At 51.2% G+C, this 107,109-nt stretch overlaps 3 protein-coding genes across 3 annotated transcripts; 2 read left to right on the plus strand and 1 right to left on the minus strand.

Annotated features, from left to right (window-relative positions):
- Positions 1-13,983: 13,983 nt before the first annotated feature.
- On the plus strand, positions 13,984-57,668 carry SRRM3 (serine/arginine repetitive matrix 3; the record flags this gene model as incomplete). Its single annotated transcript, XM_084251035.1, has 15 exons — positions 13,984-14,032; positions 29,272-29,536; positions 35,137-35,238; positions 40,822-40,947; positions 41,034-41,114; positions 41,479-41,508; positions 41,924-41,986; positions 42,115-42,150; positions 43,881-43,931; positions 44,342-44,446; positions 44,807-44,984; positions 54,212-54,576; positions 55,227-55,448; positions 55,527-55,664; positions 57,440-57,668. Exons 2-15 carry the CDS (start codon positions 29,304-29,306, stop codon positions 57,666-57,668), a joined length of 1,959 nt encoding a protein of 652 aa, XP_084107161.1. The 5' UTR covers positions 13,984-14,032; positions 29,272-29,303.
- Positions 57,669-65,885: 8,217 nt separating this feature from the next.
- On the plus strand, positions 65,886-67,349 carry HSPB1 (heat shock protein family B (small) member 1). Its single transcript, XM_084248772.1, has 3 exons — positions 65,886-66,270; positions 66,868-66,931; positions 67,038-67,349. The coding sequence occupies exons 1-3, from the start codon at positions 65,901-65,903 to the stop codon at positions 67,225-67,227; spliced, it is 624 nt and encodes a 207-aa protein (XP_084104898.1). The 5' UTR covers positions 65,886-65,900; the 3' UTR covers positions 67,228-67,349.
- A 16,364-nt stretch (positions 67,350-83,713) lies between these two features.
- YWHAG (tyrosine 3-monooxygenase/tryptophan 5-monooxygenase activation protein gamma) lies at positions 83,714-106,816 on the minus strand (the record flags this gene model as incomplete). Its single annotated transcript, XM_084250883.1, has 2 exons — positions 83,714-84,370; positions 106,730-106,816. The coding sequence occupies 2 exons, from the start codon at positions 106,814-106,816 to the stop codon at positions 83,714-83,716; spliced, it is 744 nt and encodes a 247-aa protein (XP_084107009.1).
- Between the last annotated feature and the right edge of the window lie 293 nt (positions 106,817-107,109).

Raw genomic sequence — 107,109 nt, forward strand, 5'->3', positions numbered from 1 at the left:
TAGCATTTCCTTTCTACAATCAAAGGAATGAACAGCCAGAGAGGTTGAATGACTTGTTCAAGGTTACACAGTAGGTAAATGGCGCTGGAACTGGAACCCAAGGCTGTCAGGTGCAGTTTTCCCTGCAGCTTCTTGATGGCAGACCCTTGGATTTCTTGGGTTTGTGCTCACAGGCCCTGTCTTTATGTGCTCCTGGAGGGGCTGGGGAGAGGTGTTCCTGCTATGCACCCTACAAGGAAGTAAGATCTTTGTGGCACTCCATAGAGGTGGAAGGGGGCATGGACCCCAGACCAGAGGCCTGAATGGAGGGTACCAGGTAATCACAGAGGGACTGGTGTGCCCCAGAAGTCACAGTCCCTGCCACTGCCCAGCTGCTCTCAAAGGTCTCACTGAGGAGCACCTCCTGCTCCCACCGTGTGTGTGTGTGTGTGTGTGTGTGTGTGTCTAGGAGGGACAGTTAGACCACCAGAGCCTTCTCCCCATTTTTTTTAAGATTTATTTATTTATGCATACAAGAGCTGGGGTACAGGCCAGAGATATGGGGGGTGAGAGGATTCACCGGAGACAGAGTGGGGAACAGAACAGGTAGACTGAGTGAAATACACTGATGAGGGGAGCAGCGGGCGAGACAGGAGAGGTCTGCTGCGCTATGTGGGTTGCTCCCTGGCCGGCCGGGCATCGAACTCATGCTACAGAGGCTGCGGATTGCTTCATAGTGCGGTGCTTAACCCCTTGCACCATCAGGGAGGCCCAATCTCCCCATTTTAAAGATACTTCAGATTCTCCCCAGCTGGCAACACAGCTGAGTTGGATATTTTGATGGGAAGTCATGGCAAGTCCCTCTCCTTCCCTTGGCCTTCTTCCCCCTTCCAGGGAGCCCCCCCCCACCCCCATGTCTCTGGTTCCCTTTAGGAGAAGCCACAGTCCGGTGGCCTCATCTCCCTGCCCCTGCGCTGAGCTTCCATCATTCTGATGCCCTCTCCTTACGCCACCAGCCTGGCTCCACTGCAAACCCCACCTCTGGTGCCTAAAAATAACTCTGCTCTGCCTTTCTCTCTCCCTCCTGGGCTCCTGCTGGTTTTAATATTCTCCCAGCCAGGCTGAGAGCCTCATGCTAGGCAGCCCAAGACCAGTAATTAGGTTAACTCCCCTCCAGCCAGGGAGGGAGGGTGCCTGGCTGGGGCTGGGGTCAGGATTGGTAATGCTCCTTTCACAGGCTGGCGTGATTCTGGGTGTGTGGTGTCTGTGGTGCATGTGATTTGTGTTTATATGTGTTGTTGGGGGGGGCAGGATACGTGTGTGTTGTGTGTATTATATACACCTGGTGTGTGGTATATGTGTGGTTGTGTGGTGTATGCATATGTTGTGTGTGGTGTATTTGTGGTGTGGGGAGGTGTGGTGTGTGTATCTGGGGCACATGTGATACATGTGTGGGAATGTGTAGAGTGCATGTGGTATGCCGTGTGTGGTGTGCGGATGTGGTGTGGGTGTACATCTGTGAGGTGTGTGTGATGTGTGGCTGGGCCATGTGTGGGTGTGTATCTGTGTGGTGTGGTGTATGTGTGGAGGCATGTGTGCTGTGGAGGGCATATGTGAGGCACGCAGTGTGTGGTCTGTGCATGTGGTGTGGTGTGTGATGTACATGTAGATGCATGTCTAATGTGTGTGTTGTGTGGATGTGGATGGGGTTTGTGTGTGTGTTGGGGCTCAGGGTATAGAGCTGGATCAGGAAAGAGGGGGGCTTTGAGACCCTGGCACCCAGCTGCTGCCCCTTACAAACCAGGAAGTACCTGTGTTTGCACCACAGAGGCATCCTCACCCATAACCCCCACATCTGCCTCCTCATGCTGAGGAGTCCTGTCACGAGCAGGAAAACAGGGGCTGCTGAGCCAGCCAGCACCAGCCCAACATGAGCCAGAGTAACTCTAGCACCTCTAAGGAACCCCTACTCTATGCCAGGCACCTGCTGGGCATGGCTGTGATCTGGAGACAATTCACAAACTGAGGCTTGAGTCATGTGACCTTGCCTACAGCAATTGGGGAGCGGGACCTGAGGCAACTGAAACCTGTTGGAGAGGTGGGGAGAAAAATGGGTCTTCAGCTGTGGGAGGGGAGGAGCTGTCCCAACAGCTGTGGGGCAGGCCAAGGGGGATAGGAGAAGGTGCGTGGTGCTGGGGAGCTCTGCTAGGCTGGCAGAGGACATGGCCCATGCTGGGGGTGAGCCAGGTCTCTGCAGAGAGAGTCAACATGATTTGGGCACATTTATCTTGATGACTGTCTAAATGTTAGAAACCAGGACATCCGGACTGCCACTTCCTAGGCAGCCTTGCTCACCACCAGGCTGAGCACAAATGAAGCAGCTGTAAAGAGTTAAAGGAAATAACAGCACAGAAGGTTCTGGGCGGAGCAAAACTGGAGACAGAACAGAATTTGCTTTTGCGGGAGTTTCAGTGGTGTGGTACTACACTATGAATTTGACTCCATGCTTGTCCATGCAACAGAACCTTCCAGAAGGAAGGGTCCAGGCTGACTGCAGTAGTCTGGGAGGACTGGCTGGAAGATGAGACTAGTAAGGGCCAACCAGAGGTCACCTCACTCCAGACCCCAGACCTCCTCCCCACCACGGCACTGAGCTTCAGTTAACTTCTCTGAGTCTCAGCCTTACCAGTGAAATGGAGGCGATAAGCCCACTTTCAGGCCCGCCGAGAGGATGAAGTCCACAGCAACCCGTAGGCACTCAATAAATGGGGATGGTGCCAGTGATTTCCTCAGAAGAAGTTCAGGGGCCCTCCTGGGGCTCAGTGGGCTGCTCCAGTCTGGGGGTAGGGTCTGCAGGGAGGAGGCAGAGATAAAGAAGCAGGGGTTGAGAAAAGTGCAGGGCCAGACTCTGGCTTTGTCTTGAGCTGGCCTCTGGGTCTAGAGGCAAATCCAGCCAGTGGGGTCCCTGAAGGAGCAATTAAAGCAGGGCGGGGGAGGAGGCCCTGCAGCTGGCAGTGCATCGGGAGGCTTTTTGTTAGTGTGCCATTGTTAGGGGAGGCAGGAGAGGTTGGTAGTCCAAGGCCCCTGGAGCCCCCCTTGGGGCTCCCACCTGGCTCTGCCATCCAGCTCTGCCCCAGTTCACTCTGGCTGTACCCCAGCTGGGCCAAGGCCTGGGGCTCTAGCAGATCCCTGCAAAGATCTGAGGTATCTGTCCTTCCATGCAAGATGGGGGTTTCTGCAGCTTAGAGAAGGTTTCCCTAAGGCCACTGAATAGTCAGTAAAGGATCAGGAAGAGACCCACGTTAGGACCCCATGGAGTGATCCACTCCTGCCTCTGGGTGCCTAGAGTGCAGCTCAGTGAGGGTGTGCACCCCATAGCCACCTCTGTGCCAGGGCTCATGTGTTGTGTGTTTTTGTGCATGGATGCACGTGTGGCGCCCAAGTGGTGGGAGTGTGTGTGTGCTGTGTATATTAGGAGTTGTGTAACGTGGTGTATGACTGACATCTGGGTAGAACAGGTCTAAATGAGGTGTGGTATGCTCATGAGTGTGTGTGTTTGGGGTGTGTATAAAGTGTGGGGGCACTTAGCACACATAGCATGTGCATGACATACGTCAGATGTGTGAATCTGGTGCGAGTGTGTGCTGTGTAGTCTTGTGCGTTGGATTCAGGTGCCTGGAATCTATTCTGCTGGCAGATGGATGCTGGAGATGAAACTGGGTCACACCCGCCAAGGCAGCTTCAGCTGCCATCCCTCCCCCCACCCGGCCCTCCTTCTTGTGTGCCCCATCCTGGTCAGGACCCAGGGACCCAGGTTGCTATTCCAGGTCTCCAAGGAGAGCTCGCTCTATATTCCTCGGGGGTGAGGGTCCCCATGCCAGAGTAGCCTGGATTCTTCCTGGACACAGTAGGTACCTAGGGTTGGATGGAAGGACAAAGGGTGTGGGGTTATGGCTATGATGACCTGCCAAGAAAAACGGGGACGCACGTGTTGGGCCACAGCCACAGGAAAAGGGGCAGGGCTTCCCCACGCACACACCTCCTTTTGTCTCTCTGCCAACATTCTCCCCTTGCCCCCATTCCATCTCCTCTCATCTTTTTCTTGCCTCACCCTCACTCCCTTTCCTGGGCATTAATTTTTTTTCTTGGAATATAATATACATACAGAAATCTACATGTACAGCTCAATGAATTTTCGCAAATCACACACACCTATGTACCCAACAGACAGATCAAGAGACAGACCATTACTGGCCCTCCATGGGTCCTTTCTCATCACCACTTCCCACGGATAGCCAGTATCGTCCGATTTCTAACGCTGTAGATTAAGTTTGTCGTGTTTTTTTTTTTAGAGATTTATTTATTCAAGCATACAAGAGTTGGGGTACAGGCCAGAGATGCGGGGGGTGAGAGGACTCACCAGAGACAGAGTGGGGAACAGAACAGGCAGAGTGACTGAAATACACTGCTGAGGGGAGCAGCGGGTGAGACAGGAGAGGTCTGCTGTGCCATGTTGGTCAGCTCCCTGGCCATCTGGGGATCGAACTCGTGCTGCAGAGGCTGCAGATTGCTTCATAGTGCGGTGCTTAACCCCTTGCGCCACCAAGGAGGCCCTTATTAGTTACTTTAACCCCCAACATCTGAGTCCCTTCCCCAATTCAGGAGCAACATTAACTCCTCCCTGAACTCTGAGAAGTAAGGAGAAAATTGAAGTCATGTTGTCTGTGCTCCCCTCTCCCTGCCGCACCTCCACTGACACGGGGTGAGGGACCTGACTGGCCTTCATCACAGATGCTTGAGGACGGTCTTCACTGCCCCTACCTGCATGATTTCAGGGCTAAGTTGCATGACTCAAACTGTAGGAAACCTCTGCCCAGATATGGTTTGACACTGGAGAATGAGCTTCTGTGAGTGTATGTTAGGGCCCTGCTAAAACAAAGACAGTTATTATGACAACCAGCTCTTGAATGTCAGTAGCTTAACGTTGTTTATTACCTTATTCTCTAACAGTCCTATGCTGTTACCAGTCAGTGGACAGCTCTCTTCCACATGATGATTCAGGGACTCAGGTTCCTTCCATCTCCTGGCTCGCTCTCTCCCTTTCCTAGGGCTTTGGAGTCTTGTGCATACTGTCAGCAGTTGGGGAAAGAGAGAGGAGAGAGGACACACCTGCTTCTTTTTTTTTTTTTTTAAGTTTTTTTTTTTTTAAGATTTATTTATTTATTTATATAAGCACTGGGTACAGTCAGAAGCGTGGGAGGGTGAGAGAATTCACCAGAGCCAGCAGGGAGCAGAGCAGGCAGAAAGACCAAAGTACACTGCTGAGGGGAGCAGCAGGCGGCAGGAGAGGTCTGCGCGCCATGCGGGACCCTCCTCCGGTGGCCGGGGAGCAGCCGGGGATCGAACCAGCGCTGCAGAGGCTGCGGGCAGCTTTGCAACCCAGTGCTCAACTGCTGTGCCACCAGGGAGGCCCACACCTGCTTCTTAAGTACATCTTCCAAGATGTCACTTCTGTCTACATTCCATTGGGGAGAATTAGTCACATGGCCTATCTACATGCAAGGGATGCTGGGGGATGTAGTCCTTGGATGGACATTCCGGCTCCATTGACAACTTTCCACTTTCGAAAGGCAATATGAACATTTGGTAAATATCTCTGTCCAAGTGGGCCTCGTGGGGAGGGAGAACCCAGAAAAGACAGTCTCTTTCCTCCTGCCTCTGGTTGCCTGGGAGGCAGAGTCCACCGACTCAATGCTTCCTTCTCTTATCCATTTGAGTGACTCCTTATTCCTCCTTAGTGACTCCTTACTAAGTTATTCATTCTCTCATTTACCTCCCACACATAAACGCCTCACACACACTAGACCCACTCATCCAAACACATATCTAACCTCTCACATACCTGTAAGACCCATTCAAGGCATAAGGGCTGGGCTAGTCATGCACCCACCATGGGGACAACTCAGGGGCATTCAGGCACTGGGGTTCCAAAAGGGAGAGAAGAGGATGTACTGAGGTGCCAAGAAATTGATGAGCTGGTTTTAGGATTTCTGTTCCTCCCACAGGGCCCACATTTGAGGACCAGGATGGGTCCCAGGCTCAGTGAGTGTGCCCCAGTCAGGACAAGGCCCAGGGCTCCAGTGATTCAAGGGCAAACTTGACTTTGGGTCTGGCAGATAGTTGCCTGGGTCACCTAGGGGCTAAGGGGCTGAGGGAAACTCTGAACTTCGATTCTCAAAGTCCTCGTCTGTGAGCTGGGATGAAATCCCCAGTTCACAGACTCAGGGTAAGATCAGCGGTAATGAGAATAAACAATCACTGGGATTCAGCAGTATCAAAGTATGGATCACCTTCACTCCTGGGCCCAGGCTAAGTGGGACTTGAGTCTATAGGGACCTGGATTCCCAGTTCCCCTGGTCATGACAGCCCCTACTGCAGCCTAGGATGGCCTCCAGCCACCAGTGGGATCTGATACCTGGGGACAGTGGTGAGCCCTGAGGGGTGGGCTCTCATGAAAAGCTCTAAGGCAGAAGCAGGCAGGACTTCGCAGCCCTTCTCTTCCTACACCACTCCCCTGGTCTCCATAAAGCACCCTCCCCTCTCCTGCCCACATCCAGGGATTTGCACCCTCCAAAAGAGCCTAATGAGAGCAATGCTTAACCCAGAGCAATGTCCCTCTTGGCAGATTTGCAAGTGTGGGAGGGGAGAGCAGGGGGCTAAGAGGGAAGATGGGAACGCAGGGGAGGGAGCGGGGGAGGCTGCCGCCTTGGCTCATTTTTTATTAAAGATCTGCTTCAAGGTCAGCCCTGCCCATCTGCCACAAGGGACTCCTCAATTTCCCAGGCTCTGCACAGAGAAAGAGAGCGTGATATGCTGGGAGGAGGGGAGGAAACAGAGAGGGAGAGGCCGGGGACCGGCCCAGCAGAGAGGCACAGAGAGAGGCCGTGGGGTCCCTGAATGCAGACTGAACCCTGCACGGTGCAGGGCAAAAGTCAGCACCCAGGCCACAGGGAAGGGAGTGGGGAGAGAGAGAGGCCAGGCAAAGAGTTAAGGCAGAGGACAAGGGAGGGACGGGTTTTGTTATTTTCCAGATAAAAGGCAGGAGAGCATCACTGACCTTTCACCTTGCATCACCAGTTCCCTCCAGGCTATGACCACAAAAGGTTCCATAATAATTAGGAAAAGAGGACTTGCCAGATGTCTTGTGACAACCCTCAGAGACATTTGACAGATGAGGCAACTGTCGCTCAGTGAGGCTTAGGTCACCTGCCCTGGCCTGCATGATCAGTAAGCAGTGCGCTGGGGCTTAAGACTTGGGTCTGACTCTGTACACTCCACGTCCTCCCCACCCTTTGGGCCCAGATCAAGAACAGCCTTCCAGGAATACTTCCCAGAATGCTGCAGTAGATCCTGAGGGTTGCAGGGGAGGGTGGTGTGCGCTTGATCCATCCCCCTCTCACCTGCAGTGGAGATGCCTTCAGAGCCCCAGGTCTACCGCCATCCAAGGAGAATGCACCTGGCACTCCTTGTTTTTACTTTTTAGAAGTCCAACAAGGGGCCTCCCTGGTGGTGCAAGGGGTTAAGATGCAACCAATGAAGCTATCTGCAGCCACTGCAGCATGAGTTCAATCCCCCAGCCAGGGAGGTGACCCACATGGTGCAGCAGACCTCTCCTGACTCGCCCACTGCTCCCCTCAGCAGTGCATTTCAGTCTGCCTGTTCTGTTCCCCACTCTGTCTCTGGTGAATCCTCTCAACCCCCACACTTCTGGCCTGTACCCCAGTTCTTGTATGCATAAATAAATAATTTAAAAAAAAAGCCAACGAGTCCAGGTGGCCTCATGGCGTCACCTCTTATCTGCATGCCCAGGGTGGCTTGTACAATGTCCCCTGGAGTTAAGGTTCAAGGAACTATTTTGGTCTTCCAGTTCCAGGCCTTTCTCTCCAGTGAGAGCAGGATCCTGCAGTGATGGAACACCCACCGTGCGTCTCATGCCGTCTCTTTGGCAAATGCCTGCTGACTTTGCAAGCCCACGTCCTGCCATGCTCTGTGTCCATGCCACGTGTGTCAGCGTGTGGCTGTGAGAGGTGGGTGAAGGAAGGGGCTGTTGAATGAGTTGGGTTGAGATGGGGTTGACAGCCCTAAGCCCATGGTGCTGGGACTGTGAGGCATGCTGGGCCAGGGAACAGCCCAGGGGGTGAGGCACTGATTCTTCAAGTTCAGGAGCATGTTTGTGGGTTGGCCCCCCCAACGTGTGACTCGGTGGGCATGGCAGATTGAAGAAGATCACCAAATCCTTGATCTTCCTCCTAACTGGAGGTAGGATCTATGCCTCCACCTTTGATAGAGAGGAGCACTAGTTCAAATGATGTGAGCCCTGAAATTGCTTAAACCAACAGAAAATGAGGAAAGTGATGTCGTGCCTTCTAGATCTTCTAAGCCTTGTGAGGGTGGCAGCTTCTACTTCCTCTCTTTTGGGACTCTTGCTTCTAGTGCCCTGAGCTGCCCTGTAAGAAGTCTGATGACCACATGGAGAGGCTGTGAGTACTGCAGGAGACAGGATGCCCTGAGTCCAGCCCTCCAGCCCTCTCCCTGCTGCCCAGGGCCCCAGACATGTGACTGAGGGCAGCCCAGCCCCTCCAGTCCACTAGCTGTTCATGAAAGGAATATTGCGTGGTGACCCCATTGAACACCCCAAGAAGCAGAAGAATCACCTGACCAACCTCACCCACAAACTTGTGAGATATAATAAAATGATGGCTGTTCTGAGTCATTAAGTTTGTGAGTATTTGTTACACAGCAACCATTAGAGCAGATCGGGAGGGACCATCAGAGCAGGTCTGGAGGGAGGCTTAGAGTGGACCCACACTTAAGGTGGCTCCTGTGCGGAGGGTATGGGAGCACTTTGAGAGGCATCAGAGAAGAACTGATGTGAAGGCCAAGTGCCCCCAAGGCCGTGTCTAAATCACATCATACAGAAAAATAAAGGGAAAGAGACAAGGGAAAAGGGAGCGGAGCAAACTGTGTGAGGTCTGGAGAGGGGGGAAGTAGGGAAAGGAAAAAAGTCAGCTTGGAGGTAAGAAACCTGACCACTCAATTCAATAAGCAGCGATTCTTGCCTCCCCTACTGGTGTGGGAAACAACCGACATAGGCATGACCCAGCCCCACCTTCACGGAGTTCATGTTCCAGACAGGATAGGATGGCACAGTGAGGGTGGCAGAGAGGGCAAAATAAGAGAGAAGGGGCAGGGTCAATTCTGAGGTCGAGGTCACTGTAAGCCTCTCTCTGGGCGGGTAGCTCTGCTGCGTGGAGGACACCAACCGGATGCGGTCTGTCTTCTCATCACAGGGCATCTCCTGTTCGCACTTCCAAGCATGAGACCCAGGCAGGCTGGCCAGGTACCTAGGGAGGTGGGCACCTGGAAGGGGAGTACACCCTGAAGCTGAGTGTTGAAGAACAAGGAAGTAGGAAAACTTGCTACCTCTGGAGAACAGCAGATACAACAGCCAGTGGGGGAGGCAGGGACTGAGGGGGGAGGAGACAGGGGACATGGGAGGAATGGAGAGCGTGAGTCCACTCCAGGGTCCTGAATCCGAAGCTGGGGCCAGTGTCCACTCTGGAAAGGCTTGGTCCCGGCAGCGTTGTTCTCATAATACAAATGGCAGAATTGAAGGCAGACAGCAGTTTGGCTGGTGAGGCCAGGCAAAGATGGAAAACACCAAGGGAAGCATTCAGACATTCATCAGCATGTACTATGTGCTGGAGCTGGGAATTCAGCCATGAGCAAAGTCTTTGCCCTCACAAGAGCTCAAGTTTTAGGGTGTGAAAACAGAAAAAAGAATTATTTTAATTTCACAAGTGGATGCTTACTATGACAGGAGGGAGGTCGGGAATGATAAGGTAAAAATAAGGGAGTGTAGCCCACAGGAGATAGACAAAGGCCAATGAGCACATGAATAGATGTTCAGCTTCACTGATCATCAGTGAAATGCAAATCAAGGTCAAAAAGAGACACCATTTCACACCTACTAGGATGGCTATTATTAAAAAACACACACACACACACACACACACACACACACGTGTTAACCAGGACGCAGAGAAATCAGAACCTTTGTGCACTGCTGGTGCCATCAGAGCAGTGGGGCCACAGCATGGCAGCTCCTCAAAGACTTACACACAGAATTACCACATAATCCAATAATTCCACTTCTGGATATAGACTCCAAAAGATATGAAAGCAGGCACTCAAACAGGTGTTTGCACACCCATGTTCATAGCAGCATTACTCACAACAGTCAAAAGTGAAGAAAACCCAAAAGTCTGTTGATGGATGAATGCATGATCAAAACGTGGTTTATTCATACCATGGACTATTACTCATCCTTAATAAGGAAAGATGATCTGACACATTCTTCAGTGTGGATGCGCCCTGAGGAAAGTATGCTCAGTGAAATAAACCAGTCACAAAAAGACAAAGACTGTAGGAGCTGACATACGTGAGTGACCTACAGTAGTCAGAGTCACGGACACAGAAAGCAGAATGGGGGTTGCTGGGGAGCAGGAACTGGAGAATTAGAATTACATGTGCACAGAGTTTCTGTCTGAGTTTGGGTGCTGACTTTACAACAGTGTGAATATTCTTCATACCACTGCACTATACCATTAAAATGGTTAAAATGACAAATTTTATGTGATGTATATTTTACCACAATAAAAAAAAGTAAGGAGGATAAGAGGGGAAAATAGTGCTGAGTGAGGAGGTGGTATTTTATATGGAGAGGTATTGGAAGGGTTCATTGATCAAGGGCTGTTGGAGGGATTATGTTCCAGGGGAGGGTGAATGTGAGGAGGAAGGCAGGAGGCAGGGATCTGGGGCCAAGGTCTGGGGCACCCTTGGGGTGAAGAAGAGCCACAGCTTTTTTTTTTTAAGATTTATTTACTTTTATACAAGAACTGGGTATAGGCCAGATGTGCAGGAGGGTGAGAGGATTCACCAGGGACAGAGTAGGGAACAGAACAGGCAGACTGACTGAAATACACTGCTGAGGGGAGCAGCGGGCATGATAGGAGAGGTCTGCAGCACCATGTGGGTATCTCCTTGGCCAGCCGGGAATCGTACCCACACCACAGAGGCTGCGAACAGCACTGAGGCTTCACAGCACTGCGCTCAACCCACTGCGCCACTGGGGAGGCCCAAGAGCCACAGTTTTAGGAGGTGGACAATCTGTAGGGAGAAGGGGGAATTAAAGATTTCCAGGACTCACAGCATTCTGACTTAGACACCGGACTTGAGAGAGGGTTTGGTTTCCGGGACCCAGAATGAAGTAGACAAATGAAGTGGTATCTCCAGAGGCTCAGCTGAAGAAAGCTTTGCACAGAGGTGCAGGTGGGCAAATGTGAAGAGACCAACAAGAGACAGGCAAGCACCCAGAGACTTATAACCCAGTGGGAGTCATTACCACCTCCAGGCCTGAAGTGCCACAGCGGGGAACTTCATGCCAGAGCTTGGCTGGAAGACCTGGCGCTGTAGACAAGGGACTGCTGGACCAAAGCTGGAGAGAAACTCAGCAGGGGAATAAATAACTAACTTATGTTTTTCAACCTTCATTATCTTGGTGACACTTCTCCTTGGATGAGCCCAATTAGAAGCCAAAAGCAAGACAGCCTGGGAAATTGCCCTAAGAAGTCAGGCCCAGAGCAAGGCAGAGCAGGGCAGAGAATGGACCCAGAAGGGCAAACAGAGAAAACCTGCAGATGGTGATGACATGTGTTGTAATGAGTAACACAAGTGAAGGAGTCCTTTTTGAATAATTAACAGACAGGTAGGGAAACCAAGATAGAGGTTTATTCCTCTGAGCCACAGCAAGGGAGTGCAGGGTGAGGGGGCTTCTAGGACTGAGAGTTGCCCAGGCTTCCAGGGCACCTCCATCATGTCTAGCAGAATAGAGTACCCAACATTAGAGGGGAGGCTTGATTGCTTGCAGGCCTCTCTCCCCTGCAGAGCTTCCATTGTGAAGTCATAGGGACAGGAGCTAGAGAGATGCACAAGGGGAAGGCAGGAGGAGGTGTACCCAGCTAGGGCAAAGTGTTGCTGAGCACTAGTCCCAAACAGAGGTGAGACAAGCTGGTCAGGAACCAGGTCAATCAGGGGAAGTTTCATAAAATCAGCTGACTACATTTAAAGAATGGGCTTCACTCTGAGAGGATGCCCGTCCCTGTACCTCCTCTGGCCTTCCCCAGGGTCCCTGCAACCACTCTGGCTTGGCTTCCCAAACAAGAGAGGCTGGCAGGCCCTCTAGGGGGGCCTCTCCCAGCACTTGATCTGTCTACTCCCTGCTCTGCCTTGGGAGACCCAGCTCAGTCCAGCAAAGGGAGCAGCCCCTCCCAGGCAGGGGGGAGCAAGCACACTGCTTCTATACCAGCCCAAGGCCCCAGCAGATGAAATATTCATGCAGCCAGAAGGCAGGAGACGGACAGAGGGGCCGCCCCTGGGGCTATGGGGCTCTAGTAATGGCAGCTGCTGCTGCTGTAGGCTCTCCTTCTCCCCCACCCCAAGCTTTGTTTCACAGGCAAGATGGACCTGCAGTGCCAGGATCACAATCACACACACACACACACACACACACACACACACGTAGGTGAATAAACGTGGGGAAAAGAAGGGGTATGGGGAGGAGGGCACACACAGACACTGATACACACAGACTCCAGACAAGAATGCAGAAACAGATGCACACACACACAAACACACACTCACAGCAGACATACTCAGTACATGCAGGGATAACTTAATGTCTTGCAATTGTCTTTTATTTTATTTATTTTTTTTTATAGAGGCATGTTTTTATTTATTTATTTATTATATTTGTTTGTTTGTTTTGTTTATACATGCACTGGGTACAGTCAGAAGCGCGGGAGGGTGAGAGAATTCACCAGAGCCAGAGCGGGGAGCAGAGCAGGCAGAAGGACCGAAGTACACTGCTGAGGGGAGCAGCGGGCGGCAGGAGAGGTCTGCGCACCATGTGGAATCCTTCTCCGGGGCCGGGGAGCAGCCGGGGATCGAACCGGCGCCGCAGAGGCCGCGGGCAGCTTCGCAACCCAGCGCTCAACCGCTGCGCCACCGGGGAGGCCCCGCAATTGTCTTTTAAATATCAGTTCCCCAGGTGCCTCACTTGCCTCACCCTGGGCTCCTGGATTCCCAGCCCTGCTCCCCGAGACAACCACAAGCCTTGGGTCACCGCTGGTGACTCCAAGCAAAGCTTAGATGTCCCTCCTCCTTTCCACTAGGGAAAGATGTCTGGGCCTTCCGGACCTAACCCCACGCTTGAATTTCCTCCACTCAGCTCAGTGTTCAGATAGGAAAGTGGGGCAGAGCTGCAGGACGGACAAGCTACCCAAGGTCGCCAAGAGAGTAACCGAAGGGTAACTTGAACTCCAGTAAACTCCAGAAGCCCAGCTCAGCACCCCCAAAAGTGGTGCGATTCCATTCTCAAAATCCTCTCCAGTTACGATGTCCCCCACCACCACCTCGCCTCCGACGGCCCGCCAGAATGCACCATGTCTGGAGGCCCGTCTCCTCGTCGGATCTGCGCTTAAACACCGCTGTGCCGTGTCCCCGAGAGGACTCAGGATACCGTGTTCCATTGCCAGCTCCAAATTGATAACCTCTCTTGCCCCGGGAGCCTCCCGGGGACTCTCGTTTCCCCACCTGCAAGGGTGAAGTAGACATTCTCTGCTCTGAAGAGTCCCCAACGCCGGGTGTCTGGCCGCGTCTGCTTTCGGCCCTCCAGGCCTGCAGAGGGCGCTGTGGGGAGAGGGCCGCTCTGGCCGGCGGGCGGGCAGGGAGGCTGCCTCCATGGTGGTGCGCTGTCCAGCATTTCAGCAATCGGCGGCGGCGGTGCCCGCGGGGAGACGGAGGGCGCCGGGCCGCGGGGGCCCAGAAGCTGCCCTGCCTCTCGAGCCCAGAAGGCCACCCGGAGGCGGCAGGAACAAGCGGGGTCGGAGGGCCTGGCTCCAGCTCCCAGCGGAGCGCGGCGGTCAGCGGGGAGGTGAGCGCTCCTGGTGGGGCGGGGGCATTTCTCAGAGGGGCTAGGGTGGGTTGAACCTCGGGCCTCCCCAGCCGGGCTGGAGCTCAGGGTCCACAGACCCCTGAGCAGAGGGTTGGTGTCGGGTGACTGCTAGAGTGTCTATTCAGGGGTGAGAAACACCTGGGGAACGTTGTTCATTTTGCTGAAAGGGATGGAGAAAGTGAGAACCCTGCGGGGATCATGGGTAAGATTCTTTTGGGCATCAGTGACCATGGGCCAGTCCATGAGGATGGTAAGGGGCTCCCAACCGCAGTCCAGTTGCCCTTCTCCGATTGAGGAGAAGGACCTGATCCCCAGGGAAGGGGAGAGATCAATACAAGAACCCCGTGGAGATGCTGGTCAACAGGAAGGGTGGAGGAAGCAGGCCCCTACTTGAAGGTTGGGCTTCTGTCCAGCAGGAGGTGGAAGTATAGGAGACAGTCTGGCCCCTTTCCCAGCTGCCCAAATGCCCCTGGAGAGGCAGGAGCTGGCAATGAAAACTGGGTCTCACACAGGATGGCATTTACTCTCGTACTGGAAAGAGGATAGAGGACACAGAAGAGAAAAATCGCCAGTACAAGTTTAAAGGTGTGTTGTGTGTTGGGGGGTTCTCTGTGGCTTCTCTGTATGCTCAGGGAGAGTTTCTGGAGCTCAGAATGGGCCCAACCCCAGAGCAAATTCCTGGTATGAAGGAGAGAGAAGAGAAGAGACGCAGTCTCTGCCTTGAATTCTCCTCCCCCTCCCTCCCAGGGATCCTGCCTGGACAGTGTCAAAACCTGCAGTTCCTACTTCTGGCAGCAGGTCTGTTGTGGGGATGGATTTGGGGCAGAGCAAGAGAAGGTCTGACCTGGGGCTCTGATGTCTATGTCCTACCTTCCCAGCCATAACTTCTCACTCCCCCGAGACCTCACCCACTCATCCATTTCTGGCATCAGAAAGCCTGGGATAATATTTTGTCCTGTGTCAAGAGAAGGTACTTTGATGGGGTGCTGGGCAGGGGCTGGAGAGTTTCTCTGTCCAGAGGGCATCATAAGGTCATGACCCCAGCATGTGTCAAATCCTTCCTCAGCCAGAAATAGGCCTGGGCTGACAAGGAAACCGCTCCCACACAACACCAGCCTTTTGGTTCCTTAACTTTCTGCCCCATCCCACTCTCCTGTGAGGGGTGGAGGAGAATTCTTGAAGAGTAAAGAGTTGATTGGATGTTTTTAAGAGGTGAGAGTGAATGGATAGGGAGTCATGGACTCTGAAGTCTGAAAAACATGCGTTCAAATCTAAGCTACCTGACTTTGGGTAGACCCAAAATCTTTGTCTTTTGAGCCTGTTTTCCAATCCATAAAACAGGCATTGTGTTAACAATATCTACTTTGCTATGGTGTTTCTTTGTTCAAAGAAATATTCCAGATAATGCATGGGAGACTGCTTTCAAGCTGTAAAATGCTGGGTGAATGTTAGTAAATGAAATGCAAATTAAAATTTCTTAAGGAGGAGCTGGATAAAGGTGGAAAAGTTTTAGTAGTTTGAAGAACATCTTTCTCTTCCCAAAGGAGGTGGACTTTTTTGCGGGTCTCACACCAGACTCCATGCTAAGTACAATACTACAGGTGACTCAGTTAATCCTCACAAAAAGTTCACAAAGAAGCCATTACTGCCCCTATTTCATAGCTGTGAAATGAGACTTGAGTGACTTTCCCAAGGTCATGAAACCTCTCAAGCTGTCTTCCCTAAGGCAGGTGTGGAACTGATGACCTATTCTAGGGCCTTCATGTCAATCCCAGTCAAGTGCCAGTTTCTTGATTTATGGTGCCAGCTTTCCAGCTGGGGATCCTGAGGCACATGGACAAAGGTGTGCAGTGCAGTGAAGGGCTGGCTCCCCAAGGTCACTGAGATGTTTGGAGGCAGAGTGGTGCTTTGAGCTAGCCAGCTGAGTGTCCCCATCACAGCCCACGCCCACCACTATCATGCCTGCCCGAGAGGGTGTCCAGGTCTGGCAGGCCCATCTGCTCACTGCCGCACCCACTTCTCACCTCCTCTGCCTGCCAGCCTCTTGCTGACCTCGGCAAGCCGGTAGCTGCTTCTTCCTTTCTGAACAGTTAGCTCTCACTGTGAGATGGGGCATGGTCACAAACAACTGCCAGCACTGCTGAAGTCAGCCCTCCTACTCACTTTTCTCTTCTTCTGCCCACTTCCTACTGCCCCCAGGGGTGGAATCATACCTCCTCTTATCCCAGCAGCCAGTCAGGGGGCTCTGTGGAGGAGACAAGGGCCGCACTCACTTCCTTAACTCCTACACACACCCTGAGCCTCGCCATCAATGTGTCACTTCCCATGCATTTCATCCTCACATAACCTGGTGCCAAAGGTGCCACTGTCTGTCTTTCACAGAGGAGTAAAGACCTGGAAGTGATGTGACTTTTCCAAGGTCATAGAGCAAGTTCTTGGTGCACCTCAAGGCCACCTCAAGGAGCTCAGTGTGGCTTCCACACATCATTTTGTCCTCAATTCTCCAGGCTCTCCTGGGTAAGTGTCAACCAGGACACTGTAGGCCAGTGGGGATAGGAGCATGGGAGTGACATATGGTGGAAGTAGCTAAAGGACTCAGAGAGGGTCCAAAGACCTTTCTGGATCCATCGCTGCCCCTGGCTCCTTGTATGACCTTGAGCATGTCCCTTCTCTGGGCCTCAGTGTCCTCAATTATAAAGTGATAGGCTTGACTAGATGATGCCCGAAGGCTCTGCCAGCACCAAGATTTTAAGATCTCTCTGTTTTATGAAAGCGTAAATTGGGAAGTGTGTGGTTCTATTGGCAGAAGCAGCAGTTACCTCCAGTGTTTTGAGGTGTGATTTATTATTTGGAGCTGAGATTTAAATTTTACTTGTCCATCCCATCTATAAAGTTGGGAGTTGGCTACCGGGAGAAAGTATGAATTGGAGACCTGGTGGCTCATCTGAAGACTCCAGCACTTTTTGAGCATGACCAAGCTTTTCTGACCCAGGATTTGAGGAGACACTGAAGATGCCCTCCACAGAGAAGTGCCCCCTGGACTTGTCTGCCAGAGTCCAGGAAGCCCAGGTCCTAAAACTTCCATATCCAGGAAAGCAGCAGGGGTGCGGTGGTGGTGGCTTATTCATGAAATCTTGGGGATCTAGAGGGATTTTGCAGCTGATGCTCTAAAGTGAGAGTACAGGGCCCCAGAGAGGGGGTGGGCTGGTCTGACGACTTGCCCAGGCTGAGCAGGCAAGGGCAGCCGGGCAAAAATGAAGTTTTTCTCAATTCCAACATCTTAACTCAGTGAAAGGGTGGAGAATTCCAATAGTATGGAGGGTGTGATGAGGAGAGAGAGCCTCAGGGAGAGGGTGCCCACCGAAGGCAGGAGGCTCAGTGGGGTGAGGGAGGCTCAGGGAGTGAGCAGAGCCTCAGCAGGTGGTGCTTGGTGAGTGGAGAGCAGCTGGATGAGGGGAAGAAGGTCTGGGGGTGGGAAGGGCTCACTGGGAGAGGGGCTCAGAGAAGAGGAGAGGGTCAGGGAAGTGGTGGTGCCCAGTGAGGGAAGAGAGAGATAAATGAGAGGGCAGGAGGCCCGCAGGAGCAGAGGGGTCAATGAACCTCAGCTGGTCTCAGGCCAAGAGTTCCAGACCCCAGCTTTTTTGCCCAACCTAGCTCCTTACTGTGACTTAGTGCCTGCTTCCACCTCCCAGTTCCTTCCCCTTCCCCTCTCCTCCCTCCCTCATTGCACAGGAGGGCAATGACTCCATCCTCAGGAGCCAAACCCTCTTGACTCCCTGTCATCTGGACTGTGGCTTTCAGGGGTGAGCAGGGGATTGGGTTCAGACTACCCAGGCTGACTGTTGAGCTGGGAGCAAGGCCCCCATGCTTACATGTGCCTTAGCCTCAGAGCAGCCCCTCACTCCCCAGGAGACCCCTCCCCACCCCTATTTTAAAAACCACCAGTCCACCCTCTGCGGTGCAGCTTCCTCGGCAGTCAGCCTGGCCTCATCCTCCTGCCACCCCCGCCTGGCCTCCTGCCCACTGCAGAGGCTGTTGTGCCAGCTGGGGCTGGCGGGCAGTGCCACAGCTCTCAGCACCCTGCCAGGTCCTTTGAAGATTATGAGACAGCCTGGTCCCAGCAAAACTGCCCCTGGGGTACAGGCAGCTTAATGGGCTGGGGACCTCTGGGCCTCCCTATTTCTTGCTTTGGGTATGGCCAGTAATACTGAGACACCTCCCAGAACTGAGCCCCAACTCCACCACCACTCCCCAGAACTCCCCAGAATGGAGAGAGGTAAAAAGTACATTTCATTGAATTCTTTTGACTTTAAGAATGACACATCCTCACTGGACAAGAATGGCAATTTAGAAATCAAGGAAAAAATAACTATAATCACCTGTCATCTGACTAGAGCCGGGGGGAAGCGTTTAATGATGACCACTGTGAATACTCTGTGTGTGGGGGTGGAGGTGGGGGGGTATATCCTCCCAGGATTTCATCCATGTGTTCATAGATACATAGACTTAAATAACTGGGGACACATGTTGGGGGAAGTCAGCATCCTATATTTCACTCTATCGTGAGACTGTTCTGATGTCTTTAAAAATTCTTCAAAAAGCATACTTTCCATGACTGTAAAGGCTGGGCGGAGTGACTTCCCAGGGAGCCAGGCAGCTGTGGGGAGTCTTGCCCTCCTCTGCCCTCTGGGTTCCCCTCCAGATACTGTGGGGCCTGTGACAAGGTCAGCCAGGGATTGGGGTAGGTCTGCTTCCTCAGTCCTCCCTCTGCCATGGGCGGAAGTAGGGAGGGTGAAGCTGCTGGGGGAAAGAGAGCCTGAGAAGGTCAAACAGCCCCTGGAGAGGGTGAGAATCTGGATCCAGACCTCCAAGGAAAGAGCTCAGAACTGGGAATGGCTTATTGCCAACCTCCTAGGTTCTGATGTCATCAGGCCCCAACCTCCACCGTGGGTCTGTTTCCTCCCCTGAAAAGTGAGAAGCAGGCAACGGGTGTGAGAACATGGTGGTCGGTGGCTGTGTGAGAGAGAGCTCATAGTCAGCATCTATTGAGTGCTTCCTATTTTCTGGGCACAGAATAAACAGTGAGGACACAGGGTGAGTCAGACGCTGACCCTGACCTTGAGAAACTCCTAGACTAGTGGGAAAGGAGTGTTTGTGGGAAATGAGAGTGAAGACCCCTTGAGGTTCTAGAGGTAAGATGCCCATGGTGATGTGGGTAGGGCATTTAAGTTGGGCCTGGAAAAACAACAGGGAAGGTGCCAGACAGAGAAGGCAGGGCCACCTGCCCCCCGTTCCCTTCCCCAGCTATTGGCACAGCCTTCAGTATCAGAAGCCAGAGAACAGTGTGGGCCACAGCACAAAGGCATAAAAAGTCCTGGTGATCTAAGGGGGCAATAGCTGATCTACTGTCCTAGCATCGAGGGCATGACTGGGAGTGGAGGACAGCCCAGGCATATCAGTAAACTGGTCTGGAGAGACCTTGAGAACCAATGTAAGACTTGGGAATTTATTTGGCATGCAATGGGAATCACGAAAGGCTTTGGAGTAGTTTCACGAGATGGTCAGCTCCGTGCTTCAGGAAGTACATTCTGGCTGCATGTGGGGGAGGAGATGTAGAAGAGGGAGAGAAAGTCACTAAGGACAGAGGCCTGGGAGGAGGCCTCCTGTCGATCTCGGCAGGAGGTGTTGGCACAGTTGCAGAGGAGACTCGCCTCTGGGAGGTGAGCTGGGCCCCAGGTTAGGTTTGCAGAGCAAGGAAGGAAAACTGGTGCAGCTGGGGTAGGATGAGAGGCAGGGACACCTGGCCCCACCCACGTTCCCTTCCCCACTACTGGCACAGCCTGGAGTATCAGACACAGCCCCCCACTGGAGGAGTGGGCTTCAAGACTGGCGGAGGAGTCAAGTCACCGATCTCTGAACAGAAGACCAAAGAGGGCTCCTGGGATGGTAGGGAGGCAGGGACATCCAGCAGGCCCCACTTCTAGGCAGTCCTGTCCCTGCTCTCCCACTGACTCAGCCTGACATGTGGCCCTTGTACCCATCCACTCTTCTCCCCAGAACAGTCTTCCCTGCTTCTGGTTAGTCTCTTCCTCTGTTGCCTGCTCCTTGTCCATCAGAAAGCACAGATGATCATTCATTTATTCATTCATCAAGCATTTTTACTCAGTAGCTCCTCTGAACTGAAAAGCTCAGTGGTCATTGTCAGTCCCAAGCCCCGTCCTAAGCATTGGAGGAAGGAAGAAGCAGCCCTCTGTAAGTGGGAAACAAAGCCCATCAGCTGGTGAGTGTTGGGGGATGACTATGGATTATGTGGGAGCACCCGAGGGCCACCAGTCACTGGAGTGTGGGGGGAGGGTTGCCTGCCTGACCAACGCTGGCACTGGCTTCACAGATGAACTTCATAGGGTGAGTACAGGTTTTCAGTGGGGCGGAGGAGGAGAAGAGAGGGAGCAGGAGGAAGGGCATTTCTGGCAGAAAGCCATGAGCAGAGATGTGATGGAGGAAGAGCACCCAGCACTTGGGGACTCGTATAAATGGAGAGTCACATCCTGTGCTGAGGGGCAGATAATCAGGCTGCAGGCAGAGGCCTCCTGAAGGGCCTTAGTGGCAGTGGGGGAGTCTGACCTCTCTTCTGTAGACAGTGGAAAAACCAAGAGAGGCTTCCTGCGGGTGAGCACACAGCCAGAGCTGTCTCAGGAAGCTCACCCCCACAAGGGTGAGCATGATTTGGACACAGAGAACAGGGGGGCTTCGGTGTATTTTCAGGGCCCAGGGGCCTGTGACCCGGAGCCTCTCCTGTTGTGGCTGTGCTTTTCCCAATCTGGGACACCCAGAAGCACTGCAGCAGTGATCTCTAGGTGCAGAGAACCTGCCTCGGTGTTTCCAGAACAGTCCATGGAAAACAAATTTCCTCCCCCCACCAAAAAAAAAGAAAGATTGATTCAGATTCTGAATGTGGGGCTGAGGAGTCTGCATTTTTAAAACCTCCCCAGTGATTTTACACACTAGACTTGACATCTGGTGCCTCTTCACTTTGCACATGCTGTTCCCTTTGCCCTTCTGCCCTCTTGTTCTACCTCTTTGAACTTCAGCCTCTGCTCACATGGCTTTTGTGTACTATCTTGTTGCAAGCTCTCTCCTCCAAGTACCCCCAGGGGCCTCCTTCTTGGCCCTTATGTACTCAGCTCTGGATGGTTGTCTACCTTTCTGACTCCCTCCGTAATCACCCTGAACTCATCTGGCATTTCCTACATGCTCGAAGGACCCCTATATACTAACTCATTCAGTCCTCACCATATCCCTGAGGGAGCCAGGTCCCCAAGGAAGATACTGAGGCACAGAGAGATTAATTCCATCACTAATATCACCGGTAGGACACAGAGGCCGCAGTGTACTGTGATGCCCGGACAGGGAGCCTTTTAGGGCAAGGGGCCTGTGGAATTCACTGTCACAGGTCCCGTTGCACGCACAGGGCCTGATTGGGGCCAGGTGTCAGGCTCCTCATCTGTAGGATGATCCCTCATCCGAGGACAGGCTCCGCATGACCATCCCCCTCTACTCTGCCTGGCAACTAGGAGGAGTCCATGGTTCCAGGGGGACTGTAAGTTATGAGGTGTGGGGGTTGGGGCGGGGCCATGGCAGTGGACAGAGGACCCCTCTCTGGGACTTTGGGGTGTCCTAGCTTTCCAGACAGGAGACTTTTCTCCTTCCTCCATGTGCTGAAGAGGTTCAGATACACCCACAGAATTCAGACCCTCTCAACGCTGGCAGGGGGTGGGGAGTATAGCTGGGGTGGGGGTCAGAGGCCCTTAGGAAGATTCTAAGGCTAATGGTTGAACAAGGTGAGATCCCGAGAGGCCAGAGTTGCCCAAGCAGTTTGCTCTTATCTGACCTTAAGGGGCTGGCCCCTTCCCAGAGCAAGAAGGGCCCCCTCATCAGTCCTGCCTCCCACCCACAATCCCTCAGGAGCCGTAGGTTATTGTCAATGATGTTGTTAATTAACTGCTTAATTAACTATTTAGGCTAATCAGATTAATTGACATTAATTTGCAACCATTTGTCAAGGACCCTGAAAGCACTGCCTCTCAGAGTTGAAGTGTGCGTGTGGGTCTGGGCAGGGAGTCGGGGAGGATCTGCCACTGCGCTGCGGGGCTGGAAAGAGCAGGTGGCACGCAGTGGCAGCACCAAGTCAATAGAGGGCACAGGGCTCCTGCCTGGGACCGGGCACCTCCTGGGGCTCTCAGGAGTGGGTCCTTGGACTACTGAGTTCTGGCTCTTCATATTTTGGGGAGCTCATCTCCTCTTCCTTGCCCTTAGTTTGCACTAAAAAAATGTCTGATGAGAGGCCAGAGGGAAGAGCAAGATACTTTCTACCCGCTAGGGCTGGAAAGACCTAGGAAGGGGACAGACCTAAGAATCCTACATGAGCCATGAAATAAGTAGGTCACCACATAACTCCTGCTGGAATGAAGTCACATCATCAGTTACAAAGAAAGGGGGGGAGGAAGATGAGCAGTATAGGGTAGATAAAATATGCAAATTATTAAACTGTGATAAAGTGATTCGATTACATTAGTCAATTGCAGTCCCCCAAACCCACAGTGCATTTTTTTGTCTGTTTCAAAACAGAACTTACAGTTTTAAATTATAACACTTGAAACAAACAAACAAAAAAAAAACTACTATGAAACGCATCCTACGTTTGGGAAAAAGAAAAAAATAAAAGCCAACCCACTCAAAACTGGGAGTGTGAATTTGTCTTCAGAGTCGTTCTCTCAAGTGTAAATGGCTCCTCCATCAGTCCAGTCTGGGCTGAAAGTTGGTGGCTGCATTCTTGTATGACTTCCTTATCAACGCCCGAGGGTCCTTTTTCTCTCCCGTGAACCCCTGACCTGTCTTTCTGAGAACATGTTACCCAAGCAGAGGAGGTACAGATTTTAAGGATTCTGGAGATGAATACAAATGTGAGGGAAGAAAAGGGGTCCATTTTGGTGGGAGACTTAAGCTCCCAGGATGGGGGGTTCTTCCTGGGCGGAGAAGGAGCTACCTGCTTGCTAACAGATCTCTAGCTTGGTAAGGGAAGACATGGAGAATAGATGTGGGGTCTCGCTCCCCCCTTTACTGCTTGAGCTGCAGCCCCTGGGGGAGGAAGGACCGGGAGAGACTGGAGGCTGTTGCCTAGCAACGAGAGGCGCATCTGGATCGATGGGAATGGCAGCCAGCCGAGGCTCCAGCCCCCAGCCCAGCTCTCTTTGATCTCACCCGGCCCAGTAGAAACCTGGGGGGGATGCCCAGGGCAGCCTGCATGATTAGAACTGAGTCAATAGAGGGAATTTTCCATAATGAGATTGTGTGGGCAGTGAGATAACTGCCCGTGGCTTCTCTACCACCGTCCCCAGTGGGTTGAAGGAAGGGGCTTATTTGTCCAGCACACACCCTTCTTGCTGATAACTCCTGGGGAGGCACATCATCACCCAGTTTTGATTCTTCTCAGTCTTGGACTGCCTGGGACTCAGGACCAACCTTACCCTGGTCTAACATGTATCCAGGTTCCTGACAGTACATCCAGATGGGGAAACTGAGGCCCAAAAAGGAAAAGAGATCTGGCCATACAGCTTCTAACCCTTGTTACCCGTTCTCAGTCTACCTCCCAGGTATGAATGAGCATGGCAGACAGTAAACCTTGTGGGGAGCAGAGAGGGTAAAGGCGGTGACAGAAGCTGATGAGAACATACAGACTCCTCTGACTGCACTGCAAGGTCAGCTCCAGAGCCAGCTTGGGAGGGTCCTCAGGGATCAAGCATCCTGACACATAAGTGGCTCTCCCTAGGATGCCTTGTCAAGACCCTCTGGCTTGGGTCCTCCCCAGGACACAGAGATCACCGCCTCCCTGGCGATCCCTGCCTTCAATGACAGGGCAGTCACAAAAAGTTTCTTTCTCAGGCTTCCTTTAGCCCCAAACCTCCATTCCAGGTCAGACAGCCACAGGGGAGCTGTCTGCTCCTGGGCTAGAAGGCTATAGCACCCCGAAGGCTAGTGAGGGCCTTGAGAGGAAGAGTGGGTTGGGTGGGGGCAGGGATTCCTTTGTTCCATTAGAGTGAAACTAATACGCTACTTGATTTTTTTGGTATCATTACTGGTCCACAGATCTGTTTACTGGCTCTAACTGGTCTGTGTGGTGACTTCGTGTGTGCTGACATCTGCATGGGTCACATTTGGGAATGGTGACCAGCGACTTTTCCCACTGAGGTCCTCAGAGATGGCGGTGGTTAAAAACATAGAAGTAGTGAGCTCCCCATCAATGCAAACACGGGAAGTGTTTCAAATAATGTTCATGGGTGGCTACTTCACATCAAGCTCTGAACTGGGCTCTAGGGACACAAAGTGGATGCAACCCAGTCATGCTCTTGGCAAGCCCTGTCAGGTCGAGAGTGCGCAGTTATGACAGAAGGAGGGAGGTGCTGAGAGTGGCAACCAGAGCAAAGCTCCAGGAGCAGAGCAGAGCTGTGCCTCCTAGAAAAGGTCCAGAGGCCTCACAGAGGAGGGGTTGCTTAAGCAGTCTGCAGGATGAAGGGAAGGGCGTGTCAGGCCGAGGGAGCACGGCCAGCATGTTCTTGGGTGAGGGGAGTGTAGAGTGTCTGAGACCTAAGAGAAGGGGGGAGCTGGACCCAGGAGCCAGATAAGCTGACCAGCTTTCTCCCCAGGCAACAAGCTGGCCTGACCCAGATTACCCCGCCTTGGGTCTGGGAACTTGCCAGCCCCACCACCTCCCTTCCACAGCTCAGACAGGGACTGCAGGGAAGAGACAGCTCCTGGCCCTGCGCAGGCACAGCTGGCTCAGCACAGGACTGAACAGGGGCGGGCAGGACAGGGACTGGGAGGGCTGTGGTGCCAGCATGCCTGCAGGCCAAGCCGCCTGCCCCTCCTAGCACTGGGCCTTTCCCAACACAGCCAGATCCAGCCTGGGGGCTCTGACCAAAGCATCCTCAGGCTGGTAGAGGGGCAGCAGGAAGCTTGGCTGCTGAATAATTGAAAGGAAGGCTTTCAGGGTTTCTCCCTCCCCCCTGCAGTGTCTTCTAGAGGGTTGGGTAACAAACAGCAGTGCCAGCGCCTCCTGAGAGACTCCAAGGAGGCTGGGAGGAAGCTCATGCTGCTAACCCTCTCACTGCCAGCCTGGGCCTGCCCAGTGCCTTCCTCCCAGGCTGCCACTGCAGCCACTACAGTGTGGTCTTACCAGTGAACACTGGTCTGTAACAGCCTGTGTGGGTGTCTGTAGAAAGTGATCTTTTGTACCTACTAGCCTTCGTGAGTTGGTACTGATTTGGAACGGACAATAGCTTCCTGATCTATTCTGATTTATGCTGATCTATAATTCTTACCAGTCAACTCAACTCACACCTGTGGTGGTTTAGCCTGGTTGGCATGGCTTATGGGTAACACTAACAGCTAACACTTATGCATAGAACTTTCAACCACTGTACATATGTTAATTCCTTTACCCCTCAGGACACTAAACAGGTTAAGTCACTTAAAGGCATGCAGGAAGTGTGCCACTTGCTAATCTGCCTTGGGTCTGTCTTGGATAAGGTGCACCAGTTTTCTCTCCAAAGACCAGTGGCCCCCAAAATTGAAGGCAGCAGACAGCAGAACTCTCTAGCTCAAATGCCATTTCTGGCTCCCTATTGCTTACAGGGTACGGTCCTGCCTCCTCAGCCTGACCCCCAGGCTCCTCCTTGTGCCCTGTGCTCAGCTATGTACAACCCACACTCTTTTCTCTTTCTTCTCCAGAGCCTTCCTCCCACACACACCCACACCCTGCCAGTAATCCATCGTCCCCTCTTTGTCCCACTAGCCCCTACTTATGCTTCAAGATGCTTCCTCCAAGAAGACCTCCCAGTATGCTTCTCCCCACACACACCCTGGCTTGGTTGATGTCTCTGCCACATGTCCCCCACCCAGCACTTAATCTGCTACATCGTTGGTGCCAGTGCTTCTTTCCCTGCAGCTCTCTTATTCTCTGGTGAGCCCCAGAGTGGCCACTCCCTGAACAGCTGTGACATGAATGAGTGACTTGTCCCAGGACCTGAAGGGCTGCATCCCAGTCCTTCGGCCCTTACACCCCAGCCCCACCTCCTTGGGCAGGGAACTCAGGGAGGGCTTCTAGTTTGTTCTAGCCACTGCCTGGTTACCTTTGCCCTCTCCCTATGCTCATGCTCAGAAACTCAAGGTCTGGAGAAGGGTTCCCACCAGGAAGGGAGGCATGACAAGAGAGCCCCCTCTGCCTAATGCTCTGAGGCTATGTAAGTGATGTGGGTGCAACCCGGTTCAGCACCAGGAATTGAGGTGGTGGGACACATTCAGATTTCTTGGATAAAGAAGGAGAAAATATCGCTTGGCCACAACCGAGGTAGTTTTTTCTTTTCCAGCTGGATAAAATATCTTGTAGTGTGACATAAGCATTGTTGTCACACCCTCATTTTTACAAAGAGCCAGACTTAGTTTCACAACCTAACTACCTGGTTTCATGTGTGTTTGTCACTTCTATCACATTTCTAATAGTCGCCAAGAACTTTCCCCCCCAAGAAACACAGGAGGCAGGCCCCTCCCCACCCCTTGCCCCACACTGGGCTTTTTCTGTGCAAGGACTTACCATGTGTCCACAGCCCCTACCTATATAGGAAGGCAGCTTCCCATTACACGTCTCCTTAGGCCCTGGCCCTGCTAGCCCCAGGGCCCTGGACCCTGCCCTGTGCTGCCCTCAGTCTATGCTGTTGCCTGCCTGGACTCTCCTTCCTTACATTGAGAAGACTCAGCTTTCAAAGAGTCAACTCACACACCATTGTCTTTGTGAAGCCTTCCCTCACCATCCCAGGCAAACGTCTCTTTTTTGCTCCCCTAACCTGGAGCGGGGAGCGTGGGAGGGGAAAATCAGAATGAGATAGGGAGTATTGTCTCCATTTTACAGATGAGAAAACTGAGGCTTTCTCAGGCAAAGGTAGGGCATCAAGTTCAAGTATTCTGTCTCCAAATTCAGTGGTCTGGTCCATTTCCCCCCCTTTCCTGGGTTAGAGCAAAACAGCAGAAAGATCTAAGTGGCAAGATGGTTATATTGTGTGTGATCACAGATGTTTACTGGGAGTGCTTACTTGAAGCTGTAGGAACTTGTGCCTTTGAGGCCCTGAGTCCTGGCATTATTACTGGGAAGGAGGTCTCTGACAGGCAAGGCAGGGAAAAGAGCCCCCAGACAAATGGGCCTTGTCCCCTGGGCAAGAGAGGCTTCTTAGCCCTAGAGCAAAGGGAGTCCAGGGTTGGCATCATGGGTGCTGCCCATGGTGCCAGAAGTTGATGCCTGGGAAGTGAGATGGGGAAGAGAAGGAGATTTCTGAGGCCAGCAGAGGTTAAGGGGGAAAGTGGCCCAGGCCACCCCAGACGGCTTGGCTTTCCGAATGATTCCTACCCCCTGCTCTAGCCCCTCCTCCCTCCACAATCAACAAACTCATTCACTCTCAGTGAACTCTAGTTGCATAATGACAATTCCCAAGTCAGTCCCAAAGCTCAGCCTCCTGAGTGCCAGATCCATGGTTCAAAGCTTCCTGGACATCTTCATCTGGATGTCTAGGGCCTCCTTATACCCCCATATGTCCAAGACAGTGAGGTCACCACTGCCAACTAATTCTTATGCCCACAGCTACCATTGTATGATTGCATTTGCATGCCAGAGGATTTAGGATGGGAAGCTAGCAGAGCTTAGGGTGAAGAGGTTAGAACAGCTATGTAGTCTGTAAACCCCATAAAACCCTTCTCTTCAGAAGTGTCTGAATGATGCTCCCAGGTAGCAGTGGGGGTAAGAGGCTCAGAGAGAGGGCAGTGACACCCTGAGGGTCACACAGCAAGGACTGAAAGCTCCAGCCCAGAAGCCAGGGATTTGAGGTTTGGGGGAATGGACATATGAGAAAAGTTTATGTTCTGATCATCACTATTACCTCCTGTAGCTGCAGAGACTGGGAGGCGGGGGCGGGAGTGGGGGGAGTTGCTGAGAGCTTTAGAGACTCTGAAGGGAATGAGTGACACTCCCATCTCCATCACTCTCAAGTCAGTGAGGTAACTGTGTGTTGGGGGGCTGTGTGGCAAGGAAGGCCCCTCCGGATGTCCAGACATACCCAAACTCTTATTTTCTTCCCACCACCCTCTGCCCCTTCTTCCCTCCCTTCCTGTTCCCTGGGAAGGAGGCCTCCCTGTTGCTTAGCAACTAGCAGAGCCTTGGAGAAAGGAAATGGAAATAGCTCAGGAGGTGCCTCCCCTCTGCTAAGATAGGTCCTTAGTGTGTGTGTGTGTGTGTGTGTGCATGCATGCACACACATGTGCATGCATATGCTTTACTTTGGGCCTAGCATGGAGCCAGGGTTCTTACCTCCAAAGCCACCCTGCCCAGAGCCTATAGGAGGAGGTGGCTGCCTGGGAAGCTTATGTCAGTGCTACTTTTGGGCACATCCTCAGAAGCAGTGTTTCCAGAACAAAGGAGGGGACAGTCCTGCGGGCTTCAATCTGGGTCAGGCCTCCACCTGGAATGTTGGCTTTGAGAAATTATCTAGATAAAAGATGCAGATAAAAAACTGTATCTGTGGTGGGAATGCAATTGAGACTGGAGAAGGCTCCACTTTCCCAACCTACAGGGCTGTCCTGAGAACAGACTGGGAGGTGGGAGCATATGTGGTCTGGGATCCCACCTGCCAGAGTCAGACAAGGGTCGTTTTGGGGAGGCAGGAGTGCTCAAAACTGAGCCTGAAGGAAGGAAAAACAAGAATAAGACTAACAAATTTTCCCAGAGAAGGTTTGGTTGCCTGGGGGGTTGCAAGCAGGTGTGCCTGCAGGGGCTAGAGGGTCAGGCCAGGAAAAGCCACCAGACAGAATGGGATGCTTCGGTAGTGACTAACTCTGGAGTGACACAGCTCCAATCCAAGGGCCCTAGAGTCCATCTTGCCTGGCAGCATCCACCCACCTTTTAGTTGGGGAAAGCCCAGTGTCCAAACCCCTTCATGCCCTGAGGTGTGGCCCAAAGGCAAACTTGCCTTACCCTCCGCTCCCCTCTGCTGCCTGAGGGGAAGCGGATCAGCGCCATGAGTGGGCCTTTTAATCTCCAGGATTAACCTGCGCAGAGAGGGATTTAGCAGGTGGCTGAGAAGTCACCATCCCGCCTCATTCCTGTGTCTGTCCTGTAGGGCCCAGTCCAGCAGCTCCAGGGCCATCCGCTATGTCCTCCACCGTGAACAACGGGGCAGCCAGCATGCCGTCCCCACCCGACGCTGCCAATGGCTTCCCGCAGCCGGGTGCCTCCTCCGGAGCCTGGCCACGGACCGAGGAGGAGCTGCGTGCCGCGGAACCAGCCTTGGTGAAACGCGCTCACCGTGAGATCCTGGACCATGAGCGCAAGCGGCGTGTGGAGCTCAAGTGCATGGAGCTGCAGGAGATGATGGAGGAGCAGGGGTGAGCTGGGCCGTGGGGTGGGACTCCGGCTCCAGGATGGGGCCAAAAGATGGGGCCAGGGCTCAGACCGAGGTGGGGAGCAGTGCGAACTTGGGGAACCAGGAGGCTGGGTCCAGCTAGATGCCTGAGTCTGAACCAGTGGAAGTGAAACCATTGCAAGCCCAGGGGAATCTTCATTCACTCATTAACTTATTCAACCAATGAGCTGCCTCTGAGCCCTTGGTCTTTGTCAAGCTCAGAACTGGGTTCAGATTCACAGAAGCCAAGGAGAAAGAGTCTGCGCCTTCCAGAAACATCCAGTCTAGTGGGGGAGAGAGGCACGAAAACGTCAATGATAACTTAAGGCCTCAGTTTCCCCTTCTATAAAATGGGTGGATCAGACTGCCTGTGTTCGGCCAACCAGTGCTAAAGCCAGACAAGAAAATGCAGCTGGTCTTTACCATGGTCGCTGGCTGCTTGTGATTTCAACAAAGCCTGGCCTGAAGCCACACCTGCAAGCTTTAGTTCCACACGTCTAGTTCAGAACCTGTCACAGAGGCACACAGGTGCGTGCCAGGCACGGATTGGAGTGCTTCCTCAAAGACCACTTCCCACCTCCACACCCCTTTCCCATCTCAGAAGGAAAACAAAGTTCACAACCAAAACAAATGAGAATCACAGCTATAAGACAGGACAGGAGAGGATCAAGTGCTTCAGGAGTTCAGAGGAGAGAAGACATCTGAATGGGTCTTGAGGGGTGAATAGGAGATTGTCAGTTTGTCAAGCTGTCATTGTGCAATGATCAGTAAGTAGGATTTAGGAACCTCCCTCACAGGTCCAGTGGAGACAAGGCAGCCTACACCGAGGCAGAGGCAAAGAAGCAGAAAACAAAACCACCCCCATTTGTGCAACTTGGAGGAAAGCTGATGGGTCCACGGCTCCCTTTTGCATCTGCCCTGAATCCTTCAAAATTAGTGGGCTGGCAATTGAGGGAGTTAAAGTGGGGAGCCCATTAGACTTGTGCTGTCAGTGAGCAGAGAAGTCAGAAAGGCCCCCAGAACTAGATGGGGATAGGCAGCTTATGCAACAGTCCTTCCCATCCACAACGTCTGTCCATCCAGGCCTCCTGGGCAACTCAGAGCTAGCGAGATATAGTTCACCATCTCTCTGGAGCCCAGGAAGACACTGACACTCAGGTCATCTGGAAGGGGGCTGGGAGACCCAAGATCCCTGGTAGGGTGCTCATCAGGGTCCCTTGTAAGAAGAAGAAAAGAGTACAGGGACCTGGTGCTCACCTCCAGCTGGGGTGAATGCCCCCACGGGGTGCCCCTGTGGCAAAGAATGGCTGGATGGAAGGCTGCTGAAGACAGACAAAGGGAGGCCTCCAGCTGGCGGTGAGAACAGGTTTGATGAGCTGGGGCTGTGGGCAGAGGAAATGAGATCCCAAGGGGCAGGGTTGAGTGGGGACTGGGAAGTGGAGTACCCTCTGCAGAGAGAGCCCAGGGACCTTAATTAAACCTGCAAATCTTGCTGAGTTGGGAGACTCCAAGAGTGAAGGGCGTGTGGGCAGGTGGGTGCGGCTAGAGAACAAGAGGGATGACTGGGACAGAGGAGGGCCAGCCTTCTGCACTTTATTCTTGGCAGCCACCCCCATCCTCTCAAAAAACCCCACTCCTCTCGCTAAGCCCACTCCTCTCTACTGAGTCTTTCCATCCTGGAAGTCCTTCCCCTCTAAGAGCCTCATCCTTTCAAGGAACCCCTAAGGTTGCCCCCTCATGGCTCCCCCTCTCCAAACCTCCAACCCCCTAGCTGAATCTCCTCCCTGCCCCCCACCCCCACCCCGAGTCTCCAGTCCCTCACTGCACTGGGAAGGGTCCCATCAGATAAGAGGCAGACTAAGACAGAGGGTCGTGCCATGTGGCCATGACCTTGGCCCTAAGGCCCATGCTGTCTGGGAGCAAGCACTTGATCTCTAGATGTTCACTCAGGGCCCTTCCCCAAACTAAGCCCTCAGTGAGGTGGTCCCCAGGCTGCAGTCTCCCATGAGTTATCATCGCCACTCCCATCCCTTACGCCACAGCCACTCTGAAAACCAATAATCCAGGCTGCCATCCCAGGCCTGTGACCTTGGCAAGCCAGAGTCACTCACCTATAACATAGGAACCCCTGTCTTCCAGAGTGTTCTGAGGGAACCAAGGCACATACAGGGCTCCCCCACCCACTGCCAGTCCCCAGAAATTACTCCATAGACACTAGGGACCCTTGCTCTGTTATAAAATCCAGTCATTAATATCCATTTCTAGAAACACTGGTTCATTCACATTTATTTACCAAGCATTTGACAAATATTCCCACTAGTAACAGCAACACACATTCTTTGGCCCCATTAAAAAGCAATCCCTTCCTTAATATTGATGGATGGTGGCTAATTCACTGGTGATTGATGCAGTATTGGAGTCACCTTCCTGGGCAGCCTCTGCAGGCAGCCTGCAATCACCCGGAGCCAGGCTGGAGCCCCCAGGCTGCACTGTAAAGCTGGACAGCTTCCACCCCAGCGCTGGGGCCCCTCAACTTATAGCTTCAAACTCTCCCCTCTCCCTGTTCTTTTTCCTCATCTGTGAAATGGGAATAATAAGGCCACTGCCCACCTCTCCCTCAGAGCTGTAGTGAAGATCAAATTAATGACCAAGGAAGTAAATTATCTAGGAAGCACTGGGTCTGGGGGGGGGGGCAAGGACAGGCAGAATGAAACAATTCCCACTCTGGGGACCTCTTTTAAAATGCAGTGTCCCCTCACCCCACCCTAACACCAGAGGGTGAACTATGGAGTCCCCAAAGCAGCAACGCATCTGGCATTTGGCATGTCCTTCCTTCGTGGCCTATAGAGTGAAGCAGGGACAGAAGGAGCTAGACTGGCTGGGGCAGCATTTAAGCAGGAAGCTGGGGCCCTGAGACAGATGTCATTGCCCTCCCCACTGCCCCTCCTCCGGCCAAGTCCTTGACTTTGAAAGCCCGGCCTCCTGCATGGCCTTGAGTTGGCAGTGCTGCCACCTCTGCAGGGAGTGGCTGGCTTGGATCCTAGCCCCCCTCTCCGTCTCAGCCTTGCTCTCCTAGGAGAGCAGGGAGTAAAGACCCAAGTAGACTCCCCATTTGGTAGTATGATGACCTGCCAGAGGTCTGGGGTGCAGAAAAGCAGGGAGCCTGGGATGACTAGATCCTCTGTCCCCACTGCTCAGGGACAAATAATCACCAGTCACTACCATTATGGAGCACCTACTGTGTGCCAGGCACTGTGCATATTGCGTTAGATGAGCATCTCCTTTAATCTAGGACAATCCCATTTCACAGGTCCAGAGGCTAAAGCCAATAGAAGTGCATGGACTTGTCCAGTCACAGAGCTAGAAGGTGGAGGAGGGTGCCGGTATTCAAAACCAGACTGCCTCCCTCTCCCGCTTCTCCCTTAATCACTGCCCCACGTGACCACAGCTGAGCGAGCTGACCTCAGGAGGTCACTGGGGAGACCAGGAGGTGGTGGTTGCCCTTGAGACCCATGTGCCCAATAACTGAATGCCAGCCCTGGGCTCCTAGTCCCTTGCAGCCAAGGCCAAATGTCTAAGCCTGAAGCTAAACAGGGATTGAGGTAGACACTGACTAGTCAGGGCCCAGAGTTTGGCAACACTTGTTTAGAGGTGTCAGTACACACACACACACACTCACACCCTCACACACACACTGCATTACTGCACTGGGGGTGGGGATCAGAAGAAATGGATCCTCGCTCTGCCAGGCAGGACTTGGTCCTCCCTGTGATGGGTCTCATGGACACCCGAACCTGCGAGCCAGGAGACCCTAGCTGGGTGAGGATCAGGGGGCACGAGTTAAAAGTAGGTAGTGCTCCTTATTTAACCCCCAATATAGTCAGTCAGGTCCCCAGCCCCAGCCATCCTTCCCACTGGATGGTTTTTTGTTCACTGTCTCCCCTGCATCGTCAGGCCCATTTTCTAGCTATGACCTCACCACCTCCTGCAGGAGCCCAAGGCCAGCGCCAGGCCCCTCCTCCAGCCACACAGCTGCCAGCGCCGTCCTTCCAAAATGAAAATCCAACCTTCAAACTCTCCAATGCCTCTCCATCACCAATTACTCATTTATCAAAAATTGTTGGATACAACATGTGGCAGGCAAGGTGCCAGGTGCTGGAGACATGCTGGCAATCCAGACAGACAAGGCCCCTGCCCTCAGGGAACTCCCAGCCCGCACAGGGTGCAGAAGACCCAACAGATAATGACTAGCTCAGGAACCACCTGCTAGCCTCTGGAGGTGCACGTTGCCATGGAAACACAAGTGTTGGCACATAACCTGGTGGAGTGGCTATCTCTTCTGCTGTAAACACCCCTGTGAGTCAAGTCCTGTGCTCAGCCATGATTATCTCTACAGGGCAAACCTGGAAGTTAATTTGGTTGTGTTTACTTTGCTTAGAAAAGAATTACCAAATTGCTCTCCAAAAAGACTGGGTCAGTGGGCAAATGCTTGTGGAGGGAGATGAGGAAAGGAGCGAGGAGAGAGAAGGGAGGAGAGGAGAGGGTCCCTGAGAGGGAACGAGGTAGCACTTTCATGGACAGGCTGAGTGGAGGGCTGGGTCCACGGTGTGCACAGAGAATGGACGAGGAACAGATGGCAGAAGCAAGACGGGACCCCGGTTCCTATTTTGCTACCACACTTTCTGTCCAGCACAATAACCTGCAACCCAGGAAGGAGAGGAAGAGGGCCTGGGACCCCAAGATTCATTCAGCAAAAGCCACAGGACACCTGCTGTGTGCCTGCCATTAGAGCAAGGGGCATGGGGAGCAGCGACCCTCCAGTGAGCGGGCAGCATGGATAGGGCCTGGAGGGAGGCCTGGGCAGCAGCTTGGGGTGCAGTGAGAGACAATGACCAGTGACCCCAAGGTGTGAGAACAGGAAGGAGGAGTGGATAATTCTGCACTTTGATCCCTAGCCTGAGGCTGGGCTCAAGGAAGGAAGCAGAGAGAAGTAGAGAAGTCAAGGGCTTCCATTCAAGGCCCAGTTTTCCTCTACCCACCCCCACCCTAAGCCCCAGGAAGAGGGACGCAAAGGATCTACCACTGGGATCCCAGGCATGCCCCTTAGCAGTCTTGATCTTGCAGAAGTGGGGATACATTGCGCACCTCCCTAGGCTGTTGTAAGGATCAGATGACCATGTGGCCAGGAAAGCAGAAAAGGCCACAGAGGTGTCACAGCCTGATTCTCACTTCCTAAAATGCATCCAGGGAATGACTGCAGCCTGGCTATGAGGGAGGCTGCCCTGGGGGTGGAGGGATGTGCAGCTTCACCAGGTGGCCTGTCCACCTCTGGGAACAACTCTTCCTTTTGTTTATCTGGTTGGTTGGTTATTTGGTTGGTTGGCTGGCTTGGTGCAAAATGGATAAGCCTCCAGCTCTCCCAGCGCTGAGAGCCTTGCTTGGTGGTGTGACTCGGACAACTCGTTGCAAGCTGTGCACTTGAGGCTGTGGCTGGGGGAATGACCTGGGTGGAGGGGATGGGTAGAGAGGGAATCAAAGCCAAGAGAGCATCCCTTACCCCTTTGGTGCCCCCGCTTCCTGCAGGTACTCGGAGGAAGAGACCCGGCAGAAGGTCAGGACGTTCCGGCAAATGCTGATGGAGAAGGAGGGGATGCTCACCAGGGAGGACCGGCCTGGGGGCCACATGTGAGTGTTGGCCTGCGTGGGGGCAGAGGAGTTGGGGTGTGGGCTCAGGCAGCAGCTAGGTGCCAAAGGGGTCTTTCCAAGTGTTCCTCAGGCGGTTGGGGCTGGGGGCTCAAAGAGAGGTTTGAGGGAGAGAAGGAAGAGGAGAGGCCATGGGCCTCTCCATTGGAAGCTCTGGTCTGGCAGAGGGAACAAGGCAGGGTGCCGGGCACCAGGCTATCACCAAGGGTTTCCACCTGCACCCTGATTCTATCTAAGGCTCAGCAGTGGGGGAAACGGGGCAGCCCAGATATCGGCTCAGGGATTCCTGGGCACACATCAAGAAACTTCAGAAATGTTCTGACAGAGATGTCACAGAGTTGCCACAGAGTTTCACTGGTGGACAGTGTGACTGCAGGGTAGTCTCTCTGCGCCTTACAGCCTGTAAAATGCTCCTGCTCATTTTTTTTTTTTTGAAAGATATATTTATTTATTTATACAAGTACTGGGTACAGTCAGAAGCGTGGGAGGATGAGAGAATTCACCAGAGCCAGAGCAGGGAGCAGAACAGACAGAACGACGAAATACACTGCTGAGGGGAGTTGCGGGTGCGGCAGGAGAGGTCTGCGCGCCATGGGGGACCCTTTCCTGCGGCTGGGGATCGAACCAGCGCTGCAGAGGCTGTGGGCAGCTTTGCAGCCCAGCGCTCAACCACTGCGCCACCAGGGGAGACCCAATGTTCCTGTTCATTTAATTCCCATCCTTCCTCAACCCTGCTTTCTCCTCTGCTACCGTTCCACATTTTTCTCTCCTTCCTCAACCAAATTTCCGTAGAGTGTGTGACAGTCATTGTCTCCTTCCTTAAGCCGTGGGGCTCTAGCTTCTGCGCTGTTGTTACCTGCATGGCTGTGGGCACCCAGGTCCTCCTCGCCATGGTCATTCTTGTCTGCAGACCTGGCCTCTCTCAGGCACGTGCCCACTTTGGATGCCTACATTCCCCCCAGCTTCCAGGATGTGGTTCTCCTGTGAGTTTCCTGTTGCCTTTCTGACAGCTTCTGCTGTCTTCCTCACTCCTCTATTCTTCCCAGTGGTTGGTTCCCCTGTCCTCTGGTCTCCTCCCCATGTATGCCTGGGGCTCTCACCCATTACCCAGCTGGAACTCTCTCCTGTCAACAAATGACTCCCAAGTCTTGATCTTCCCTTTCCTTGAATGAATGAATGAATGAATGATGCATTTAAGAACTGGGGCACAGTGGGAAATCGGCTCTGTCTCCATCACGGGAAGAAATATCTTAGAGGTGTGTGCTGTGGTATGAGATGGGAGGAGAGGGAAGGAGTCAGGCCCCCTGCTCTATGGTGAAACATAAACCTGAAACCTGAAACCAGGAATTACTGGCAACCCCTGACAAGAAGGCCACTTGAGCTGTTTAGTCTTCAGGCCCTGTGTGTGTTCTGTAGGGGATGAGAGGAAATGAGGCAGAGGGGTCAAATCAGGAAGGGGTCCTTAGAAGCTGTGTCTGAAAGACCACACGGTGCGGGAGCACCCCAGCTTGGGGGGGGGGGGCGGGCGGGAAGAACAGAGACTTAGCAGGGTCCTGCTGTCCCACTGGTATGAAGACAAGACCTTTATCAGTTTTGTTTCCTGCTCTACCTTGGTGCCTAGCACAGTGATACTTGTCCGATTTCCTCTGAAGCCTCAATTTCTTCCTTTATGCAGGGAAGGGGCTGGCCAAAAGGTTTCTTCTAGCTCAGGCAGCCAAGACAGTATGAAAATAGCACTCCAGAGAGTGACTGCGGCAAGCTAAGGAGGCTGATGGCCGCCTGGATTAATCGAGTTTGGAGGAGCAGTTTGTGGTACCGAACCCAAGGCACAGGCAGAGAGGTGACCCAGGGCTGGAGACATTAATTGTGTGTCTTCCTGTGTACCCGGCATCTGACCAAATCTTCGCTTCTCAGCTCAGATTGTGGGGCAGTGGAGGGAGGGTGTGGGGTTTGATGTCAGATGCCCCACCTATCCAAACCTCTAAGTCAATGTGAACTCCCTGAGCTCTGGATCCCAATTCCACCACACCCCAGCTGTGTGATGTGGGCAGGTCCTTGACTTCTCCTGACTTCTATGTCTTAACTCATAAAATGGAGATAAAATTCATAAAATGGAGACGTTGAGGACATTAAGTGAGACCATCAAAGTAAGTGTGAAAAATAGTGGCAGGCACACGGCAGACATGCATCGTTACTGGATGATCTCCATCACTATCTTAGCTCATGCCACTTGAACAAATTGCTATAAGCTAGGTGGCTAATCAATATTAGAAATCTATATTCCTTAGCTCTGAAACTGGAAGTCCAGGATTCCAGCATGATCGGGTTCTGCTAAGAGCCCTCTTCCCCATGTCAGGCATCTACTTCCTTGTGTCCCCTCACATGGCAGGAAGAGAGCTAGTTAGCGCTCTTCTAAGGACACTAATCCCATTCATTCTGAAATACATACATCGTGTTCTCTATTTCTCATAGAACTGCTATCCGTATCTTTTTCTTTTTTCACTCTGATAGACAATCTTTAAGAATAATTATTTTCATATTATGTAATATAACAAAATGTTGGGGACAGGGAGCTTATGGAGAACCATATTCATAAGCCGCTTCCTAACACAAAGGCAGTGAGTAAATCCCAGTCTTTTTTTTCTATGCATGTAATTTTATACATAGTTTGACCTCTCTATGTCTCATTATTTTATCTATAAGTTAGGCTATTAACAATGGTACCTCCTCAGTGTCTCATTCTGAGCATTAAATGATTAAATGAAATAAACATGCAAAGTGCTTAGAATAGTATCTGGCACCCATGTTAGTAGTTACGATCATATGTGCCATGTGTGATAGTTTTCACTTGCTGTGAAAGGCTACAGAAGTCCAGGCCTGAGTCATCTCCAGTCCTACCACTGCCCCCAGGCCCTTGCTCCTGCAGGCCTGGCCACTGAGTGAATGAGTAGCAAGGGCAGACCCGATGCCTGGAATCCTTCCCTTCTTCTGTCTGGACTCTTTCATCTGTCAATTGACTATTATGCTCCTGCTAATAGGAAACAGAACCAGTTAATTAGGGAACTGCTGGCATGAGAAAGAGAGTGAGATGGGCAGTCTCCCCCATGTCGGAGCCCTGACGATAGCAGCCAGGTCAACGAGTGTCCCACTGAGGCATGCTCAACCTTGCCATGCTCTTGGCTCCTCTGCAGTGGACTCTGTTTGGACCTACTCTGATCACCTTTGTGGGGTTGGTTTGTTCTGTCATAGAGGAACAATGCCTCCCCTGCCTGTTGCACAGATGTGGTGAGAAGTTAAGTCAATAACAAACATGAGCTTAAGAACATGAACAAACTTAAGAAGATTAAACAAACCCAGATCTCACTCTCTGTGAAGTGGAGAGGGGACAGCTGTACTAACATCTGTAACTGGGAAGGCCAGCCACAGAGCAAGGGCTGTCCTAAATTTGCACATGAATTCTCAAAGACAGTTGCACAAGTGAGCTTACATCCTTTACCAACTGTAGGGGATGTTCCCTTCCTGCGCTGGGTCTCAGCTTTTTTTCATCTGTGAAATGCGGAGAGGGGTGCAAATCTCTGTATCAGGAAGTGGCTCTGAATGGGAGAGGAGATTCCTGCAGAAGGCTGTCCCCAAACCAAGCTATTTTATTTTGTTAATAACCTTCATTTTTGTGTCAGGCTAAGTGGAAGCTCCCTCCTCCCGCTGGCTCCCCCACATAATGCTGGGGGTGTCCTTAAGTTCTGCTGAAGACTGTTTTATGTGTCAGACATTTGTGTGGCTGAGGACTGTGTGGGGGTGATGGGCCCTGAAGGGGTGGGGGGCTAGACAAGCCAAGGACTTGGAGATTTCAGGGCCAGAGACAGGAGCTGGGGCCAGTGCTTGCAGGAGGAGGAACACGCGAAGAATAAGGAGGTATGGTTGAAGGGATATAAGGGTGTTTGGCTGTGCAGGGGCAGGGAGAACAATGAGCTTCTCCTCTATCACCCTGGAAAACACCTCCAGTACTCCCTTGCCTGGCGCTGGGCTGCCATGCCAGTCAGTGTTTGGCTTCAAGGCTAGCACACCCTGTCAGATTTGGGTTACAAAAGCAGTATTCAAAGAGCTGATCAGTGAGTTCTCTGCTAGAGATTTCTCCCTGAAAGTTCTTTCCCTCGTAGCTGTGGCTGCCTTCCTGGCTCCGTCTGACTTTGATGTGTGGGAACTGAGAGAAAAGGTGGAACAGAAGGTGTTGGTGCGTGAGCGTCTGCCAGAGGCCCCATCTAACAAAGACAGCCAGGGGCAGACAACAGTCGAGGGCCAGACCTCATGTCATAGACAGAATCTGACTTAATCCTCTGCTCAAAGCCAGGATAGGTGTTTGCCCTGTTGTACAGATAAGGGCTGGAGACTCCGTGAGTGCAGTCATGCCTGAATTCAGGCCTGTCTGTGTGAATTCAAAGCTCATGTCATGTCCTTAATGCTCTGCTGTCCAAGCCCTGCCTCCCTCACTCTGGGCAAAGAAAGAACAAAGGAGGGGAAGGGGCCCCTAGGAGTGAGGGTAGTTCTGCTGAAGCTCCAGTCAGGAGGGGCCACTGTCTGGGTTGAAATGAACAAAGGAAGGTGGGGGTTCACCACCTGGTTATCTTAGACCAGGTCTGTGGAGGACCACTTCTAGGCAGAGTTATCACTCATGACAGGAACCAGATCACACAGTGACTCAGGGACAGTGCATGATGAGGGCTCTTCTGTAGCTTCAAAACTCAAGTCAAAGCCCAGCTGCCTCTAGGGAAAAAATCGTCACTCTACCAAGTGCCTGCAGGGAGCAAACATCTGTGGCAGAAGAAGGCTGGGCTCCTGGGCCAGGAGCAGGGGCAGGATGTGGCAGTCTCTGCTGAGCAAAGGAGAGAGCTCTGCAAGATGGATGGGAAGCAGGGCCGGCGGGCAAAGTGCTGAGGCCTTCACCGCTGCCACCGGGCAGTGATTGATGACAGCCAGTGGCAGAGAAGAGCAGGGCCTCCAGGGGGCTGCAGTGAAGGGAACTGGAGAGGCTATGAATATTTCAGACCGGCAGCCCGGGCTGAGGAAGGAGGGGCACGGGAGAGGGAGGCACTGGGAGTGGGAGGGGCTGGGGACCCGCCAGCAGGGTTACCGGCAGCCAGATATCGGGGAGGGGCAGTAAGTCACCGGGGAGGGCCTCTGCCAGCAGGGGGCTCAATGAGGGACAAGGGGCTGGAGAGATGGAGTGGATCCTGGGGGTCAGAAGGGACTGCAGAACAGGACTGTGGAGTTAAAGCGGGGAGGGATTGCTAAAAGGGGCTCGAGGGATTGTTGAGGGGAGTGGGGCTCAATGAATGGAGCTGAGCTTATGAAGAGCCAGTGCAGAAGGGGTTCAGTGAGCTGAGGGGCTGCACTGAGATGCGGGGAAGGCCGGTGCTCCTTTTCCTCTTACAAAATATGGCACTGTCGAGGCTGAGAGGTGTGTTAATGAACCCCCCTTGCGTCACCGAATCTCCGCCTGACCCTCTAGGGGTTGGGGTGCGGCCCCCTCCCCCAGCGCCCCGCGGTGAGCGCCCCTCTCGCCCGCAGCGTGGCGGAGACCCCGCGGCTGACCGAGGGCTTGGAGCCAGGCCTGGAGTACGGGCCCTTCGACGACGACGGCCCGGTGGACTGCGACTGCCCAGCCGCCTGCTACCGCGGCCACCGGGGGTACAGGTCAGCGGCCTCCCGGCCGGCGGGGGCGGGAAGGGGCCGCGCCCTCCCTCTCACCCCAGCCCCCCACCTCGCCCCCTCTCGCCTAGGGCCAAGCACTGGTCCAGCAGCTCAGCGTCGCCCCCTCCCAAGAAGAAGAAGAAAAAGAAAGGCGGCCACCGGAGAAGCCGGTGAGCGGCGCCCGCGGAGAGGGTGGCCCGGGAGCTCGTCTCTCCAGCGCCCGAGAGCCCCCCCCCTTCACCAAGCCCCCACTCCTCGTCCGTGGGGTGCGCGGGAGCCTCTCCTGGCCCGCCCCGGGCCCTCGCTCCGCCCCGACCCGTGTGGCTGCCGGGCCGGCTCTCGGTCCTCGGTCCCCTCCACCGCCCCCAGCAGCCCCGCACCCGCCCCAGGAGAGGGGCCTGGGGGAGGGACTTGGCTGGGGCTCACCTGCCTTTCCCCATCTCATGTCCCCCTGTCCCGAGTGAGACCCTGGGAAACACCAGGGTCCCCAGCTAACCCCGTCCATCTGTCTGTCCTTTCTCCCTTGACCTTCAGCAAAAAGAGGAGACTAGACTCGGAGTGCAGGTCAGTGATGGAGGCAGACAGGGCCGGGAGGGCGAGGGCGTGCTATGTGCGGGTGGTGAGACTCTGGCCGTCCCCCAGCGCCAGGAGGCCTGCCCCTCAGGGCCTGGACCCTGGCATCACTAGCATCCTGTTGTCCCCACCCGGGCCAGAAGCCCAGCCCTGAGAACCTCTAGCCTTTGGGTTTAACGCAGTTCTCACAACGCCCAGGGGGCTGGGCCGAGACTGGGAATCACTTAGGCTGTTCCCGCAGGGTCTCAATTCACTGGTATAACTGTACAACGGGCAAGTGGCTATATGGCCTGGAATCCCCCTTCCAGTTCAGGTACCAGGGTACCTAGGCCGCCCTAGTCACTACCAGCAGCTCCTCCCCTGCCCGGGACCCCAGTTCACTAGCCTCACCCCCCTGTATCCACAGCTGTGGGAGCTCCTCACCCCTGCGCAAGAAAAAGAAGAGTGTGAAGAAGCACCGCCGAGACAGGTACCTGCTCTCCCCCCGGGGCTCCCACGCACTGTGGGGCCCACGCTCAGGACTGTTGCAGCTGGTGTGCCCAGACCATCCCAAGTCACTCCAGGCGGGCTCATGAGAACCTTTTTATGGCCCTACAGGTCTGATTCTGGGTCCCGGAGGAAGAGGCGGCACAGGTGAGCGGTGCCCCGGGAGGCATCACAAGGATGTGGACAGAGGCCTCCTGCAGGGGCCAAGGGTTGTGAGGATGTGGCTCTGCTCCATCCTCCCACTCCAGGAACACCTGCCCTGAGCCAGGCAGGGGGTGGGAGGGCGGGGGAGGAGGAGGAAGACCACTGTTTGCAGCCCTTGCCTGCCCAGTGAGTCAGCCTTTCCAGTGCCCACAGGGGTGTGGCTGTGAAGGTGCCAATTGGGGAGGCAGAAACATCAGGACCCTGATTTTGCAGAGAAAGGGCATGTCAGGCAGAAGGACCTTCATAAGCTAGGAAGGCTCAGTTGGGGGTGGAGGGAGAGGAAGTGGGCAGGCTGTAACTAGAGGTGAAGTTTCAGGAGCCAGGCCCCCAACAGGCCTGACTGCCAGTTAGAGACTGGCCTTTAAGAGCAGGAAGGGGGAGAGAGGGATAGCTGGGAATCAGCATGTAGCTCTGAGCAAGACAGTGATTTGTTCTGGATGAATCGCGAGGGGAGAAAGTGAAAGGCAGTAACTTAGGCAGATGCAGGGCTGGGGGAGGTAGAAACAGCCTGGAGGGAAGGAAGATGTGGGGTGGTCACATCCCCACAGTTGGCATCCAAGTCAGACCCTGAGGAGGAGTAGAGTCCCCAGCCCCCTTGCTATATGGGAAGTTGCCTGAGTTGACTTGCAGGGGGAGGAGGGGAGAGCCTAAATAAACGCCTAATCCTGCTTCTCCAATTTCCCTTCTCCCCCCTTTCCTGCCTTGCCCCATTATGGACCATTGTGGGTCCCTACTGCCCCCCCAGTGGTCACCATCAGCTGGCACAGTCCCTCTGCTGGTCTCATCAGTCCAGGGGACCTGGAGGTGAGCAGGGAGTAGCCAGTTTCAGATGAGAGTGAGGCCCAAAGCAGGCAACATGGGTTCTAGAAACCAAAACATTTTGACTTTCCAGACCTGCCCACCCCCTCACTCTGCTCCTGTGAGAAGCATAGTCCAGTGTTTCTTAGTATCACTTCTATTTGACCAGAGAAAGAATCTTCACCATTGAAAGAATTTAGCTGGAATCTGGTAGCATCAGGGCGGCTGGGGACTGAGAGACCTAGGGAACTAATCAGAACTTCCCAATCTTTTTCTCAAAGGCAGAAGGAGCTGGACTATGTGGTCCAACCCAGGCAACTAGAAGGAATGGGATGGTGACCCCGAACAGTCACCCAAAAGCAGAGAGAAAGCATTTCTTTCTTAAAACCCTGGTGGGCTGACCCAGGGCCAGGCCACAGTCTGAGAAGGCAGGCAAGAGGCCTCAACTAAGCCAGGAGGACCCAATCTGAAGGAACTTGGGGCACAGAAGACACAAATGAGGTGTGGAAGGGCCACCCTCATCATGATAACTCAACAGAGGGGCCTATCCCTCCAGAAAGAAAGAACAAGTCACTTTTCCTTCTGGGGCCCTGACCATATCACTTATTTCACTCCCAAAGGGAGCAGCAGTTAGGACCCAGGCTGGAGTGACCATGGGCCAGGACTTCCAGGAAATAGAAGGAGCAAGGTTTGGCTGAGTGAAAGAGATCAAAATCATGGGCTGGACTGAACAAGTCCTCCACAGCAGGGAGGCTTGGGTCCCAGAGAGGAACACATCTCAGGTCCACATCTGGGCCCAGCCAGGTGCTGGGCTCCCCTGCCCCTCACAGCCCAGGTTCAGGCTGTGCTGTCACCTTAGCTTTTGCTTTCTGCAGATCTCGAAGCCCCAAGAGCAAAAGAAAAGAGAAGAACAAAGAGAGGAAAAGGTAAAAACCCTCCCCCTCCTCTCCAGTCATTGAGGCCCTTGCCCCTTCTCCACACAGCAAACCTGGCCTCCTAGAATCACAGAATCGGGTCCTAGGAGAGAACTTACTTTGTGACCCTTGCTGAGATGGAAAAATTCAGGCCCAGAAAGGAAGCCAAAAGCCTCCCGTGGGTCAGTCCAGGTCCTTTCGAGCTTTATCCTTGTCACACCCTCCAGTTCCTTCCCCCAAGTCAGAAGAGCACGGGCTGAGGCTGGGGAGTAAACTCTCGGACAGGGACAAAATTTGTGCGTTTGTGGATTTTTACAAGAGACTGTGGGAGGTTGGTCAGCAGTGGCTCCCATCAGGCCCTCACTGGGGCCCCTGGTGTTGGGGGGTCTGCAGAACTTAGGACAGGCTGACTTCTCTCCTAGGCCACACGCAGAGTCCCCTGGCTGCAGGTCCCATCGCCACAGCAGCGGCAGCTCCCACAGCCCCTCCCTGTCCTCTCACTACAGCGACTCCAGATCACCCAGCAGGTAGGTCCTGGGTGTGGGCAGAGGCCTCCATATGTGGTTAAACTCAGTTTACTGCTGGCTGGGGAGAAGGGAGGAATGTAGATTAAACACCCCCCAGGACTGGGGAGCTGGGACTGAGAAGAGGAGCAGCACTTAACCCATGGGTAGAAGTTTGCTGGGATGTGCTGGAACTGGGCACACGCCCCAACCCTGAATTCCAAATGGAGACCGCTAGAAGGGGTGGGGGTGGGGGGCTTGAATTCTAAGTGTCAGGGTTCCCTGTGGGGTTGTGGGGAAGGAGAGCTGCCCTTCCTGTGAGGCCAGGAGCCCTTAGCCGAGAGGGCCTTCCATGCCAGCTCCCCCAATGTTCCCTGGCCCCAGGCTGAGCCCTAAGCACCGAGAAGACGGGCGGAAGACGGGAAGCCAGCGGTCCAGCGGGAGCCGGTCGCCTTCCCCATCTGGCGGCAGCGCATGGGGTTCGCCCCAGCAGAATGGCGGCAGCAGGCAGCGGAGCGGAGCGCAAGGAGGCCGCCCGGGCTCGGCTCACAGCCCGCCGGATGTACGTACACTTCGCTTTGCAAAGGGTTCCCGCGCCGGCGCGCGGGCTGCGCCGTGCTGGTTCTCGGGCAGGGGGCCTTGAGTGCGCAGAGGGCCCAGGCTTCACCTCGTGCATACTCCCTGCACCGAGCGGCGGGGCTGCTTGGTTATGCCCACCTGTCCAGTGTCAGGTTCAGGGGGGCCCTGCAGGCTGGCGCCACGCCTGAGCTTGCAACACTGAAGAGAGGGCTTGGTCACCGGCACTCAACCGGTTGGGTGCCCAGCTGTAGAAGAACCAGTGTCTCCTGCCTCCCGTCCCCCAGGCATATTTTGGTGGGAAGGGACTTGGAGGTTGACAGAGGTCAAAGTCAGAACAGGATTCAACCTTCCCAGGCCATCACTCTGGTCCAGAGCCTCCTCTACCACAAAGCCCTTTCCCTGCTCTGAGGGCCCGCCCTCTCTCAACCCCCCTCCCGCCCCCTCCTCTCTCAGATCCCTCCCAGTCACAGAGCTGCAATCCTAAAGCCCCTGCCCTCTCTGGGCACTGGCCACACTCCTGCACATGCATTTCCCATAACCATCGTTTCTAAGGCACCTCCACGGGCACCCAGTGCTGCCTCGAGACCACACACCTGCACCACCCCAATAATTGTGCCCACCCATCCTCCAGAGGAACACAGCACTCTAGAAGGTGATGTTAGGACCTGGTAGCTGGGTCGGCTAGGCTGGGGAGGAGGGCTCTTCCAGGCCCCAGGGGAGGCCCACCTCCCCCATGTCTGGTGACAGAGTACAGGTAGGGCCCCCCAGGGAAAGGGCTGCAGCACTGGTGGAGGCACTGGATGGGCAGGGAACTAGGATAGGCAGGCCTGCAGGTTCTTCCCCAGGCCAGCAGCAGCCTCAGCAAGGGAGCCACCCCTGCCCAGACCTCAGTCTCAGCAGCAAACATGTACGTGTTGGTCAGTTTCATTTTGATTTTTGGCTGTTTCCTTCCACTCCCTTTCTTTTCTCAAACACCGTTACTCCGCAGCTGACTCAGCGAGGAAAGCCAAGGGCAGTTGACAAAAGGCTTTTGGTTAATTTTTATTTAAGAACATTCCCAGTCCCTAGACCACACACCTGAACAGGGTACCAGACTCCTGAGCTCCAAGGCACCAGGTTGGGCCACATGGGGTCTAGATCTCTTGTCCTTAGATCTCTTGGAGGTGAGAGAGGACGCGCAAAGGCAGCTGTGGGCAGCAGTGGAGAGGAGCAAACCCAGAAGAGAGATTACCCATCCCCCACCCAGGGGCATAGCTTAGCAGCAGTGCCAAGCACTGTCAGGGCAACTTTGCATCCTTCTGAAAGGCACAGAAGGCAGGTTCTTGGGACTGAAGGAGACCCCTTCTCATTTCTGCTCCCCTCCCTGGCCCTGGAAGCCTGAGCAATGGCCCCTGTGCCGACAAAATGGTCACAGAACTAAGTGGACTTCAGGAGAGAGTAGTCAGGGAAGGTGGCCTAGCCACTGACCTGGGGAGGAAGCCTCGGCAGCACCCCGAGCTGAGTCCCTCCCAAAATGGGACTCCACTTTGGCATTGCCCTGGGACTTCCCTAGGATACAGCACTTAGTTACTCCTTTCACAAAGCATGGCCCCGAGTCCTCTCCCAACCCCTTGGACCCTGGGAGATCTGGGCCTTCAGAACATCCTAGGCCTCTCACCTGACTGGGTCCATGCTGCCCGGACTGGTGCTGCCTGCCTCTAGGGAGGTGAGATTGGGGGGAGGGGTTCTGTGGACTTGGTCATTCACCAAAAAAAAAAAAAAAAAGGGGGTCTTTGGGGAAAGGTACTGGGCGGTGGGTATTCTTGGACTCTAGATTTGAAAAAAAAAAGAGAGAGAGAAACAAACTGAAAAAGAAACGCTCACCGTTTTTTAACCCCGTCTATGTTTTTGTTTGTTTTTTTAGCCTCCCATTTGAAACGTGGTAATATTGTGATTTCATTTCTCCTTTAGCCGGCAAGGGAAGAGGGTGGGGGAGTTTATGTGACTTTTCCTGTTATTTTGTTTTTGTTTGTACTTCCTTTCCTTCTCCTGTTTAATTTTTTTTTCCTTTTGTAATGTACAGAAATGCAAACTATTCTCTCTGGGTTTTTTCTCTCTTCTGTGTTGTTCTAGAATTTTGCTTTTGTGTGTGTTACTGTGGGAACCTCTCCTCCTAACGCAGAGATGGTTTTGAATCTCAAGTGAACATTAATCATGTACATTTCTCTATAGACTTATTTTTCCCCTTTGTGATCAGGATTTAAAAGGGAAGATAACTCTTAAAAAAATGGCTTCCATGCCAAAAGCTTCTGCCAAATCTGCAGCCACAGCCAGCCCTCTCCTCAGCCCAGGAGCACATGCTGGAACTGTCTCTATTTTTAAGTTAACAAAAGTGGTGCAGGTCATGCTTCTGTGATCCATCTTTAAAGTGCCTTGGAGAGAAGCTGGGAGACCCAGGGAGGGGAGACCCAGGGAGAGGAAGACCCAGGGAGCTTCCTATGTCTCCCCAGTTCTGTCTAGTGTGACATGGCTGCTCTGAACCTCCCATACCTTTCATACCAGGTCTCAGATCTGTAGGGGACCCTGGATGAGAGAACTGAAGTTACCTGAGAGAGTTTAGCTCACATGAGGGCTTCAAAGCAAAACACTCCCAGACTAGAGAAAAATTCCATCCTGGTCTTGAGAGTGAGGTCAGCAGAGTGGTGGCTGCCAATACATCTCTTTGTTGTCCCGTGCCAGGTCAGTGCTAGACCCCAAAGGGATTTTTGGCTTCTATTTTTACAGAAGGAAACACCAGCTCAGAGAAAACAGAACAGTCAGCTCAAGGTCACACAGCTTTTTAGAGGTAGATTCAGAAGTAGACCCCAGCCCTCTAACTTCAAGACCCCCCCCCCACCACCACCCCACCAAGCTGTGGAGAGGCTGGTACATGGGAAGCATACTCTAGAAGTGCCCTCAGCAGGAGGACGATGCTGGGGCCCCTCCAGATGTCTGTGGCCCGCTCCCAGTGCTCTGCTCCTGGCACCAGGGCATGGTAGACCTTGCATCATGCAAGCTTACTCCTATGTTTGCTATTTCAGTGACTCAGGGAGCCCTCAGCCCTCACAGTTCATGTACCAATGGGGAAATAACTAGCGAAGCACAGAGGAAGGGAGCTGCTCAAGGTCACGCAATGTGGGATGGGAGACTAACATGCTGAGCAGGAGACCTCCCGGGAAAGTCCTGCCATCCACTCTATCTGGTGCCTTTGCCCACCTCCTTCCAGCTCCCAAAGGGGAAAACTGGCGCTAGCCTTGTCCTCCTCAAGGCCCTGCACACTGGCCAGCAAGGGTGTACAGGGTTTCTGTCTTAGCAGCAGGACCAACTGCCTCAGTTCCGGTTCCATCAGTCAGTGAGGGTAGCAGGGAAGGCGTGAGAGCATGAGCCCTGGGCTCTCTGGCACCTCTGCCTCTGGCTCAAAAGACCCAAGAGGGTGTGCCCAAGGTGCTCCCAGGCTTCTCCCCCACCCCATCCCCAGAGAGAGCAGTGACCTCGCTGGAGTGGAACACCAGAACAGGAGGGACACCTTGACATTTCTTCCAGGGTGAAGCCAGAGGCAGGAGGGATGAATTTTACAAAAATGATGCTGAAGCCAGGGAAAAGGGCGAGGCAGGATCAACCCTCCATTCAATTGAATCTGGTTGCCTTCCCTTTTAAATGCACAGCCCTCCACCCCATCTGTCTACTCTGACTGGCTTTGTTTAAACAGCTTTGCTCTCTTCTGTCTGGGTCACCTTTCTCTCTGTCCTCTGTCCTGTCTCTCCTCGTCTCTCGGTCACTCCCTGTATCTCTCCTCCTCCCTTTCTCTCCATCTCTCTCCCCTGACATGGGCCTCTCCCCATGCTGCCAGCCCCCTGTAGCCCACCCTGTGGTTCTGCTTCCATCAGCTGCTTCCTGCATGCCCTCTGGAGGTTTTCTGTTGTTAAGAGTTACGGAAAGCTTGACTGTTGAAGCCTGTGGGTTTAAAGCAAACAAACAGAAATGGCTGGGCAGGCCCCCCTCGCACCCCTGGGCTAGACCTGAGAGCCACACTGGCCGCCCAGGTGCTGATTCAGAGGGGGAGCGCAGCTTCGAGTCACTGTCTGTCCCCATTCTGCATTCCCAATGCGGAGACGAGACCTTCTTTTCTTTTTTTATTATTGCATTCCCGTCCCTGAGCACTGAGAAGGTAGGTACCCTGGCTCAGCTGTGCGCTCGCGCCCATCTCCAGACAAGCCCCGCCACTCTGCTTGGTTTGAATGTGGTTTTCTTTCTCTCTCTCTCAATCTTGCTCTGGTTGGTTTTCTCCCCCTCCCTTTTCTTTCTTTATTTTAGTGACAACTCATTTGTAACTTGCATTTTCTCTCAATGAGCTCAAAGCTGTGTTTCCTGGTTTGTCTTTTGGTTTTCTTGATGTTCCCTGACAACTTTTCTGGTCCATTCTTCCCGCCTCTCCACCTGCTCTGCTCCTCCTTCTTCCTCTCCATCCCTCCCCTCACCACCCAGCCCCCTTCACGCCCTCTCTTTCTCATTTTGTTGTCCGAATGCATTTCTGTGTGGTTTAGCACTCTGAGTTTGTGTTCCCCTCCTGAACTGTATGCTGCGGTTGAGCCAATTTGATTTCTGTTGTCTGGAGTAGCTGCTAAGCTCCTCACCCCTCACCCCTGCCAGCCCCCATCCCACTTGGGCAATTCACAGTGGTGGAGGAGCCTGTCCTGGACCTGTTGGCCTCCAGATCCTGGAGGAAGTCTGGCGGAGGTCAGGCTTGAGAATGAGCCCTGTCCCTCCCTCCCGGGATTTCTGGGCTCCCCTGAGTCTGGCCCTGGCCACAAGCAGAGCTTTAGGGTGGGAGCTGCAGGACTCTGGCAGCAGCTGGCACCAGGGTTGAGCTTCAGAGCTGCATCTTTTGGGTATAATGGTACTCAAACTTAGGGGGAAGGGTGATCTGGCCAGGAACAGGCACTGGATTTAGAGGGCCTACATAGTAAAGTGTCCATAGGGCCAGGTGTGGGATGCTGGGGACTCTCAGGTCACCTGCACCTTCTTCCTGGATAACTATCCAACCCAGACAGCGGCTCCCTCAATTCCCCAGCATCCTTCCATCTTCCAAATTTGAGCTTACTATTGTCTTTTGGTGCAGAATAATCCAGAAGGACCAGGAACTAGCCCCCCACTCCCAAGTGTTGGGTGAGAACCAGGCCTAGGTCCTGGGTCTTACACTCATCCAGTCACACTGAGGATAGTAGTCAGGGGTCCATGCTCAGGGACCCCACCTCGCAGCCTCTGAACTGGGAAAAGTGCATAAATTTGGCATCCCAACCCTTTGTGAGGGCTGGGTGAGCCTGCGCCCTCAGCATAGGAAGGAGGAGACCCTGCTAGCTTCCTTCATGTTGACCCACTGGGCAGGACCTGGAGAGCTCACTCAGAACATTCTTCAACTCTGGGCAGTGCTGGGAGGACAGACAAGGACATTATCAGGGAAGGAGAAAGCATTGCTGGTCTGATGGAAGAGACTCTCTCCCAGCCTGATGGGATAGTGGCGGCCCTATTCTCAAGGACCAGAAATGGGGTCCTCATATGCCAAGTTAGAGGGGCTGTTGTCTGGGCCCTGGGAGAACCAGGGTGAAGCTCCCCACAGCTCTGTTGTTCTTGTCCTTAAGGGTATCAAGATGCAGTGAGCACCTGTCCTCTCTACTTCTTCCCTCAAAAATTCCTTATATAAGCAGCCTTGAGCCCAGGCTAGCAGGTCACAGGCATGAGCCTGGCTGTGAGGCAGAGGTTGAGAGGAGGAGGGAGAGAACTTCCAGACAAGAGGGACATCAGTCACAGAGAGCAGGCTCTGGAGATGTTTGAGGATCCCATCCATGAAACCCCAGCTATGAAACCCCATGGTGTCTAGGCTTGGCCTCCCTGCAATTCCTGGGATAAATGAGCTCCCCAAGCTGAGGTTGAGGCTCACTCTCTGGTGACTATGAGCATGAGGTCACCATCGTGACCCTGGAGGCTCTGGAGGGATAAGGGATAAGTGATTAGGGGTGAGATTGGCCTTGGGAGTCTTCCCCGCCCCGGGAAGGCTCTGCCTCCCATCCTACCCAGCAGGCCCTACCTCCCACCCTCTGCTACCCTGGCCCCATGGGGTCTCAGGCTTTCCTGCACTGCTCTGACCAACTTTCTGCAAGGGGACATGAGTTCATTGTACTCGGAAAAGAATCTTTCCACCCTATACAGGTTTACCCAGCAAAGACCCTGTTAGTCCCCATTTTACAAATGGAGAAACTGAGGCCCCAGAGTTAGGTAACTTCCTTAAGGCCCCACAGCAAACTAGCTCAGGGCTGTTTCTGGAGTGTTCCACCTTGCCAGTTACTATCTTGGGCTCTGGTAGGCCAGTTGGCTTGGAAGAGGTGAAAGGGAAGTGGGGAAGAGTTAATATCCAGATCAGCACAGGGGGTCAGGTCCAGGGGGCTGGATTCTGTGGTTGGGGGCAACAACATGCAGGGATGGGTATCCACCCAACCCAGCCCTTTTTGTTCCTAATACTCCCAGTTTAAGACAGTGGGGAATAGAGAGTGCCCGCTAGTGTCTTTAGGGAGGAACAGCATGGCCTCCGGTCTCCCTTTGCTGGCCTTTTCACTGGAGTTAGAACTAGCTGCTCAGATCCACTATCCTGGTTGAAGGCAGGATTCACATCCAGGTTCTGGTTCCCAAATTTAGTAGGGTCATAGGCAGTAGTCTGCTAGCCTTCCTGTCCCCCTGTCCAGAGTGCAAGCAAAAGCTTCTTCAAGGTGGGGTCCAGCTTCCCCTTGGGTATGGTTTACTGTGCATCAGCTTCCAGGTCCCCTCTGGCCCCATCGAGTATCTGTTCACTTTACCCTCTTGGACAACCCAGGGGTAGACCAAAAACCTGAGGATTCTGGAGACTTCTTTCTCATTTGCCTCCTCTGAGAGAAAAGGTTGCTGAGTGACAGAACCAAGTGCTGGGGCCTGGGAGCTGGGAGGTACAGACCACCTTTGGGAAGGAGGGGTGTGTGTTAGGGGAGCCCAGGGTCTCTCCTGGTGCTGTCTATTGACAATGGAATTGCCATCTCAGAGGGGCCATAACTGAACAACTTAACCCCCATCTCTCCTAGCCTAGAGTGTGGGGTACACTGATGATAGGAGGGTTGGGTGCTCAGAATGGTGCCTTGATACCCAGTGATACCCACTCTGCCCACCTATGCTGCCTCCATCCCAGAGACACCAGGTTCTGTCAGGGCCCATTTGGCTCTAGACGGATGATCTCACTGGCTGTGTCTAAGGTTCGCTGTCTGCCTCAGCCTCCAAACATGAGCTGGCTATTCTTTTCCACCAATGTGCTGTCTTCTTGCTCCAGCTCCAAGTCCAGGCTGGCTCCAGGCTTGCCCAGAGAAGCTCTTGCCCCCTCCAGGGAGCACCCAAGGCCATGCCACCAAAGCCAGGCTCCTGCCAGTCCCTGCCAGTAAGGTGCCCCAAGGAGTGGCAGCTGGTTTTGTTTTCCCAACAAAAGAGCCTTGACCTTGACCCTCTCCTAGGACTCCGGGGTTTGGCCCTGGTCCTTTGAAGGGCATTTCTTCCTTCCTCAGCAAATAGTATTGAAGCCCTACTAGATGCCCACTTCTGTGATTTAAAAAAAAAAAAAAATAGGGATACCAGCTGAATCCAAAACCAAATATATCCAGGAGGTGCTGCAGGTCAAGTTGGTGCTGGTGATTGGGGATGGGCTGGGGGTGGGGGTCAGCCTTGTAAACAGTGCAATCAACTATTTCCAGATGGAGGCCAAGAACTGGGGGCGGGGTCAGTTCTGTGGAGGGTAGGGTGGAGAGGGTGGTCACAAGTGCACAGACAATCCTAGACTATCTGCTCTGAAAGAGACATCAGGAAGCAAAGCCCAACCCTCTGATTTTGTGGAAGGAGAAACTGAGGCCCACCATGGGGAAGTGATGTGATTAAGATCTTAGTCAGGTAGTGACACGTTCTCAGACCCCTGGTTCCTGGCCAGGGCCCTTTTTGGTTTTCTGGATCCCAATCCTTATGCCCCAACTCCACTTTTGGAAAAAAACATTTGACATCTCTACCCAGTGGTCACCAGAGAGGTGCCTGCTGAGGAGCTGGGCACTGCCCATCCTTCCTCCAGAGGCAGCGTGGCCTCCGCTAGGCCTAGAAGGGGGTGGTTGCGTTTTTCTCTCTCTCTCTCTATCTCTCTTGCATTTTTTGTGAATCTAATGATGAACTTATGCTACCACACTTTTCCCTTCTCTTACACACCTTACCTACTAAAGGAGGAAGTGCCACTTTATTGGTAAGTGGACGTTAACCAAGAGGGACTTAAAAAAATCAGAACTTTAAAAAAAAAAAAGAAAAAAAAAAGAAAAGAGAGAAACAGAAAGACAGTCGGGCGCTACTGACAGCTCCACAGGTCTCTTCAGGGCCGGAAAACACAGAAAAATGTTAACAGAAAAATGTCAGTTCCCCAGGAGTTCAGACGTTGTTTTTGATTTTGGTATCTAATGACATTTGTGGATTTTTTTTTTTTAATTTATGTTTTTCCTCCCTTTCTTCGGTTCAGTTTTAAATTCAGTTGTCCCGCCCCGCCCCCACCCCATCTGTGTGCCGTGTGCCCCTCCATCCCCTCACCACCCCCAAGTGCTGGGGGCCCTGGCCTGGTGGGCTGGCCCTGGCCGGGCCTCCTCCGGGTGCCAGCCCTCTCTCTTCTCTCAGCCGGGATCGTCGGCCCCATGGGGGGGCAATGTCAGCCCCCTCTCCCATCCTGGAGTGCCCTCCCTTTCAGCCCCCCACGCCCACCGCTCCGTCCCTCTTGTGTTTTGCATGCCGAGAACCTTGCATGAGCTGCACTGTTGAGGCCAGAAGGTGGACACTCAGGAGAGGCAGAGGCAGGGCAGGCGCGGGGAACCGTGTGTGCGATGCTCCGGGACTAGCAGCCCCCGGCCTGGGCCCGGTGAAAGCCCCCTCTCCTTCTCTCCCCCCCACCCGCCCCTCTCTCTCTCTCTCTCTCTCTCTCTCTCTCTCTCTCTCTCTCTCATCTTCCCTCTATCTCTCCGCTCTCCTGTTTTCTCTCTGCCTCTCTAACTTCTCCTTGTCTCCCTCTGGCTCTGGCTCTGCCTCTCTGTCTCTCTCCTGTGCCCCATCTCTCCGGCCCCCTCCCGCCCCCTCCGTACCCTCTCTGCCTCTCTCCGTCAGAAGCCCGGCTCGCCCTCGTCCAGGGCCCGCGACCCGGCGGGGGCCGACGCAGCCACGCCGCCCGCGCGCGGGAAGGACAGCCCCAGCCCGCGCTCCGCGCCGTCGTCCCAGGGCCGAGGAGGCCGCGCGGCGGGCGGGCCGGCCAGGCGGCGCCGGCGGCGACGGCGACGGCGGCGGCGCTCGCGGTCCTCGGCGTCCGCGCCCCGCCGCAGGGGCCGCCGGCGCGCCCGGCCCGCGCCCCCCCGGGGCTCGTCGCGCTCGCTCAGCAGGGCCCGCTCCAGCAGCGACTCGGGGGGCGAAGGCGGCGCCCCCGGGCCCGGGCCCGAACCCGGCTCCGAGCGCGGCCACGGCGGCCACGGCAAACGGTGAGCAGGTGTCCCTCCCGCGCGCCCCGACCTCGCCCCGCGTGCGCCACTGCCCCGCGCGCCCCGACCTCGCCCCGCGTCCACCGACTCCCCCGCGCGCCCCGACCTCGCCCCGCGTCCACGACTCCCCCGCGCGCCCCGACCTCCTCCCCGCGTCCACCGACTCCCCCGCGCGCCCCGACCTCGCCCCGCGTCCACGACTCCCCCGCGCGCCCCGACCTCGCCCCGCGTCCACAACTGCCCCGCGCGCCCCGACCTCTCCCCGCGTCCGACCCCCCCGCGCGCCCCGACCTCCTCCCCGCGTCCGCGACTCCCCCGCGCGCCCCGACCTCGCCCCGCGTCCACCGACTCCCCCGCGCGCCCCGACCTCCTCCCGGTGTCCACGACTCCCCCGCGCGCTCCGACTTCCTCCGGGAGTTCACGACTCCCCCGCGCGCCCCGACCTCCTCCCGGTGTCCACGACTCCCCCGCGCGCCCCGACCTCCTCCCGGTGTCCACGACTCCCCCGCGCGCCCCGACCTCCTCCCGGTGTCCACGACTCCCCCGCGCGCCCCGACCTCCTCCCGGTGTCCACGACTCCCCCGCGCGCCCCGCCGCCCGGGCCCCGCCCCCCACTGAGCCCGCGCTCCCGCGCGCTGTCCCTCCCGCAGGGCCAAGGAGCGGCCCCCGCGCGCCCGGCCCAGCCCCTCCCCGTCCCCGGGAGCGCGCGGCCGGCACGGCGGCCCGGAGGGCAAGAGCTCGTCGCGCAGCCCCGGCCCGCACCCGCGGTCCTGGAGCTCCAGCCGCTCGGCCTCCAAGTCCCGCTCGCGCTCGGCCGAGAAGAGGGCGCGCAGCCCCAGCCGCTCGCCGTCGCCCAAGAAAGCCCTGGGCTGGTGAGTGCGGCCGGGTCCCGGGCCGGGGGGCGCCGGGGGCGGGGGGGACGCGGCGCTCACCCCGGCCTGACCCCGCAGGGACAAGGACGGCGAGAGCCGCGCCAGGCACGCCGAGGCCGAGGCCGCCCGCGCCCGGCGCCGCTCCCGCAGCTACTCGCCCATCCGCAAGCGGCGCCGGGACTCGCCCAGCTTCATGGAGCCCCGGCGCATCACCAGGTACCGAGGGCTGGGGGCCCTGGGGCTCCCGGAGGACCCACTGAACCTGAGGCGGGCAGAGGAGGGGGCTGAGGGAGAGCGGTGGGGGTCAGTGTAGGGGCCTGGGAGGGCGGTGAGGGCTGGGGCTCTTGGAGCAGCCGGGGAGCGGCGGGAGGACTTGAGAGACCCGGGGAGAGGTCCCTGGAGGGAGAGAGGCCTCGGGAAGGTAGGGTCCCCTCGGAGGCTTGAAGGCCGGTGGAGGGGAGGGCTCTGAATTTGGGTCTGGGTGGGCAGAGCAGGCATGGAGGTCAGCTCTGGAAGATTCCTGCTGCTCATCCTGGAGTCTTTGTCTCCCGCAAGCTCTCCTCATATCTGTCTCCTGGCAATGATGTCTCCTTTTCTCCTTCATCTCAAGGTCCAGCCTGCTGAGTGGCCTGTGGGCAGCCTGGGGGCCAGGTGACCCCCTCTCCACAGGCTGCAGGGGAGATGCCCATGTGAGCTGACCTGGCTCTGTTCGCCATAGTCTGTCTGCCTCTCCTTTTCTTTCTAACTTCACTGCTCACCTCCCAGCCCCCTGGGGAATTTGGAGGAGGGGGCACCAGCTGTCTGGCCTCTGGGGCAGCCCTGGGAGGAGCCGTCCCTCCTACCTTGCCCACTCGGTCAAGTGGGGCTGTGACAAGGTTGTGACTGGTGGCAGAAGCCCTAAGCAGAGCTTCTCTGCCAGGATTGGAGGGTGTGGGCCTGGGTCTCCAGGTGAGATTATGGTCTGCATTTGTGGAAATTTCCCTGTAGTTCGAAATCCCTGTCGAGGTGTAGAAAGCCAGAAGGAAAATTCTGAGCCCAGCTCTGCCACAACCTTGCTGGGCAACCTTGTAATGGGGGGAGGGGGTCCCGAGGTGGGGGGGGCAGGTGCCTCTCTGGGTCCTGGTTCTCAGTTAGCAGGACTCTCAGCATCCTTTCAGCTCTAACATGTTCAGATTCTCAAACTAGCCCTTCCTAGTCCTTGATGATCCAGATTGGCACGGGAAGCGAGGGTCTTTGCCCCTCCCCCGGAGCTAGACACTGACCCCTGGCCTGGGAGACCCCAGCCCCACATATCATACAGCCCGCCCACATACTGGAGGACCCCCACACCTTCCACCTGGCACCCACCTCAGCCCCTCTCCCAGGCTGCCTCCTCCTCCTCCCACTAATGTACCCATTTTCTTCCTCAGAATTAATCCCTCGCGATGGGGCATTGTTGCTCCTGTAACCACTCTCTTTTCTTTTCTTGGGGTCACAGCCTCCTGGCTTCAAACTAACTGGGGACCAGCGGTGGGAAGTAGCTGAGTGAGGAGTGGGTGCCAGCGGGTTGGGCTGGGCCTTGGGCAGGGGCAGCAGCAGCCAGAGGTCTCCCCCTTTTTCCCTTTGAGTGACCTGAAAAGCCAAAATCTCAATTCTGTGGGGAACAGAGATGCAGGGCTGGACCGTATTCACATGCAAAGAAACCACTGCTTAGCTTGGCTCATGTGAGTTGTCTGTAATTAAGTTTCACTCATTCAACAAATATTTATCGAGCACCTACTCAGGTCAGATAAATGAGGAAAAGCAAAGTAAGCAACATAAAATTGGCAGATGACCACGGACTGTCCAATCCAGTTGGGGCAGGAGGCACTCCAAGGCAAGGGCTCAGGGGAAACTGAGGCAGGGAAGCCCTCTTGGCCGCTGTTGGGGTGGGGCTCAGGGCCAAGTAAGGGCCCAGGAGGGGCAGATCTCAAGGTCCTGGGTGGCCTGTAACTGATTTTTCCTCCCAACAGTGCCCGAAAGCGCCCCATCCCCTACTACCGGCCCAGCCCCTCGTCCTCTTCCAGCTGCCTGAGCAGCGACTACTCCAGCCGCAGCCCCAGCCGCAGCCCCAGCCCTGGCCACAGCCACGGAAGCTACAGCAGCCGAAGCCGAGGGACCCGCAGCCGCACGCGCAGCCCCTCCCGGACCCCCAGTCCCAGCTACCACAGCCGGAGCAGCTCAGAGAGTGGGGGCTTCTGAGTCCAGACACACCCAGCTTGGTGCCCCCTGGCACAGGAAGAGGCAAGGGGTCAGGCCTCAGGACCCATGGTGGGGGGCCCATACCCCACTACTGCAAAAAGGTCCCTGGGCCAGGGAAGACCTTGAGGGTGAGCACCCTGCAGACAAGGAGGAGCTGGATTCTGTTGCTTCTAGAGGGTCCCTACCCCCACCTCCTCCCACCCACCGTGTCCAGGGAACAAAGAGCCGCTATGAACACAGGGATCACTCTGCTCCCCCTTCCTGCTTGATGCCAGCCTACTAGGCTGGGGACCTCAGCTCAGTGGACCCAGGGGCACCTCTGAAAGTGCCAGCCCTGGGATCTTCCCCTCTCTACTCTGCAGGGCCCTCAGCTCATTTTTATTACTGGCTAACAAGGCGGGCCAGCAAGCACCATCTAAGTTAGAAGAAAGACTGGCCTAGCTCTCCGTGCGCCATAGTCCAGACTGGGGGCAGCATCCTGAATAAGCTGCAGGAGGGCCCAGACTGAGAGCTGGAGGCTGGTCTCAATGCCTCCCTAAACCCCTCCCCTGGCACAGGAGGGCTAGACTAGGCGGCCTCTACGACTAGGATGCCTCAAAGCCCCAGCCCGAGGGCCAAGGAGCTCACTCCTGGTCCCACCTTCCTAGGCCAGGATCTGGCCTCCAGCCCTCACCCCATTCCCTGGGCCAAGGCCATACCAGCCATGCCTTCTGTGTGACAAGAGGTGGGACAGGCAGACCACAACAGCATCTGACCTTGAGAGCAAACAGGACTCAGGTCAAGAGGTGTAAGAGAGAAGGGCCTGGAGGAGCCTGGGAGCAGGGAAGCAATGTGGCCTGCAGATGAGCAGTACCTGGAGTCCCAGTGTACCCATAGCCAGGTCGTGGGCCAGATGGCATAACAGAGTCACAGGCATAGGGTAAAATGCACTTTGGGACCTGCCCAAGGGAGCACTTCCTCCTTGGGGTTTGGTGGTCAGCTGAGGCTTCCCAGAGTGGGGGTGCTGTAGCCCTTCGAGGGAAGGAGAGGATCTAGACCGAGGGCCTTGGCCTGGGGCATCAATGGGGAAGTAGTGGCCCCAGCCCTCTTCTGCTGCTCCCAGCCCCCTCCTCCTGGGGCCCTCAGGGATCTCACAAAGTCTTCCTTGGCCCAGCAGGGCAGATGCCCTGGGCTCCCATGGGGGGAGGGGTCTGGGGTGTGGTCCGGGTTCCCCTCTATTTCCTCCTCCCTCTTTCTCCGCGGTGCGGATAAAAATTGGACTCTAATAAAACACTCGGTGCCCGGATGGCAGGTGGTGAGATCAGGCCTCTCTGGATTTGGGCACCTGGGAGCATGGAGCTGGGATCCTTCCCTGTGAGCAATGAGAAGGGCTCAGACTCCTCGGACCAAAGAACTAGGGCTCGGTGGATCTAACCCTTGCCTCCCTCCCTGCATGAATCTGGGGCGTGGAAGAGGGGTCCAAGAACACCTTCCCTGCAGCTGGGACACGCCTACACTCCTCACACACCAGGCCCGGCTTCAGGGAAAGGGCTCAGGGAGGAGGTGCCACACAGGACCCTCCCCCTCCAGGGGACCTCCCAGAGCGGCTAGGACAAGGCGCGCCCTTCCCAGCTTGGTGACACCCAGGGCTGGGGTGAAGCCCAAAGGAAAGATTGTGCCAAGTGCAGGGCACAGGGTCGAGCATAGAGCAGGTATTCGATAAAGGGTGAAATTAGGGAGCCCAACACTGGCTGGGCACTAGAATGGGACTGAAAAGGGGAAGTCGTAGTTTTCTGAGCTGCTGGCATTAAATTTCTTTCACATAGATCCAAGCAAACACACACATTTTCCTCCTCCTCCTTTTCCTTCTCCTTTTTCTCAGTGTGGATTTTAACCCAGTGCTCTTTGGGAATCTGATGAAGGTCAAGAACACCTTCCCCAGATGAAGGCACATCCACCCATAATTTGGCATGCAGTTTTGGGTCTCACAGACACTCTAAGTCCACCCTGGCTGAGGGGACAGCTGATGTGGCCACAGCCCTGGTCTGTATGAGCCGTGGCACAGGAGATGCCCTTGGTGTGGTCTGGTGCCCAGAGCAGGGACCGCGCTCCTGACACCTATGGCCGTGGCAGCACACGTTCCCCTTCCCCCCAGTTGCTTTTCCTCCAGACTGGGGGGACCTTTGGCCAGGGCCCATGCTTCTGGTCTGAGGAAGCTGTGCAGAGAAGCCACGGAGAATTCCTGAACTCTTTACACAAGTTCAGCAAAACTGGGTCTTGGGCAAGCCGTGGGGCTTTGGGAGAGCAGACCCAGCCCTGGAACTGCCAACTCCTAGGGGGTAGGGTATGAAATCTAGCCAAAGGTTAGCATAAAATTCACCCTGTCCCCAGAGAGAGAAGAGGAATTGAGAATTCCTGTTTACTCCTTGCTACCAAATAAACCAGTTATTTCTACAAGAAAATGAAAATTCACCCCTTCTCACTCTGAGCCCACTCAGTCCCTCCCTGTGTACCCCGTTCCACTGTTTCACTGCCAGCCTGCCCCCTTCTCCTGCACCCCACAGCCAGGCTCTCCCCCAACAGTGCCACTTCTCCCTTTCTGCCCCACCTCTTTTTTAAAAAGAAATATTTGTTTATTTATGCATGCAAAAACTGGGGTATAGGTCAGCAGTGCGGGGATGTGAGAGGATTCGCCAGAGACAGAATGGAGAACAAACAGGCAGACTGACTGAAATACGCTGCTGAGGGGAGCAGCAAGCAAGACAGGAGAGGTCTGCTGCACCATGTGGGTAGCTCCCTGGCCGGTGGGGATGGAACTCATGCTGCAGAGGCTGCTGATAGCTCCATAGTGCTGCGCTTAACCCCTTGCACCCACCAGGGAGGCCCCTGCTCTACCTCTGCTCCTGACCCAAGAAAAGCCCAGACACCCCACCGGGACCCCTCCCAAGCCTGTCTCCTCACTACTGGCCTGTCTCCATCTTGCCCCCTCCAGTGAACTCTATAGAAAATTCAAGTCTGACCATTGTCTGAAATTCAAGCCCACAGATGCTTGTTAAACAACCTGTGTGCCACAAGCAATCCTGTCTTTGAGAACAGGAATGGATGCAATGAAACAGAACCCCTGTGGCCCCTGTATCCTGTCCACAAGTTGTAGGCCCTGGAAGGCCCTCCAAATGCCTCCACCTGGAATTGCCAGCTGTTTTTCCTTCCCGCCCTCCAGCCTCCTTGCCCCTCACTACTAGAGATTCCAGTACACCCTAGCCCAGCTGACTCTCCTCCAGGGGCCCTCCATGTACACACTCACAGCCTCATGTGAGCTCATGGTTGGAGGCCCAGCTTAGCTGCCTCCTACTCCAAGGAGTCTTCCTGGTCCCCAGCCACTTCCCCCTGATTCCTCACCTCTGGGTCCCTTCCTACCTTTAGGCCACAAGTTCTCATTCCAGAGAGTTGTTGGCATGTCTGTCTCTCCCTATATATGTGAGTTTCTGGAGACCAGGCCATGCCTTCTTGGTCTCTGCATCCCCAAAATAGGCAGCTTTGAAATGAAGTTGAATGAGTGAATGAAGGAGCTAGAGAGTGAGCCATTCCAGAAAGCTGTGGGGTGGGGGAGGGACCAAAGGCAAGGTGTGGTGGCAGCAGGGAGACACTAGGTGGCGACAGGGTGAGGGAAAACTGCCAGCTGGTGCCCTGCCAGTGAAGGGGCATAAAACCAAGAGGAAAGCCCCATGGAGGGTCCTTCTCCCCTTCCTCCTCAGCAACCTCCCTGGCTACTTGGGGAACCAGTGCCTGTTCCCTGAGGGAGCAGGGAGGGTACCAGGCCCCTGTTCCTCCCACAGACTCTGGGTTCAGTCTGTGCTCTGTACCTTGGGAAAAGGGAAAAATACTGCCAGGAAGGCAAGCAGGAAAACAGGAAACTCCAATTCCACGTCAGGTAGCAAGGAGTGGGGGAGGGGCGGGGATAGGGACTTTGCCAGGATATGGCATTTAGGGTGCAATAGGGCCTCTCATGGTCTCTCTCGCCATAGACGGGGTCCACAGGGACCCCCCCCATCCTTCCCCTCCCAACCCACACAGCAGCCAGAAGGCTGACAGGACTTCCTGTGTCCTGGTTCCTGGTGCTGTTTCCCCTTCTTCTTAGTTGGTTTCCTACCACCCCAGACCCAGAGTAACAAGTCACAGGTGCACATGCCCAGTGTGGGTGTCCCAGCTGGTGTCCCCCATCCCCTGGTCTTCTGCCTGCCGCTCTCAGCAACCCAACCCTATTACCAGGCATCTGTCCTCCAGACCGCCCTCTGCCTGAGGAAGGCTCTCAGGAGACCCAAAAATGAGGAGGTGCTCCAGCTGTGGGGTCTCCCACCTCCACCACAGGGAATATCATACCTCCATGTCCTCACTCACCCCCTGCCTCCATACCACACACACACACACACACTCCCAGTAGCATTAGGTTGGAGGGAGGCTGGGGGGGCAGGGAGAAACTTGATTCACTGAGCTGGAAGGAGGCTTCGAGAACATCCAGTCCAATGGTCTCATTGTACAGATGAAGAAAATGAGTCACAGGAGTGGGCCCCTGGCCAAGGTCGCAGAGTCAAAGACATGCAGGTCCCCAGACTCCCAGGCTAGAGAGATTCTTTCTTCTCCATGGCAGGGCGGGAGGGGCAGGAGGATGGATCCTCAGCCCCCCCACCTGGCTCTCCCTTAGCCCCCCTTCAGGGGTGATAAGGGTGAGGTGACCCCAAAGACCAGCCAGAAGCCAGAGATGTCTAAGGGGTGGACAGGAAGGAGATGGGTTTTAGAAATTGACTCCCAAAGGGGCTTCCAGAAAGACCCATAGCCCCCACCTCCTAATTACTGCTGCCCGCATTTTCAGTTCCCAGCAGGCCAAATGAACTGCTTGATCCATCAGCTGTCAGACTTCTCTGGGGAGCTCCAGCAGCTGCCTGAAGATTCTCGTGCTTTCTCTGTGACTGAGCCAGCAAGGGAGTGGCTGACTCAGCCGCAGTTGGCAAAGGCCTGTCAAGGGTGTGGCTGGTATAGCCAAGGCCTTGGGCACAGTGCCAGGAGAGGAGGCAGAGAAGCTGGTCTTGGGGCTGTGACAGAGTACCCCAGACTTTGGGACTAGGGATGAAGGGATTCCAATGAGGGAATCCCAGACTCTGCAATTCCTACCTCCCCTACCCCCTTGAACCCCAAGGCTTCTGGGAAATCCCTGGGGGTGGAGTTGTCCTTTTAACCCCAGAAAAACTACCCCTGGCAGCCCAGTGCCTGAGATGCCAGAGCCAAAATTATCAACATTTGGGCAGGTGGGCTGACATTCAGTCCTTGCTACTCTTGCCAAGCCCTATGCCTGGGTATGGGGTGCACCCCCCTACAGGAAGAGGGCCTGGTCAGGGCTGAAAGGACCCCAGAGAGCCCAGTCCAACCCTCCCTGTCCAGAAAGGCAACCCCTGGCTTTACTCCTTGGCCTGCACCCCTGCAGTCCACAGCCCTCCCTGTACTGCTGGGGAGTCTCTGCCCTGCTGGAGGAGGAATCTGGAGGAATCTGAGTTCCAATCTCTCCCACCATTTACCAGCTTTGACACCTCAGGACAGTTCTGACCTCAGTTTTCTCATCTGAAAAATGGGGCTTTGATAAGATGCTTCAGTAAGATACTTTGAAAAGCACATACAACTGGATGGTTCTCATTAGGTCAAACCTCGTATCCAAAATTAAAGGTTTGCTCCCCTTAATCAGGATGAAAGATCACTCACTGAGCAGCAGGCACTTCACAAGCATTATTGCACTTGAGATTCCCCACACGCCTGCAAAGTGTGTGTCATTAGTCCCCTTTGCAGATGGATACATGCAGGTTCAGAGAGGTCATCAGGCCAGTGACCAGCAGCACCTAGATTCAACCCAGTCTTGCCTGACCACAAAATCTAGTTTTTCCTGCACCCCCACCCCCTTAGTATCAGAGCTACCCATGTACCCTCCCTTGCGATTGTCAGGGTGATTTAGGAGTCTTCCTTCAAGAACAGCTCCACTGAAACTGATGTGACTTCTCCGTTCTGCCCCCGCTCCTTATCCCCGTGTATGTTGGGGTTGCTGCGCCTGGGAGTTGTTGCACAACTTCCCCTGGCTGGGGCAACAGGGCTGGATCCTCCCCACCCTCATCCCAGATGAAGGGAGCTTGTGTCTACAAAGCGCTGGCAGCAGGCGGGCAGCCCCCACCCAGAGCGTGGCTGGGCCTGGCAGGACCACACTTGAAAGCATCTGTGACCACACCTGACAGCTCTCTCTAGGGTGGGGTGCCTTGACTGTGCCAAGGTGGGCAAGCAGGGGCAGATGAAGGCCCTCCCGCTCCTGACCTCATCCCGACTTTATAGAGCTGACCTCACCTTTACTTTATGATGGATTTACAGAAGGGCTGGGAGTGCCCAGGAGTGAAGGCCCAGTGCCTCCTGAAGCTGAGACCCTTGAGGGGTGGCCAATAGCTCCCAACTGAGGCCCATGGGGCTCAGGACATGATCCAGCAAAGGAGGTGGGGCAGAGGTGGGGGTCTTATCTGACTCCTACATTCAGTTCTCAAAAGTCCAAGGAGCTCAGAGGCCTTTCCAGAGATGACCTGGATTTGTGGCCTAGCCCTAGATCTTTCCTAATTGGGGGTGGGGGGTGGGGAAGCATCTAGGATCTCTTGAAATAGAAACTGAGGCTCAGAGAGGGCATGAGACCCATTGTTAGCTCAAGGAGGTGAGTGGCCTGCAGTCTGGCCTCCAGCCCCTCAGGTGTCCTGGGTAGGACAAGGCCCTTGTGGCCTGGTTGTCATCACCCTCAGTCCGGCTCTGGGAGAGGGGCAGCAACAGAGCAGATCTCAGACAGCAAGAAGCTGGAGGGATCTCATGAGGGCAAGAGCCCTGGGCACTAGAGGGGCAAGAGGCTTGCTCTGCTAACATCTTACTAGAGATGGGGCTAGTCACCTAATCTCTTAGAATCTGTTTCCTCATCTAGAAAAAAGGGATAACAGGACCTAAGTCTGAAGAAGGAAGGCTGGACAGCGTCATGCCTAGGAAGGCAGGAGAGGTTAGGCTTATGGCAGGAGTAAGGACAGCACCTCTCCCAGAGTTGGGAGAAGGGGACCTGCATCCCACCGGTGGCCAGATAGAGGAGGTGGGGCCAAGGGGTGGATCTCCAGCTTCAAGAAGTTTGAGCAAATTATACCACTTGGAGTCTCTGCTGTAAAAATCAGAAACAAAGGAGGCTGTGAGATCATAATTTGCAGAAAGGGAAATAGAGGCCTAGAGAAAAGAGGGGACTTGCCCCAAAATCACAGAGTCAGTGAAAGCCTAGACTAGATTCAAGGTGGCTGTATTTCAGGGTCCCTGCTCAAGGCTGCTCAAGAAAAGATAGCAGTAATGGAGAAATTTGACATTGACCTTCCCCCGACACCTCCCAACACGGGGCCTCCAGGTTTCTGGTCTGGGCCAGCCTCACTGCTGGGGGCAGTGGCAAACAGCCAAATGCACACTTGTCAGCACCTCTGCCACAGAGATACTACACACTCTCCCTCCTCCCGCTGCTCAAGTGCAGGTAGATAATCAAACAACTATCAATTACCATGTATCAGGTGCTGGGCCCTCTTTACTTGCATGAAATCCCTGAATCCTCACACCCACCCAATGAAGAAAGCATTATCATAATCATCATCATCATGGTCCATTTTCCAGACAGGAAAACTGAGGCACACTGAGCCTCATTTGCACAAGTTCATCCCATTAGTGGCTATGAACCCTAGGCACGCCATGTCCAGAGCCCACACTCCTAAAAACCACACCAGACTGCTTAAGACTTTCTGTCACATTCCCTGGGTTCCACTCCTAGCTGTGTTCCTCAGGGACAAGCAGCCCAAGCTCCCTGGGCTCTGACCTCCCTGATAAAAGGATTAGATTATCTACAGGCTGCTGCCCAGGACTTGAGCGCCCAGGCCCTGTGGGCAGTGGGCACTGCACCCGCATGGATGATCCAGTCATTTTTTTTTTTTTTTTTTTTTTTTAAAACAAGAGAAGGTTCCAGATGTGGGCAGGGCTTTCCTCGCCCCGCCCCGGTCCCGGTACTAGGGTAGGAATGCAGGGGGAGGGGTTGCCCAGCCTGTCATTGCCATTAATAGAGACCTGAAACACTGCCTGCTAAAAATACCCGGCTGGACACCCATATAAGAGCGGCCGAGCACAGCGCCCGGCACTTCTCCGGGTTCAGACGTCCCGAACCGAGCCAACATGACCGAGCGCCGCGTGCCCTTCACGCTCCTGCGGAGCCCCAGCTGGGACCCTTTCCGCGACTGGCACCCGACCTACAGCCGCCTCTTCGACCAGGCCTTCGGGACGCCCAGGGTCCCCGAGGAGATGGCGCAGTGGCTCGGCCACAGCGGCTGGCCGGGCTACGTGCGGCCGCTGCCCGCGGCCACGGTCGAGGGGCCCCCGGCGCTGGCCGCGCCCGCCTACGGCCGCGCGCTCAGCCGGCAGCTCAGCAGCGGCATCTCGGAGATCCGGCACACGGCCGACCGCTGGCGCGTGTCCCTGGACGTCAACCACTTCGCCCCCGAGGAGCTGACCGTCAAGACCAAGGAGGGTGTGGTGGAGATCACCGGTGAGCCCCCCCCAACCGGGCCCGCGGGGACCGAGCTGTGCAGCGGGCGCCGACCTTGCGCCCCCCGCCTGTCGGGGGGAGGGGGCGGTGCGCGGGGCCGGGGGCGGGTCTGAAGGGCGCGCGGGGAAAAGTTAGGCGCGGACAGCCGAGCCCCGGAGCTGGCCTGGCCTCCGCGCCCAGCTCCCCCGCCCGCCCGTGTCCTCTTCTCTAGAACGGGGGCTGCGGGTGGCTCCGAAGGGTCCTCCCCACTCTACTGAGGGAAGAAATGCTCCCCCCTTTAGCAGAGACCTCTCAGCACCACCCCAAATGACCAGCTCGCCCTGAGCGCACCCCAAGCACCCAAGTCTGGTGGGTGTGCGCAGGGCGTTTCCTGGAGCCAGCCCTGCCTGGCCCTCCGCCCATCTGAGGAAGGGGTGTGTGTGCTTGCATTCCCACAGCCCTGATCCAACTTTCCAGACGCTTCTGAGGGGCTGGACCGGTTTGTGGCCCCCAAATCCCTCAGTCATTCTGGCTCTTCCTTGAGTCCTGGCGGTCAGGCAGGGCGGGTGTGGCTGTAGGAGGTAACTCCAAGCATCCTCTGACTCCCTCTCCCCACAGGCAAACACGAAGAGAGACAGGATGAGCACGGCTACGTCTCCCGGTGCTTCACTCGAAAATACACGTGAGTTCAGTCACCCAGTCTTGGGCTAGGAAGACCTGGATGGGGTGCAGGGAGACCATATGACTCCCAGATGTGTAACTCTCGTCCTCTCTCTCTCCGCTTCCAGGCTGCCCCCAGGTGTGGACCCCGCCCTGGTCTCCTCCTCCCTGTCCCCTGAGGGCATGCTCACCGTGGAAGCCCCTTTGCCCAAGCCAGCCACCCAGTCCTCAGAGATCAGCATCCCTGTCACCTTTGAGGCCCGGGCCCAGATTGGGGGCCCAGAAGCTGGGAAGACAGAACAGCCTGGAGCCAAGTGAAGGCATTAGCCCTGACGCCCACCCCCTAGGAACCATCCCTGGCCATCCCCACCCACCAACCTGTGTGTTCTTTTGATACATTTACCTGCTGTTTTTCTCAAATAAAGTTGGAAGCAACTGTCCGCCAATGCCTCAGACCCTGGGTTTGTTGTGGAGGTTTCAGGGTTGGTGCCCCTCACCAGGTCACACACTCATCACTCTTGCTGAGGCCCATTTGTGCCCCATACTGAACACGGTGGGTGCAACAGTCTGGTCTACATCGGGGGCACAGCCTCGTCCTCTAGCCCCCTGCCCATTAAGAGAGAAGAAATGATCATAATCCCCAAATAAACCCCTGGGGGCCAGGTTTGTGAGTGGGGAAACCAGGAGAGGCCCCTGGCCCCAGCTTGGGCATTCAGAGACACTGAGACTGGGGCCAGGGAAGGGGACGGAGCAGGGTCAGAGGAGCTGCCTGGGAGCTCAGAGTCCCTAGCAAAGCTCACCATGACTGCTTTATCCTCCCAGGGATTCAAGGGTCCCAGCTGCCATGTCCACGAATTCAGGCTGGAGCCTGGGCTCCCAGACCCCAGGGTGCCCTGCAGAGGAAGAGAGGCAAGGCCTGAGAGGGGGGGTTCTTCACTGCCTTCACTGGCCCCGGGGAAGGAAGAGTATTGCTACCTCCACCCTCTATCTTGTATGATCTTGCTCCACCCACCTCCCTCTCACCTGACCCAAGGAGGGTTCAGAGGAACCTGGGGGGAGAGAGAAAGCAGATGGCCCCTGATGTCCAGTCTCAAGTCCCTGAGAACGCAATAGACCCCAGACCCAACAGTGTCTTCATTGACAAGGTCCCAGGGTCGCAGACTATAGGGAAACACCCCTGCATTATTTTTTAAGCACAACCCCTACTTTCCCTGGGTCCCCGAGGAGAGCAGCCCTCAGCTGGGCAGGGCCTGGAACATCCACCCCTACGTATGGTACCCCTGCCCCCCCCACACACACACACATACTGCTCAGCTTCTTAATTTCTACTCCCTGGTGTGGGCTCCCTGTTGGGTTATCACAATCTGGAGTTGGCAGAAAGCCAAGGCGGGTCCCAGCCCTCCAAAGCCTGGCAGGGCCTGGAGGAGAGCCAACAGCAGGGAAGTAAACAAAGAGAAGGAGGATTGTGCCGGCCCAGCTGGCATCACGGGTCTGGGCCCGTCAGCCAGGGCGCTGCCCAGTTAACCCACCCTCCTCCCATCACTCATTTCCTGATCCAATCTCCTAAGTCTCCCGCCCACATCTCAGGTGTCTCCGGGGAGCCTCCAGGCACCCATGGCCACAACTTAGAGACAGCCAGGCCTGTCTTCCCTCTCGCTTTGTCCCCAGTTTCTTTGTGGCTGGCATCAGGGGTGGCCCAGCCTCTGCACGACTGTATCCTCCACTTTGTCAGAAAGCCCACAGCTAGTTCACAGGTATTCTCAGAGGAGGGGGGGAGTCTGGTGCCAGGGATTTGACAAGATAATCCTCACATCAGCCCTGCAAAGCAGTGTGGTTAGTCCTGCTTACCTTAACTGGGAGGAGCAAGCCCAAAGAAGTGGAGATACTTGAGTTCACACGTTAGTCCTGGAGGGGGCGGAGCGGGAAGACAGGCCGGGTATGTGCGTGTGTGTGTGCACGCTTGCATGTACATGTGCACACAGGTTAGTTCAGACATGAAGCCTGGGGAGATGAGGGATAGGGTCTCCACAGCTTGAACTGCTGCCAAGTGAGGTCTGATGGGGCCACAGGAGGTAGAGGACAGGGATGTGGCCATATCTGGGGATCAGGGCCACTTAAGGGAGCAAAGCTGCAAAATGGCCTAGAAATGGTCTGTAAATGGCCTAGCTGCAAAATGGTCTCAAGCTCAGGGTCCTGGCCTGGGGTTGGCAGGGGTCTATGCTTGAGGTGCTGTCAAATCCAAGGGCAGCTGCTTTGAGCTTGGGGCTCAGGTATCAGCTGGGGCACAGCTCAGGCAGAGAGTAGGTGGGAGGGGAGGAATTCAGTCCCAGAAAGGTAACAGGCCCTAGTTTCCATGGAAACTAAACAGGAGATGAGGAAACTAAGCCAAAGTCCTGCAGCTTGCCTGGGCCACCCCCAGGGCAAAAGGAAGAAGGAGAGTGTGGGAATGGGTTGGCCCTATGTCCATAGGTCAGTTCAGAAGATGCTGGAAGTGGGCCAAACCTCTGGGCGAGGAGACAGGGCTGACTGGCTCAGGCCTGCGAGTCTCCACTGGGAGGCACTGGCATGGCCCTGGGAGGCCTGGGGAGTCCCAGCCTTACTGCTGTGCCTTTCCTAGATCTTCAGTGGGTCCTTCTCTAAAGGCCTCCGATGTCCTGATGACTCAGGTCTGCAGACTCAGACGTTGGCCTTGAGTCAATGGGTGCTACCATCTGGGCCCCTCTGCTGAGCAGAAGGCCATGTGTGGGGCACTGCCCTGTGCTCCAGATTGATGATGAGGGCTCCCTCAGGACCTTAAGTCCCTGTGGCTATTGCTCCCCCCTCTCCAGAGCCAGACTTCCTAGGGATTGTAGGGAGCACAAGCAACCCTCACAAACCTCAGTCCCCAGGCCAGTCCCCAGCCTTTCCTTTCCAATTGTCAAATCTGCCCTCCTGTTGCCACCACCTCTTTGGGGCCCAATAAGCAAGGGGCCAGTGACAGAAACAGCTCAGGGACAAGCAGCACGATGCCATTAGAGAGGGGCCAGGACATCGCGCGGGTCTTGGTGGAGTGGGAAAGACGATTTCCAGAAGTGCCCCTGGTGGCGCAGGCAAGGGGGAGTTGCATGGCGAGGGCTGGAAGGATGGGTGTTCAGGGAGAGGGTGAATGGGACACCTTGGGGGGACACTGAGTGTGCCCTCCAGTCATCACAGGGTTGACACATCCCTGCTTTAGAAATGTGCTAAGTGACGTTACTGGAGCCATTTACAAATGGGCCAAAACAGTCAGGGCAGTGAAACCCCCTTTAAACTAGGTCTGACCCTGGGACCGGGCCAAACCCCTAACCTGCCCAGAAGCCTGGGGGGGGGTCGGGGGAGAGAGAGAGAGAGAGACCTGCTTGAAGAGACTGACAGAAATGAACTTTTACCTGTTTCTACTTTGTGACCCTCCACCTGACCATTACCTCATCTTCCATGACCTCATCCTTTTTCCTTCTTTCATAAAAACACTGACTTTTGTTCTTCCTCAGGGCCCAATTGGGTTTCTGCCTGATTTTGGGCTCCCCGAATTGCAATTGCTTGATCCTAAAGTCTTTGCCTTTTTAATGGGCTCCTGAATTTCTAGATTAACAGAAACAAGGTATAGATCTCAGAGGAGAGATGCGGAAAGGGAGACGAGAAGCGGGGCAATCTGCTGCTGAGTTGTCCAGGCCAGGGGCCCCCCAGGCAAAGGGCAAAAGGGGCCGGCGCCAGGACATGGTAGCAGCAGACTCCATGGTGCGGGTGACAGACGGAATGTGAAGGTGGGGAGGAAGGGGGCCGTTGAGGCCGGGCTCCTGGCCTGGGCTTGCTGACCTCAGGGTCTCTGTAAGGTCAGGTGGATCCAGATTTTGCCTACTGGGGGTGGGGGGTAAATTGTTTCCAGGTACCATCATCTTCCTTGCTACAGAACAGACCCAGGGGCTGGCAGGCACAGACTGCTCCACGGAGAGGGTGGGTGGAGAGCAACAGCTGTCCAGAGAATGGCTGCAGAGGACCCCAGTGCTAAGCCCAAAGGGCATGTTCAGAGCACCTTGGTGATGAAAACTGAATGCCAGACTAGAGCCCCACCCAAGGGGCTCTAGTCTATTGACCATGGGGTAGATACTTGGAGACCAGAGGCCTCCTGGTCCGATGGAGCCACCCAAACCATACTCCACCTTAGAGTCCAGGACAATTCCCTGACATCAGCTGTGTGGTTGAGATCATCTGGGTGGGGACCAAACCCAGTTAAAGCGTCTCTATATACTTAACAAGATTTGGTGGCCGGAGCGGACACCCAAGCCTTAGTTATTTAAACTGCCACCTCCCTGTCTGGAATCATCAGCCTTTTTCTTCAGTCTCCTTTGCTCCGTACGGGGAAGGGGGAGGTTTTCAGAGTGCACCTGGGAAGCTCCTGAGGTTGCCACACACACCGTGCTAGGTGACTTGGGACTTCACTGTGCATCTTGCTCTGCCTTCCACAGGCTCATGGGCTTCATAGGAGACAGTTCTGTCAACTTCTAGTTGTGCTTGGAGAGCATGAAAAATGCTGAGGAGGGCCTCCCTGGTGGCGCAGGCGGTTGAGCGCCGCACTGTGAAGCTGTCCGCAGTCTCTGCAGCATGGGTTTGATCCCCGCCGGCAGGCGAGAATCCCACATGGCGCGGCAGACCTCTCCTGTCTTGCCCGCTGCTCCCCTCAGCAGTGTATTTCGTCAGCCTGCTTGTTCTGTTCCCCGCTCTGTCTCTGGTGAATCCTCTCACCCGCGCATCTGGCCTGTACCCTGTTCTTGTATAAAAATAAATAATAATCTTTAAAAAAAATTGCTAAGGAGCAGCAGCCCTTGATCAATAGCAGAATATCCAGGTTGCCTCAGGGAGAAGCACAGAGGCTGGAAGAGTCTTGCTGGCCAGGCAGTCACCCGCCCTCTCCAGAGGAGCCTGCTGAGGGTGAGGAAAAGTCCAGAACCAGTCAGGCAGGGCTCTCAACTACCAGCCCAAACATCAGGTTTAGGAACCCTGGGAAAAACCCACCAGCCCTAGGAGGAGTCCTGGCAGCATAAAGCATTCCCCCTTCCTTCAAGCCTGGCACATCTACCAGCCTGGCACACCACCCCGTCCAGCCTAAGGTAGGAGTGGATCCAGAAACAGCACTGGTGATCCAGGGGCTGCTTCAGAAGAGGAAAGGCCACCCTCACCCCCACCGCAGGCGGAACAGGGCAGAACCTGCCGGGAAGGCTTGGATTAGAGAACAGGTGAGATATTGAAAATGCTCCAGGCTGCAGCCACCTGGCTTTGGGCCAGCCATGTCGCTGTCGGAGGCATGGTCCGGGTCCTCTGGGCTGTTTCCATCCAGGGGAGTGCGGGTGGCCTCTGAGACCCCTCCTGCCCGATTGTCAGTGCTGTCAGCTCTGTGCAAGACAGGAACCAAGGGGGGAATCAGACTGGTGGCTGCCTAGGGTCCCCCAAATGGTGGTAAAAAGGTCATAGTCCCAGGGGCACCAAAGAACTGTCCTTGCAAGACAAGCAAGGATCTGACATGAGGGGGGGCCTTCAGTTTTGCCCTTGACTGGAGGGGGGGGCTTGGATAACACTATTTTCCCCACATCTACTCCTCCATGAGAGGGGTTCATGAAAGTCCTTTTAAAGTGAGGGAGGCTTGGAGGGTCAGTGTGTCCAGGCTGGGAGGAAATGTGACGGGAGAGATTCAGAACTGAATGGGTGCAGGACCCACCAGAGAGGTCCCTGAGCCTTCCTCACCAAGTGCCCCCACCCCAAGGTCTCACTGCCACCCTCTCTAAGGCCCTCTAAGCTCCCATTCTCCCGGCTGCTTCTCACGGCCTAACCCCAACAACAAGCCCCTCCTCCCACCCTGATGGCCTCACCTTTCTCTGAGTTCTCCCCATTTCTCTGAATCCTTTCCCACTTCATCAAGCCCACCCCACTTCTCTGGGACACACTCCTATTTCTCTCCCAGTCCTGGCGGCCAAGCTAGCCTTTCACAACCCCCTCAGCAGCTGAAGACCCTGGACTCTAGGCCTGACCAGCCCAAAAGCCTTGCACCCTGGGAGCTGCCCCACAGGTCCATTTCTCAGCAGGCAGCCCCCAGGCGATGGTCTCTGGGTGAGAGGGAAAAAAGGGGCTGTTAGGAGGAACAGCCAATCCCCACCAAATCAGCACCAGCCTCAGGGATACTGGCTTCTAGAGTAAGGCAACGGGGTGGAGCCGGCTGTGGGGGTGGAGCAGCACAAAGGCAGGCCCTGGACCGCCCCCTGCAGGAAGCTCTGAGGCTGGACAGCCCCATGCTCCCTGTCAGACCAATAGTGACTGCCCCCTGGTGCTCTCCCAGATGCCAGATGTCTGATACCACATAACCCAAAACCATTGGGAATCTCTGCCCAGGTCTGGCTTCTGCCAGGTTCAGGGCAGAAAGGGAAGCAGGAAACCTAGTCTTGGAGGACAGACACCCCTAAACCCCACATTAACCAGGCCTTTGGCCGTGTTCTTTTCTGCTTGGGACCTGTAGTCTCCTGGAAGTTCCTCCTGGAGCACCCAGCTCACTTTCTTGGCTGCTGGTTCCTCACTCTGCCTTTGCAGGGTCTGGCCGTCAAGGCCTGCAGCTCAGCCCTGCCCCACCCTGCTGCACCTTTGCTGCAGAGGAATCTTACCCCTGGTCTGTTATTAATCATACCTGGGCTGTGTTGGGCACCTGCCAATCACTCCTTAGTTTATTAAATCCTCGTGGCAACCCCATGGTCTGAGAGGCTGCAGAGGCCCTGGTTATACTTGCAGCCGCTAATGTAGAATGGCCTGAATTCAAATCCCCACCAGGTCACTTACTGGCTGTGAGACTTTGGTCAGATTACTAAGTCTCCTTTTCTTCCTCTCCAAAATGAAGTAGATTGTTTACAACAGTGCCTGGAGCATACAGTAAGCTAGTATTTTTATAAGGAAGATTTTATGTTCCCTTTTCTATAGATATGGAGGTTGATACACTGAAAGGCTAAGGAATTTCAGGAGTTATGCCATGACTAGGGAACTCAAATCTTGAGCTCTTCAGCTTTCTGCCACTGACAGATCTTCATTTTCAGATATTGCTGAGGGACAGAAATTAAACCTTTCTTGACAGCAGTAGTGCAGAAGCTGACCTTCCACTCAAGAAATGTGGGTCTGATTGTGCTTTGGGCAGCCCATGTTCCCTCCTGGGCTTCAGATTACAGAGCTCTTTCTTGGGAGAGGGAAAGGCAGAAATGGGGATGTCTGTGCTCCCCTCCATATCTGACATCTGACCCTGGCCAGCGGGAGAGTCCCGGGAGAGCCCTACCTGACCACTCTTCAGCTCTAAGTGCTGAGCATGGATCCAGGGAAGGAGGGCTCTGGGGGCAGAGAGGAACAAGCGCAGCACAGGAGGATGGGACTGTGACACTGGGGCCGGGAGGCAGGGGAGGCTAGGTTGGGGCTGGTGGTGGAGGGCCTTGAATGCCAGAGAGAGGCAGGCAGCCATGAGGTGATGGAACCTGACAGACAATCCTCCTTTGAGCCCTTCCACCTGTTGTGCGGGGTAGGCGCTGTCTCCCCGGCTCTGCCTCTGCAGTATGAAAATAATGTGGGTCTCCCAGGGCTGGCGCACAGCAGAGAGGAACGCGGGTAAGGACGCATAGCACACCTGCGCGGGACATTAGAGATCGCGTCGTTGTTCAGATCGGGAAACTGAGGGCAGGCAGGCACCGGGTCAAGGACCCTGGGTCAGAGACCACGCGGTCCCAAGCCAGTTCTGCCCTCCGTGGCGAAGGACCACGCCCATAAGCTGTCGCTAGGGCGTTAGCATGGCCTGCAGAGCCCAGATCTGGTTGCTCCGGGTGGCAATGGCTCACGCGCAGGAAAGCCGGGAGCGTGGAAGAGGGAAGAGGACCCCGGCAGAGGGTGGACAACCCCGGCGGAGCGCCAAGGGACCCAGCAGCTGCGCAGGCAGACCCAGGCGCAGGGACCCGTCCTAGCAACAGGCGGGCCATTGGGGCCGTGGGACTCCTGCGCAGTGATTGGTTCTCGCTGCCGCGGCGACTGGAAGTGGCCGCTTCCCGGCTTACATCGGGTGTCCCGACGGTCCATGGACCTTCCCGACCCGGGGTTGCCAGGGTTGCTTGTACTTTAGGGGCTCCTGCGTGGTCCCCCATTAGGGTGGTGGGGGCCGAGCACTCTGAAGAGCGCGCGCACACGCGCCTGAGTGCGAGACTCGCGGGCGCGCGGGGTCGTGCCGCCCCCCACGCACGCCTGCGGTCTGGGCACACGCAGCCTGCACAGGCCGCCTGGAACCCGGGGGGCTGCGAATACGAGGTGACCAGAGAAAAGCTCGAAGATTGGGCTCCCAGATGGGTGGGCTAAGCTCGAGGGCGCTGCTACTGTCCACAAGTCTGGACCAAACCTGCGTAGCGCGGAGGTTCGCAGGAAGCGGAATCCGGTTGGAAACCGGGGGTTCGGGCCCCCGTGGGCCACCTCTGGTGCAGGCCAGATGCAGAACCGGGTAGAGACCACCGGGTGGCAGCAGAGGTCGTCACCAAAGGGGCAAACCTCTAGCGGAGGGCGAGGCCGGGACCCAGACTTGGGCCGGCGTGGATGCTGAATTCCCCCTTCCAGTTCCCGGACTCTGCAAACCAGCGTCCCTGCAGCATTTGGTAATACAAGTAATGGGACAGGGGAGGCAAGATCATTCGTTGCTGGTGCACTCGTGTGTTCTGAAGCCCCGAGGGGTGGGCCAACGCTGTTCTATTTCCTCTTCAGGTTCATTTGGGCCCAGTCACCACCAAGCTAAAGAAATCTAAGTCCTAATATACAGAGAGAGCAATTAGTATTGCTCCTTTTGCTTTCACTAGGATGTAGTATGTTTGATCTTAAGTATCTGAGCAGTATTTAGGAAGATTACATGGAAAGGGACCCAAAATGCTCACAATGAGCAGCTACAAGCCGCTCATCCTATAGCAATTATTTCCAAAGCTGATGTCTCCATTTTGAATGTCAGCTCCTAATTTGGGGCAAGAGAACGTTTTTACTCTGTCCACCACCCAAACCTCTCCAACCTAGAGCTCATCGCTGAAGGTCTGCAATATTCCCAACATGTTTTTTTTTTGAAACTGAATTCCTGAACTGAGCAAGCAAAAATCACTTGTAAAGGATAATAGCCTAGGAAGTATTTCGTTTTGGGGAAATGATTTGCTCTAATAACAAGTAGAGTTGCATCCAAAACAAGCCTTCTATCAGGTTTCAGAGGACTGACCATCAAAATCTGGTTAGAGGCTCAGGGAGTGAAAAGAGGTAGGTGGTGGTGTCTTTTCTTGGTTCCTGAGTAATTTGTCTTCCCATGTGGGAAGAACCTATTAGAACCATGGTTGTGTCAAAACAAATCTAAATTCTCTTAACGTAGCTCCAATGAGGCAGCCTCTCAGACACCTACACCTGCCTGTTCCTGACAACTTCAGGTAACACGGTGGCTGTGGTTCACTCACCATCCTTAGTCATAGGGGCAGAACAGCTGCCAGACGACCAGGGTGCACCAGGCCAAGGGAGCACATGCGTGACACAGCTTGGCGAGTCAAAGTGAGCACTGAAACCTAACATTTTTCCCACCCAGGGGAGGCAGAGAGGTTTTTGAGGAGGCCAAACACCCTAGTTAGAAGCTATCAGTGGGAAAACAAGATGGTCCTGTGGGTGGCAGGCCTCCCCCTCACCTGTGGTTCAGAGCTGCAACTTGATCCTTATGGGCTCAGGAAACAGGCCCTGGTGCTTGCCCAGTGCTTAAGTAAAGACCACCCACTCCTAGGGGAGAGTCCTGGTTGACCATATCCAATTCAAATTTAGTTCCACATATACCACTGCAAAGTTTAGAGGGACAAAACAAAACCCTTGTGCCAGACAAAAAAAAAAGGTCCTTTTAAGGATGGGAACAAATAAAATGACAGGCGGAAACACCTGGACAGACCCAGAGTGTAAAGCATTTTGTAAGATCATCAAGCAGCCTGGTCTCTTGGGAAACTCAAGAGAAATAGGAGTAAAGGGTAAAGAAACTAAATAATAAAATCCTATTAATGAATTTTAATTAGATTCTAATTGGTGGTGGTAGGAGGGTGGTTGGAATGGCTAATCAAAGGCCCTCTGGCAACAATTTGGGGAAATCAGAATATATGCTGCTATTAAGAAAGGATTATTTTCCTTAGGGGTGATTACAAATATGATTATGTAAGAAGACATCTGTATTTCTAGAAGAAATATGAACATGAGGAGTACAATGTAATATGGGACCTTTCTTTCAAGGTTCCACAACAGAGAAATGTAGAGCAAAGAGACAAAATATTAACTGCCACATGGAGTATGGGTATTTGGTTATCATTGGCAACATCCTTTGCAACTTTTGTTTTTCAAAATGAAAAATAGGGGATCAAGTATCCCCTACCTGCCCTCTAAACAGGGTTAAATCTAACTCATGAGGTATTTATTAGGAACACCAAATTGCAGTTATCCATATTTAAAATCCTAAGTCAAAACCTTTTATGATATAAGTCATTTAGTACTCAAAAGAAACAAGTCGGGGCCCTCCCTGGTGGCACAAGGCGTTAAGACACAACCTATGAAGCTATCCACAGCCTCTGCAGCATGAGTTTGATCCCTGCCAGCCAGGGAGCAACCCACATGGCGCAGCAGACCTCTCCTGTCTCGCCCGCTGCTCCCCTCAGCAGTGTACTTGGGTCATTCTGCCCGCTCTGTTTCCCACTCTGTCTCTGGTGAATCCTCTCACCACTCTCCCCCACCAACCTCTGGCCTGTACCCCAGCTCTTATATGTATAAATTAAAAAAAAAAAAAAGAAACAAAAGTCCTTGTCTGAAAACCAGTCAAGTCTCAAACTGGGACAGACGAGGATGAATGGAGAACAGTGGCTACCTCTAGGAAGGGGACATGGATGGCAGGGTAACTGGCATGGGAGAGCTCCTGATAAACTAGGTGTGGCCAAATGACCAGCCAGATAGGAAAACGTCAGGTTTTGCGGGCTATGCAAACCGTCTCTTGGCACCTTTAGTCTTTTTCAAAATGCAAAAACCTTTTTTTCTCAAAGCCCTGTTTTAGGCTACACCCCTTCTACGTTGAGTGTCACTTCAGCACATTACTTAAATTGGGAAATCCTGATACGTTTGTGTTGCATGAAGATACCAACAAACGTAACGGGATACTGAGGACTCTCATGAGGATGATCCATCTTACTCTCACCTCAACTCCTCACTGACCACAGGTAGCTGGTCAATTAGAGGTGGGTTTGTGGCCATTGAGATTCGACCACACTTAACCATACCTGAACTGGGAAATTCAAAACAGTGGGCTAATTAGCAAGCTGGGATACCACACTTATTTGATTAGGCTGGGGCCTACTTAATGTCAACTAGAAATAGAAAAGTGTTACCCAGTTAGTTTCCAGAAGGTTGTTTCTCCAAGCCTGCTGGTGATTCTGCACCAGGAGGGAGCTGCCATTCTTACGTTCTTGGACTGGCCAGTGTGGATCAACATGCAGTCTCAGCTGACCAGCTCAGAGGCCAGTGCATGTGGTGATTACACATAAATAGAGCACTGTAAAACTGCACCCATATCAAATAGCACTTACTTGCTACACTAAAAGATCCCCTCCACTCCACCCCCAAAGTTCTAGGAATGGAGAATTCTGCGAATGGATTATTCACTCCTGTGTAATTACTCTCCTACCCCCATCCATCATCTTTACACTATTATTTTAATTCTAGCATACAAAGAGGAAGAGAACCTCTACTGTTGGCGCTTAAAGCAGGGCATCATTCAACTCCTGAATTAGGAGAACTTTCTTAATCTCAAGCCTTCAGGGCCATCTTTTCCCAACTACTTATCCCTGCAATGCTAGATTTCCCCTGCAAATGCTTCACTCAATGTATTCCAGTAGATCTAATGCAGAAGCAGCTGAGGGTCCTGCTGACTTCTACTGAGATCTGCAAAATTATAAAATAATGCTACTCCTCTATTTTTTGTTTAGACACCATTATTTCTTGCTTATTTGTTATATATCTTAACATGTAATGGGTTATTATTTTTAAACTAATGAGTATTTTTAAGGATTTATTTATGCATACAAGAACTGGGGTATAGGCCAGAAGTGTGGGGGGTGACAGGATTCACCAGAGACAGTGGGAAGAACAGGAAGATCTATGAAATACACTGCTGAGGGGAGCAGAGGGCAAGACAGGAGAGGTCTGCTGCTCTGTGTGGGTAGCTCCCTGGCTGGCCAGGAGATCGAACTCGTGCTGCAGAGGCAGTGGATAGCCTCACAGTGCTGTGCGTAACCTCTTTGCACCACCAGGGAGGCTCTAAACTAATGAGTATTTTAATTTTTAGGTTTTTTTATTATTATTATTTTTTAATAGAGGCATGTTTTTTATTTGTTTGTTCATACATGCACTGGTAGTCAGAAGCGTGGGAGGGTGAGAGAATTCACCAGAGCCAGAGCAGGGAGCAGAACAGGCAGAAGGACAGAAGTACACTGCTAAGGGGAGCAGCGGGCAGCAGGAGAGGTCTGCGCACCATGTGGGACCCTCCTCCGGTGGTGACCGGGGAGCAGCCAGGGGTTGAATAGGCGCTGCAGAGGCCGCAGGCAGCTTCGCAACCCAGCACTCAACTGCTGCGCCACTGGGGAGGCCCTTAATTTTTAGTTTTTGACATTCCCCCACATTGAAAAAAAGTTCTTAAGAGATATGTAAAGGGGGCCATAAATTCTTAAAAACTGGATAGAAATTTTGCAACAGCATTTTATCTCAACAGAAATTAAAGTGTGGACCCTCTGAGTAAATTCGTCTTTTATCAAATTCCAGACACTTACACGGAAGCAATAAGGGTGTGTAACAGTAGCAACCTCCAGGAGATAAGCCTTTTTGAAGCGCCTTGGTGAGACTGTTAATTTAAATAAGCGTAGTCGTCCAGCTTGTCCCTAACTGTAATTGGCAAGACGACAGTTGGATTCCTCTCTACCACCAGTAACCCCACCCTGACAGGACCAGCCCTCCGAGCTGCCTGCTTTCTCATCTAGCTGTGAGCATGAGCAGCCCGATGTTAGCAGGCAAAGGTCAGGAGGGCTGAAGGTGTGCACTCCTGTATGGGTTTTTCAGGCACCTTGAGCACAGTGGTCACATCTATTTCTACAGCCTCACTCGCAGCAGCACTCTCAGGGTGGCTCTGAATGATAAACCAGGCAACATAGGTGGGTTCATTGCATAGCAAAGCCTGGTCACAGAGAGTGAATGTCAATTACAACTCTTAGAAAATTAAACACCATCCAATTCCACTTTGTGAACCAAAGCCACCATGACACTCACCCCGTGTGGAGCACACCCAAGCTGATGGCATTCCTTCCTGCAGACAAATCCATCCCCACAGCTGCTCAATTGCAAGAGCGCCCCCACCCCCATCCAATTCACGCAGGGGGCACAGCCTGATGCAGCTGTTAGCAACAGCAGATTGTTGAGAACTTAGCCAACACCAACTAATGGTACTGACCACCTCCGAAGGACTAAAAAACCCAAGACAATTGTATTTAAGAACATTGTTAAGTCCATAAATCAAAGACCCTCCTTATCTAAGCAGCACTGAGACCTCCAACAATACCAGGATACCAAATCAGGCACCTGATCTGGAGTTCATTCAGACCAATGCCCTCGGGCTCATAAGTTGTCACCTACCCAAGGACAAAAGGAGCCACGATTCAAACTCAGGTCTGTGCTCCTCACAAAGCGCACCCCCAGAGGCCTGCGCACCCCCCAGAGGCCTTCGGAGATCCAGCTGAAGTGCTCATTTTATGAGGGAAACAATGGAGGTCCCAAAGGTGCAAGATTTCTCAAGGTCAGGTAAAGATACCTTCCAGCATATAGTGACTTGCCTCTTTGGCCCCAATCCCACTTTACTGAGTGGTGGTGAAGGGAAGAACGCCATGTCCAATCAAACCTTCAAAGGCAAGGAAAAAATTAAATCCATTAAATAAAACTAAGTAGCACGCACATCAGATCTGTAAGTTTATTTGCTCAATGTACGACAGCTACATAATGACTCACATTCATGATATTCCATCACTGAGGAAAACTGCTAAGAATGGTCCGTGTGTGAAATAATTCCTTAGAGAAACACGGAGTTGAAAAAATAATCACTGATTAGACCTTAAAAATAGTTCACTGCATAACATGACAAAAGCACAAAGGCTCATTCAGAGAACATATTCATTGTTCTCCTACACTGTAATAGTTATAATTTCACCATGACAAACACCAGACATTAAGATTAAGCTAACACTGGTGTTTCTTTTGCTCCCCCCCTTAAAAACAAAATATATAACTGCATGTCACTATAGCAACATCCAAAACAGATCAATTTGTTACGATCACTATTTGGTAGAGCAAACTTTACCCCCAAAAGGAAAAATTAAATTAAAAAAAACTTTAAAAAATTTGAAGACTTAATTTTTTTTGTCATAGGAATACATAACACCTACAGTATAAGTTAATAAATTTCAAGCTACTGTATAGAAATACAACACTAGCATGCACAATATTGTATCAATAGAGTAATGGAGGAGTAATCATTTCACTGGAGAGACAGTATCATAGGCAAGTGCATTTCTTTAAAAATAAAGAAAAGAAAAGAAACCATTCAGCTGCTTAAATATCAAGTCTCCCATTCCTCTTCAATTTTAGCCCTCAGGTATGATTTTATCTTGCATTATTCTAAAAAGCAGCCAGAGCCAAAGCTGAAATTTAAAAGGAAAATAGGTTTTGTAATTCCAGTAAATCATTTCCAAATGCTACAAGGAAGGACACAACACTGCTCACTGGACATGAAGATAAATTAGGGAAAGCCCTCCCCCCTTCCCCCCCATCTTTTCCCATCCATGGCATTGACGTTAAGCCCCTTAAGTGGCACAAAGCAGCAAGGCTTTCTTATTGGTTCTTCTGGGACCTTCACTCTAACATGGAGGGGACCTTCTAAGGAAAGTCATGCTGGGAAAACTGTGCACTGTTACAGAGTATCATCATTCTATCTTCACTGTCACCTAGATCCTATTAAACCTATTCATTTTGTAATTATAAGGTCAATTTTGGCAGTAGCAAAAGCAACTGTCAGTTTTTCCTCAACTATTACTCAGACTTCTCCCTTGTTGGAAAAAAAAAAACAACAACAAACAAAACAAATCTGGTGTCATCACCTATCTCGGGAGTTCACACTGTTACTGATCTTGGAAAAAATGCTGAACACACATGCAACAGGTCATGTTTTCAGACAGATTTATCAAAAACAGGAACAAAGGACCTAAGGTTAACTGAAAACAAATCTGTGAAAATAGCAATGTAGTTTCCTTCAATTCCAAAATGTGCACTGATTGCAGAAGAGAGAAATCTATCTCCAACTCCAACGCTTTCGCTAAAAAGGAAAAAATATATAGAAAAAGTTTTGGTCAAATAGGACTTAAGTGTTTATTATGATTTTAGTTTATCTTCCTATAAACAATTACCTGGTGAAGGAGTGTTTTCAGGGAGGAAAAACTGACACACTTACAAGGCTCCCGAAATTGGACAGAATGTTTATTATGAATAGAGCTCTTCCTTTTGGATTTTTCTACCAGTAAGTTTCTAGCACCTGAATTTTCACACACTGCACCACACTGTTCTTAAATTGACCACCCAACAGCTTCTACAACCCAAAAGCTTCTCAACCCAAATGAGAAGCATCAGAATAAGGTACAGTGGGAAAGACTCAAGTGAAGAGTGATATGGCAGCATAATCCCTGAGGAAGGAGCTGTGGCAGCTTAAAATCAGGATTTTCTCTGAAAATATCAACACAATAAATGACATACAGACCTGAATTTTCTCTATTTTTGTGGTGTTTAACATTTCTATTAAAGTGATTAATAATTTCTGTGGTGGATTTAAGTTAAGAAGAAAGGAGGACAAAAATCCCACAGCCACCTGCCAAGCACCTATTAACCAAAACCTAGAGTAGCTTTGATTCTCCTCAGGCAAGCATTTTGGCTGAGGAGACAGATAACAGCAAAACCAACCTGGATAAGGCTGAATATGGATGTCAAGCCAAAATAACTAGCAAAGGAAAATGAAAAATACACAATCAATGGCTTGATGTTACATATGGCTGTAATGTAGAAATACTGTAAACTGCAATTTAGTGTTAATACTGTCAACTAATCAGAGATTTCAGAAAACTGGCAAGGCCTAAACTATAAGGATAAATATACCTTATGTTCTAAGTCTGTCAGTTTGGGATTTAAACTATTCCATGTCTGGTAGAGTACACCCTGAAAAAAAAAAAAATGCACAGCTCAAACAGATGAGATAGAAAATACCCAAAACTTAAGACAAGAGCATATGTACATAAAAATCCTTACTGGAACCACAGAACTTATTGAATGAGGGCCATTCCATTTAAGTTTTCTTTTCATCTTAATACCCTATTATCTAGCAATAAGTTAAATTAAAGACAGACAGCTCCACTTGCATTAATCTACAGAACAGTCCATATGCCAGTGTGAGGCTGCTATTCCAATACCAGCACAGCTAGCCTGACTTTCCACTAGTGGTATTTTGGCAAAAATGTCAAAGAGGCGATCAAAGACAGGACAGGTCGTGGGTTTCTCCCTAGGAAGGTCATCCCTCCTTTTCCCTCCCCCACCCGACCCCCAACTCATGGGAAAAAAATAAAGACTGCAGTAGTAGCATCAGCGTGCGCTGCCAGTCCACCTGGGGGCCTTAATTGTTGCCTTCTCCACCATCGTCGTCTTGCTGATCGCTTGTCCAGAGCGTTAGGTTGTCGCGGAGGAGCTGCATGATGAGAGTGGAGTCCTTGTAGGAGTCCTCGTTCAGAGTGTCGAGCTCGGCAATGGCATCATCAAAAGCGGTCTTGGCCAAGTGGCATGCTTGCTCCGGGGCATTCTGGATCTCATAGTAGAAAACGGAGTAGTTAAGGGCCAGGCCTAATCTGATGGGGTGAGTAGGCTGCATGTGCTCCTTGCTGATCTCATGCGCTTCGCTATAGGCCTTCTCAGACGACTCCACCACGGTCGCCCTCTTCTCTCCAGTGGCTACTTCAGCCAGGTAGCGGTAATAGTCCCCTTTCATCTTCAGGTAGAACACCTTGCTCTCATACTGGGTCTCGCTGCAATTCTTGATCAAGTAGTTATCCAGAAGGCTCAGCACATCCTGACACACTGCTTCCAACTCCTTCTCTATTTTTTCACGGTAGGCACGGACCATCTCTATCTTCTTCTCATTACCATCTGCAGAGGTCTTCTGCTCAATGCTACTAATGACCCTCCAGGAAGAACGGCGTGCCCCGACTACATTCTTGTAGGCCACAGATAGGAGGTTTCTTTCTTCATTGGACAGTGGCTCATTCAGCTCTGTCACCTATTAGGAAGAAAGAATGAAGAGCTGTTATGGTACAGATGTCAGCTGGGGGTTAAAAATCCCATCTTTATCCCACTAGAACACAAACCATCTATCAGCTGATTAAACAGATTAACAGACAGGCATGCTGTGTGGGTATATGGAAGCTGGATGGAAGCGGAACCAGCAATAAAGAAGAAATTGGCTGGACCAGCGGAGCCCGAACCGCCACACCCCCGGAGACAGGGCACACGCCAGTCATGGAGATTGAGTGAACGAAGCAGCCCATCTAGCAATTAGCCAATCTTTCTTTCTTTTAGTCTTAACTGCAAATGGCCAACAGCTTTCGCATATAAAACTAAATACGCATCAGCCTGGGATTTTAAGGATGAATGGATTATATACCTCAACAGTTTTTGTTTTTGTGAAAAAGGGAAAGTAGAGTGACAACCTCCTTCTAATTTACCTGTTTGTTAACGCCAATGCCATCCCTTTTGTGTGAGAATATACCGAGTCACCTTTCAGTATACTTCTGAGAAATAAGGAGGTTTTTCCGCTCCTTTAATATCCTATCTGCCCCTACCTAAAATATTTCCCACAATACCCCTGCCTGGAAAACACACAATTGTCCAGAACCAAGTTAATGCTCACATCCTCAACAAAACCTTCCCCACATCTCCTTCCTCCCTGAATTGGCTACTCCCCAAGTGCTCATCCTACCCTGTGTGCCTAAATAACATTTATATGGGGCCTCCCTCATGGCGCAGTGGGTTGAGTGCTGCGTTGTAAAGCTGTCTGCAGCCTCTGCAGCACAGGTTCAATTCCCGGCCGGCCAGGGAGAAACCCATATGGTGCAGCAGACCTCTCCCACTGCTCCCCTCAGCATTGTCTTTGGTCCGTCTGCCTATTCTGCTCCCCACTCTGTCTCTGGTGAATTCTCTCACCCTCCCATGCCTCTGACCTGTACCCCAGTTCTTGTATAAATAAATCTTGGGGCCTCCCTGGTGGCACAAGGTGTTAAGACACAACCTATGAAGCTATCAGCAGCCACTGCAGCACAAGTTCAATCCCCAGCCTGGAAGCAACCCACATGGCACAGCAGACCTCTCCTGACTCGCCTGCTGCTCCCCTCAGCAGTGTAATTCAGTCAGTCTGCCTGTTCTGTTCCCCACTCTGTCTCTGGTGAATCCTCTCACCCCCCACACCTCTGGCCTGTACTCCCATACTTGTATGTATAAATAAATCTTTAAAAAAGAAAAAGAAACTATCTGTGATTTAAATAGCATCTCTCAGAGAGAAGATTAAAAACCAAGTCAAGTATTTAATTCTTTAAATGAATTTAAAGCTGTGCTTACTAATTCTCACAATATCCACTCAAATATTTCTACGTGGATTACTCTTACGCTAACCTTGTACTAAGTATTACTGTTCCTCCATTGTAATGCTATAGAACAGCACTTCCACCAGACATGACTAAGTAAAACAACTGCAGAGAGGGAGAACCCAGTGCAGTACTGCTGGACTTCAGAGCAGAAAAGACTTTTCCTGTAGGACCCCAACTCCAAGCCTCTGTGGAAACACCACTTACCCTGACTAAGGAGGCTTACCATCTCACATCCAATTCTCTCTATATTTTGGGCCTTGGAGGCACTATTTCTCAGCCCTAAGACCACTGTCACTTCTATTGACATCTGATGTATAGTTAAATAACCCAGAAGACTGGAGATCTCCTTTCCTCCATTTACTAAGTGACCCTGGGACAAGTCATTTCATCTCTCTAGGTTTCCATTTTCTAATCTGTGAAACAGATTTCTACCTCTTTCATAAAGTTATTACAAGGGTGTGTCAGAAAACAACATGCTGTCAACACAGAAAAGCGCTATAGAGAATACTCTGAATAATTTCCCTTCACTTTTAACTTTCACCATAGGAGAAATTTCTTCAATAACAATCTCCTAGGTTATCTAGCTTTCCTATATCGAGTATCTCTTCTCCATTTCATCCTGTTCTCTATTCTAAGATGGAACTGCCTTGGCTACCTTACATCACTTCCTTATCATGAACTCTAGTATCTATCAGAGCCTGAAAGCAATTCCCCAGGCTGGCTTTCAAACAAACTAAGGCTTCTGTGGACCTTAGGACATGAGCCTATACCGTAGCCACTACTACCCTCCCCCCTCATCCCCCACCACCCCACTGGCATCCAGAGTTTCAATTTCTGTGCTTTCAGTTACCCACCATCAACCATGGTCCAAAAATATTACATATAAGATAGTTTGAAGGAGAGCATATTCGTTTAACTTTTATTACAGTATATTGTTTTCTAACTGTTCTATTTTATTATTGTTGGGTTTCCCTGTTGACGCAAGGGATTAAGTCTCAGCACTATGAAGCTATCTACACCCACTGCAACACAAGTTCGACACCCCCCCTACCCTCCCACCCCCGGGAGCTACTGATATGGTGCATCAGACCTCTCCTGTCTTGCCCGCTGCTCCCCTCAGCAATGTATTTCAGGAGATCTGCCTGTTCTGCTCTCCACACTGTCTCTGGTGAATCCTCTCACCACCCCCCCAACCTCTAGCCTATACCCCTGCTCTTGTATGCATAAATATTTATTTTATTACTGTTAATCTCTTACTGTGCCTAATAAATTAAACTTTACCGTAAGTATGTATTGATATACATAGAAAAAATACAGTATGAATGGAGTTTGGTGCTATCTGGGGTTTCAAGCACTCACCAAGGTTTTGGAAAGTAACCCTGCAGACAAAGGGAGACAACCATACTCACTGAATGTGCAGATACCAAAGACTACCCACCTTGTGCAACCTGATAGCTGTCTCCAGCTAAAGAGAAGCTGGAGTACCTAAGGCCATTGAGATCAAGTTCTGGCCTTTCCCCTAAATCATGCTGTCCTTATTTCAAGAGCCAGTGACTATTTAAAGCTCAAATTACCTCACCGTACACTACACTGTTAGGTCTCCTGTTGCAAATGAGTTCAGCTGCAAGTTCAAAGGTAGCAGTTTGTGATTATGTCAAGTTTGTCTAATTGCCTCAGACAAACTAGAACATGGAGATTATGAAATGCCATTATCACCTTTAGATACAGTAACTCAACCACATTTGGAACATAACCACATGTTTTCTGCCAATGAAAAACTAAGTAAGAGGGGAAAATCTTTAGCTCTAACACATCTACTCGGAAGAAAATGTGGTTTCTTCAAAAACCTGAAACCGGAATTTTAAGAAATCCTTAAGATCAAAATGACTTTTACGAGAATTAATCTGTGGTTTTTACAGTAAACAGATCATTATCATACTAGTTTTAAAGATCAAAAGATAATTTAAAAGGGTAACAAAAGTCTTCCTTTAGCGTCCAAAAAGGGCTTAACCAAAATAGAATGACTATGCAGTACGAGAAGAGGTTTGGGAAGGGAGGTAACAGTCACTGAGCAGTTTCTGAGAATGCAACACTTACTGTCAGAGCTGCTGGCGAAGTCTGTATTGTTCAGCATTGTAGGTATGCTCTGCTTAAAAACAAATTAAGGTTTCTTTCTTTCTGACTCCCATGATACTAGTTCATGTTCAAATATCTTTTACTGAGTTAAAGACAGAGATCTATGAGTAAAAACAAGAACTGCCCAAATCCCAACTACTAAAGAATCCGGTATTAGTGTCAACAGTTCTCCATTAAGAGCTGATGAGGAGGGCCTCCCCGGTGGTGAAGCGGTTGAGCGCTGGGTTGGGAAGCTGCCTGCGACCTCTGCGGCGCCAGTTCGATCCCCGGCTGCTCCCCGGCCACCAGAGGAGGGTCCCACATGGCACGCAGACCTCTCCTGCCACCCGCTGCTCCCCTCAGCAGTGTACTTCGGTCCTTCTGCCTGCTCTGCTACCCGCTCTGGCTCTGGTGAATTCTCTCACCCTCCCGCACTTCTGACTGTACCTAGTGCATGTATAAACAAAACAAACAAATAAATAAAACATGCCTCTATAAAAAAAAAAAATTATTAAAAAAAAAAAGAGCTGATGAGGAGAGAAATCTCGTCTAAGATCAGCAAAACCTGAGCTTCTTAGAAAGCTATTCAGATGATTTTCTGACCCCTAAGTCTTAGAACACCCAGTCACTCACAATTTCTACAATTTATCAAGAATCTTAAATTAGAACTGCAATTTCAAATGTTTAAAACTTCTCAAATAGGATCAAACTAGAATTAAGTATTTTAAACCTATTTTATCTTGCAGAATCATTGTGTAAAAGTTACAGTGTGGTGGTGAACATACCAATATTAATAAAGCTGAAACTCTCCACAAAGAACTGAAGTTCACAGTCAAAAAAATATGATAGGAAGGACAGAAATAAAGAATATTTAGGGCAGTGAAACTATTCTGTATGACAGTCTAAGGGTAGATACATTTCATTATCTACTTGTCAAAATCCAGACTGTGCAACACCAAGAATGAAACCTAATGTAAAATATGAACTTTGGGTGATAGTGACATGTCAATGTAGGTCCATCCATTGATTGCATTTGTTGTTCTCCTAGCTCTCCTACTATCACCTGAAAGGGTCAAGAGGCCATGAAAAAGGTCAAGCCAGTAAATGCGATATATTTTTACACTCTATACCAAACAAGACAAGATGCAAGACCATGCAGGCAATAAACCATTGAAAATAAATATCTGTTCTACTATAATCACATTAATCATGTATTCTAGAGATGGCCTACTAATAAAAACTCTGAAAATAATCTGAAGATATGTCTTGCATATCTGAATAAAATGCTTTAAACCTGATTTATAATCTGTAGAGAAGAGTTCAAACAAGGGGCAAAATGCCCATCTTTAGAAAATTATGCTTGCAAAGCTGACCCTTGAATGGCATTTGAGAACTTGGATTTTGGGAGCATTTCCGCCATTCCCAGATAAGAATGGTTCACTGCCCCTGTAAACCGTTTGCACAAACAATGTAGTTTATGCTAAACACCTGTTTTCCTTCTAGGAGTCTCTCATTTTGCCATGTACTAGGCATCAAGTGCCCACATAACCAGACCAATAAAACCCTTGGGCAATGAAGCTCTAATGTGATTCCCTGCTAGACATTTCACATACGCATGGTACTGACTCCACTGGGAGAGGACTCTTGAAAGCTTGTGTCTGGTTTACTCTCTGATCTACTCTGATCTTTTCCTGTTGTTGATTTAGCTTTGTATTCTTTCCCATGCCAAATCCTAGCCTAACAATGAACCTGTGTCTTGGGGATCACAACATAGACTAATTCTAGAAAACTTGATATAACATGTCCCATAACCATTACTTAGTGAATATGAATGTGTGATGAATTATCACTGCATCACGCTGCGCTCAACACAGAAGATGTAGTGAGAGATCCTTAAGGGTGCTCAGTTCCCAAAAGCCTTCTTAAGGTAGCAAAACTGCCTGGAAAGCATAGACATTTTAGTTAGAAGCTAACAACTTCATCTGTGCTAAAAAAAAAAAAAAGAAAGAAAGAAAGAAAGAAAAAGCAGCAATCACCTTGGATAAAATTATACAAACGGAAAACATTTCAGGAAGAACACTATCCTCGAAGAGTCATGAAACTTCCACAGCATATTCAGGGCCAAACTTAGGTTGCAGGGCAAATAAGAATTTCAGGTTGCAGGGCAGATAAGAACTGGCTGAGAACCCAGATTTTTTTCTAATGGCCACCAAGTCCAACATTCTTTCCTTGACTACCCTACATTACATTTACTTCACAAGCTTGACTCAGAGAAATAAGATCATTTTTTCTAAAAGTCAGTCCATTAGCAGGGGACTAAAAAAACAGGCTTTCTGGCTTCAAATGCTGTGCTTTCTCCCATGCTGAGTCTTTTTTGTGTGTGTGCGCGCGTAGATGAACTGGGGTGTAGGCCAGAGGCGCAGGGGGTGAGAGAATTCGGCAGAGACAAAGTAGGGAGCAGAACAGGTGGATTTACTTAAATACACTGCTAAGGGGAGCAGCAGGTGAGGAGAAACAGGAGAGGTCTGCTGTGCCATATATGTGCAGTAGCTCCCTGGCTGGGGATCGAACTTAGGCGGTGGCAGTGATAGAGCAGAGACTTCACCCGTAGGCCACCAGGGAAGCCCCATGCTGAGTCTTGGATGATATAAATATTGCCAACACACCACATGAAAAGGGCTCATTCCTCTGACCCACGAAAGTCTCCTAAAAAGATTTTGTAGAATTAAATTTGTATTAAATTTAAAAATAGGCAAAAGGAACGAACAGTTCAGTGAAAAGAAAAATAGATGAGTAACCACTACCAAGTGGTCATTTTTGTCCAATCAGATTGGCACAATTTAGTCTGATGACTCATTGTGAAAGTGATAGAGTAAACAAACATTCTCATCGATTGATGGAAAATGTAAACTGGTACAATCCTTACATGAGGCAATCTGGAAACAACCATCAAAAAACAAATGCTCAATTCCCTTCTAAAAAGTGATTCACTGTCTTACTTGTAACAGCTAGTCTGGAACAATCTAAATGATCTTCAACAGAAAACTAGTTAAGGATACATCTAAATAATGGAATCCTAAGACCCTCATTTAAAAAGTATTTGTATATAGTGTCAATATATTTCTAGAAGAGTCTGAAAACTGTGGCTGCAAGGCAGTGAGGTTGAGGAGGTTGAATTTTATACCTGTTACCACTAGCACATATTCCAACAAACCCTTTCCACTCCATTATTTACCATTAATCTCATCTACAACTATAGTTCAAAGCTGAATTTGAAAAACAAAGGCAAAGACAGTAGTTTTACTGACATACAATTAACTCAAACCTACATTTGTTGCTTTTTGTTTACCACCCCATCCACATCAAGAATACCTTTTATTACTTTAACCCTATAAAACTGTTTCATTATGGGCCTCCCCGGTGGCACAGCGGTGGAAAGCTGGGTTGCGAAGCTGCCCGCTGCCTCTGCAGCGCCGGTTCGATCCCCGGCTACTCCCCAGTCACCGAAGGAGGGTCCCACATGGCGCGCAGACCTCTCCTGCCGCCCGCTGCTCCCCTCAGCAGTGTACTTCGGTCCTTCTGCCTGCTCTGCTCCCCGCTCTGGCTCTGGTGAATTCTCTCACCCTCCCGTGCTTCTGACTGTACCCAGTGCTTGTATAAATAGATAAAATAAATCTTTAAAAAAAAAAAAAAAGTTTCATTATATCTTTGTATGTATTAGGACTGGTATAGATACTAGAACCTGTTTCACTGAAGTAATATTAATTCTAATATTTTTCCAGTTTATTCTCTACATGCATAAGCTTATGGTTTCCAAATGTTACTGTCCTTTCCCATAGTTATATTTCTTATAACTACATCTTACTGCAAAGACAATGAGTATCCTGGTTTTGTTTGAATTTTAATGGGGTTACTTCCAAGCATTTCATTCTTAAATAGTGACTCATGGTTTACAAACTATTTCTCTTCCATGTTAAGAAAGTATTCATCTATTCCTTATTTTCTAAATATCAGACATAGGTTCCTCACCAAAACTGTAATACCTTTTCTGGTCCTCCTGATCATCCTTTATGGTGATTATTTTTACTCCAATTTTCAAGGTAAGAACATTAAGGCTCAGAAACAAAGAATAGAATCCAAACCTAATGGCTCAAAATTCCACATGCTTTTTCCACTTTTAACCAAGAGCAGGTAACATTTTTGTAAAATACTCTCCTGAAGATTCAGTACTGCACGGATCCATACATATCTACTTCTCCAGGTTAAGAACAGCACAATGTGCCTCAAAATGTTTTGTAACTCCAAGAACTGCAAATACAATGTCTATACAAAAACTTGCACATGAATGTTTGTAACAACATTAGTCAACAAGGCCAAAGTGAAAACACCCTAATGTAAAGCGATGAATAAACAGAATGTATTAACCATACAATAGAGTACTATACAGGCCTAAAAGGCACAGGGTACTGATACATGACACAACATGGATTACCTTGAAAAACATGCTAAATGAATTAAGTCTATCACAAAAGACCAACTATTATATGATTCCAACCTTATTTAATGTCTAGAATAGCCTAGTCCATAAAAACAAAAAAGATTAATGATTGCCTATTAGGGCTGAGGGGTTGGGAAAGCTGGGGAATGACTGCTTATGGGTACAGGGTTTTCTTTCTGAGATGATGAAAATGTTCTGGAATTTGATGTCATAGTTACAATCTCCAAACATACTAAAAGCCACTGAATTGTATACTTTAACTGGGTGCATCTATAGCATTGCATTATCTCAAAGTTGCAGAAGTAAAAATGTTGCACTATACCATAGCCTATGCAAGACTTCATGAATACCAACAATTTTTGCTCATTTGTTTGATGAGTTCCTAACTCCAACTATTTCATGCTGCATTGTAAAGTGTGCTTACCCAAATACACACACTACGTAGTCTGATGTAGGCTATTTTTCAAAGTCCTCTTCAAAAATGAGAAAAAGGTCTATTTGTTTTATCACACAGGTATAATTAAGCAAACTTAAAAGAGTAAGAAATCTGTATTTGCTGCCATGGGTGTTTTCATTATGAAATACTCAATCCTGTCACTATGGTAAAAAGGAGGGAAACACACCAAAATAAATTCGTAAAACCAGACAATCTAAATATATACCACATACCAAACCACAACTCCATTCTTTCTTACAGACCCTGCTGAGTGAAGGCCCACCAGCCTCCTTGCACCCCTTTTTTGAGAACTCAGACTAAATCACCCTCAAAGAACACCAAGTACTTCATGTTGTAACTAAATGTTTCACCCCAAACTGCTAGTCTCAAGCATCTGAATGAAGATAGTCCTTATATCTCTGGGTCATCTTACTGTTTTCTGTGATCTGAATAGGACTCCCCTCTTTTCCCCAAAATATGCTAGTTCAATAGTGCCCTTGAGCCTATTTGGAGTACAAGACTTTGAACTTCAGCTGGGCTATTTTCTGAAATCAAACAAGTGAGCTAATATCTGTAATTGCTAGTTTATCACAGCTCTGTTTTATTTTAGGGGGGAAGGGGAACATTTCCTTTCAGAAAACAAGCTGGTATGTGTGAAAGTAGTTCCTACAAACAGCCCCACTGAGATATTATCTATCTGGCAGAGGCCAGGGATGCTGTTGAGTATAGTACAATACAGGGAACAGGCACCCTAAAACATCTGAAGAATGTTTTATTCCAAGTCACTAGAACCAAGGCAGAAAAACTCTGCCATCAGCATTACACAGACCCAGGCCATAAATACTCACTCTTCCTCATACTATATGCTTCTCTGCTTTTAGGGTTTCCCAACTACCTAAAACACACCTTTAGAACACCTTCTGAAAAATCCTCAAATGCAAACTCCATTACTAACTTTGACCTGGCACCTTTTAAAGTACTTATTTCTGATGGCTTGTCCTGTACACTGTATACCTTTCTTTTTCTACAAAGACTGAAATCCTTTAAGGGTAGGTGCATTTCACGCCAGTAATAAATCGCATCACGTGGTAACTGACTTCTGAATATTGTGATCTGAATCTACACACAATGCATCCGGTGGTCCAGATTGTTTGCAAAAATGGGCCTACTCATTCCTCCAATCTGGCCTACCTCTTTTCCTTTGCTCTGATTTTGCAGCTCCTTTTCATCAAGAAATGGAATGTATTTCCCCACCTCCACACTGAGAGTTTGCTATGTGACTTGTTTTGGCTAGTGGAGATTAACAAATATGAGGCAAACAAAGGACTGAAAAGTCCTTCTAAAGTGCATCTTGCTGCTCAGAGCCTTCTGAAGCAGCCTGGGTTGGGCCTCCCTGGTGGCACAAGGGTTTAAGTTAAACACCGCACTGTGAAGCAGTCCGCAGCCTCTGTAGCACAAGTTCGATCCCCGGCCAGCCGGAGAGCAATCCATATGGCGAAGTAGACGTTTCCTGTCTCTTCCGCTGCTCCCCTCAGCAGTGTATTTCAGTAGATTCACCTGTTCTGCTCCCCACTCTGTCTCTGGTGAATCCTCTCATCCCCTGCATCTCTGGCCTGAACCCCAGCTCTTATATGCATAAATAAATCTTAAAAAAAAAAAAAAAGCCTGGGTTAATTAACGTGGAGATCACTATATAGGACCCATCGCACCCCACATGTGGGCAAGGCTACCACAGTTCATCACAACTGGTCTAGATCAGAATGATTTGACCAACCCACAGAATTGTGAGAAGAAATATTTTTGTAATTTGATGAAAACCTAACTTAATATACTTGTGGCACTATATTCTGCAGGGTTAAGTTCTGCATAAATTGTCTTATTTCATTCCTACTGAGATCTCACTTAAAGCCCTATATCTCTGCCTCCACCCACTATGCTATTGTTAAGTGGGCTAAGGCAGTTGTCTCATCAACTGTGATACTTTATCGGCAAATCAAACTCTTACTATAACCGGCCCTCACACTTACCCACTGGATGTGCTCATGAACCCTCTTCTTTTTTCTGTCAATCCTGTCCCTTCAGGTTTTATTCCTTCCTTCTAAGGTTCATACATTCACCAATTATTTCTGTGTTAACATCAAGGTTCCAAGGCCTTGTCCTTGCTTTATCATTTCTAAAACACCCAAACGTTCCATCAATCCAACCACCCAGCCTTTCTACTCTTAGACCCAAAATTTGGATGAGGGTAGAAGGTGAAAGGGCAGGTAGAGGGAGGGAGAAAAGGGGCTAGACACCTAAAAAACTAGACTGTAGTTACCACAAAAGGCTTTTTAAGCTCAGCTGGGTCCTTAGCACTCACTGCCTGACAATCCTTGCTTACTATCAACCTTTCACAGAGCAAACTACTAGATAGTCCATTTCAAGGCCTTTACTTAACAACTGCCCTACTGTCATTGCCTTCTCCCTGTAGACCGAACAGGGCATTTCTTCCCTCTTAATTTATTCCACCAGTCATTCCTTCCCTGTATTTTCCCCTGCTATTTTTCTGGAACTTTTCAAGTTCAGGTTTGGAGTAAAAGATGCCCTTTACTCCCATATTTCCTTCAAAGTTAAGCTCCTGAACATAAGCCTATACTTAGTTCTTCACTCACTTCTTACACCCCACATCACCCCTGTAACCACTAAGTCACTTCAAAGTCTTCTTACTTCATAGTCAATGGTCATTCATGGTATCAACTTAGATCTTCAATCAAAGAAATTGAATACAGCTGACTTCACTCCCCCCCCCCTTTTTTAAGATCCATCCATTTATGCATATAAGATCTGGGGTACAGGCCAGAGATGTGGGGGGTGAGTGGACTCATCAGAGTGGGGATCAGAACAGGCAGACTGACTGAAATACACTGCCGAGGGGAGCAGCAGGTGAGACAGGAGAGGTCTGCCACGCCATATGGCAATCTCCCTGGCCAGCTGGGAATCGAACTCGTGCTGCAGAAGCTGTGGACTGCTTCCTAGTGTGGTGCTTAACCCCTTGCGCCACCAAGGAGGCCCTTCACCCCCTTTCTTGATACCCTTCCCTTTCATAGCATTCTTTCCTGGTTGTCTGCATATACCAGTATCTACTCTCTTTTCTTCCTCATTCCAGCCACTCCACTTAACTGCTATCCCCCAGGGTTTCCACATTTTGACTTTTATCATGTCTAGTTTCAACTATCATGAAGATACAGAAGGCTCCAGTACCATGTCAATTCTATAGTATATTCTTCAGCCAGAACCTGTTATATATTATTCAACCAGAACCTGTCATTACTGGTTCTAAATAAAGGATGCTTACTTAATGAAAACAGCTAACAATGAGTGCTTACACTGTGCCAGGCACTGTGCTAAGTGTTTTATATATTAACTTAGAGCCATCTCTCCATTTACCTCCATTTAAATGTTTCCTCAAATTCAGCAAAACCACAACCAAATTAATCTTTTCCATTTTTGCCTTTGTTCTACCTCCAGCCATCTAATTACCTCTCAAATCCACCCTCACTATCCTTTCCCAGCTACTCATCACTCTATAATATTCTCCCTCCCTCTGCTTCAATGTCCTATTCAATTTCCACCTTGTTGTCAATCTCTCTAAACCAAACATCAGATTTATATAACCCTCTCTGCCTCAATAACTTAACCCCTTCATGAACTAGCCCCACTTAACTGTCATTTCTTAAATTCCCTTAAATGCACATTATTGTGACATGCCCTGCGTGCAACCAACAGTGAATAATAAATTATGCAACAGACTCAGCTTTGTACACTCTGAAACTAAACAGCAGCTATTCCCTCTGCTTGTGCTTGGACAGAACTGCCTCCTTCCTCTCCCCCTCCCCTAAGGTCCCTAAGACACCGCATGGTATCCTTTTCTTTGGGAAATCTTATGTCCTCTCTGTGACTTCAATGTTTACATATGGAATGGACATTCCCACAAATGTTCACTCCGTCCCCATCACAACTCTCTTCCCCATGTGGCGCTATAGCATTCACATCTTCCACTTACCTACAAGGCCTACAAAATTAAAATATTCTAATTAGCCTCTTTTTCCTTCTTCTGATCTTCACCGAAATACCCTCAAACCATGTTTTCTACATTCCAATTTGTGAATTCCACCCAAGACCAAATTATTTTTGATGTACAAAAGATTAGAGCTTCCTCCATTCTTATAAGTGTGGTCTACAGGTCCATCCTTTCACCTACCGGCAACACCTGTAAGACTCCAATGGCAAAACTTTCCCTCCTCCTGTCAAAAATCTTAAGTTCTCTGGTAAATGATACTTTTCATATCACAATCAATGGGATCAAATGTTTTATAAAAAACTCAGATAACACTTTTATTATGTATTTTAGAAATGTCCTAAAGAAAATTATTCTGTATTTAAACTTAGCATATTTATAACCATCCTTTCAAGGACAATTAAATAGATTTAAGAAAAAGTACTTTTTAACTCAAGCCTTAAAACAAATTCACTTACATTTCCAACTTAAAAGAGAACTTATAAAGGTGTTTACTAAGTGACACTAAAGACTGATAGTGTTGAGGGTCTCCCCAGTGTTGCAGCAGGTTGAGCACAGTACTGTAAAGCTGTCCGCAGCCTCTGCAGCACGGGTTCGATTCCCAGACGGCCAGGGAGATTCCCACATGCCGAGGCAGACCTCTCCTGTCTCGCATGCTGTTCCCCTCAGCAGTGTTTTCGGTCATCTGCCTGTTCTGCTCCCTACTGTCTCTGGTGAATTTGCTCACCCTCCCATGCCTCTGGCCTGTACCCCAGTTCTTGTATGAATAAATCTTAAAAAAAAAAAAAAAATTAAATGTTACCTTAAAAAAAAAAAAGACTGATGGTGTTGCAATGTTTTATGTAGGAGTGTGTAACTTAAAATCTTCTGTAGTCCCAAGATTGCCAGTGCAAAAATCTACATAAGAGGTGTAAAATAAAATCATACCAGAAAGTATCTTATGCTTTCCATTGCGGTCCCAACGCTTAGTTTAATTCATCAACATTTTAATGCTGATACAACAGCTCAGGAAATACTGGTATCAATTTGATTTTCACAACAGCTATGGCACTTGCTAAGAAGTCTTCAATCGTCATTTATTTAAAAATATATAGCCAGCCATTATGAAAAAAAATATGATCACAAAGTCAGAGTAAGTCCAAATAAGAACTAGTTATAGGGGGCCTCCCCGGTGGCGCAGAGGTTGAGCACTGGGTTGCGAGGCTGCCCGCAGCCTCTGCAGCGCCGGTTCAATCCCCAGCTGTTCCCCGGCCACCAGAGGAGGGTCCCACATGGCGCGCAGACCTCTCCTGCCGCCCACTGCTCCCCTCAGCAGTGTACTTCGGTCCTTCTGCCTGCTCTGCATCCCACTCTGGCTCTGGTGAATTCTCTCGCCCTCCCGCGCTTCTGACTGTACCTAGTGCTTGTATGTATAAATCAATCAATCAATCAATCAATCAATAAACAAATCTTAAAAAAAAAAAAAAAAAGAACTAGTTATAGGGCCTCCCTGGTGGCGCAAGGGGTTAAGCACCATACTATGAAGCAATCCACAGCCTCTGCAGCATGAGTTTGATCCCCGGCCAGCCAGGGAGAAACCCACATGGCACTGCAGACCTCTCCTGTCTCACCCGCTGATCCCTTCAGCAATGTATTTCAGTCAGTCTGCCTGTTCCGTTTCCCACTCTGTCTCTGGTGGATCCTCTCACCCCCTGCATCTCTGGCCTGTATCCCAGCTCTTGTATGCATAAATAAATAAATCTAAAAAACAAAAACAAAACAAAACAAAAAACTAGTTATAATCCAGTCAGGTTTTTTGAAATCTGTAAGCTAGACAGTTGTAAATAAGTAATGTCAGTAGAACTGCATTTTACGCAAGTTTTAAAATTCAAATCTGTTACTACAGCAGAAGGTTACTACAGTTTCCCTTTCCCTCATCAATAAATGGATCTAGGGCCTCCCCGGTGGCGCAGCAATTGAGCGCTGGGTTGTAAAGCTGCCCACAGCTTCTGCAGCGCCTGTTCGATCCCCGGCCACCAGGTGAGGGTCCCACATGGCGCACAGACCTCTCCTGCCACCCACTGCTCCCCTCAGCAGTGTACTTCGTCAGTCTGTTTGCTCTGCTCTCCGTTCTGGCTCTGGTGAATTCTCTCACCCTCCAGCGCTTCTGACTGTACCCAGTGCTTGCATAAATAAATAAATAATTAAATAATTAAAAAAATATGTCTAGATCTAAAAATTTTGTCATTTTTTACAGGATCTGCAAATGGTAAAAATACAATTTAAAGAGAGGCAACATAATTACTGATTATCATTAAATTGGTCAGCTTTGTGTGAGCTAGGCCCAGACAGCTAAAATATATACATTCTATGCATCCATCCATCCTCCCACCCAGTATGACTAAGGCAAAAATAATTTTAAAAAATGCTTGGCAAGTAACAAAGCCAAACAAAAGCAAAATTTGTTTATTTACATTTTCCTCAACAAATCAACGGGATTTAGCTCTAAGTGATCAGATTAGCAATAAAAAGTTGAGACTGCACATTGTTCTTCGGGAGGAAAAAAGCAGCAAAAAAGCAAGCATTAGTCTTATAATGACAGAACTCATAACCTACAGGCCCCACACCATCTTTCCTCCACCCATTTGTAACTCACCCAGAGTTTCATCCCCCTCATGAGTAATGGCTGATGAAAAGCAGCACTTGGATGGCAAATGAAGAGAAGCACCCCTCTTAAAAATCAAAGAAAAAATTATCTGCCATCTGGATTAAATGCTTTGAGCAAGAAATTATACTTTGAGGTTGCCAAATTTGAATGTAAAGAGATCTTGCTGGTATTTTGATCATTTGAGTCAAATAAGGAGTAATTTTAGGTTGCTAAAAAGCCATCTTGAAAGATGGTAAATCCCAAAGGAACTGGAAAAGTAGGGGAAGTACACAGATACAAGATTAGGCAACAAGCCGGAAAATGGTGAAGCTGGTTATATTGGGGTATAACCTTTCTTTCGCATATATTGGAAAAGTTGCACTATTAGTTTTTTTAAAAGCAATCACTCCAAACACAAAAAAGCAGAGTCCTTCTGAAAATCAATTAGTAGTCAAGCTTTCCATTTCCACCCCATTTTTCTTACAGTAGAAAAAGCAAGTTATCTCCTGCATTTTGAACCGTGTGTATGTAATACTTATACAAATTACAATTTTCTAAATTGAGGTAATACCCAGTACTAGTGATGGTTCCAAGATCCTTAAGTTAGGCATAGGGCCTCCCTGGTGGTGCAAGGGTTTAAGCACCGCACTATGAAGCAATCCGCAGCCTCTGTAGCGCTAGTTCAATACCCAGCTGGCCAGGGAGCAACCCACATGGCATAGCTGACCTCTCCTGTCTCGCCAGCTGCTCCCCTCAGCAGTGTATTTCACTCAATCTGCCTGTTCTGCTCCCAGCTCTGTCTCTGGTGAATCCGCTCACCCACCCCACATTTCTGACCTGTACCCCAGCTCTTGTATGCATAAATAAATAAATCTTTTAAAAAATTAAAAAAAAAAAAAAGGTATGCGTCGCAGGCCTCCCTGGTGGCACAGGGGTTAAAGACAGTGCTATCAAGCTATAGCCATCCACTGTGACCCCCAGGGGCAAGCCAGGGAGCAACCCACACAGCACAGCAGACCTCTCCTCCCTCGCCCACTGCTCTCCTTGGCAGTGTATTTCAGTAGATCTGCCTTGTTCTGGTCCCCACTCTCTGGCAAATCCTCCCACCCACCCCCCACACCTCTGGCTTACAACACTCCAGTTCTTGTATGCATAAATAAACAAATCTTTTAAAAAATGTTATGCATAGCTATTGTTTCAGCAATTCCACTTTGAGGTCTGTGTCATAATATTTAAACTGTTTGAAACTTTAACCACAGATATTCATGACAATATTTTTTATAAACTTGAAAGCAGCAAAATGCTATATAATGCAGCTTGACATCCACAGAATTATTCAGTCAACATAATATACTAAAAAATAAATATCCCTCAAGTAATGTCAAGAGAAAAGGGTAAGGTACAAAAACAAGCCTAAACCCTATAGAAAAAGACACAAATGAAAATACCCCTGCATGGGGTGTGAGGATGATTCGTCATTTCCCCCACATATTTTCTAGTGTCCTAAAAGCCAGCAATTGTCATCAACAGTACACCGGTAACAGCCAGTGCACCAAAATCCAGACTCCCTTAGAAAATCAGATTCCCAAATTTCAAGATACTCTAGAATATTCCTTCCCTAATCACTGCCCCCCACTAAGCTTTCCTGGCCTCAGAATGCCCTTTTCTGCTGTTCTTTATCTTCCCATTCTGTTACTTCTTGCCATTCTGGATTGGGTCCAGGTCTGGGGGGGGGGGGGGGGAGATTAGTATCTAATCTTAAAGCCCCTATTTCTATTACACAGAGATAGAGTTAGCAAGACCATATGGGGTCATATATGAAGAGTGTAATATGACTTGAAATTAACGTCTACTCACCACAACCTACCTAGAGCAGGCTGGCCTTATTTAAGTGTACTGGCAGGGAGCATGGGATCACTTACAAGGTGGCTGCTCTCCATGTGGGGTTCCACTGCAATCGCATGCACTGCTTCATGTCAGAGCACCACAGAAGGAACACTGTATGAACCCAATGGTACTGAATTTAAAGAACTCAAAAAAAAATTAAGCTGTATCTACATCCTTAAAATAGCACCATGAGTAATTTTGTTCCCTGGTCCTAAGTTATTTAAATTTGGTACTTACATGTCATGTTAAAAATTTAATACTCTTAACTCTTCAAAACAAATCTACATTTTTAAAGGCCGTTCCCTTGACACTCTTAGCCTTCTCTCACTTCTCTAAACCACTGCCACTGTTCCTCATACTATGCTTACGGGGGAGGCATTCCTCTTGAGCTGTCATTACATGTCCAGCTGCCTGCTGCTGTCACTGTCATAGTCTAAGCTCTGACATTGCTGTTCTAGTAACAGAATTACTAAAAGGGGAAATACATGGATGCTTACTAAGACTGGCTTTAGACCTCTGCAAAAAATTAAGAGGGTGATACCAAAGAGTTTATTTAGAAATTCATCACTTTAATGTTTTGCTAAGAAATTCAAATATGTAACACTTTTCTATGTACCTATTCACAATCCAGCCAATGCTGTGGCATGTTAACAGTACTCAATTCATGTAAAGAAAAGTCTATTTCCACAGGACATACCATGTTGATGATCAGTTCTTTAAAACAAGACTCATCCAAATAGTCTTTATGATTTACAACTTTTATTGTAAATCTATAAAATCATGGGACTAAACCAATTATTTAACCACGCCTTAAAATTACAGCTTTCTTTTGGTAATTAAAAATAAAAAAGATTTATTTATTTATGCACACAAGAACTGAGGTGCAGGCCAGAGGTGTGGAGGGTGAAAGAATTCACCAGAGACAGAGTGGGGAACAAAACCGGCAGACTTACTGAAATACACTGCTTCTTTTGGTTATTCTTATTGGTTATTTTTCAAGTAACTTTTTTCTACTACTCAAACTTACAAGATGATATAAAATATCAAAATTTTTAGGATCTCTACAAATGGCAATTTATATTAAGGTATGCTTTGGTAGTAAACCAAAATGACAGCGGACATCTACAATGCAATTTAGTGTACATAACAGAAAAATGATTGAGATAAAATGCCCTAAGGCAGCTGGCACTGGTGGTCTTAAAACCCAGGAAGACAAATACAGCTCCTCAAGAGTAGTCTAATATTTAGTAAAGCACTAAGAAATAAAGCTTAAAAGACAAAAGATGAGATAGTGATTTTGATGTTTTTTTTTTTTTCCCCTTTAACAATTAAATATATAAACAATCTAGGCTTCTTTCCTTCCACATCCCAGTTTTGGGTAGGAATATAGAAATAATCAGATGCTCTATTAGATAAAAGGTTTAGGATTGGTAATACTGGAAGAGAAACACTCCTAACAATCTCAGAAACACTCTGGTAAATAAACCAATGTATTAAACATCTGATTTACAGGAATCCCATCAGTTTAGAATCCCATGTCTCAATAGCTCACCACTCTCAGTACTGCACAGCATTCATTAGGGCACCACTGCCACACAGCAGGGAAAGCATTTATTAACAAAATCTGCCTTGGGGAGGAAAATGAATCATAGTAAGAACACCCGCAAAAAATTTCCATAACCCCCAAACAGTTAATGGTTTGCTCTGATTTCAGGTAAACTGTTATTTGGGTAGGCATCCTATGGCTTAGGATGTTCTGTTAACTTTTTAAATGGAAATACAAACCAAGCTACAAGTCCCCCTTTCCAATTTATGCTGAAAAGGTTCAATGTTAGAAAACAAAGAAAAAAAGGATTCAGATTACCACTGGCTGTGAGCTGTTGCGGGCACTTCATTATTGACACATTCCTGAATCAATGATCATGTTTTGAAATCTAGCCAGATCATCACATCTTAAAAACATTTTCTTTTTTCAACGAGATGATATTGCACAACATTGTGAATGTACCAAACGAAAATGAATTGGGAGCACTTGAAAATGGTTAGTTTATGTGACTTTTACCTCAAAAAAAAAAAAAAAGTGTTTTCTGTATATTCTTTTCAATAATTTATTAGGGTTTGGCTTAAAAAGGTTTCCCAAATGCTAGGAGATGAAATCTTCCCCAGGGTCTGCAATTAATCCAATGAGGATTAATGAGGTTGCTGCATATTTAACAAAACCTTTATCTTAATATAACCCAAAAAATGAGATTTATTAGAAAAATCACTTGTTATTTCAGTTATTACAAAAGATAGCACATAAAAAACAAACTGTATTCTTTCCACCCAAAGAGAACAATTGAAACCACATGACTTAGAATAATGGCTGGCAGAACTCCACCTCTGAAGAATCTACAGAGGTGTCATTACTCCATTAGGGCTAATAGCTATTGATCTAGCCTCCTGGAAGAGCTGGTAGGAAAAACAGAATGTTTAAGATAGTAAGAATTTTAAGGTCTATCGATCCCACATGAAGGCTTTTTTATACAACTAAGATAGTCTTTTGCCAGCAGTGTCCCCACCCGACACAGTAAAATTGCTTAACCCAGTAACTTCAACAAAATTGTTAGTACAGAACCTTCCCCCTCCCTTGCCCCCAGGCAAGTACCAATAGCCTACTTAGAATATTAACTTTCTTAAGAGGCTGTTAAAATCCAAAGACAAGACAATACAGTCTAGCAAGTGGGAAATATCCAGTAGTATGCACTCTTTAATAAAATGCAAGGTTGAAAGACTAGACTTGCCTATTTCCTCCTTATCAGATTACTGTTATTTTTCCTAGCCTGGTCATCCATCTAAAACTATCATTCTACACAGAATGCTAGTTATTTCTAGGATAATTTCATTAAATGCAATAAACTTAATCACTCTATCACCAGGCTTTCAGCCATAGATGAGAGGTCAGGTGAGTGGTAGAAACAAGTATTTTTATCTTCCTGTATTTTCCAAATTCTCTACAATGAAAAAAGGAAGAAACCAAGATTTCTGGAGTCACCATTTTTTGAGCACCCGTATTTCTTGTTTAATCTTCGTAACTCTTTCAAGTAGGAAATGCCCCATTTTATAGCTGTAGAAAACGAGGTCAGAGGTAAACCTATTTCAGCACAGTAAACAGGTTGGGAAAAAGGTCACTTTAGTATACAAACTGTTCTTCCCTCCATGCTGTCAAGGAGCAGAAGCACAACTAGAGCAAAAGAGCACTTCCCAAACCCCAAACTAAAGGGTCCTGCAACATTCTTTCCCTGCTACTGACAATGACCCAGTAGGAAGTCATAATTTAAGCTCTTTGTTAAAACTTCCCAAGTTAGTTATGATCACAAAGCAGTCTTCTTTAAAATATCTATTGTTATTCCTTAATTTAAAAAGTCAAGCAAATTTTTAAAAATATGAATGCATCTCACAAACTTCTGTGAGAACTAGAACTAGGAAGGTGAACAGATATATCTAGAGGTCACTGATTTCTAAGTCTAAGAATAAATGAAATTCTTAGTTTGGGGACCAATTCTTATCTGGTGAAAGATGAAGTACTCAATTCCACGTGGCTTATCTGCTAATTTCTGCATCACCTTGGACAAATGCCATTTGCATACTCCCTACCAGCCCTTAGGTGCATTGCAGCCTCTGTGTCATTGTGTGTGACATCACTGGGTTGCTATGGATATAGGTGCGAGGTCACTCGCCTTCCTGTGAAACTAGAAATATGGAAAAATTAGAATCTAAACATGAATTAAAGACATTTTCAGTATTAATAGCCATTAAAATGCAACTTATATCATTTCAGCTTAAAAATGTTAAAAGATACCAACTGTGGCAATACAGTAGTACTCCCAATTTCAAAACCAATTCTTCTTCATTAATGATAACAAGTCTTTGCTAACATAGCTGGTTTGAATATAAAGGCATCAGCACTGGTATCTTCTGTAAACTAATTATTGAAAAATTAATCTGTAATACCATACTGCTTATTTTTAACATGCAAGGTACAAACTCCTGCATCCACTTCACATTGGAGATGCATTTTAAAACCTTTGTTACATAAGGCAGGGAGTTAGATATTAAAATAGGAGCCCTGAATCATTCATTAATTTCCCATTGTTTATTTAATGATGCCCAATACGCCCCCTCCTCTAATATCAAATTAATTGAGAGCCCACTAGGTAAATGTAGTGTTCCTGACAAAATGGTGCAATACAGGCAGGAATCTGCATCCCAGACAAAATGCGACAACTGGAGATCAGTATTCTCTTTTCATCAGCATGAGGATGTGCCAGCTTAAAAAAAAAATCCTCAGATGTAACTAACAAAACAAATTTTTTTAAAAAAGACTTTTTCCCCTTTAAAATAACTCCTCCCAGCCTCCACCCAGTCTAGGCTCTCTGCAATATGACAAATGCAGAATCTTCTGGAATGACTTGATACTGCCTCCCACCACCGCTTTGTTTGCAATATCAGATCAGAGAGAATATTTTTTCAACTTATAGAAATTTCAACAGATGTGCGCCTGTATCTAAAAAAAAAAAAAACAGCATATGTCACAAATTGAATCAGTCAGCTAAATTCAAGCTTTATTTTAAAGACAATACCTACCCTTTCCAATACAAAATGGTTAGGAAAAATGGAGATGACATGTTGAGAAAAATCAATGAAAACGCCTTCGAGACAAACGTTTCCCTTCCTAAAAGCAAGAGGACTTGCTTTAGGGAATGGAGAAAGAGGAGCCTTTTGTTAAGAAAAACGTGAGCAAGGAGGTTTCGATTTTGCATCACTGAGTCCAGGTTTTGAAGAAGAGCCCACATTTTTTTCCCCCAGGAAGATTCTGAACGATCTGTCAGGAGAGGCAGTGGGGAAGATTTGGGGGGTGGGGGTTTGGGGGTGTATCAGAAAACCCGGAGACCTGCTGAGTGAATGGAAAAGGCGCCGCCCAGACACCAGGGAGAGAAAGAGGAACCGCATCCATGCGGTCCCCCGCCCCCACGCCCAGGCGGGGAGGAGGGGAAGTGGGGCACAAAGGATGCGCACGGCCCCTGGCTCAGGTCTCCCGCAGCCGCGGGGGTCAGAGACCCAGCTCCCAAGCCCCGTCCTGCCAGACCCCACCCCAGCCCCAGCCCGGGGAGGGCCCAGGGGGCAGCGCCGCCGGCCCTGGGGTGCGCCTGGGGAGAGGCAGCCTCTCGTCTCGGGTCCCCGTCGCTATCGGGACCCTCCCCAGCTCCCTCACCGCAAGCGGAGGGGCGGCCATCCCTGCAGTCGCGACAGGCGACCAGTCCCCGGGCAGTCCGCGCGAGGGCCAGTGTCTGCAGCCGGGCTGGGGCGAGGCGGGGGGAGGGGAGGAGAAACTCACGTTCTTCATGGCCGCGGCCATGTCGTCGTAGCGCTCCGCCTGCTCAGCCAGCCGGGCTTTCTGCACCAGTTGCTCGCGGTCCACCATTTTCGCGGGCTGGATCGGGCCGGGCGAGGAGACCGGGGCGGCCTGAAGGGCTTGGAGGGCGGCTGCGGCGCGGCTGGAGCCCGTGTGCCGGAGGGACCGACCCACGAAGTGCGCTGCTGAGGCGGCGGCGACCGGGTGGCTGCGGCTCTGGATGCGACCGCGGGACCGGGCGCGAGGCGGCTGCGGCTGCTGTGCGTGCCGCGGGCGGACAACCCCCTGCGGCCCCGCCCACGCCGTGACGCAACGGCCCCGCCCCCGCCCGCGCTCCCCGCCCCGGCCCTTCCGCTTCTCGG

This window comes from Talpa europaea (genome assembly GCF_964194135.1).
Source record: "Talpa europaea genome assembly, chromosome: 12".
In the NCBI taxonomy this organism is placed as follows: Eukaryota; Metazoa; Chordata; class Mammalia; order Eulipotyphla; family Talpidae; genus Talpa; species Talpa europaea.

What these genes read in the sequence shown, in the direction of transcription:
- HSPB1 (XM_084248772.1), top strand. Translation starts at nt 65,901, where the DNA reads ATGACCGAGCGCCGCGTGCCCTTCACGCTCCTGCGGAGCCCCAGCTGG. An exon ending in GGGTGTGGTGGAGATCACCG is followed by an intron (nt 66,271 to 66,867) that starts GTGAGCCCCCCC and finishes CTCTCCCCACAG; the next exon opens with GCAAACACGAAGAGAGACAG. An exon ending in TGCTTCACTCGAAAATACAC is followed by an intron (nt 66,932 to 67,037) that starts GTGAGTTCAGTC and finishes CTCCGCTTCCAG; the next exon opens with GCTGCCCCCAGGTGTGGACC.